The sequence below is a fragment of the Nuphar pumila genome, chromosome 11 (assembly GCF_984573655.1).
Source record: "Nuphar pumila chromosome 11, dmNupPumi1.hap1.1, whole genome shotgun sequence".
NCBI lineage: Eukaryota > Viridiplantae > Streptophyta > Magnoliopsida > Nymphaeales > Nymphaeaceae > Nuphar > Nuphar pumila.
In genome coordinates, this window is record NC_143259.1 from 81,401,557 (window position 1) to 81,525,367 (window position 123,811).

The following is a 123,811-nucleotide window of genomic DNA, read 5'->3' on the forward strand; positions in this document are numbered from 1 at the left end:
AAATCAACATGAGACGTGCAATCGCGATTTGATTGATACATCCTATCACGTTGACTAGTTTTGTAAAAGGTAGATGAACTGACATTTTTTAATTTAATTAATGCGCAATGCAATTTATTTGCTTGCGCTTTTTGAAAACTGGCAGTATTTTTTTGAAAACTGGCGGTCTGTGAAATGATATTTCCTTTATATATGAATGACACATCGCACAAGTTTAGGACGATGTGGCTTTGCTTTGCTTTGCTTTGCTTTGTGAACAAGGAACAAACAAACTGATGGTTCCTTTATAAAGGATGTGTTTGTGAATCGAATATATAACTTGCTTCATCACAAAGAGGGTATCGATGTTGAGAAAGGAGATGAAGAAGGAGAAGATGACAGCTACACGACCAGCGATGGTGAATCAGACGTATAAACCTCGTGTCAATTTTCTTTAAAATTTGTCTCTTTTATGGTGTATATTTAATTTATGTTATGTACTATAGAAAGGAATTTCAATATCGTTTCTTGAATATTCTGCTAATGTCAGTGGAACATCTACAAAAGGCGGTGCCCGAAAACTCAGCAAAGAACTCCAAGATAACATCAAACGGATGCAAAACGAATTTGCAGAAGGAAACACTATCAGTAATTTTGTACGTATGAAACCACTATCAGTTATATATTTACGTATGCCATGGGTATGTATGTTAATAAGTTCATATTTCTTGCAAACAAACTATATCCGATTTTGTCATGTATATTCAAAGCAACGCAACAACCAATACTAGATGCATCGTCAGCCCTTATTTCATGGTATATTGGTTCTCTTATATGTTTATTTTATTTTTTGATTTATTCTTGTTGCTTCATGTTTTAACATTACTATTATCATTGTTTCATTCAATAGAGTATCGTCCATTGATTGCCATATATGGTTCTATAATTCATTGGACTTACACAGTGTTGTACATCATGACATTTTGCATTTGGTAAGTTTTCATCTATAAGGGTATCATATCATGTACGGTGGCCAGGAATTTACTTTCTTCTGCATTAACCATAGGTGGGATTCGTCAAAGATATTTTGGGTATCGACATTGGCGAGTGGAGGGTTCGCTCAGCACGCGATGATCCTTTACAAAATAATGGCATCGATTGTGGTGTATTTGTAATGAAGTATATTGAAGCAATATACAATGGACGAGAACTTGATTTTGACGTTGTATGTTCTTTATTATCCTCTATTGTTGGAGACTCAATTTATATATTGATGTCGCATTACATTTTTGTTGCAGGATGATATACCTGGATTCCACACAGAACTATGTGAAATATTGACGAAGTTTCTAATTACAGAAGAGAAAAAAAATCAGCTGGCAAGAATACCTAGAAGGCAACAAACGATACGACCCCCTCCCCCCCAGGAGTAATATGATGTACATCGACTTCTAACAGATTTTATAGACTGTATAACCAAATTTTGTATAAAAAAATTTATACTACTGTGTATACAAATTATATAAATATCTCTTGGTTGAAATAAATAAAATTTCAATTTTACTAAACATGCCAATTAGTTGGACTGTTATGTAGTAAAAGCAAATCGTTGTTATGTTTGCCCTTCGTAATTGAAAATCGTAAAAGCGATTAGCGTTGTGTAAAGTGGAAACGAGCTGTTTTCTTTAACGTGACTTTCTATAAGTGTATAAATATATTTTAATCAGTGTAGCACACAAATGTCACTGAACAAATCGTTGTAATGATCGGCCTTCATAAATTAAAATCGAACAAGCGTTTATATAAGGGTGAAACGATTTGCACTAACATTGATAAACGGTGATCACGATTTGCACAAACATTGACCATGCACTTTTACCACGATTTATACTCATGCACAATGCGATTTTTATCTAGTTGTGGGTAACATAGATGTCATTGTGTAAATCGTTATACCCTCGTGATTTACACAATGACGTCTATCTTTTAGACAATGAAGGCTATGTGCTATCACGATTTGCTTTTACAAGCTATGTCTATGTCAACGATATTTCCTAATCGCTTTTACGGGTGATTGGGGTTGAGGGTTTTGGGTTTAAGGATTTTAGGGTTTTACTACAACGATACAAAATGAGTTAACTTCTTAAATACAAATCGATTTCGTTCACAAAAATAAACAAAGACATATTGTTCTCACCGTAACTTCGTAACTACAAATCCACATGATTTACAACCACATCCATATGCAAAAAATATTAGTATTTAGTTACAATATGTATGGGAGGATATTTCCGTCAAATGCATATCTATCTCTTAGAGACTCCCATTTTTACAAAAGAGATTACCAAAACATCCATATCGTTCATCATCGAGTTCATTTGCAAAGTAATTCTATGTGCAGCTTAGGATGCATCCTCTCGAAGAAAATGAGCTCATTAGTAATGGCAGCCCACTGTACCATTTTTTCTCGGACTAAGGTTTATTCTTAGAGACTCTTGCATTTGTGCACTCTTGACAATATGCTTCACAACTTAAGCTCAGGCACTGTCCCCTTGAAGAAGCTGAGGGGCTACATGATAAATCGCTTTTACGTATTTGTCATGAAGTATATCGAAGATTAGGCAGATATTTTTTCAACTGTGAAGAATGGTTTGCAAACAATGGAGGACCCGACAGTAGGAATAGATCAAATAGATGGACATCAGCATCACCCTTTTGTCTATCTTGCAGATAACTACCATAATCATCATCGAAGATTATACAAATCTTTTCTCATGACGTGAAAAGAACTACATTATCAGCATCAAACTCCATCTATCAAGCACAGGTAGAAGGAACACAGAAGAACAAAGAAGAAGAAAAATGCAAGGAAGAAGAAGACGAAAGAGAAGAAGAAGAAGACAAAGGCGGAGGAGAAAAAAGAAGAAGAAGAAGTTGCGTTGCCGCAGAAAAGAAAGAGAAAGGGAGGTTAAATAGATTAGGGTTTTAGACCTGGACAACGGGTCGGGTCGGGTCGAGTCAGGTAGGGTTTTATATATAGATCTATATTAGGGTTTAAAATTTTACAGGGTTTTATGCGCGTGTACACAAATCGACATGATGTTTAGACTTAGTAAAGTACAAATCGATTTAAATAACAGTTGCAAAATGTTATCAGTAAATCGTGATATTACATATCAATATTGTATGCATAGAAAAACAAAGACATATTGTTGTCGCAGTTACTTCATAAATACAATTAGATATCCTGATAATTACCTACTGGTGATGATATCTATTTTTTTGATGATGATGGTCATGTATTTTATCTAAGACAAACCATTGTGGTCAGGTAAAAAAGACTAGGTTTTTTCGTAAATGATTATGGTTGTAAATCACATCGATTTGTAGTTTTAAAGTTACTGCGACAATGATATGTTTTTGTTAGTATTTGTAAACGAAATTGATTTGTATTTATGAAGTTACTGCGACAATGATATGCCTTTGTGAATGAAATCGATTTGTATTTATAAAGTTATCTTGATTTGTATCGTTGAATTATTCTCGATTTGTTCTTTACTAAGTCTATACATCATGTGGCTTTGTTTATTGTTTTTCTTTACGGCCATTTATTAATCAGTCATTTCGGTCATTGGTCATGATGTATTATAAATAGATACTAATATTTTTGGTAAATGAATGTGGTTGTAAATGACGTCGATTTGTATTTAAGAAGCTACCGCGACAATAATATATCTTTGTTTGTCTTTGCGAATGATATCGATATATAATATCATGATTTACTCCATCGATTTGCAACTATTACTAAAATATTATTTTTGTATAAAACATAAATCGGTATCATGTTGTAAATCACTTTGAATTTACCTCAAATTTTTTTATTGAATTTCACGTCAATTTGTAGACAAGACAACTATTTGGCTGTGCACTTTTATCTCGATTTGTACTCATGCACATTGTGATTTCCATCCAGTTGTACAAATCATTATACACATGGAAAAATATATTATAAAATATGATACAAAAATGCAGCATAATAACTTAAAAAATGATATTAACAAACAAAACAATATCTCATAAATTGGTATTATGTTACTATAACAGTGATTTGCGATACATTGCATATACTGAGTGAATGGACAATATCGAATGGGGTAGAGGCCCTCCCATACAATATGGATGATACAGTATATGTATAACGATTTGTATATGTGAAGGCTAGTTGAGACAACGATTTTCACTAATTGTACCTCTGTAGGCTAGATGAGACAACGATTTATACATGTAAATGATACATATTACAACGATTTATATATGTCAATGATGCATATTACAACGATTTATATATATAAGATACATTATTAAACAGAGTTCACACGCGATTCCTTTGTTCCATAGCTTTTTGGATGAAGCCATTTTCATGAACGATGATACACAAAAATATTAACAATTCTATTTTTGTGGCTCACGATTCAAGAAAATGACTTCATCCAAAAACGCTTTCTTAATAAGACCATCCAGTGTATAAGCATATTCACCGCCTGTTTTGTTAAACTCTTAACAAATCTAACAATGTGGAAATTGGGTCATGCAAAGAGGCATGACAATTAACATTATGGTAAGACTTAAACAGAATTCACACGTGATTTCTGTGTTCCATAGCTCGCTTTCGAATTGATCTAAGTCTGTCATGAAACAGAACAACATAATACACTACATCAAGTTTCACAAGAAATGCAAACATCCTCCCAACATTGATTACATACCAAAAGACTTATAAAATTGAAGCTATCATTCTAAAAAAATTGGTCAGGAGGATTGAAGGTTACAACATTAGAAATTACGTATGTAGGGTATTGTTGTATGTTGAAAATTACACAAGTTAGATATTGATAAGCTGCATGTAATGCAATTTACATGGGAAGCAATATAATGTCTTACATACATGTTCATGCAAAGTGCTTGGTTGCTTTTGCTTAGAGGTTGGTTGTTTCTTAGACCTTTTCTTGCCAACCAATTCTAGTGCACCCTTTATCCTCCAACGACTACGATCAGAGGTAATTTTTCTTTTGATACCCTTCGCTTGGTGAATTTTTCCATCATAATCTACAATGTTCACTCCTGACTTGTTGAAGATGATGTTTACGCTTCGGTACAACTTCTCATGAGTGTCAAGGAAAGCATGATTTTCACCTTCGTTGTTCGCTCTCATTATTTTGGATTGGTTTTCATGAGCTGTAATGGACTGATGGTAAATTAACTGCACATTTTCAAGTAACTCTCTTGACGCTTTTCTCATGCATACATAGTCTTCTTTACTTTACAATGCCAAATATGCAATATGCATAAATGACCTACACAGTTGTTGGTAATAGAAGGCTATGTGGCACTTCTCATCAACACCAAATTGATTGACATTATCTGTATCCAGCAGTTCAATCTTTACTTGTCTCCTCCATCTTCGCATTAAGTATGACTCAGATATTTCTTGTATCTTCTCTTGATTAAGTGTCTTTAATGCATGACAACATAAAATACCTTTCAATTCATACTTTTTGCTTGTACATTCAACTGTTTCGTTGTCAACATTGTATGTGACATGTGCTTCTTGACTTTTCTGATGCTCTTCGCCCTCCTATACAACATGGTATTTGTGCATATTCTCAGTTTGCATGTATTTTTCTATGTTGCAATTTATGACCTGTATAACCTTCTTTTTAATTCATTCAAATATAGTTAGTATATACAGATCTGCAGGTCACATCAATATTTTCATGCCTAAAGTTATAGGGCGTGTATTGAAGCATTTCACATCTTGTTCAAGCTCATTTTGTCTAAGACCGTCTATAAATAATTCATATTATTCTATGAAGTGAAACATTGTTAAACATGAATGTAGGGTTTTCTTCAGTGTGGCATGCATAGATTCAGCTCTTTGTGTGCTTATCATACCTGCACAAAAGTATTATCTTTCATATGTCAATGCCCACTTCTCTTTTTCTGCATATAAATTTTATAACCACAGACAATCTTCAAGGTCGTACATTTGAATCATTTCCTCTCAATCAGACATAAAGGTGACCTCGTTTACGCTCTCAAGTACACACCTTGTAAACTTTTTGTCAAACCATGTCTTCTGATTAAATGTGTCTTATGTTCTTTGTTGTATTTTGAAAGATATGCCAAAAACATAGATGATGATGTGCATCTAGCCACACACATAAGACACTGCAGCTGCAATTGTGTGATCACCATTTGTAAGTACAGCCTCAGATTGTTTCTAATTCATTGAATGTGTAAATACTCTGAACAACCACTCAAAGCTTTCCTTGGTCTGGTCATACAAAAAAGTGTCGCCTAATATACAACTCTGTGAGTGATGGTTCACTCCGACAAACTGCACAAATGGCCACTGTTCAGTATTAATCTTCACTATCGTATAAAAAACAAGCATATCATTGAAGCATTCATAATCTACTCTTGACTTTGAATCTTCCCAAAACATATTCACAACATATTCATCTTCATCCAGTTGCAGTGCACTAAAGAAACCAGGGTCAATGCTTGATTTCTTCTGTAAGTAATCAACCAAAGAACATATTTCTCCATTCTTCATGTTATTTGTCCTCTTCCTTCTCAAGTGGTTTCTTAAATCCATAGGTGTGAATGGCATATTCTCGCGACCACCATCTATGTGCGCACACAAATTGTATGTCTTCCTTGGTGCAATGCTGACGCTATCAGCTATTTCAGCAATTGCAGCATGTGCTTCAGTTACTTTACTATGTGACCTTAACATAGGAGTCATAAATGAAGCAGATAAATCATGGTTATGATCACTGATTAAAGTACAAAGTGCATATTTCTCATTCAAAAGTCTTCTTAACACCATTCTCGTTGGACATCCACATCTTGAATCTGGCTTGGTTCTTGTTGGATTTCCACTTGACTTCTTCCAGCCTTCCTTAGAACAAACATGTCTTTCTCACCATGACACCCTGTGCATTTTATGACCAAGAATACCTTCTAACACTGAAGCCAAATTTTAAGGCATAATCATTGTAAAATTTATATGCAACATCCTCATTATTAAACTGCATTCCTTCTACAGGAACAGAGTCAGGTGTACTATCATGGACATTCTCAGTGCCTGCATCTTTATCAAGTATATTGTCATGATCGTCTACCTTATTATCGAATTGCATTTCTTATGTTGAAACATTCAAGTCAAAAGTGAATCCAATGTTTGCACCCTTCTTATCATGTGCATCATTAGTGCACATGTTCACTTCTTCAGGTGCGTCATTAGTACAGATGTTCACTTCTCTATAACTTTCCAATGATTGAGATAAATCGTCTTCATTACAACCAGATGATAAGCTCACCACTGTTATAAACAAGATATCAATTTGTGTTAGCCAGCGCATACGTTTACTATGATTTATTCAAAATACATATAACAATGGATACCGATAAGGTTAAGAAATCCAAAGAAATGATTGAATGAATCACAATATAAAAGCAACAACGATTTGTTATTTGCTTATACTATGCATCGAGTTGTTATTTACCATGCCAATAAAAGAAACGATTTGTCGTATATGTGTGTTAACGATAACAATTCGCGTGACCGTGATTTAATTATATCTATGACAGTGTGAAGCGATTTCAATAGAGATCGCTAAACGAGCAGCAATTTGAATACGAAAATCGCCATTGCAAGCCCACAACAATGTATTTTCGTACGCACACATTTTAAAATTCTTTCTACAAATATCATACAAATTGATACTAGAAAATACATAATATCTTATAAATTGATATGCATATCGCATAATATATTACAAATCGATACGGCAATTCAGCATAATAGCTTACAAATCGACACTATAAAACACATAATATCTTACAAATCAATATACATATTGCAAAATATATTACAAATCGATATGAAAATTCAGCATAATAACTTACAAATCGATATTAACAAACAAAACAATATCTCACAAATCAATAGTATGTTACTACAACCATGATTTATGATACATTGCATATACTGAGTGAATGGACAATACCGAATGGGGTAGAGGCCCTTCTTCACATCTGTAAACAAGCATTCTTGTTAACAGGTCCCAACGTCTTACAAATATCATTAAGTTTCCAACAGTCAAAGGACAAGATCCACCTGCAATAACAAAACAACGCTTTAATGGCACTCATGATGACATACGTTCTTTAACAATAGCATGATGACATGGAAAGGTACTCACGATGCCTTAACGACACTTATTCTAATGTTTGTGCATCATTACTTTCTTCTATATTGCCTAACGACAACGAAAAAGAAGAGAAGACTGTAAAAAGAGGGCCGAAAAATGACCCTACACTACAAGAAATTTGTGGATTAGCGATGACCTTAATCCGTCGATAATCCATCGCTAAACAGTTTAGCGATGAATTAGCGACGGATTAGTGATGGATAACTTCCATCACAAAATTCTAGTCGCTAATTAGCGATGGAAACTATATGTCGCACATTCCATCACTAATTTGTGATGAATTAGCGAATGCCATGATTTGTCGTAAGGTCGTCGTTAATATGTGGATATTTGGTTTGGCAACGGATTCTAATTCGTCGCTATTATAGCGATGGAATTAGTGACGGATTAAAATTCATCACAAAAACATTGGTCGATTCACTTTTGCGATGGATAAATATTAGTACCTAATTCATTGCTAAATTAGACGCTGATACTAAATAGTGACAGATAATATCCATCACTAATCCATCGCAAACAATAAAAAATTTTTAAAACAAATTGTTTAAAACATAAATATTGAGAAAAAAATCTCGTGATACAATTTATATTTTCTGTATAACTTATATTTTCTGTGTATAAAAAACAAAGTACACATAAAAATACATATAAAAAACAACTAAAACAATTTATCGATCCACTATAATCCTCGCCAAGTTCTAATTATTTACAAGTGAACATTTACAAAGATTTTCTTTTAAAACAACAAGAAGGTACAACAAATTCAACAACACGTGAATCTAATTATCGCCAAGATTTTGTGCATCATCTTCTTCATTGTCTCAATTTGCCTCTTCAGCTCCTCTACGTTGATTATCTCCAGCATCCTACAAGAGAAAAGAAAGGTTAGTATTGATAAACAAAATATAATGAAATAAATTATATACAATGCACCTAAGTTAAGGCAATCAAAGTAACATGAGTGAATTACACATAATCTAGCTAGCAATAAAGTGAAGGATATTAACAGAATTCAGATGTGTTCTAAGGCTGACATAAAAAAATCATAATGATTCAATCATGCAAATATATGCTCTACTCATGCATATACTAGCTTGAAATCTGACGACATGAAACAAATCACATGAAACTTTCATACCTGAGAGGCACCTACAGACGAAGTTCCCTTGTCCCCAAAAAAGCTGCACAACTCATTACAGACAATGTCGAAAATTGCTTCATGGAAATAGTCACGCATTGTGTCATTAACAAGCTGGCGGACATCATACCAAGAATTAGGCGGGTGAGTCAAATGCTTGGAGCTGATGCTGATGAGAGAAGTCTAAGAGCCGTGACTGGAGGAGGCAACGACTGGTAAGGTATTCATATTACTCTCAAACACACGACCCTTTTTGGGTTCACCTGTTGCAGTCACCCATGTTGCAGGATCAAAAGGCGGATGCTGAGTGGAGTCATCGCCATATCACTCTACCATCTGTTGCTCGTATGACTCCTACAAAGTAATGATTACAATGTGGATTAATAATTAAGAATTATAATGTTTATGATAACTTGTATATTATAATATTTATTAATACAATAAATATATACTGTTGTCGTTCTCGCCTTCTCTGATACGAACTCGTCTGTGGTCTTACATTTATGTGTTTCAACAAACACATCCTTGTATGGCACAATGCCTCCTTTTTCTACTTCCTGCGAAGTTAAATAATAAAAAATTTATTTAACAGGTATGCAACAATACTTATAAAATTGACAATATATATATATATATATATATATATATATTGATGAGTTACCATTTTCTTTAGGTGGCTCTCAAAAGTCCTAGATTCACCTGTGTGTAGATGGGCATCAGGCATCTTCGCTCAGTTTTGTGCAGCCTTAGTTGAGCGGTTTCTAAATTCATGCCCCACCCACTTATCGCACATTGCATCTCAAACATCTGACCTGATAGTAGGAGGGCCATGACCCTTCCACTCCAGTGGATCATCTATCCCGTCAGATGTTTTTCTTGTTGTAGTCTTCATATTATACAGTATGTCTGCAAATCAACTGACAGCCACCTTCTGCCACACCTTCCTCGCGTTCTGCTTCTCCATCGTAGTCGCGAAGCGATTTGAAGCCTACAAATAATTTCAAAAAGTTAGTAGACATGACTACAACAAAAAATTAAATATGAAACACATTAACTATGAGAAACAATTATATACCATGAATAAGGACAACAATTTGTCCAATACCTCCTTCGAGTACTCTTTTCATTGAGCGACTGGTCCTGGTAAATATTGAACTAGTGAATGCCTAATCTTTCATATTACCTTTTGTGGCTTGAACCTCGCGCTGCACATGAATTGGTACACATTAATTATCAATATACAATATTTATAAGATAAGTATAGGATAAGTGAAAATGAAATACTTACGGTCGATTATCGATATACACTATTTGAATGAGTCATCGTGTGTCAGACTCAGAAGACCCTGCATCCAACGTTGTATCGTGACTTGTATGAACAACTAGTGTAGGTGGGTCATGTGCAGGCAAAACATCATCTAAAGAAAAATGAGTTACAAAATTCATATAATGCGCATTTAAACTAATCAAGTATACAATTAGTTAAATGATATACCTATCGAAGCAGCCCGTGAAGATAAAGGCTGAGACTGGCTACCACTGGGTGCTCGACCACTATAACCTCCACGAACCATATTCTAACAAATAAAAAATGTCATGCAATTCATTCAAATATTGCAATGCCTTCAAATCATTGTAATACATTTCAATACATTCAAATCATTCACATCAAATATTGCAATACATTAAAACATAAGATATGACATCACTTGCTAATCATGGATAACTTATCCTTAACTTACAATACAATTTAATCAGTTACACAACTCTATATCATCATGGATACATAATTAAATTGAAAATAACTTCATGCAAGACATTCAAACATTATAATATATTCAAATCATTGCAATACATTTCAATACATTCAAATCATAACTCTATACCTATCGAAGATACATAATCAAATCGAAATTAACTTCATGCAATACATTCAAATCATTCAAGTCATTGCAATACATTTTAATACATTCAAATCATAACTCTATACCTATCGAAGATACATAATCAAATCAAAATTAACTTCATGCAATACATTCAAATTATTCATATCAAAACAATGTCAAAATGTACTTGCAACAAACACACTCCAATATTCCGCTAACTACTACCATGAATAGCATGAAATCCGAACTCCAAAAATAAGAACACTTCTATTTTCATACATTAAAATCATGCTCAGCATAATCTCCAAACTCCATCAAAGCAGTCTTAGATATCCACAACTAAGTGAGTATGTGAACAGAAAAGTGTTGCATCCAAGAAATTAAATAACCTGTGATGCACATGCATCACTTACTCACCACGGGTATTTACCCGATTTGCATTGATTTTGTCACTTACTTACCACGGGTCGCGGGGCACAAGCGAAATCCATTGAGAAATCTTCAAGAGACACTGTGTTAAAATGAAGTTTATTACCCGATAACAAGGAGGGCGATGCCCCCTATCGGAAATGAGCCTGGACAGGGAGACACAACCCTCTAGTGAAAGCGAGACAGACAGGGGTGTTGCCCCTGTTGGCAGGGAGGTCTCGCCCCCTCCCATATCAATCATGAGGCAGGGGGGTCTCGCCCCCTGTCGAGGCAAAATTTTCTGGCAGGGGGATTCGCCCCCTACCGGGCAAAATTTCCCGGTAGGGGGATCCACCCCCTGCTGGGCAAAAAAGACAAGGGGCAGGGGGGCTTCACCCCCTGTCAAAATTATCGAGGACAGAGGGGTGAAGCCACCCCTGCCAAGGAAAACAAAAGGGCAGGGGGCTTCTCCCCCTTCCGATCATTCTTCGGTAGTGGACAGGGGGGCCCTGTCGGCAAAGTCAAGAGGATGGGGGGGGGGGGGGCTATCAGCATTCGAAAGGACAGGGGTGAAGCTTCCTATCATGCCAGAGAAAAAGAGGACAGGGGCAGAGCCCCCTGTCCTGTCGAAGAGATCAAGGGCAAGGGGAGGACCTGGCAGAGGTGATTAGGGCCTCTGCTAGCCCCCGCCGACTACACAGGGGTGGGGAGGGTCCGACAGAGGCTGTCGGGCTTCTGCTGGCCCTCCGGCAACAATAGGAGGAAGGGGGCAACTACACCATAGGGGAAAGGGGGAGGGTTACCCATGAACGGGGCTCGACAGACGGGGCTCCCCAGAAAACCCAGAGGGGGAGCAACAAGAGAGAGAATGGGAGGGGAAAGAGAGAGGAGGTCGTCGGTAGGTCGATGGGCGTCGGGCAGGTGACAGGAGGTCGACAGGCGAGCGACAGGAGGTTGCCTGGCAGCGGGCGGGCGACGGGCGGGCGACTAATGAAACAGAAACGGAAAAGGGGGTTGCATTAGAGATTTATGAAAAATTTAACAATGGATTCGCGACGACAAAATTCTGTCGCAAATGCCATCACAAATATGCGACAGAGTAGTGACAGAAAATTTTTGCTGCTGAGTCGTCGCAAAGTTGCAACGAAGTTTAAGACAGAATTGTTTCGTCGTGAATCCATCGCTAATTCGCGACAAATTCTCGACAGAATTTTTTTTGTCGCTAATTCCATAAATAATTTGAATGTTAGTAACAGATAGTTTTCTTTAGCTAATCCGTCGCAAATTTACGACGAAAAAAATCCATCATAAATTTCTGTTGCTAGTTAGAGTTTTTCTTGTAGTGCTATGACTCCCACCAATGATCAAACCAGTTGATCGTGAACCCAGGAATGTTTTATAATACAAGGCAGGAATGAGAAGGCGGCAATGTGTTGTAACACAAGCTAAAAACCAAGGCGGGAACCTGGACTCGAGACGACAACAAAGGTTGCTTCGACGGCAACAAACTACTGTAAAGGTGCATCGTCAAAGGGAGCTCCTGGTACAGTATATGGTACAAAACTTTACTGCTTAGAGCGAAAATAGAACATTTGGACTTTGAAGAGTTAACATCATCCTCGACTTTCTGGATGGAGGACATTTTTGTCCTTTTCTCGAACCATCGTTTCCCTTTTTTTGAATGAAAGACATTTTTGTTATTTTCTCAAACCATCGTTTCATGGTGAGAATAGCAGGAAAGGGTACTTAAGTCTTTGCAACCGCACCAGACTCCGATGCTAAGTGATGCTGACACACACGAGAATATGAGCCTCACGTGCTTATATACGTGGTGCTCAATCGGACCCCCGAACATGCACTGTACACTACAAGAAAATTGTTAATTAGCGACGGAAATTAGCGACGGATTTTTCCTGTCGCTACTTAGCGACAGATTAGCTAGAGATAGAATCTGTCGCTAATTTGCGACGGATTAGCGAGGAAATGACTTTTATCGCTAATCTGTCGCTACTTAGCGACGGATTAGCGACTGCATGTTTTTGTCGCTACTTTTGATTACAAGAGCACCATTTTAGCGACGGATTTAGAGAGGGAACTCTGTCGTCGCTACTCCGTCGCTAATTAGCGACGGAGTAGCGACAGAATATATTCCGTCGCTTTTTTGGTATTTGGGTTTCGCGACGGCTTCGCGACGGAATTTTTCCGTCGCTAAGCCGTCGCTAAATGTCGCGTAAATCCCTAATCCCATCCCTCTTTCTCTTTTCCCTGTTTCGCTGTACTGCACCCTCCCGCCGCCCGTCGGCCCTCGCCACCGTCCGGCCACCGCCGCTCGCCAGCCGCCGCTCCCCGTCCACCGCTCGCCAGCCGGCGCTCGCCAGCTGCCGCTCCCCGTCAACCTCCCGCCACCGTCCGGCGAAGCGCAGGTTCTTCTTCTTCTTCTTCTTCTTCTTCTTCTTCTTCTTCTTCTTCTTCTTCTTCTTCTTCTTCTTCTTCTTCTTCTTCTTCTTCTTCTTCTTCTTCTAAACGCAGGGGGTACGCCCCTTCCCTGCCGGAAACGGAGGGGGTTTAACCCCCTGCCGTGCTTTCCGGCAGGGGGGGTCGACCCCCTGCGTTTCCGGCAAGGGGGGTCGACCCCCTGTCGGAAAGGCATGGGGGGTCGACCCCCTGCCGAAAACGCATGGGGGGTCGACCCCCTGCCGGAAACGCATGGGGGGTCGACCCCCTGCCGGAAACGCATGGGGGGTCGACCCCCCTGCCGTAAAGGCAGGGCAGGGGGTCAACCCCCCATGCCGGAACTGCCTTTCCGGCAGGGGGTTTAACCCCCTTCCCTGTTTTGAAAAGAATTTTTGTCGGCTGGGCCGGCTGGGCCGGCTATGGCCCTGTCATAGGCTCGCCTAGCACCCAGCCGACTGGGTGCTGGGCCTGGCGCACCTGCCAGCCAGCCAACAGCCACCAACGTGAATAAAAAGATTTTTTTTTTTGAAATAAAGGGATCATACCCAGCCGATCACTCGGCTGGGCCAACAACGAGGGTTCACGGCTTGACTTCGGCTGGTCTGTCAGCCGACACCCATACCACATCGATCGTGCCATGGATTTCTTTTTGAAAAAAAAAATGAAAAACAAGGAAAAATATCAATATAACATAGTGGATTCGTAGATCCACTGATTCGCCATGGATTTCCATCAAAACATGCATGGAAATCCTACCTCTACCCGATTTCTCAAACGTTTCACATAAGAAAATGCCCGTACCTTGAGAGAAATACCCGATTTTTTTAGTTAGTGTTTCATCTTGTTTCATGATTAGTTAGTTTGTTACTTAATTTGTTTTGTTTTTGTGCAGATTTTTCAACGGAACCAACTCGTGCTCGGCCACCTGTGGTAAGTAAATGACAAAAACAATGCAAATCGGGTAAATACCCGTGGTGAGTAAGTGATGCAAACGTATCACATGTTATTTAATTTATTGAATGCAGCACTTTATTGTTCACACACTCACTTAGTTGTTGATATCTAGGACTGCTTTGTTGGAGTTCGGAGATCATGCTGAGCATGATTTTAATGTAGAAATATGGAAGTGTTCTTATTTTTGGAGTACGGAGTCCATGCTAAGCATGGTAGTAGTTAGTGAGATATTGAAGTGTGTTTGCTGCAGGTACATGTTTGCCATTTATTTGATATGAATGATTATGATGTATTGCAATGTTTGATGTAATTGTATCCATGCTTGCATGTAGTTACTTTCAATTTGATTTTGACTTCCATGTGAAATTTTATAATAAAAGCATGCTTCAAATGATTGTATCATGTCATTAATAGTTTGCACATGAAAATATTAAGTTATCAATGCATGCATCAAAATTCTTGTTATTGTTTGACATAGTATATTGCATGATAAATTTGATATTTTCTTCATCGTCGCATTCTGATTGTTTTTTTCTTAATTCGTTAGGATACTATTCGTAACATCATACGACAGAATGACTGCAAACCGTGAATGGATGTACCGTAGGATAGTGGACAATGAGTTATCGCATGAATATATGGATGGTGTCGATAGTTTTATTGAATTTGCAACGGCGAGTGTCAGTACGGTAGATCCCACAGGTCGGATTAGGTGTCCCTGCAAGATTTGTAAGAATAATCGATTTGTAGAACCTCATGGCGTTAGACATCACCTATACAGGAAGGGTTTTGTGAGTGATTATCAGAACTGGGCGTTTCATGGAGAAGAATTTAGAAACGATTTTGATGCACGGGTGAATGTGGTGCACGATAATCCATATACGAATTTGATATTTGATGCTGCAGGAACAGAACTGGGTTCTGCTATGAGTTCTAGTGATGTAAGAACTGTCGTAGATGAAGAATCACCAAACGATGCAGCTAGTAGATTTTATGATTTACTTAAAGATGCTGATGAGCCACTTTGGAACGGTTGTGAGAGTCACACTATCTTGTCTGCAGTTCTTCAACTAATGAATTTGAAGTCCGAGTATAATTTGAGTCAATCATGTTTTGACCGTTTGTGCATGATTGTGAAGAGTATGTTGCCTAAAGATGAGAAATTGCCACAAAATTTCTATCGTGCGAAAGTTATGGTCAACGCTCTAGGTATGGGTTACAAAAAGATTGATGCTTGTCCAAATCACTGCATGTTGTATTTCAAGGAGCAGGAAAACGACATATCATGCCCGTCATGTGGTCATCCTCGGTTCAAGCCAAAGACAAGAGGCAATGGTAGCACGAGATCAAAGGAAGTTTCATACAAGTCGCTCCGCTACTTTCCTATCACTCCTAGATTGCAGCGATTGTATATGTCTTCAAAGACAGCTAAACACATGAGATGGCATGCAAATAAAGTTCGACACGATGAAAACAAGATCACGCATCCTGTTGACGCTGAAGCTTGGAAGCACTTTGATCGTACTCATCAGAACTTCGCAATGGAAGTGCGAAATGTTAGACTCGGTCTATGTACAGATGGATTTAATCCATTTGGGGGTAGATCAACTCCATACTCATGCTGGCCAGTATTTGTAACTCCATACAACCTTCCACCAAGCTTGTGTATGAAACGTCCAAATCTTTTCTTGTCTCTGTTGATCCCTGGTCCGACCTCACCTGGCCAAAATCTTGATGTATATCTAAGGCCATTGATTGATGAATTAAAAGTACTGTGGGATGACGGTGTTACCACGTATGATGCCCACAAAAAACAAAATTTCAACATGAAGGCCGTTGTTCTATGGACAATCAGTGACTTCCCTGCATATGGTATGTTATCTGGTTGGAGCACACATGGGAGGTTGGCTTGTCCGTACTGCATGGAGGATTCCAAAGCTTTTAGATTGAGGCATGGAAGGAAGCCTTGCTGGTTTGATTGCCATCGTCGATTTCTACCCAGCGATCATCCGTTCCGACGTCAAAAGAATGCATTTACAGCAGGCACAACTGAAATGGAAGGTCCATCCTCAAGATTGTCTGGCATAGAGATTTTAAGAAGATTGCGATACTTTCCAAATGTATTAACAGATGCCCGCAGTCCTACACCCTTCCGTGGATTTGGGAAGAAACACAATTGGACGAAAAAATCTATTTTTTGGGAACTACCGTATTGGCCGACCCTATTGATACGACATAATTTGGATGTGATGCATGTAGAGAAAAATGTGTTTGATAATGTGTTCAATACAGTAATGAATATTAAAGGAAAAACGAAGGATAATCCGAAGGCCCGTATGGATTTAAAATTAATATGTAAAAGACCAGAATTGGAACTCAAAGAGTATAATGGCAAAGTACTGAAACCAAAGGCGAAGTACGTGCTCGGACCTGATCAAATAAAACATGTATGTCAATGGTTGAGACAACTGAGATTTCCAGATGGATATGTCTCTAACATTGCTCGGGCTGTGAAGATTGACGATGGACAGTTATATGGGTTGAAGAGCCATGATTGTCATATCTTTATGCAACGATTGATACCCCTAGCATTCCATGATATGTTAGACAAACCTATATGGGGGGTATTGTCTGAGTTGAGCGGATTTTTCAGAACATTGTGCGCATCGGAGGTCATTGTATCAGATGTAAAGAATCTCGAGGACTCTGTCATCACCACTGTTTGTCTGTTAGAAAAGATATTTACGCCAGCATTTTTCGATGTTATGGAACATTTGATCATACATCTGCCATATGAACTAAGGGTTGGTGGCCCTGTGCAATATCGATGGATGTACCCATTTGAAAGGTATATGTTTTTTTATATTTGTCTCTTTAATGACAGATATTTAAAATTTGAAATGTATATTCTTGTCAGATGCATGTTCGACGTAAAAAAAAAGGTTCGTAATAAAGCAAGAGTAGAAGACTCTATTTGTGAGGCGTACACTTTAGAAGAGATTTCAAATTTCTCATCTATGTACTTCGAACCTCATATTTCAACACGTTACACATGCCCGCCCCGTAACGATGATGGAGAACAAGTAACTGTAGCTGACAAGCTGTCGATATTTCAACGACTTGGGCATGCATTTGGTAGTTGCCGATCAAGGCTATTGACAGATCGAGAGCAAGATGCAGCACACATCTATATTCTTTTTAATTGTTCAGCGATCGACCCATACATCGAGTAAGTATATGTATATGCAACTCAATTATAAATCCTTTTATGTTCTATATGTGGATACATGGCTCGGTAATATAAGTATTTGTGGTTTGCAGACGATTTGATCTGGAGTTGCAAAGCAAAGTTTCACATCTCACTAATGCAGAAGTACAAAAAGAACGTGAAACTAAGTTTGTGGAGTGGTTGAAACAGTTGGTAAAGAAGCTAACATAAATTTTGTACTTATAAACAACACTAAGTTACTTAATTGATCGTGATCACAATAATTGTTTATGTCTGTGCGTAGGTTCGCCATGGTGATGTTAAAGATCAAGGAATATGTGATTTAGAAAATGGTCCGACCAAAGTTGTGCAATGCTACAACGGGTATATCGTAAATGGTTATCGATTCCATACAAAAGACTACGGTATAAACAAATCAACGATAAATAGTGGCGTGTGTGTCAAGGGTAGCAGCTACGGTGAAAATGAACATGATTACTACGGTGTTATAGAGGAAATAATGGAGTTGACTTACTTAGGCATGAATAACAGGGTTACGGTATTCAAGTGTCATTGGTTTGATCCAACTGCAACAAGACTCGACAAAGCTTCAGGCATTGTGGAGGTGAATCATAAATCCAGGTTTGGAACATATGAACCATTCATATTAGCCTCGCAAGCTCAACAAGTTTATTATACTTCATATCCGAGTATAAAAAAGTCAGATAGAAATGAATGGTGGGCAGTTTGCAAGGTGAAATCCAAACTATACCCCGAGTATGATCAGTTACAAGAAGATGAGTTAGCTGAAGACAGTGATTACTATCAATCAGATGATGTCTGTGACTTCGCTTATGGTCACGATGTTGCGCATGATATGCATGTCATATCTCCATTGGCTGATGAAACATTCATAGAGGAATGTGATCCAAATGATGTACCAAGTGGATGGGCAAACAATGAAGAAGAAGAAGAAGAAGAAGAAGAAGAAGAAGAAGAAGAAGAAAGTCAAACTAGTGACGAGGAAGAATTCTCAAGCTAGTGAAAAAAATCTTATACTTCAAACCTCTATTTAAATGCATTGTAATACTTGATGTGAGTTGTATTGCAATACTTGGTGTGAATGATTAAAAATTTTATTTCAATGTATTGTAATACTTGATACGAATGATTCGAATGCATTGTAATTTATCTGAATGTATTATAATTTATGCAATTAACGAATGATTTGAATTAGTGCAATACTTGATGTCAATGATTTGAATTATTTGAATGCATTGCAATGCTTGATGTGAATGACTTGAATGCATTGTAATACTTGATGTGAATTATTTGAATGTATTGTATGACATATGTTATTTGTTAGAATATGGTTCGTGGAGGTTATAGTGGTCGCTCATCCAGTAGTAGCCAGGCTCAACCTTCATCTTCACGGGCTCCTGTGATAGGTATATCATATAACTAATTAGATGCTTGATTAGTTCAAATGCACATTCTGAGAACTTGGTGTGTATTTTTTTACAGATGATGTTGCGCCTGTATACGACCCACCTACACCAGTTGATCACACAAGTCAACAGCCAACACAGGAAACAGGGTCTTCACAGGCTGGCACAAGAAGACTCATTCGAATAGTGTATATCGATAATCGACCGTAAGTATTTTGTTTTCAATTATTGCATATCTTTTAAATATTTTATATTGATATTTACTGTGTAACAATTCATGTGCAGCACGAGGTTTGAGCCACAAGAAGTAGTACGGGAGATTAGGAATTCACTTCTTCAACATCTACCAGGACCAGTTGCTCAATGGAAAGAGTACCCAAAGGAGGTATTAGACAGATTGTGGTCCTCATTCATGGTATACAGTTGTTCCTCATAGTTAATGTGTTTCATATTTAATTTATTTAAGCAATGTCTACTAACTTTCTGAAAATATTTGTAGGCTTCGAATCGCTTTGCAACTACGGTGGAAGAAAATGATGCAAGGAAGGTGTGGCAGAAGGTGGCTGCCAATCGATTTGCAGACATGCTGCACACTATGAAGACTGCAGCAAAAAAAGCATCTGGCGTAGTAGATGATCCATTACTGTGGAAGGGCCATGGTCCTATTACTATCAGGAGAGATTACTGGGATGAAATGTGCGATATGTGGGCGGGAGATGCATTTAAAAATCGCTCTACGAAGGCTTCACAAAATCGATCGAAGATGCCCGAAGCCCATCTACACACAGGTGGATCTAAGACATTTGGGAGCCACCTAAAGAAAATGGTAACTCATCAATATATAATATTAATTTTATAAGTATAGTTGCAAATTTGTGTACTAAATCTTTTGTCATTTAACTTCGCAGGAAGCAGAAAAAGGAGGCAGTGTACCATATAAGGATGTGTTTGTAGAAACACATAAACGGAAGACCACGGGAGTCTTCGTATCAGAGAAGGCGAGAACGACAACGGTATGTATTAATTCTATTAATAATCATTGCAATATATATGCAAGTCATCATAATGTTATCATTAATTATTAATGAATACTTTAAACATTATTTTGTAGGAGGCATATGAGCAACAAATGGTAGAGCGATATGGTGAAGACGCTACTCAGCATCCATCATTTGATCCTACAGCATGGGTGACTGCAGCAGGTGAACCCAAAAAAGGTCGCGTGTTCGGGTTTGGGAGTAATATGAACACTTCACCAGTTATTGGTTCTTCCAGTTACGGCTCACCAACTTCTTGTGCCGACATAAGCTCCAAGCAGCCGACTATTCTTTCCGGTGATGATGTACGCGAGATCATTAATGAATCACTGAATAACTACTTCCAATACACCGTCGCCCCCTTTCTCCGAAATGAGATCAAGGCCGCTGTTCAGGATAGGGGATCTTCGATTCCAGGTCCCTCTCAGGTATAATCACATATATAGTTTTTTTGACTATCTTAAAGCACATCTGAGCATGGTAGAATCACATATAGAGTTTTTCTAGATGCCTTAGAACACATATGAACATGCTATAATCACATATTCAATTTTTTTACTGCCTTAGCACACATATGAGCATGATAGAATCACATATAAAATTTTTGGCTTTGCCTGCCTTAGAGCACATATGAGCATGCTATATTCACATATTCAATTTTTTTACTGCCTTAGCACACATACGTGCATGATCGAATCACATATATAGTTTTTTGCCTGCCTTAAAGCACATCTGAGCATGGTAGAATCACATATAGAGTTTTTTTATATGCCTTAGAACACATATGAACATGCTATAATCACATATTCAATTTTTTGACTGCCTTAGCACACATATGAGCATGATAGAATCACATATATATATATATATATTTAACTTTTTGTCTGTCTTAGAGCACATATGAGCATGATAGAATCACATATAAAGTTTTTTTGATTGCATTAGAACACATATGAGCATGCTATAATCACATATTCAGTTTTTTGACTGCCTAAGAACACATATGAGCATATTATAATCACATATTCTGTTTTTTGACTGCCTTAGCACACATATGAGCATGCTATAATAAAATATAGAGTTTTTTAACTGCCTTAGAACACATATGAACATGTTATATATCATTTATGATAGAATCACATATAAAATTTTTGGCTTTGCCTGCCTTAGAGCACATATGAGCATGCTATATTCACATATTCAATTTTTTTACTGCCTTAGCACACATACGAGCATGATCGAATCACATATATAGTTTTTTGCTTGCCTTAAAGCACATCTGAGCATGGTAGAATCACATATAGAGTTTTTTTATATGCCTTAGAACACATATGAACATGCTATAATCACATATTCAATTTTTTGACTGCCTTAGCACACATATGAGCATGATAGAATCACATATATATATATATTTAACTTTTTGTCTGTCTTAGAGCACATATGAGCATGATAGAATCACATATAAAGTTTTTTTGATTGCATTAGAACACATATGAGCATGCTATAATCACATATTCAGTTTTTTGACTGCCTAAGAACACATATGAGCATATTATAATCACATATTCTGTTTTTTGACTGCCTTAGCACACATATGAGCATGCTATAATAAAATATAGAGTTTTTTAACTGCCTTAGAACACATATGAACATGTTATATATCATTTATGATAGAATCACATATAAAATTTTTGGCTTTGCCTGCCTTAGAGCACATATGAGCATGCTATATTCACATATTCAATTTTTTTACTGCCTTAGCACACATACGAGCATGATCGAATCACATATATAGTTTTTTGCCTGCCTTAAAGCACATCTGAGCATGGTAGAATCACATATAGAGTTTTTTTAGATGCCTTAGAACACATATGAACATGCTATAATCACATATTCAATTTTTTGACTGCCTTAGCACACATATGAGCATGATAGAATCACATATAGAGTTTTTTTATTGCCTTAGATCACACATGAGCACATGATAGAATCACATATAGTGTGTAATTTATTTCATTATATTTTGTTTATCAATACTGACTGTTCTTTTCTTGTGTAGGCTGCTAGCGATAATCAGGGTAGTGGAGCTGAAGGGACAGATAAAGACAATGAACAAGAAGACGCACAAAATCTTGGCGATGATTAGAGGACTTTGTTGAAGAAGTTCTATTTTTTTTATTTTTCCTAATTGTAATTGTTGAATTGTAAATAATTAAACTTCTTAGTTTTAAGGTGGAACGATTAATTATTATAGATACTTGTTATATGAATTTTTTTGTGTGGTTTGTTTTTTATTTACAGGAAATATAAATTGTACAGGAAATATAAATTGTACAGTTCTCCGTAATTAATTTTTAAATAAATTTTTTTTGATTTTTTTTCGTTTTTGCGACGGATGATTCCGTCACTATTCATATTATTCTAGCGACGGAATTAAATCCGTCGCCACGCCGTGGTCGCCGTTTAGTACCGGCGGATTGGCGACGGAATGTAGCGCTCGTTATTCCGTCGCAATTAGCGACGGACTTGGCGACGGAATTATTCCGTCGCCAGTTAGCGTCGAAATATTCGCGACGTAAGCATACTGTCGCCGCGTTGTCGCTAATCCGTCGCTAACATGGTTAGCGACGGATTAGCGACGGATTAGCGACGGAAGGTGGTCGTCGCTAATCTACTGCTTTGTTGTAGTGTGTAGCAAACCTTCGGGGGAGAACACACAACACCCTCCCTCAAAACTGAGTCAATTCAAGAAATTCTTAATTCTAGAACTCGGAAGAATCCACAAAATAAAAAAACCTCCTCAATATGATAGTGGATGAGAACATAGTGACCAAAACAATCTAATGGTACTCTATTTTTTCTGTAATTATGTCAACTTCTTCAAACTCTAACTTGAGGATTTCATATACCACATGAATTCAATAAGAAATGGTCAAGATTCTTGGAACATAACACGTAGCACGTAAAATTCAACAAGAACCGACCTCAAGAATCAAGATCTTCTACTTAAGATAAGTAACTGAAGCAACTCACCTATTCTCAACAATCCTTTAAAGGTTCATCACGTAAATTGAGGCCTAGTGAGGTATGATCCACCTTGTTCACACGTGTTTGTTTCGTGCTTGGCTAGATCTCCAAGAACCGATTGAGTGAGGTCCTTCTTGTAAGTAGAACTCCTATATTGATATTGATGAGTGATGAATGCTTGAAAATGGTAGTTGGATTTTTGTTGCTCTCATACCAAATGTTTAAAAGGTGAATTGGGAGGGAAAGAGGTGTTAGGTAAGGGATAGGCTAGTGGAAGGAGTAGAGGGTCAACCTGGAGGAGGCTTGAGTGAGAAGTTGGATGGTTTTGGGTTCAAGTGGTTTGGAAGATGGTTTTGAGTTGTTAAATGATATTTACAAGTGGTTGGGGACGTAAATACCCGAGTCTAACCCTTTTAGAGGAAGGACAACCTCCGCAATAGAGCTAGCTCTCAAGGAACTTCTCTCCAATTGCGTTAAGCAAGCCAAAACAATACAATAAATGCTCTCGCTTTGTTGAGCCTTATATAGACCACGGCCTATCTAACTACCCATGAGAGTTTCTAATAATACATTCATGCCACCCAGCCCCTAGCTGACTATAAAAGCCCAAGAAAATTATAAGAATTACAATAATACCCAAGGCAACCCAGGCTAGCTGACTAGTGTGAAAATGCATGTCACCAATATTTGGCCAATATTGATGGCTAGGAAAAAATGAATGTAACATGCTAACAGATGATTGCAACCTACAAAGTCAAATTGGAAAATGGATCATAAACATTTTGTTGTCACTCTTAAAAATTTTGGCTATTTTTCCAAATTTGTGCTCAACATGGCACTCTACAAAAAAAGTTTGGGTAATTAACGTATAGGCACCTAATGCACGAAAAACTTACATTTGGCCGCCTCTGGTTTCAAATATTGAAAATAGATACCTAACCCCTTAAAATATTGCACAAGCGAGTTGCTTTTTTTATTCACCTAACTATAGATAACTCTTGAAAATAACAAGTTTTGCATTTTTTTTAACTTGTTGAATTCTTTTTTCTAGCTATACTTTAGAGTAAATAAATATTTTTTGTGAAAGAAAGTAACGCAAGTGTGGTTCTAAGCAATTTGTTAAAAAGTTGAGCATTTATCTTAAATATTTAAAACCTGAGGTGGCTAAACATGAATTGCCATGCCATTTTTATATGTAAATTATTTTGAAATATTTTCTTATTAGCAGACCAACAAGCCAACAAGTCTACTCTGAAGTTTGGACCTAAACTCTACTAGATATCTAAGAGTATAAGCCTCAGTACTGCAAATCTTGTGATATTTTTGAAAAATAGCATGAATTATGATATGTTGTCAATTGTTTAAAATATTCAAAATATTGTAATGTTTTTTTTTTAAAATATCAAAATTGTAACCTGATATTTTACACTTGTTTTTGCAATAACTAAAGCAAAATGGCCTTTTCATTTTTATATACTTTTTAATGTTATTTCTTTTTACATTTCAATTTACTTTTGCTGTCATTCTACAAAATCCTAGATTTTTCAAGTTCAGGATTTAGAAGCTACAGGATTTATCAAATCTTTCATCTATTTGGGAGATCGCTTTAGTATTTTAATTGCATTGAACATATTCTTCCCAAGTACAACTATCAAACTGTCACATAAGAGCACCCAAGCAGGAAGAAATAAAAATTTAATTGTGAGAGGAGCTTGAGCAATCGGATTTGGTAACTGCATCCTCTTCAGGATGTAACTGGATTTAAGAGATCACATCTCCCAGATTTAGCAAATACAAGTGCATCCAAACGACGGATGGCGATGGCAACTCCGTGAACCAACTCCAACACCAGCATCACCATCTACGGGTTTTCAAACAAAGTCTCAGAGAAATTTAATACTGTTAGCTTGTCATTTTAGACTTTTCTTTTTTTAATAATTCATGTCAACACCACGCTCAAAAAATCATGACACCTGAAAATCCTGAAAAAAACAATTACAAAATAGAGTCAAGGATATGCCCACCACCATCTTGGTACAATTCCCCACTCCCCTCCCAAATTACAACAGTCCAACAACTACCACCACTTGTTTGCTTGTCTCTACGAGGGAATGACACCCAGAATCAAAGGAAATAAGTCTGCTATGGAGTTTGGACCTAAACTCTATGAGTATAAGCCTTGGTATGACAAATGTTGTGTTATTTTTGAAAAATACCATGAGTTATGATATGTTGTCAATTGTTTAAAACATTCAAAATATCATAATGTTTTTTTTTTATATCAAAATTCTAACCTAATATTTTACACTTTTTTGTGTGATAACTGAAGCAAAATTGTCTTTCCATTTTTATATACTTTTGAATTTTTATTTCTTTTTACATAGTTTCATACTTTTTTAATTTACTGTTGTCGACATTCTGCCAAATCCTGGATTTCTTTCAAATCCAAGATTTGGAAGCTATAGGATTTATCAAATCCATATGTTTGGGAGACTGCTTTAAGATTTTGACTGCATTAAACATGTTTTTTCCAAGTACAACTGCCAAACTGCCACATAAGAGCACCCAAGAAGCAAGAAACAAATATTTAATTGTGAGAGGGAAATGCGAGATGGAAAGACCAAATATTTAATGCTTGAGCCATCAGATTTGGCAACTACATCCTCTTTACGATGTAGTTGGATTAGGGAGATGGGAAGACCAACTCCCATCCCATCTCCTAAATTTGGCAAATACAAGTGCACCAACACCGCATTTCCAAACGGTGCCCTAGAAATTTACTACCGTTAGCTTGTCATTCTAAACTTTTTTTTTTTTTAATAATCCACAACACCACCACGCTCAAATAATCATGACACCACAAACTTTGTACATATCCAATCCCATCAAACCAATTATATATCAAAATACATGCTCACCAGCGTCTTGGTACAATTCCCCATTCCCCTCCCAATTTGCAGCAGTCCAATAACTTCCACCATCTGTTTGCTTCTCTGTAACGGAATGACACTCAGAATCAAAGGAGAAAGATGAAATCAATTCTCCACTTGTTTTCCCTCCTCCAGCTGCTGCTGCTTCACCACCACCACCATTCAGCTCTGCTCGTCGTCTCTGCAACACAAGCAGCAACACTTACCCCTCTTCCCATTCTGCCCATCCCATCCTCCCCTCAACTCTCATGGCAAATGGGGGAGATGGCCCTCTTCCTCCACTTTGGAATGAACACCTTCACGGACTCAGAATGGGATACAGGACACGCCGACCCTTCCCTCTTCAGCCCCCCCGCATTGGACGCGATGCAGTGGGTGAGGGTCGCCGCCGACGCTGGCTTCTCCAGGATCATCCTCACCGTCAAACACCACGATGGTTTCTGTCTTTGGCCCTCCTCCTTCACCAATTACTCCGTCAAGTCCAGCCCTTGGAAGGACGGCAACGGCGACGTCCTCGCGGAGCTTGCCGCCGCCGCTCGGGATGCTGGACTTGGGCTGGGTGTGTACCTCTCACCCTGGGACCGGCATGAGCCCCTGTACGGCCAGACGGTCGAGTACAACGAGTTTTATCTTGGGCAGATGACGGAATTGCTCACTGGGTAAGACCCCCCTCTCACCTCCCCCACCAACTCTCTCTCTCTCTCTCTCTGTCTTGATTATAGCCATAAGTCATGTTTGGAAGTGTAAACAGATTATTGCTGTTTAAATAAGAAAATTTACTAAAACTGGTTTAGATACAGATGCATTTTGATACAGCTGATTCAGAATTATTTAGAATGCCTAAACTGATCACAAGCTGATGCATAAGTAAAACTTTTTGGATGGTTGAACTGTTACAAGTAATCGATGAACTAAACTAAGTTCTTCTTTAAAACATTCACAAAGGTACAACATTAAAAGGATGGTGTCTGTACTCACGCAATAGATAGAAATATGGTCTTTAAATATTTGTAAACAATCAATAAAATGAAATTGGTATTTTTTGAATCATAACTTAAAACAATTCTTAAATGTAAATGTGTTTGAATATATATGGATTGCATACAGGTTGGATCCAATTCTTTCAGGTCAGTTTTACTAGATCAAAAATTGACACCACAAAACTAAGAGTTGTAACTATGCGGATACAGGTTGAGAGTAGATGAATTTATGTTTGCCCCTATTTGGGGTTCAGAGCCCAGTTTAAATATATGAAAGGCTGTATGGACTCTTATTTAAGTTGGAACAAGAATTAAATGCATTAAGGTTGTATGATCCATGATAGGTCTATGAGTTGAGTATTATCGGTTGTGCTAGGCCATATTAGTTTTTACTCTTGGAACCTTTTATTGAAATTTAATTGAGTTGAATTAAAGTGGATCATACGATTTAAGCAAATAAAAACAAAGTAGGGCATTTTTGTTTATTTTAACCAATAAAAAGTTCTTATAAAGAACAATTGTCTTGTTAAGGTAAACATAGACAAACATAAATAGAAATTAAATACATCCAAATGCTACCAATGTTTCATTAATATAAACACAATCACAACCAAACTTGTCATGACGATGTCTAGAAAAATATCTCAAATTAATATATGATATTGTTAAATAAATTATGTATTATTTTAGCAGTCTTATTTCTCAATTCTTGTGCCTGCAGCAACAATTGCAGATCAACTTTTATAGAACAAATTCCTATTTGAATATTATCCTCAAGATTGAGATTCTCTTGTTCATTATTTTCTACGAACTTCACCCTTTTGACTTTGCATCCTAATGAACTGTAAAGCAGAAGTGGCTATGACTCTATATGTCTTCTCCTTGAAACTAGATGTAGTAGGTTTTGTGGAATTAGAAATCTTGCTTTTAATACACCAAAATGATGTTCTATCACATTCTTTAATGTTATAATGATTAAATCCTTCTTTGATGGTATCTATATTATTTTGCTTCTTATCTTAGAGGATAACATATGCCTTGATGTAGTTAAGAATGCCATACAGTAATAAATTCCCACCAGTAGCAACATAATATTTACTTGCATACTAAATTGCTAATGCAAGTACCACTGTTTTAACATATAAATGAAAATTTACTTTCATATATAAATTACATCTTGGTGTATGCAGAAAATTGTCCTAATACTGCTTAAAAATCTCATAGAATACGAGAGTGTCAGTAGATGCTTCCTAACAAGCTAAAATAGAAGTAAATTGCATGTTAAATGAGCAAACACTTCATCCTGTAAGATGTCATACTTTTTTTTTGTACACGGAACACACTTATTCATTGGAATAATTGGCTTAATGTAGATGCCTCCTACTGAATCAATGCCTAATTTTATGTTTCCATTTATGATATACTTTCTTCAAAAGAATTTTTTAGTTTTTCCCCCCTTCCCTTCTAGTTTTACAATTCTGAGTTTGTTAACTTGTAAATTGTATTGGGTTTGCTGAGATATTTTCAGTTTTCAGGACTGCTATCCTTTATTCTTTAGTTTTATGATAAGCTTAACATTTTTTTCCTTTCATCAATTCTATGTACGTGGGTTTGTTAGTAGTTAGTGCCACTATTGGATGTTAACAAGTTTGCCATAAATCAAAAGTGTATCATTGTCTTGATTACCCTATTAATGTATGGAACTACCTTGATATTCCAAAACCTCTGTTTAAGTGGTTACAAATCAATCTTCTTGAGCTTGCCCCATTAAAATCATGTTTTGAACCCAGTTTTGTTGATCTAGCAATCCAAAGTCTAGCATTCATTTTGAGTATATATATTAGAGAGAGAGAGAGAGAGAGAGAGAGAGAGAGAGAGAGAGAGAGAGAGAGAGAGAGAGAGAGAGAGAGAGAGAGAGAGAGAGAGAGAGAGTTTATTGAGTCATCATTTCAGTCATTGTTGACAGTAATAATATTGTCATGGTCATTTTTTGCTGGCTTTATAATTATGGTTGTAGAAGGTTGATGATTATTTAAGCTTGACACAGTTATGGTGAAATCAAAGAGGTCTGGCTAGATGGTGCCAAGGAGGAAGGAGAGAAGGATATGGATTACTTATTTGAGGTTTGGTTTAGTGTTATTCATCAACTTCAGCCAAGGGCTGTTATATTCTCAGATGCTGGACCAGATATCAGGTGGGTTGGTGATGAGGCTGGAGTGTCTGCATCTACATGTTGGTCACTTTTCAACAAATCCCTTGTCAGCATCGGTCATTCAGATTCCCAGTATGTATTCCTTTTCACTTAAGATCAATTTCTTGATTATAAAAATAATTGGCTTCTTGGCTATTATTATGATGGTAATTATTTAGTACAGCTACAAGTATGATATTGTGTTTGGTGCATGCAAACCTCAAATTGCAGCACTTTTGAAAAGGATATTTACTTTTGCTCATTCTTGAATATTGTCTATTTGTTGTTCCTAAAGCTGCACAGTGCATATCTTGATGCCAAGATACAAATGGTACCTTATTGATCGACTTTTGTACTTTATATATTTTTTAAATAAGCAGGTTGGGGCGTTGGCCGCCTAATTCCTCAATTGTGGTAAAAATTTCAGTTGAAGGATCCTATCCAATCTAGAGGTTCATCATTCTCAAAAGGAATATCTCCTACGCTAAGAGTTAATTGTTCAAAAGGATATAAGAAGAGGACATTATTATTGTTGTTGAAACAAAATAATCAAATCTATCTTCCAATTTCCTCAAATTTCCTTCCACTTCCTTCAAGACAACTTTATCTATAAAGTGGATCTAGATTCTAGATCCTCTTCGACTGCTTGGAACTAGCCTAGGAGAACAGACAATCCTTGCTGAAGAGTACCAAACTCCAATCGTTTCCCTTTGTTTTCCAGCAATAACACTCCAAGTATGATGGATCAACCATCACCCCTTACTCTGAACAAATTTCACAACATTCTTTACAAATCCAAGAAAAAATATATATGTTGTCAAGGCTTCAGGTGATGTTGGAATTCCTGAACCTGGTTCCTCACAAATCCAAGACTCTACCCAAGCTTTCATGGTTCCATCTGAGCCAAGTTTTTCAAAATTCTACCTTCAAGACAGCATTACTTTTCCAAGTAAATTTTTTGCTAAGTATTTGGTGCCTTTAAGAAAGCACTGTATGTAATTGCAAAAACTCTCCAAACAGTATATAAAAATCAGGGTGTTTATGTATCTTTGGCTAAGAAAGTTCAGATCCAATGAAAGCCATGAACAAAACTCATTCTTACCTGATGACCATGTGCCTTTAGTCTGTAACAAGAGAACACCATCTTCCACATATTCGCTACCACTGTAGCCTGAAGACAAATAATATACTCATTCCTTGCTCTCCTTGCACGTATTGTGCCTCTTAGAAGAGCTAACCCCAAAGTCCCCAAACTTGGCTTGAAGAATAACCTACTGTTAACTGCTATGAAACACATCCTTGCAGCTCTAGATAGATGATGCCTCATCCAGATCTTGACTTTTTTCTTCCTTGTTTTTCTTCTCTATGATTGCCCCTCATAATGGTCCTCCAGCACCTCAGATCCCATCTTATCAATCAAAAGCTCTAAACCGTCTCATGTGAATGAGTTGAAAGCCATTTTCTATAATGGTATTACAAGCTCCAACAAAATCAACGGTAGGAGCACCATGATCATATTTAGCTATTCCATGTCATGGACAACTAATGCTTCCTAATAGTTATCTTCTTCCAAAAGGAAGCATATTAGGGCTAACCACATCAAGGATTCATCCAAAAAGACTCCATCAACCATTTCCAACTTGTAATGAAATATGAAAGGTGCACAAATATATGCCACTATGTGTAACGCCTCGAAACTTTAACCCAAATTTGTGACAAATTTGGGTTTTTTAAAATTCAGCAGAAATAATAAATTCGCTTTGGGTCAAACGTCTCAGGCACATTACATGCATTCATACCAAAGATATCATTCCGCATGTTTAATAATGTCTAACATCAGATAAAATTATAAGCTCATTACAAGAGTTTAAATGGAAATAATTAAAATATCTAAAAGTTGTCTCGAGAATATCAAAAATCCATGCATCAAGGCCTCTATGGCATCCCACAAACGCTCTGCACCATCTATTCCTCACCTGAAATGTTTAAATAGTAGGGTCAGACTACAACCAATCTAAACAATAGGATTACCATGTCTATGCATGTGTACAAAGTACCAAAGATGTACAATTCTATGTATATCTGCATATGTAATACAAATTCATATTATGACATGATTAGATGAATACCACATGAGACAATTAATTTCATAGATCAGATTCAAGACACATGAATAATCACAAATCAACATAAGCATCCCACAACCGCTCTACACCGTCTATTCCTCACCTAAAATGTTTAAATAGTAGGGTCAGACTACAACCAATCTGAACAGTAGGATTACCATGTCTATGCATGTGTATAAAGTACCAAAGATGTACAATTCTATGTATATCTGCATATGTAATACAAATTCATATTATGACATGATTAGATGAATACCACACGAGACAATTAATTTCATAGATCACATTCAAGACACATGAATAATCACAAATCAACATAAGCATATTCTGGCACAGTACAACACAAGTTCTACATGAAATAAAATGCACAAAATGTAATAATTGTGTTTATCTATTTATTATCCTGCAAGTACTCGCAGGCCAATGCAACCATAACAAAAGAGACCACTCGGGGGGTTTATTATGCTATGTATTTTGTTAACCCAAGTGACTAACTGAAACTAAAATTCAAAGGAAGCGATATAATAACCAAGAAAAACTCTCAAAGGACAGAACACGAAATTTAAAAAACTCATATGCTTTTCAACGAATCCAAGCATGCACAAATTTCATTCAAAACGAGAGATATACCCAAAATACTGTAATTGGGTCAAACAGACCAGAATTCTGAAAAATAAAATAGCGAGCACAAACACACCAAATTATGGTCTGATTTTATTTTTAGGTGTTTAAAGTTTAACCTGCATTCAAACACACTTCCAAAGGTGATTTCTATAATGTCAATATCCCTTCCTCCTTAACCCAACTCCAGTTAGATCGAAAAAAATATAGGCAACACATGAGCGATGATCAACCACACAAGCTTTTATAAAAATTATAACTTTACAAATTAGATTCTTTCAAAAGATGTTCAAGTTTCAAATATTTCAGAAACATAAGAACTCAACAATAATCCGATGGATTCAAGAAACAATAACACTCACAACACAAGTTCAGCAAAATAAACATTTTTTTTAGTCAAACCGAAAATGATGAAGATTGGTCGATTCAAGCACGGCGTTCTTCCGGGACAATGGCAGCAATGGAAATGATGCAGCCCACGATTGCCACAAGTTAACACCAACATCAAAAGGGTTCACCACAAATTCCTTTAGCAGCAATCTCCATCGCCTTGCAGCTCACACCAAACACTCCCCACGAGTTCCTCAAGAACCCACGATTTTCTCACTCATGACAAAACCAAACTCTCAATGATTCAAGCTAGGCATTCCAGCCATTTTCAGAGCTTCGAAAAATTACAAACAAGAGGCAAAAAGCCTTCTACATTTTTTTTCAGCATACTTTTATAGAGAAGTCAAAACTAGCATGGCCTTTTATTGGCCATGTGTGTGTGTGTGGGGGGGGGGGGGGGGGGGGGTGCAGCCACTCTTGAGGCCTCAATGCAAAATATGCAATCTCCTTACACCACTCAACTGCCCAATAGAAAATCATCCTACAAAAGAAGAGGGGCAGTTGGGCGACACCTCAAGAGGGGCCAATAGATGAATGGTGAGGTAGCTAAAGAGGGATTGACCCAGAGTTACCGGAAGCACCTAGGTAAAAGGGGAAGCGCGAAACGTCGCACTTCCGAAGTGTGAGGGGAAGCGTCCCCCTTTTATGGGAAGCGCGCTTCCCATTTATGGGAAGCACGCTTCCCCCTTGCTTCCCCATTTTTTCGCTTCCCCCTCGCTTCGGGTTCGCTTCCTAGGTCGCTTCCGAGACGATTCATAATTTTCTTCTAAGTAGTCCCATGCTTCCCCACTTCCTAAATTTTTGAAAGTGCCTCGCTTCCCGCTTCCGCTTCCTGTATCGCTTCCCGCTCCCGCTTCCTCGACTGGTAACTCTAGATTGGCCACATAAAAGGCCACTTCAGCTCACATCCAATGAAACAAGGCCACATGTAATGAACCTTGCAACACAATGGATCCAAATCCATATTGGACCAATAAATGCATTATCTCAAGGTGGTGTGATCATGCAAAAATTTTTCTTTTTCCTTTTTCTCTCTTTCCTTTTTCCTTTCTGCCCTTTTTCCCTTTTTAAAGGGAAAAAAAAAAAGAAAGAAAGAAAGAAAAGAAACTCTTTTGCAAGGTCTCACTTGACCTTTATTTGAAAAGGATTTTGAAAATTTACTCGCCTTTGTTTTTGAAAATTTGTTGAAAAAATAGAGAGACGGGATTCGCTCGTCGGTACGAGGTTCAACCATTCCTGGCGCCTTTACCTGCCTTTTGCTTTGCCTAAATTTGTCTAAGTAATTATTCTAAAAATGCTGAAATGCACATTGAATCATGCTTGTACAATGAAAATGCAAAGATGTATGCTTTTAAGGAAATATTTCAGAAATTTTGGGATTTTTCCAAGTGATTTTGAAATGAGTTTTGAATTTAGGATTGAATTAGAGAAAATCAATTTTGAGACTCAGAGTCAATTTAAAAACTTGATTTTGAATTTCAAAGTGAATTGAATTTGAGAATAAAACTCAGAATTTAGATAGAACTTGGAGGTTTTGGAGTTTGAAATGGAAATGGAGAATAAAACCTAAATTCAAACTTGAAATTTGAAATCAGAAGGGAATTTCAAAGTTGAATTGAACTTTGAAATTAGAATATTGAATTAATTTTGAAGTTGAATTTTGAACTTGGAAATGAAGTTGGAAATTGAAATTGAATTTAGAATCTGAAATTGAAATTGGATTAAGAATAGAATTTTGAATTTGAAATCAGGAAGGAATTTGAAATCAGGAAGGAATTTGAAAGTTGGAATTTTGAAATAAGATTTGAGAATAAAAGATGAATTTGAATTTGTAAATAAAAGTTGAAAATATATTTGAAAAAGTTATCTCAGAAATCACTTGGAATTTGAAAATTGATTTGAAATGAAATTCTATCCTAAATGGTGAATGACTTTAAAGAATTTAAAGATTGAAATTTAAAAACATATTTCATTCTTTAATAGAATTGAAATAAGATTAGAATTATAATACATTCATGACTATGGTCACAAATATATTATAATACAATCTATATTTAAACTCTAATAAAGAATAAAATAAATTTTTGGTTCCTTTATAGGATTTGAAATGAAATTAATCTTCAATATATCTTGACTATGGCCATGAATATATTTTAAGTTATTTCTCATATCAAATTTCGATAAAGGAAGAAAATTTCAGAGAAATATGATGATTTTCAAAAATAGACCCAAGTGAAGGTCAAATGTTATTCCATAAAAGATAAAAATCCTAAGTATTGTTCACATTTTGACTATGGCTATAAATGTAAATCATTTACTTAGGATTAATTAACTCTTATTAGAAATGTGCACGTGTCATTCGTGTTTCTCCATTTGTAAATTTTTAAAATAAAAGAAAAATAAAATGAGATGAAACAAGCATTTATGAGAATTACATGCTCATACATTCTATTCTAATACTGGAAAGATAAACATTCTCATTAATATCTAATTATTACAACCTTTAAATTGAAGTTGAAATGATAAAATCTTTAATCTAAGAAAATAGATCAACATTTTCATGTATTTCCTGAAAAAAAAAATGAGTTAGTACTAGATAATAGACAAAATATCATATTGAATTTTAGAATGTGAGCAATAAAATACTCACACGCATGTCTTACTCTAATGAAAACTCAATGCATTACTTGTATAAACTAACTACCAATTGTGAATGGAGATGATTTCAGGATAATGCTACTTGACACTTAGGTAACACATCATTGATGATCTCAAATTGCAGGCTGAATAACATCAAACCTTGTGAAATCACATTACTTAACTGTTTTGGGAACTCATAGTAAAATTTCCAAGCAAACCAAGTCAATCAACCATGTTTAAGGAGATCAACAAACCCATGATATTCGACTCAAGCATTAACAAACCAGTGGGATTCGATCCGGACTTTAGTAAATCAATGATTTGTTGGTTCGGATCTCAGCAAATAGTGAAACCGATCCGAATTTCAGCAAATCCACGATTTGCTGGTTCAGATATCAGCAAACAAAGATTATGATCCAAACTTCAGCAAATCAATGATTTGCTGGTTCGGATCTCACCCAACAAAGATTTTGATCCGAACTTCAGCAAATCAATGATTTGCTAGTTTGGATCTCAGCAAACAATGATACCGATTCGAACTTCAGCAAGTCGGTGATATCTGAACCAGGCATCAGATCCAAACATTGATAAATCAGTAAATCAGTAGCTCAGTACGCAAACCGGATCCTGGCATCCGATCAAAACAGTCCAGCAACACACGTCTACCAGCACAGCACGCTCGTCGAAAAATATTAACCTCCGGCCGAAATCTAGAACTTGATCAAGACTCAAATATTCAGGCAATCAATCGAAGTTCTGGAAATCAGATGATTCAATTTCGAAAATCGGTTGTCCAAGCATACATCTAATAACTAAATTTCAACTATTCGATAGACGATCAAAAATTCAGGCGCTAAATCGATTGCTGATAATCAAGTGGTCGAACCAGAATCCAAACAAATGAGTTTGAAAATGAGATGATTACTCAGATCAGACTTCAGATATCGGGCCGGAACTCAGACAATCAACTTCCAGAATTTTGTCAATTGGCAAACAATTACTTGCCGGAGTTCCGATGGTGCCAATAGATTCCAAATTTTAATGACCAGATTTTCATTCGGTCTGAGTCAAACGAAATTCGATTGCTGGAAGTCGGTTACAGCCTCACAAATTCCGCGGCAAAGCGATCGATCGAACTGATCCAAAGGTCAGTAGCTCAGGGATATCCGAATCAAACATTAGCAAGCCGGTGACATTCGATCCGGATGTCAGCAAACCGGTGGTGACTGATCCGGATATCGGCAAAGCAGAGATTTGCTGGTTCGGACCATAGCGAACAATGAGGTATGACCCGGATATCAAAACAACGGAGATATGATCCGGATATCAATCAAATAAAGTGCGATCCGTATAGCAAAAATGATCCGGATAACAAAACAAAAGAAACATGATCCGGATGGCAGAACGATTCGGATAGTCCAAAACAAATGAAATATGATCTGGATAGCAAAACAAATGAAAATATGATCCGTATAGCAAAATGATCTGGATAGCGAAACAAAAGAAAAATGATCCGGATAGCAAGACAATCCGGATAGCCAAAACAAAAGAAAAATGATTCGGTGATGTCCGATTCGGATCATATCAAATCGGCGAGATCCGATCCAAGCATCAGTGAGTTAGCCGACTCAACTTCGGGATTACGAGCAATGGTATGCTTGCCGAAAAAAGGACATCAATCGGAATCGCTCCAACAAGCTAACATTGATCCGAGAATCCGGTCGAAATGGTCCGGCAATACGACTATTAGCATGAATACGTTGCCAGAAAACAAGGAATAGCAGAGATTGTTTCGACAGACAAAATTGATTTGGGGAATTCATCTAAATCGCAGTGGCAATCGGAAAGAAATAACACCAGTCGGAAAAATAAGTCGCGACAGGGACCTACAATAGTCTGGCATTGATCCGGGAAATTGATCAAGGTAATCCAGCAACTCGGCTATTAATACGAGCATGGTTGTCAGAAAACAAAACTGTCAGGGATAATTCTGACGGAGCAGGATCGATTCGGAATTCCGACCAAGACAATCCAGCGACGCGGCTATCAGAATGAGCATGGTTGCCGAAAAAATCAGTGGATAATCATCCGATTAACACATCGATGATCAATCAGACACTATCCAACTTAGATAATCGGAGCTTCAAAAACATTTGCAGGATTTCGGCAGAACTCGGCGATAAACAAACGGGAAATCAGAAATATAATTGAGATTATTGAATGGGATGAGATATTGATGTACTTACTGCACAGCCTGAGTCTTCCTGATCGACGCTTCAATGGAGACCTCGGCTTCCTGGGAGGATGAAGATCTGAGCAGAGCTTAGGTGGAGGGGATTCTCTTGCGCCGCCGCCGGAGGAGTTCTCTTCACTGGGGATAGAGAGAGGGAGTGACAGAGGACGATAAGAGAAAGGAAAAGGGGAAGGAAAAGAAAAAAAAAGGAAGAGGGAGAAGGAGAAGAGGATGTGGGAGGCGATGGATGCAGTAAGAGGGTGAAAACCGGCTTGAATAGTGGATGATCCTCTCGACCCCCCCCCCCCCCCCACGACCCTTCTTATAACAGAAGGTTGTTGGGGCTTTTTTCAATCGGGTCCATTGAGTTTTATAAAATTTCAAAACGGTGGTTATTTTACAAAAGCTTTTCTTGAAAACGGTTTTAACTACGAAAACGTTTTCAAAAGAGGGTTAAACCACTTCTCTTTTTCGATTTTTTTCTTTCTTTTTTTCTATTTTTTTGTTCTTTTCTTTGTGTTTTGAAAGAAAACTCTAAAACTGTGAGGGAAAACAAGGGATTGTTTTTTATACATTTTTGTAGAATATTTATTTTATAAACTTGAAGTTTTTCATAAAAGAAGTTTTTTCTTGAAAATATAGGGTTAAAACATCAAAAAGTTTCAGAAAACGGATTCGGATTCGGAGTTTTGAGAAAATACTCAAGTTTTGGATCTCAAATTGAGGAATAGAGAACAGTGGATCAAAATGGATACCAGATGAACTGTCTAAGCCATTCAGAAAAGTATTTTTGTATTTTTATAATTTTGAATTAAAAATTGGATAATAGGCTCAGGATTGGATTTTGATATCAGCTCCGAATCTGGATCCAAAATTTGGTCAGATATGAAAAATGGATTTGGATTCCAGTGAATTTGAGAAATAAATAGAATTTGATCAGAAATTGACCCAATTTATTCAGAGGACGGGGCTAGGGGTAAAAGGGGAAATTTTGCATTTTTTTTGAAAAAATTGGGGTGTTCACAGATGCCCCTCTTTGCTGCTAAGCCGGTTGAAAGCCGAGCTTAGTGGCAAAGAAAACACACCAAATTTTGAAATGCCCAAGTTAGAAAATCTGAACTGGGTGTGGAAGAATTGTTTTGTAAAATTATTCTCAGTTGTAGCACCTTATCCTGAATGGCTTTGGGAATGACGAAATCCTCGAAAATGAGATAATTGGACAGAAGGAAATGAGGAAATCGTGATGGGACTTTGGGATGAAGATCCCAAGATGGTGAAAGATGAAGATTTTGAAGAAGTCTCCTGGCTGAGACAAAATAAGCTTTTTGAAAAAGACTCTGGTTTATCCCTTTACCTGGATGGGACGAAGGTTTAACCCTTACCTGAATGGGGGAAGGAATACATGAAAAACCACAATGGGACATTTTTGAAAAATACCTCGTGAGACGAGGCCCAAGTACAATCCTTACCTGAATGGATATGGAAAATATGGATTCCTCGCCAAGATTGGGGAAAGTCATGATGGGATTGGAAGAAATACCTCATCAGGATGAGGCAACTCTTTTTGTAAATCATGCTAGGTTATATCAAAATAGACATTGAGTATTTATTTCATGTTTGGATAGCTAGAAAATTTTGCCAATAGGATGAAATTTGTAGTTGATTCAAATGTTTGAAAATGTGCACGCATGTGCAAAAGACATTTCCTCTTTTACCTAGTGTGTTTCCTCCAAAATGAGGTTAACTCCCTAGATTCAAGAGTCAAGTTCAAATTTTTAGCGCTGTTGATTTTCTTCAAGGAAGCTATCAATTTTCTTGATATGAAAAGAAAAATAAATATTCTCAATTTCATAAAAGCAAGCGGTGAAAAGATATTGATAAAAGAATTTTGTATAAGAAAAGATGATTTCTTGCAATTTTGGCAGTTTGATATCTGAGAGTTTTCCCATGATGATCTTTTTGCACTTTTTTTTGAGACATTGAGCTTTCTTGGGTTTTTGGCGAGAAGTTTATTACATCATCCTTTATTTTGTAGATGTCCTGACTTTTTTTTTTCTAGGAAGGGTACGTCACAAACTCCTTCAACTTGGAGATGCTCTGATCTTTCTTTGTCTCAGGAATTATATTGATGATATTGTATCATTGGTTGAAAGTCTCTTGATGATAGCAGAAATCAAGTATCTTTTAGGGTTTGTTGGGAGGTTCGTCACATCCGCCTTCAACTTGGCGGTGATCTAAACTTTCCCTGGAAGGACATGTCTCAAACTCCTTCAACTTGGAGATAATCCGAGTCTTCTTTGCCCCCGGGGTCTAACTCATCCACCAGTCTTCAACTTGACGATGATTGAGAGATCCCTTTTACAGATAGTTAATTGCAACTTAAATGATTGAGGAGATATGAATTGGGTGAATTCTTTTTATCGCTCAGGATATTTCCACTGCCTGATTGCGAGAAAATTGTCTTTGAACATGCGCCATAACTATGATCAATATCAATTCGCTTCTAGCTTTTTAACATCATCGAAATTTCTTCGCTAATCATACTAAGGATATTTCTTTTATCCTTTTGGTTGATCAACAAGGAAAAAGTTTTGAATTTTGCTCTTTTTCGCAAAAAACTTCACCTTTTTAAAAAGAATACTAGAGGTAATTTGAGGTGATTCTTTTGTACAGTAAAATATTGAAATCAACAAATGTTTTTAAGCAAATTGGCAAAGTGTTCAAGAATCCTTTGTGAAATAATTACTCAATATTGATTTTGATGGGACCTTGAGCTGAAATTTGGAAGAAACAATATGAAAACATTGGTTTTATTAAGAACATTGGTTCAACCGGGATTCAACCTAAAAGCTGCAAAGAATATTGGATCAGCAGGGAATTCAACCCACAGATCGAATTTTTGAAGAATGAAGTTGGTTCAATAGGGGTTCAACTTAAGAACAACATTAGTTCAATTAAGAATGATTATCAGTTCTCTGGGAACACTATCAGTTCAATCAAGAACAACTATCAGTTCGCTGGGAACACTATCAATTCAATCAAGAACGACTATCAGTTCAATTAAGAACGACTACCAGTTCACTTGGAACACTATCAGTTCGATGAAGAACAGCTATCAGTTCACTTGGAACACTATCAGTTCGATGAAGAACGACTATCAGTTCAATTAAGAATGACTATCAGTTCACTGGGAACACTATCAGTTCAATGAAGAACGACTATCAGTTCACTGGGAACACTATTAATTCAATTAAGAACGACTATCAGTTCACTGGGAACACTATCAGTTCAATTAAGAACGACTATCAGTTCAGTTGAAACACTATCAGTTCGATGAAGAACGACTATCAGTTCAATTAAGAATGACTATCAGTTCACTGGGAACACTATCAGTTCAATGAAGAACGACTATCAGTTCACTGGGAACACTATTAATTCAATTAAGAACGACTATCAGTTCACTGGGAACACTATCAGTTCAATTAAGAACGACTATCAGTTCAGTTGAAACACTATCAGTTCGATGAAGAATGACTATCAGTTCACTTGGAACACTATTAGTTCGATAGAGAACGACTATCAGTTCAATTAAGAACGACTATCAGTTCACTGGGAACACTATCAGTTCAATTAAGAACAACTATCAGTTCACTTAGAACACTATTGGTTTAATGAAGAACGACTATCAGTTCACTGGGAACACTATCAGTTCAATTAAGCACGACTATCAGTTCACTGAGAACACTATCAGTTCAATTAAAAATGAGGATCATTATAGAGGGCTGGATTACTTTCTATGAATGGTTTCAGGATTATCCCTTATTCTAAATGGGAAGCTCAGGTTTATCCCTTAACCTGAAGGGGAAGAAAGAATTTTGAAGAGAATAAACCTGAAGTTTGAATTTGGAAGGAAAATTCTTTGATGAAGGATTTAAATGGACCATCATAGTTAGTTGTATGTGGTCTGATTTTCAGGATTAACTCCTTATCTTGAACGGGAACAAATAAAATTAAGAACTGATGAAAAGGGATAAAAATTGGTGAAAGATTGATAGAAATAGCGAAAAATTGATGAAAGTTCTGAATTTTGATAGGCCATCATAATTAACTGTATGTGGCCTGGTTTTCAAGATTAACCCCTTATCCTGAACGGGGAATGAAGAAATACCTCGTTAGAAGGAGGTTCAGGTTTATCCCTTAACCTAAAAGGGAAATTTAACCTGAGCGAAAAAAGAAGGATTGATGAGAACTATTGGAGATTGATGAAAAATTGATGAGAAATTGTCGACGAAAGACTTTATTTGTGTTACAACAATGAAGCCGTACACGATACTTCATGTACAAGGTTTTGATGATGGACAAGTGAATCAACTGCATTTCAGCTAAGGCAATGAAGAAAGATGACAAGAATTGAAGAATTCAATGAAGAATCTATGAAGACTAGTGTGCAAATGTAAAATTCATTAAATGTCTTAGATTCTTGTAAGAGTCTTACTTAGAGTGCATATTTTGATTGCATTTCACCTAAAAAATCTTTAGAAAAACTTTTCTAAAAGAACCTTTCATGAAAATCATTTTAGAAAACTCTTTACTTAATTTTTCATGTTTATTAGTCCACCAATAGACTCACCAGTCGACCAATAGACTCACCAGTCGACCAACCTTTTCGCGCCAAATTTTCTAAGCAAAAATGTCATTTTTGTAAAATTAGTCGACTAAAAGTTTTATCAGACGACCGGACAGAATGTCTGTTTTCTAGAAAATTTAGCAGCAGTCGACTGAAGGTTTTATCAGTCGACTGGATAGAACATGTGTTTTCTGAAAAATTTAGCAGCAGTCGACTGAAAAAAATTTCAGTCTACTGATGATATTATCAGTCGACTAACTTTTTCTTTAGTCGACTAAGTTTCAAAAGTTCAGATTTTCAAACGGCTATGATAAACACATTAGTCGACCAACGATAACTGTCAGTCTACTAATATTTAATTTCAATCGACTAACTACTGTTCCAGTCGACTAATTTTGCCATTTTTCTGTAACTTTTAAAATGCGTGTCTTCATTTTTCAAACGTTTTTATCGTTCAAAATGGACTGTTTTGACACCCTTTCGTACCCTCAATGCATGGAATCTTTTAACTATAAATATGAGTGTATTCCACACTCAATAAACATCGAATCATATCGAATTACATTGAATTACAAAGATCGAATTCTTTGATTTTCACTCATATTCATTCAAGTATTCATTTTCTCACTCGATATTTTCACTCCATTTTTTCACTCAAATTCTTTTAAGAGACAGTGAATTCGTGAGTTGAGTATTCAACAACCTCAAAAGTCAATTGCATTTCATTTGCATTCATAAGAAGGGCTCGTAGGTTGATTGTAAGTTGATTATTTCATTTTTCTATAAAAGGAAAGGACTCCTTGGTTTAAAGGAGTTGTTTGCTTTCAGTAGGATTGTTACTGAAAGTGAGACCTGATTTAGTCTGTATGATCTTGTAGTTACACAAGGTTGATAGTGGAAATCTCAAGCGGGTTTTGCTTTGAGACTGGATGTAGGTCTGGAAGATCGAACCAGGATAATTTATTGTGTTCTTTGTGTGATTGCTTTGCAAATTTCAAAATCCGTCATAATTCCAAAGACGATATTTAAAAGCACTATTCACCCCCTCCTCTAGTGCTCGTTGCCTCGATCCTATTGCACTTTTATTTGGCATCAGAGCAGGTTAGCTATTTTTTTTATTTGACCATCATCTAGCATGACATCATCTCAGTATAAAGAAGGATGCTCCTCTATTCGTCCTTCTCTTTTCAACGGAACAAACTATGGCTATTGGAAAGTAAGAATGACAATATTCCTATAATCCATAGATCTCGAAATTTAGAGAGTTGTTTTAGAAAAGCACTAAATGTCATCAACTAATTTCAGCCAATGGACCGATGAAGAGAAGAAGACTGCTTCACTCAATGCCAAAGCTATGAATACGATGTATTGTGCCGTTGATAAGTTAGAGTTCAATCGCATCTCTCAATGTTCCACAACAAATGAAATTTGACATACTCTTCTCGTTTCTCATGAAGGTACGTCAAAGGTAAAGAAATTTAAGATTACTTTTTGGGTTCATAAATTCGAATTATTTAAAATGAAGCAAAATGAGTTTATATCGGACATGGTAACAAGAATGATCGATATTACTAATACTCTCAAATCCCTTGGGAAAGAATATTCGCAAGTGGATTTAGTTAGAAAAGTCCTGAAGTGTTTAACTCCTGAATGGGAGAGAAAGACCACGGCTATAGAGGAAGCCAATGATTTAAATAACCTTTCTCTTGAAGACTTACTTGGTAATTTGATGGTATATGAAGTTCAACTTCAAGATAGATAAGAAGAAGAACCCAAGAAGAAATCTTTTGCTTTCAAGGCCACTTCTGACTCTAAAGATTCAGAAGAAGATGAAGATATTGCCCTCATCACAAGGCAATTCAAAAGATTCATCAAAAAAGGGAAGATTTCAAAGAAAGGTAAAGAAAACGATTCTTCCAATCCTAATGAAGTCAAGTGCTTTAACTGCAAAAAGGCTGGACACATCAAGAAAGATTGTCCTTTTCTCAAAATCAAGCCCAAGGACCAATTCAATAAGAAAAAGGCATTTCAAGCATGTTGGGATGATAGTGACTCTTCTTCCAATGAAGAATCAAATGAAAAAATCGCCAATATGTGCTTTGTAGCACAAGAAGACTCGGTAAGTCAATTTGAGTATGATGATTTATTAAAAGCATTTAATGATTTATATGCTAAATTTAAGAGTCTAAGTTCTAAAAATAAAGAGTTAAAAACAAAAAATTCAACTCTTGACTCTCAAAACAAAGTGTTACTTCAAGATATAGAAGATCTCAAGAAGGAAAACTCTTGTCAAGCATTTGAGATAAAAGAAATTGGAATTAGAACCAAACTCTTGAAAGTGCAGTAGGATCGAGGCAACGAGCACTAGAGGGGGGGTGAATAGTGCTTTTAAAAATTGTCTGCAGAATTTTGACGGATTTTGCAATTCGCAAAGCAAACACACAAAGAACACAATAATTTATCCTGGTTCGGTCTTTCCCGACCTATATCTAGTCCCCAAGCAAAACCCGCTTGAGATTTCCACTATTAACCTTGTGTAACTACAAGATCATACACAGACCGAATCCGGTCCCACTTCCAGTAACACACCTACTGAAAGCAAACAACTTCTTTAAACCAAGGAGTCCTTCATTTTACAGAAAATAAGTAAAAACTTACAAACAACCTATGAGCCCTTCTTATAAATGCAAATAAGATGCAATTTGGCTTTTGAGGTTGTTGAAATACTCTACTCACGAATTCACTTTTCTCAAAGGAATTTGAGTGAAAAACTAAAGTGAAAAATATCACGTGAGTGAGAAAATGAATATGAGTGAAAAGAAAAGAGTAATAGATTCAAATTGATTGAATTGCAGTTCTTTTGAGTGTAAAATGCACTCATATTTATAGTTGAAACATTTCATACGTTGAGGGTATGAAAAGGTGTCAAAACAGTCCATTTTGAACGATAAAACGTTTGAAAAATGAAAAGACACACCTTTTCAAAGTTTCAGGAAAAACGACAAAATTAGTCGACTGGAACAATAGTTAGTCGACTAATAATTAGTTATTAGTAAACTGACAGTTATCGTCGGTCGACTGATCTGTTTATCGAGCTGTTTGAAAATCTGAAGTTTTAAAACTTAGTCAACTAGAGAAAAGTTAGTCGACTGATAATATCATTAGTAGACTGAAAAACCTTTCAGTCGACTGTTGCTAAATTCTTCTGAAAATACATGTTCTGTTCAGTCGACTGATAAAGTCATTAGTCGACTGCTGCTAAAATTTTCAGAAAACAAACATTCTGTCCGGTCGACTAATAAAACCTTCGGTCGACTAATTTGACAAAAATGACATATTGTTTAGAAAATTTGGCGCGAAAGGATTAGTCGACTGGTGAGTCTATTGGTCGACTAATAAACACGAAAATTTAAGAAAAGAGTTTTCTAAAAAGATTTTCATGAAGGGTTCTTTTAGAAAAGTTTTTCTAAAGACTTTTTAGCTGAAATGCAACTGAAATATGCACTCTAAGTAAGGCTCTTACAAGAATCTAAGACTTTTAATGAATTTAACATTTGCACACTAGTCTTCAAAGATTCTTCATCGAATTCTTCAATGTTTGTCATATTTCTTCATTGCCTTAGCTGAAATGCAGTTGATTCACTTGCTCACCATCAAACCCTTGTACTTGAAGTATCATATACGGCTTCATTGTCGTAACAATCTCCCCCTTTTTGATGATGACAAACTTAATCAAAGATGAAGCATTTAGATATATAGATGGAGATTTTACTCCCCCTATCAATGTGTTGCACAACATTAAAAGTTAGTACATTCAAAGCACATATATCACATATTGATTGGTTTGCATTTCCACCATTACTTAATGCATTTTTTTTTAAAACTTTTTATCTTTTTCTTCTGCAATTTCCATGCATGTGTTTACCAAATTCTATTTTTTTCTCCCCCTTTGTCATAATAAAAAAGAGTAAGGGCAGAAATAGCATAAGCAAAATGTAAATTCAAATTCAAAATATTACAACTCATAAAGTATCAAAGTTCAGTAAAGACCGAAAACAAAGATCAGAAAAGTGAGTTAAGCAAGTCCTTGATTGCAGTAATATCTTTCTGAATCGAAGAAAGTTGTTGAGTTACATCTTCACGAAAAGTGTGTTGATGCAGCTCCAAAGCTTCCAGTTGCTGTAAAACTTCATCATTGTCTTGACTAGTATAAAATTTCTTTCGTTTTGCTTGAGATGAAGGTGTCACAGAAGATGGTGAGGGTTCAGAAATTGATGGTTCAGATGATTCAGTTTGATCAAAGTTTAAAGGAGGCAGATATTTGATTTTCATTCGTTTAAAAATAGTTTGATTAAAGAACTCCTTTTGCTCAATATATTTTTCATTGGTTAAGGGAACTTTGAAATGTCTGAAAATACGAGTAAGAATACATCCATAAGGAAGAAATGGTTTTTGTTTTCACAAATTAGTAAAATACACGTTGGCCCAATTTACAGAAATATTTCCAAATAAGACATAAAGAGTTGTAGATAGATCTGTGGAATAGTAATCAAAAGAACCAGTTTTAGGTAGAACATTATGGGCAAGGATTCGTCCAGCAATGCGTGCACGAGTTTGAAGATTAGTATTTTTGAAAGGAGGGCAATGAGGTGCACCGGGAAGAAGAATTTGTTCAAAAATTCTTTCTATCATTAAGTTCAATAGTATTGAAAAGAGTGTCTGAAGGTGGATTTTCTAGGATTTGTCTAGGCATTTTAGAATCAAACTCAATTTCAACATCGCGAACAAGAGAGGAAAGAATTTCAGTTTCATGATGAATTTGTAAATTTGTGTAAAACAAGTGGATCAGAAAAGGATAATGAAGGGGGTCTACACAGGCATCAAAAAGATGTGAAATACCTAGAAATAATTCTCTGATTTTGTAACTAGAAAACCGGTGAAAGAGGACATTTCGGCCTGGTAAAATAGGAAGTGCAGAAATCGATCCAAAAGTATCATATAAAAGAGGATTTCGGAGTAATCTGAGAGAAAATCCATGTCTTGCTGGAGGTGTAGGAGGAGGAGAACCTTTTGCGGATACAGTCTTCTGACGAGGCATGGTTGAAACAGATTCACCTAAAAATTCACAGTTGCAGTGAGTGATTGATCAACACAGTCGTTGAGAAGAACAGTTGAAGATGGTGTTGATGTCGGCTTCCAAATGACGTCCGGCGGGAGGAAGATATCCGTCGTCGTGCAACAGAAACACTTTGTGCAAAGTGATGTCGATTCTCCACAGATTTTAGGCAAGAGGGAAGAGACGAGGAGGAGTCCGCGGTGAATGACGACAGGTGAGAGGAGGCTGCCACAAATTCCGGCGAGGACTGAAGAGGCACTGGTCACGGCAAGAGGATTCCGGCGAAAAGTCAAGAGACTCCCTGTCACGGCTAGAAGATTCCGGCGAGGAGAGGTTCGAACGGCACTTCGAGGGTTTTTCGGAAGAGAGAGAGAGAGAGAGAGAGAGAGAGAGAGAGAGAGAGAGAGAGAGAGAGAGAGAGAGAGGGTTTCGTTTAAGAAAAACGAAAAGGTGCGTAAAAATGAAACGATGCGTTAAAAATCAAGGGGTATCGGGTCTCTTTTTTTTAAAAAAAATTTAAAAAATATCAGTCGACTAGATTTGTATTGGTCGACTAATAAGGTGCGACTCATTCTGTAAAATTTTTAAAGCATCAGTCGACTAGAAATTTATTGGTAGACTAATATGGTGCGATTTTGAGATTTTGTTCAAAAATCAACATTTTATAAATCCAAAAACGAGCAAATGCCTAGTTCTCTCCTAATTCTCATAAAATCGTCATTTTTAAGTGGTTTAGTGAAGATATCGGCATGTTCTTTAGATTTTATAAAATTTAACGAAATGTCTCTTTTTAACACATGATCTCTTAAAAAATGATGTCTAACTTCAATATGCTTAGTTATTGAGTGCTGAATAGGATTTTTTGAAAGATTTATAGCACTAGTGTTATCACAATAAATAGTTGTGGTGGAGTAATTCAAACCAAAATCTTTTAAGGTTTGTTTCATCCATAGTACTTGTGAACACGCTAAACTAGCCGCTATATATTCTGCTTCAGTTGTTGAGAGTGACACTGAATTTTTCTTTTTACTAAACCAAGAGACTAAGGAATTTCCTAAGAAATGACAAGTTCCGCTAGTACTCTTGCGATCAGATTTACTTCCTGCAAAATCTGCATCACTATATGAAACTAAATCAAAGGAAGATGATTTTGGGTAAAACAAACCAAAATCTGAAGTATCTTTCAAATAACGAAGAATTTGTTTTACTGCAGTTAAATGAGATTCCTTTGGATTAGCTTGAAATCTAGCACACATACAAACACTAAACATAATATCAGGTCGACTAGCAGTTAAGTATAATAGAGATCCGATCATACCTCTGTAGAGCTTAGTATCTACATTTTTACCATTTTCATCTTTATCAAGAGAAGTAGATGTACTCATAGGATTTCTTCTTGATTTCGATGAGTCCATCCCAAATCTCTTAAGAAGTTCTTTTGTATACTTAGCCTCATTGATGAAGATTCCTTCTTTAATTTGCTTTATTTGAAGTCCAAGGAAGTAGTTCAATTCGCCCATCAAGCTCATTTCAAACTCTTCTTGCATAGCTTTAGCAAATTCTTTACAAAGAGAATCATTAGTAAAACCAAATATTATGTCAACATAAATTTGCACAATAAGAATATTTGAATTAAGATTTTTAATAAATAAAGTGGAGTCTACCCGACCAATGGAGAAATCAGATTGTTCTAGAAAATTTTGTAGTCTTTTATACCATGCTCTTGGTGCTTGTTTGAGTCCGTACAAACCTCTTTTTAATTTGAAGACTTTTTCTGGATGTTTCTCATTTTCAAAGCCTGGAGGTTGCTCTACATAAACTTCTTCATTGATGTGTCCATTTAAGAATGCACTCTTAACATCAATTTGATATAACTTAAAATTCATGTAGCTAGCAAAAGAAAGCATCATTCGAATTGACTCCAATCGAGCCACCGGTGCATAGGTTTCATTAAAATCTATGCCTTCTTCTTGATTATAGCCTTGTGCTACTAGTCTTGCTTTGTTTCGAATGACTTCGCCATTTTCGTCCAGCTTATTTAGGAAGACCCATCTTGTTTCAATTACTGGATGATCCTTTGGTCTATCAATTAGATCCCAAACATCATTCCTAGTAAATTGGTTAAGTTCTTAAGACATGGCCAAAAGCCAAAATTCATCATCACAAGCCTCATTGATATTCTTTGGTTCTATTTTAGATATGAAAGCAACATTTGCAATATATTTTTCTAATTGCCTTCTAGTTTGGACACCACTATTTATTTCTCCAATAACTTGTTCATGTGGATGATTAGGAACTTCTTTCCAAACCGGTTGAAGAGGAACATTATATTGATAAGAATTCTTTATCAAGGGTTCTTCTTGAAGTATAACTTCTTCTCCTTCGCTTAGAGGTATAACCTGCTCACAATTCTCATCAAATGCAACATGTAAAGATTCTTCAATGCAAAATGTTCTTTTATTAAAAAATACGATATGCTTTACTTCTAGAAGAATATCCAAGAAATATTGATTCATCTGATTTTGAATCAAACTTATCAAGATTATCTTTGGTATTTAACAAGAAGCATTTACTACCAAAAAATTTGAAATATGAGATCTTTGGTATACGATCATAATACAATTCAAAACATGTTTTATGTAAAATTGGTCGAATAAGAACACGGTTTAAAACATAACATGCTGTATTTATTGCTTCAGGCCAAAAGTATTTTGGTAAATTTTTATCTTGAAGCATGGTTCTAGCACATTCTTGCAAAGTTTTATTCTTTCTTTCAAAAACTCCATTTTGTGGAGCCGCTCTAGGAAAAGCAAAGTTGTGAGATATACCATGTAAATCACAATACTTTAGAAAAGATTCATTTTCGAATTCACCACCATGATCACTACGAATTTTAATAATAGATGTAGATTTTTCATTTGTAATTCTTATACAAATTTTGGAAAATTCAGAAAAAAGCATCATTTTTGCTTTTTAGAAAAATCACCCATGTAAATCGAGAATAATCATCTACTATAACAAAAACATACTTGCTACCATTCAAACTTTGAATTCTAGATGGTTCAAATAGATCTAAATGTAAAAGTTCAAGAGGACGTTTTGTTGAAACTATATCTTTTGCCTTAAAAAAACTATTGATTTGTTTACCCCTTTGGCAAGCATCACATAAGTGATCTTTCTTATATGGTATTCTAGGTAGGCCTCTTACAAGATCATTCTTGGATAACTTGGAAATAATTTTAAAGTTAACATGTCCAAGTCTCTTGTGCCATAACCATTGAATTTCATTTGAAACAATAAGACATTTTTCATTAAAAGTGGGTAACTCATCTAGATAAAGTTCATACACATTGTTCCTTCTTTTACTTTTAAAAATGATTTTTTTAGATTGAAAATCAGAAATTAAGCATAAATCATGTTCAAAAGAAACAAGAAAACCTTTATCACATAATTGACTAATTGATAATAAATTATGGATTAAACCATCTACCAAAAGAACATTTTCTATCAAGGGAAAATTTGGATTACAAATATTACCAATACCTATTACTTTTCCCTTTTTATTGTCATTAAAGGTGACGGTTCCTCCATCCTTATTTTGGAGGGTGGAAAATAGCTTCGGCCTTCCAGTCATATGTTTGGAACAACCGCTGTCAAATATCCATTTGCTCCTTATTTTGTGTACCTACAATAAAATTAGAAGACAAAGCATTTGACCCCTTTCTATTTTTGGGTCCATGAGAGTTAGTCTTAGGAACCCATATCCATTTGGATTTTGGTTTCCTTTGATAATAAATATTCTTTTTATAAAAAGATTTAGCATTTCTAGAGTAATCATATCTAGGCTTATAAGCATTATAAGTTCCATGATTAGATGCATTTCTAGAAAATTTAGTTCTTTGAACAAAAGGTTGAGAATATTGTCTTTGATTCTTCACCACATTGTTTGGTCTATTTTGAGTATCAAAGAAGCTATATCCCAATCCGGTTTTATTAACCGAGCATTTTTGAGAACCAAGAAGTCTTTCTAGATTCTCTTGACCATTTGTGAATTTGGTCACAATAAAAAGAAGACCATTTGATTTTTCTTTTAGACAAGTTATTTTTTTTTGTAAGAGATTGGTTCTAATTCCAATTTCTTTTATCTCAAATGCTTGACAAGAGTTTTCTTAGTTTTCCTTCTTAAGATCTTCTATCTCTTGAAGTAACACTTTGTTTTGAGAGTCAAGAGTTGAATTTTGAGTTTTTAACTCTTTGTTTTTAGAACTTATACTCTTAAATTTAGCATATAAATCATTGAGTGCTTCTAATAAATCATCATAGTCAAATTGACTTACTAAGTCTTCTTGTGCTACAAAGCACATGTTGACGACTTCTTCATTTGATTCTTCATCGGAAGAGGAGTCACTATCATCCCAACATGCTTGAAATGCCTTTTTCTTCTTGAATTGGTCCTTGGGCTTGATTTTGAGAAGAGGACAATCTTTCTTGATATGTCCTGCCTTTTTGCAGTTAAAGCACTTGACTTCATTTGGATTGGAAGAATCCGCTTTCTTTACCTTTCTTTGAAATCTTCCCTTTTTGATGAATCTTTTGAATTGCCTTGTAATAAGGGCAATATCTTCATCTTCATCTTCTTCTGAATTTTCAGAGTCAGAAGTAGCCTTAAAAGCAAGAAATTTCTTCTTGGGTTCTTCTTCTTGTCTGTCTTGAAGTTAGACTTCATATGCCATTAAGTTACCAACCAAATCTTCAAGAGTGAGAGTGTTTAAATCATTTGCTTCCTCAATAGCAGTGTTTTTTCTCTCCCATTCAAGAGTTAAACACCTTAGGATTTTTCTGACTAAATCCACTTGTGAATATTCTTTTCCAAGGGATTTCAGAGTGTTAGTGATATCGGTCATTCTTGTTACCATGTCCGATATAGATTCATTTTGCTTCATTTTAAACAATTCAAATTTATGAACTAAAGAAGCGATTTTAGATTCCTTTACCTTTGACGTATCTTCGTGAGTCACAAGAAGAGTATGCTAGATTTCATTTGCTGTAGAGCATTGAGAGATGCGATTGAACTCTACCTTGTCAACGACACAATACAATGCATTCATAGTCTTGGCATTAAGTGAAGCAATCTTTTTTTCTTCATCGGTCCATTGATTGAAATCAGTTGATGGCATTTGATACTTTTCTGAAAAAACTCTCCAAATTTCGAGATCCATGGATTGCAAGAATATTGTCATTCTCACTTTTCAGTATCCATAGTTTGTGTAATGAAGTGCCAAATGAGAGAGGCGAAATCTCCAAGAGAGAGCACGGAAGCACGCACATACACAAGAGGCCACTAATGGGCAAAATAAACCACAAAAAGTGGTCAAGCACACAAAGAGGTAAAAAATATATTTCACTCATGAAATGCTTCTGATCATGCATATAATTCAGGGTTTATTAACATTTAAATATGCATGATTTTATAAAATAATGTTTCAAAAACTCAATTTTATGATAGTTTTCGAGTAAATGTGCTAAAATGATTTAAAAATAGAAAATGCATGAAAAATAGTTTTATTTTACATTTTTATGCCTATTTTAGTTTTTGTTATAAGTCATAGTAGTTTAGTTTTAGTTTTTATTAAAAATAAAAATAAAAAAATAAACAATAGAGAAAATAGTTTTTAAAATCATTTTAAATGTTTGTTTTTTAGAAAAGAAAAAAAAAATATATATAAATATAAATAGTTAGAATAGTTTTTTTAGTTTCTTTATAAATAAGTTTTGATTTTAAGTTTTGAACACTTTCTGATAAACTAGTTTACATAGTTTTTGTTTTTTTAAAAAAAACTGAAAAAAAAAAAAATAATAAACAAAACCGGCTTGAACCGGTTTGCATTTTTCAAAATGAAAAAAAAATCTGTTTCAAACCGGTTCCAGCCGGTTTGTTTGTTTTTAAAACCCCCAAAATCGAAAATTTCAGGGCCTCTTCCATTCACGCCCGAACCGTCCTCTTTCCTTCTCTTCCCTCTTTTCTCAACCTCCTCCACCATCGCCAGTAGTCCTTACCTCATTCTTCCCCTTCTCCCTCTTTCTCTGTCTACACTCCAGCCGGCGGCAGTGGTGGAAGCTCTTCATTCCGGCGACGGCGTGGTGGTGGAGGTCGCCACTTCTTCCCCAATTCTTTTCTGATTCACGGTAAGTTCCGATTCCTCTACTTCTTCTTCATCTTCTTCTTCTTCTTCTCCTTCAGATCTTCTTGTTCTTCATCTTCTTCCTCCGATCTTCTTTTCTTCTTCTTCTTCTTCCTCTTCTTCTTTTTCAGATCTTTCTTTTCTTCTTCTTCCGATCTAATTTTTCTTCTTCTTCTTTTTCTGATTCTCTTCTTCTTCTTTTAATTCCAATTCCTCTTCTTCTTCTTCCATTAATCCTGTGTAAAATAAAAATAAAAATGTAAAAACGAGAGAAAAGAAAAAAAATAGGTAATTGTTGTTTCAAATGTGTTTTGTTCGGTGTCCGATTTGCTGTTCATTAATTTTTTTTCATTTTGTTAATTCAGCATGTAAGTTTCATTCATTAGATATCTGTTAACTCTTGCATCGCACAAACTAAATTCCTGTTTTTTTTTTCTGTCTTGTTTTGTATCCTGCGTTCCTGTTTTGTATCATCACCTATTTCGATCTTGTTTTTTTTTCAGTCATTTCATGTTCATCATTCAACTTTAGTTTTAATTTTAGCATTTTAGTTCATTACTGCTAAGTTTCCTGTTGTTAATTCTGAATTCCTGCATTTTCTGATTATGTTATTAATTTTCGGTGTGTTAGTTTTTACAACATTGTATGTCATTAATCTTTTTCCCATTTACTGTTGTTAATCGTTTAAATTCATGTTTCCAGTTATTAAATTCTTGTTGTTCATAGCTATTGCTTTAAATTCTGTTTTGATTCATAGTCATTTTTTTTTAGTTTTGCATTCACTATCAGATTTCCTGTTTAGTTTAGAATTTTTTTTTAGCATTGCATTTACTGTGTTTCATTCAATTTCTTATTGCAGTTATTTGTTTAGTTATTTTGTTTTTGAATGTTTTGTTTCTAATTTTTCATTTTCTGTTTTTCTTTATCATTAACTTTCTGTTTTACAAATTACTTTCCTGTTTTTCACATTATGCATTTCCTGTATTTTTTTACATTCTGAGTTTCCTTTGTTTAACTTTCTGAATTTTATTTTCTGATTTTTTTGTTTTTCCTCATTCAGTCATTTCCTGTTTTCTTTAATTCTTGGAGTTAATGTTGTTTTTCAAATTCTTGAATTCTTGTTCTTTTAATACAGTCAATTCATGTTTCCTTCATTGATTTCTTGTTTTGTTTTCATAGTTAGTTTACTGTCCTGTTAGTTAATTGACTTAGTTGTTAGTCAAGTTGATTTGTTAAAAGTTGTTTAGTATAGTTCCTATTTCGATCTCTTGTACTGCTCGTGTTCATTTGATTTGTGCAGGATAGCACAAGACTCGAGCGGAAGCGATTACATGACACGAAGTACGAAGAATAAAGCTTCTTTTTACTTTTATTTTTAGAATTAGGAATTTGATTGGGTTTGTAAATATTGCACTTTACGCCCTCTGCGAGGGGTATTCATTTGTTGTAATAGTTAGTTGTTTTTACCTTTTCTGAACATTTTACATTTCAAATAATTCGGCAATAAAGAATAGTTTAGATTTGTGTACTTGAATACGAAATATTCCCGTTCCCTGAGTTCGACCCGGTCTCATCCACTAGTGAGAACCGGTTTTTATTATTTGATGTCTGGTTTTCGCATGTTTTACATTTAAAAATCTTTTCAAAATTACAACGATTTAAAAGAAGACATCAGCTTCATAAGAAGCTTTAATAATACATGGGGCCATGCCCCTTATTTATACACAGCAAGGGACACAAGGAGGGGCTCCCATAGAGTCGTTGGAGCCCCTCCAACGGTCATATTTATGACCGTTGGAGGGGTCTAACGACTCTATGTGGACCCCTCTCAAACAATAAAAAGAAAAACTAAAAAGTAAAAAAGGAAAAAGAATAAAAGGGAAAAAGAAAAGAAAGCATATCTAGGATATGCGTGTACAAGTGAAATGACAGAATTACCCCTATCGGGTATTACAAAATAAATATATATATTTATATATGTAGATAGACACATAGACATATATATGATAATATATATGTGTATGTGTCATAATCTATATATATATATATAGATATATATATACATCATATTTTAACACCCCCCCTAAAACACACGGTGAATTCACCGAGAGTTTGCTAAGAAGGAAGTAGAAGCGAGGCGATGGCAAAGCTTTGGTGAAGAAGTCCGCCAACTGATATTCGGTAGGAACATATGGGAGTTGAAGGGTGCCCCGTAAGAACTCATCACGAACATAATGACAGTCCATCTCAATGTGTTTTGTTCGTTCATGAAATGTGTGATTGCTAGCAATATAGATAGAGCTCTTGTTGTCGCAACACAGCTTTGAAGGAGTTGAGAATGAGACACCCTGTAACGCCCCAAAATTTCGACTTGTGATTTCGAAAACATTATCGAAAAACCCTTCAAAGATTTAAAGTTTTACTTTTAAAATTGACAGCGAAAGACATTTAGAAAGAAGCACAAGTCAACAAATCTTGGGTACGTTAGCTGAAAAACCATCATTCACATAAACACAACTTAAAGGAATTGAGGAAATAAGGCAATAGATTAAAAATCTGCAGTTTATTACAAAATGCTTATCTTCCCAAAGTTTAATAATCTAAAGAAAAACTCAAAAAGACTCAGAGCCAAGCCGCCAGCAGAAAGAAGATAAATCTTGGTCCATATTGCACCACGCCATCGGCCGCCTGTGAAGTCCTACTCCTCACCTACCCATGAAATGGGTCAGTTCCATAACAAACCAGTATGTGCATGAATAGATAAGTAGAATGAAAATAAAACAAGACATTTATGAGATAAGCAATTTTGATATTTAAAAATCAATACAATTGTAATTTATTCTAACAAGTGTAATATGTGCAAAGAGTTGTTAGTTGAAGCATTTCAAGCAGTGTAAGTCTCAATCATCTACAACTATTCATGAAAATATTCTTTAAGTTATGATATTAACTGGCCTGTGGGTACGCATAGACGCGAAACGTAGAAACAACCGAGACCGATCCGGGGGTTTATTATGTCAGGTGTTTTCATTATCCCGGATGGCTGACTGAGTCCGCTCCTAAGGGGACGGTCAGTGACCAAGAGAGTAAATCCCCAAAGGCATTCGTGGCTCATGGATGCATCCAACTTCTGCAGAAGTACCTGTGAGTTACCACTTAGGATAATTTATGGTAATCTCAATTCCCCTAACTCCGATGACTGGGGAAGCCGAGTCTTTTGCCCGTGGGGTGGTTGTTAACAACCTGTCCATCAGAGTTTTTGTACCATACATCCTCTCCCTTGATGAACCGTGAAGGTTTAATGGGTACGACGGGGGTTTCTTAACTGCCGCCCCATCCTACATGCTCTGGTCTATTAGACCCACTCGAGCATCTTGCCTGTAAAAGCGAATGGTCACCATTTATGTGATCTCAGCATTGTGCTAAATGCACGTATTGAGGTTGTTATAGCCTCATCCCCCAAACATCGTAACACACAAGGGACGTACTTGTCCAAAAGTACGATCGTACCTTCCTAGAGATACGACTACGATGAGAGGGCAACAAAATGTCTTGTGATACTTTTGGTTCATATATGACATGTATTGCTCTATGAGCAAATGGGCCTGTGGAGGCCGGTATTATCTCATTGATATCAATAAGGAGTTACTTGATCACTTCGAGGTACTCAATGACCTCCCGTACTATTTGTATCATACTTGTCTTCAGGTCTAATTACGAAAGTAAATTTGTGGATTTCTCGATAGATAACCCATCACAAAGTTTTATAAAAGTCTGTATTATACTTGGCATGCTCGAATACTAAGAAACAAGAAGTCTCATACAAAATTCATCAGGCAATAACCAATAAGGCATCTATAGTAACTTATAACAGTGAGCAAGGCGGAAATACAATAATAAGGTCTTTCTAGCAATGAGTCTACTCGTAGAGCTCAAAATAAGCATGTAATTTCAAAAGAATACGGATGCAGAAACACAACACAGACAATCACCAGTTAAAAAATTCTACGAGTAAGAATGCATGCCAAATAAACTATTCTATCACAGAATCCTTATAATTTTTATTTCATTCATACAAACCCTTCGTGTGACTTTGCCCTACCTCGGGATGTCGTGCAGCTGTGTGCGTCTACGCGTGTAGATGATACGAGGCTCAGGCCGTGGAGCCAGAGCGGGGTTCGATACGATGTCTGCAAAAGTATGAGAATTCAGCGCTACTCTATTTATCATGCGAAGAATAAAAAGTTAGGCCTGTCCATCGAAAAAGAGAGAGGCAGTAGGGGCGTGCCCCTGCTGGCCGAAATCAGGAAAGCGACAGGGGGCGAGCCCCTGCCTGCTGACAACAGCGGGGCGACAGGGGATGAGCCCCTGTCGAAACAGCGTGGCGGCAGGGGCCAACTCCTGCCGACAGCGGCGAAGCGGCAGGGGCTGAGCCCTTGCCGACAGCAGTGAGGCGGCAAGGGCTGAGTTCCTGCCGACCGCAACGAAACAGCAGGGGCTGAGCCCCTGCCGACAACCACGAAGCGGCAAGGGGGGCCAACCCCTGCCCACAACACGAGACGGCAGGGGACCAGCCCCTGCCGGCAGCATCGATGCGGCAGGGGGGCAGCTCCTGCGGACGACCATGAAGCGGCAGGGGCTGAGCCCCTGCCGACAGCCAAGAGACGGTAGGGCTAGCCCCTGCTGACAGCAACAAGGAGGCAAGGGCCAGCCCCTGCCGAGAGGCGGCAGGGGGCCAACCCCTGCCGACAGAGAGAGGGAGAGAGCTCGGGACGGGGGGGGGGGGGTGTCAGGGAGAGCAACCGACCTCCCGTCGGTTTCCCTATCACCCACAGGGGTGAGGGGGTGTCGCAGGGGCCTCGGTCCCCTGCCGGCACTCCAGCGAATTCCCAGAGGGAAAAGGAAACTACAGGGGCCCCCGATGGGCATAGGGGAGGCCGCGGCAGGGGCTGTGAGCCGCCTGTCGGCCTCCCGGCGAGGTGACAGAGAGGGGGGGTGAGGAAGAGAAGAGGGAGGAGAAAAGGGAGTAGGAGGAGTGACGTACCTGGGAGGCGGTGGCCGGCGGCGGCGGCGGTGGCGAGCGCAGAGAAGGAGGAGAGGAAGGTCGGCACGAGGAGGAGGAAGCTTGAGAGGGGAGGCGTGCCTCCCCTCTCCCTCCTACGATGTTCTTAAAGAGCTTGGGGGACGATAACTGGGGAAACCCCGATGGGTTTCCCTTATCGGGTCACAGGCACGGTGGAGGGTGCGGCGCACAAGGGAAAGGGTTTTGTTAAAACCCTTTCTCCTGTGTCGGGTTATTAAAACCCTAAAGAAAAGGGTCCCGTGTCGGGTCCGGACTCGACCCGACCCGGCCCGGGTCCAAAACAATAATTTTTTTTTATTGCGGGTTTTACACACCCATATCTATAAGCAGACTTCTTAACCATACAATCTCAGTTGTGGTAGTGGCCACCACACAATATTCTGCTTCGGTAGACGAGAGAGAGACTTTATGCTGCTTCTTACACCTCCAGGAGATGAGTGACTCACCAAGAAACACACAATAACCTGTGGTAGAAATACGATCATCGGGGTTCCCCCCCAATCAGAGTCAGTATATGCAAGTAAAGTAAGAGGTGAAGAAGAGGATAAGAATACTTCCTTAGTTATGGAATTTTTTAAGTATCTGATAATCCTCATTACTGCTGCCATGTGAATAGAAGAAGGAGCAGTCTGAAACTGGCTTGCACTATGAACTGCATAAGAAATGTCGGGTCTGGTGATAGATAAATATGTTAGAGATCCAATCAATTGACGGTAAGGCGTGGGGTCTGCTAAAGGAGTGCCATCACTGGCTCTCATCTTGGCATTGATCACTTCTGGAGTCTCCACCCTTTTGTCATCTGTCAGCCCAGACCTAGCAATAATGTCAGAGGCAAACTTCATCTGAGATAGGACATACCCCTTGGGGGAGTATGCAATTTCAATTCCTAAGAAATACCTTAGAAAACCCAGGTCAGACATATCAAAATTTTTCTTAAGAATATTTTTAATAAGGTCAATACCTTGCTTATCATTACCTGTGATAATCATGTCATCAACATATAGCAAAAAAATTGTTATGTATTCATTAAAATATTTAACAAACAAAGCAGTATCTGTGTAACATGAGGAAAAACCATTATCAAGAACTACTTTGTTAAAAAGATCATACCAAGCTTTTGGTGCTTGTTTAATACCATAGAGAGCTTTGTTCAATTTTAGAATATTTCCTTTCCCAATTTCAAGACCCGGCGGAGGGTCCATAAGAACTTCTTCACACAAAGTTTCATTTAGGAACGCATTTTTAACATCAAGTTGATATATTGACCATTACTTGATGGAGGCTAAAACAATTAAGGTTCGTACACTAGTCATTTTGGCTACGGGAGCAAAGGTTTCTTCATAATCAATCCCATATTCTTGGGCATAGCCTTTTGCAACCAAGCGAGCTTTGTATCTTTCTAGAGACCCATCACATTTGGTTTTGACTTTATATACCCATCTACACCCAATTGCCTTTTTTCCTAAAGGTTGAGGAATAATGCTCCAGGTTTGGGCTTTGTTAAGAGCCTCTAATTCGATTTTCATAGCTTCAATCCAATGTGGATGATCTTTAGCTTCTTTGAAAGAGGTAGGTTCATGATATGAATGTATTAACATGAGACAAGTCCTGTAATTCGGAGAAAAGGATTCATAAGACACAAACTTTTGTGGTGGCCTACTAGTACGAGAAGATCTCCTAGGTGGATTGTATTCAATAGGTTCTTCTAAAGAGAAGTCTTGAGAGTATCTGTCAATAGCAGGTTGATGTTCATTTCCTAACCGCCGGGTATATACATTTATATCATTAAGATTTTCATTTTGGAAAACATTATCATGTTGTGGTATATCATTATAATGTAAAATGCCATCACAAGTAGTATCACAAATAATTGCCTCAGGGGATTCAATTCTAGGAGCTAAGTCAAATAGAAAAGAATAGTTAATGTCTTCCCTAGATGTGTGGATATTGAAACCATTTTGTTCTTTAATAAAGTTTACATTTCTCGACACATATAGTTTATCGTTTCGAATATCATAGCATCTATAGCCTTTTTTATTCTCACCATAGCCAATGAACACACATTCAAGAGCTTTAGGTGATAATTTATCTTGTCCTTGACTAAGTACGAAACATTTGCATCCAAATATTCTTAGTCTATTAAAATCCAGAGTAATTTTAAATAATTTTTCAAAAGGTGAAACATTTTTTAAAGAAGAAGAGGGCATACGATTTATAAGATATGGTGCGGTAAGAAGAGCTTTGGCCCAAAAGTTTTTAGGAACATTTTTAGACACAAGAAGAGTTCTTGTGGTTTCGATTAAATGTCTATGTTTCCTTTCCGCAAGACCATTTTGTTGCGGAGTTTTAGGACAAGATCGTTGGTGCAAAATTCCATTTGTTTTAAAATAATTTTGAAAATCTTTAGACATGTACTCACCTCCCGAGTCAGATCTAAATATGACTATATTGTGTTGAAAATGATTTTGAACAAGAACGTGAAATTCTTTAAAATTATTGAAGACATCGGATTTATTCTTAATAATGTAAACCCATGTGTATCTAGTAAAGTCATCAATAAAAGAAATATAGTAAGAATAGCCCCCTTTGGACATAACGGGTGCCGATCCCCATACATCGGAATGCACAAGTTCAAAAGGCCTTTTTGACACGAAATTACTATGTGAATATGGAAGAGAGTGAATTTTCCCAAGAATACAATCATTGCATGTAAATGTATTTGTATTACAAAATTTTTCCAAAAATGGAAAGAGGTACAACTTGGAAATACTAGGGTGTCCAAGTCTCTTATGCCAAGTCTCAATATCTTTAGATTGAACATGATTACAAAATGATTTGGATGGTAAAGATAAAAAATCCATATAATAAAGGTCCCCTCTTCTATGGCCTTGCCCAATCCGCTTCCCAGACCGGAGATCCTGCACATAGCAATGGGTTGGTGAAAAAGAGACATTACATTCAAAATCGGTAATTTGAGAAACGGAAAAAAAATTTAGATTGAGTTTTGGAATAATTTGGATTTTGGGAACAAAAATTCTTTGTTTTGGTCATAAGTTTTCTCAAGATTTCCAATGCCTTCAACATTCAAGGATGTTCCATCGGCGGTGGATACATATGATTTAAATTTATTGAGACTTGGTTTTGAAAAAAGTGATGCATTTGGACATAACGGGTGCCGATCCCCATACATCGGAATGCACAAGTTCAAAAGGCCTTTTTGACACGAAATTACTATGTGAATATGGAAGAGAGTGAATTTTCCCAAGAATACAATCATTGCATGTAAATGTATTTGTATTACAAAATTTTTCCAAAAATGGAAAGAGGTACAACTTGGAAATACTAGGGTGTCCAAGTCTCTTATGCCAAGTCTCAATATCTTTAGATTGAACATGATTACAAAATGATTTGGATGGTAAAGATAAAAAATCCATATAATAAAGGTCCCCTCTTCTATGGCCTTGCCCAATCCGCTTCCCAGACCGGAGATCCTGCACATAGCAATGGGTTGGTGAAAAAGAGACATTACATTCAAAATCGGTAATTTGAGAAACGGAAAAAAAATTTAGATTGAGTTTTGGAATAATTTGGATTTTGGGAACAAAAATTCTTTGTTTTGGTCATAAGTTTTCTCAAGATTTCCAATGCCTTCAACATTCAAGGATGTTCCATCGGCGGTGGATACATATGATTTAAATTTATTGAGACTTGGTTTTGAAAAAAGTGATGCATTTGGAGTCATATGGAAAGAGGCACCCGAGTCATGAATCCAAGAAGTCATACCTGGAAAGGAGGAGATGGCAGCACCGGAAGTGGAAGGTGAAGGTGATGATGTAGAGGAGTTTATCTTTATAAATTGTTGAAGAGTTTCGGTTAGATGAGCGATGGACTCCTTTATGTCACCATCCTTCTTTGAATCTTCATTGATGATTGGAGGAGTTTCCCCCACGGAAGCCACCTTCTTTTTTAATTTAGGGCAATCCGAACGAATATGGCCCGGTTCATTACAATTATGACAAATGATTTTTCTTCCTCCACCACCATTATTCTTCCAAAAATGTGGAGGTTTATATGATCTTACATTGTTGCCGGTTCTAGACACGGCATGAACTTCATTAACATCTCTTTTCAAGGCCAAACGGGTTTCTTCTTGACATAAGTCGGCCAAAATATCACTTAGAGGAGTAGAGGCCCTATGAAGAAGAGATCCTTTAAGTTGCTCAAATTCGGGACGAAGCCCATGAATAAATTGAAAGAACCTCTATTTTTCCATTTGCTCTTGTCTCATGGCAATAACACTTCCTTCCCATTGCGGTTCGAGAAGAACAAGCTCATCCCATAAAGAGGATAGAGCACTATAGTAGTCCCTAATACTAATATCACCTTGCTTGGTGGCTCTTACCTTTTCTTGTAGAAAAAAGTGTCTAGCAAGGTCTCTTTGGGTGTACATGCCTTTCATAAAAAACCAAGTTTCATTAGCCTTCTTGAATTTTGCAAGATTTGCACAAATCTTCAATTCGACATTATTCATGAACCATGCTAAGATTTTAGCATGCTCACTTTCCCAATCTTCCATTTTAGAAGACTAATCAAGAATAGCTTTTTCTTTTTCTTCTTCGTTCAATGCTTTTTCCTCATCTCCTTCAAACTTAGTTAACTTCAATTGTGGTTCCGGAATGGTTCCACATACGTAACCCCAAAGTTTTTTTACCTTTGAGATTATTTTCCATAGCGGCCGCCCACATGCGGTAATTGGTCCCATCCAATTTGAATGCGAGATCGATTTTTGCATCTTTGTTGGCCATTTATAGAAAAAGAATTTTGAAGACAAGAGAGACGAGAGATATTACTTGTCAAGAGAGAATCCGATGAAGCCTACTCAACCAAGGCTTTGATACCATGTAATGAAGTGCCAAATGAGAGAGGCGAAATCTCCAAGAGAGAGCACGGAAGCACGCACATACACAAGAGGCCACTAATGGGCAAAATAAACCACAAAAAGTGGTCGAGCACACAAAGAGGTAAAAAATATATTTCACTCATGAAATGCTTCATAAGAAGCTTTAATAATACATGGGGCCATGCCCCTTATTTATACACAGCAAGGGACCCAAGGAGGGGCTCCCATAGAGTCGTTGGAGCCCCTCCAACGGTCATATTTATGACCGTTGGAGGGGTCCAACGACTCTATGTGGACCCCTCTCAAACAATAAAAAGAAAAACTAAAAAGTAAAAAAGGAAAAAGAATAAAAGGGAAAAAGAAAAGAAAGCATATCTAGGATATGCATGTACAAGTGAAATGACAGAATTACCCCTATCGGGTATTACAAAATAAATATATATATTTATATATGTAGATAGACACATAGACATATATATGATAATATATATGTGTATGTGTCATAATCTCTCTCTCTCTCTCTCTCTCTATATATATATATATACATCATATTTTAACAGTTTGTTCCGTCGAAGAGAGGAGGACGAACAGAGGAGCATCCTTCTTTGTGCTGAGATATTGTAGTTGTCATGCTAGATGATGGTCAAATCAAAATAATAGCAAACCTGCTCTGATACCAAATGAAAGTGTAGTAGGATCGAGGCAACGAGCACTAGAGGGGGGTGAATAGTGCTTTTAAAAATTGTCTGCGGAATTTTGACGGATTTTGCAATTCGCAAAGCAAACACACAAAGAACACAATAATTTATCCTGGTTCGGTCTTTCCCGACCTACATCCAGTCCCCAAGCAAAACCCGCTTGAGATTTCCACTATCAACCTTGTGTAACTACAAGATCATACACAGACCAAATCCGGTCTCACTTCCAGTAACACACCTACTGAAAGCAAACAACTCCTTTAAACCAAGGAGTCCTTCATTTTACAGAAAATAAGTAAAAACTTACAAACAACCTATGAGCCCTTCTTATGAATGCAAATAAGATGCAATTTGGCTTTTGAGGTTGTTGAAATACTCTACTCATGAATTCACTTCTCTCAAAGGAATTTGAGTGAAAAACTGAAGTGAAAAATATCACGTGAGTGAGAAAATGAATATGAGTGAAAAGAAAAGAGTAATAGATTCAAATTGATTGAATTGCAGTTTTTTTTAGTGTAAAATGCACTCATATTTATAGTTGAAACATTTCATACGTTGAGGGTATGAAAGGGTGTCAAAACAGTCAATTTTGAACGATCAAAATGTTTGAAAAATGAAAAGACACACCTTTTCAAAGTTTCAGGAAAAATGGCAAAATTAGTCGACTGGAACAATAGTTAGTCGACTAATAATTAGTTATTAGTAGACTGACAGTTATCGTCGGTCGACTGATCTGTTTATCGAGCCGTTTGAAAATCTGAAGTTTTGAAACTTAGTCGACTAGAGAAAAGTTAGTCGACTGATAATATCATCAGTAGACTGAAAAACCTTTCAGTCGACTGCTGCTAAATTTTTCTGAAAATACATGTTCTGTTCAGTCGACTGATAAAGTCATTAGTCGACTGCTGCTAAAATTTTCAGAAAACAGACATTCTGTCCGGTCGACTAATAAAACCTTCGGTCGACTAATTTGACAAAAAATGACATATTGTTTAGAAAATTTGGCGCGAAAGGATTAGTCGACTGGTGAGTCTATTGGTCGACTAATAAACACGAAAATTTAAGAAAAGAGTTTTCTAAAAAGATTTTCATAAAGGGTTCTTTTAGAAAAGTTTTTCTAAAGACTTTTTAGCTGAAATGCAACCGAAATATACACTCTAAGTAAGGCTCTTACAAGAATCTAAGACTTTTAATGAATTTAACATTTGCACACTAGTTTTCAAAGATTCTTCATCGAATTCTTCAATGTTTGTCATATTTCTTCATTGCCTTGGCTGAAATGCAGTTGATTCACTTGTTCACCATCAAAACCTTGTACTTGAAGTATCATATACGGCTTCATTATCGTAACATCTCTTACAAGAAGAAATAACAAGTCTAAAAGAAAAATCAAATGATCTTCTTTCTATAGTGACTAAATTCAGTAATGGAGAAGAGAATCTAGAAAGACTTCTTGGTTCTCAAAGATGCTCGGTTAACAAAACCGGTTTGGGATATAGCTTCTTTGATACTCAAAATAGACCAAACTATATGGTGAAGAATCAAAGACAAAATTCTCAACCATTTGTTCAACGAACTAAATTCGCTAGTTATAATAGAAATGCATCTAATCATAGTACTTATAATGCTTATAAGCCTAGACAGGATTACTCTTAAAATGCTAAATCTTTTTAAAGAAAGAATATTTATTCTCAAAGGAAACCAAAATCCAAATGGATATGGGTTCCTAAGACTAACTCTCATGGACCCGAAAATAGAAAATGGTCAAATGCTATATCTTTCAATTTTGTTGTAGGTACACAAAATAAGGAGCAAATGGATTTTGGATAGCGGTTGTTCCAAACATATGATTCAAAGGCCGAAGTTATTTTCCACCCTCCAAAATAAGGATGGAGGAACCGTCACCTTTGGTGACAATAACAAGGGAAAAGTAATCGGTATTGCTAATATTGGTAATCTAAAATTTTTCTTAATAGAAAATATTCTTTTAGTAGAAGGTTTAATACATAATTTATTATTTATTAGTCAATTATGTGATAAAGGTTTTCTCGTTTCTTTTGAACATGATTTATGCTTAATTTCTGATTTTCAATCTAAAAGGATCATTTTTAAAGGTAAAAGAAGGAATAATGTATATTAACTTTATCTAGATGAGTTGCCCACTTTTAATGAAAAATGTCTTATTGTTTCAAATGGAATTCAATGGTTATGGCATAAGAGACTTTGACATGTTAATTTTAAATTAATTTCTAAGTTATCCAAGAATTATCTTGTTAGAGGCCTACCTAGAATACCATATAAGAAGGATCACTTATGTGATGCTTGCTAAATGGGTAAAAAAATCAAGAGTTCTTTCAAAGCAAAAGATATAGTTTAAACAAAACGTCCTCTTGAACTTTTAGATTTAGATCTATTTGGACCATCTAGAATTCAAAGATTGAATGGTAGCAAGTATGCTTTTGTTATAGTAGATGATTATTCTCGATTTACTTGAGTGGTTTTTCTAAAAAGCAAAAATGATGTTTTTTCTGAATTTTCTAAACTTTGTAGAATAATTACAAATGAAAAATCTACATCTATTATTACAATTCGTAGTGATCATGGTGGTGAATTTGAAAATGAATCTTTTCTAAAGTTTTGTGATTTACATGGTATATCTTACAACTTTGCTTTTCCTAAAGCGGCTCCATAAAACGGAGTTGTTGAAAGAAAGAATAGAACTTTGCAAGAATATGCTAGAACCATGCTTCAAGATAAAAATTTACCAAAATACTTTTAGGCTGAAACAATAAATACATGTTATGTTCTAAACCGTATTCTTATTCGACCAATCTTACATAAAACATGTTTTGAATTGTATTATGATCGTATACCAAAGATCTCTTATTTCAAAATTTTTGGTAGTAAATGCTTCTTGTTAAATACCAAAGATAATCTTGATAAGTTTGATTCAAAATCAGACGAAGCAATATTTCTTGGATATTCTTCTAGAAGCAAAGTTTATCGTGTTTTTAATAAAAGAACATCTTGCATTGAAGAATCTTTTCATGTTGCATTTAATCAGAATTGTGAGCAGGTTATACCTCTAAGCGAAGGAGAAGAAGTCATATTTCAAGAAGAACCTTTGATAGAGAGCACTTCTCAAGAAAATGTTCCTCTTTCACCGGTTTGGAAAGAAGTTCCCAATCATCCACATGAACATATTATTGGAGAAATAAAGAGTGGTGTCCAAACTAGAAAGCAATTGCAATACATTGCAAATATTGCTTTCATATCTAAAATAGAACAAAAAAATATCAATGAGGCTTGTGATGATGAATTTTGGCTTTTGGTCATGTCTGAAGAACTAAACCAATTTACTAGTATTGATGTATGAGATCTAGTTGATAGACCAAAAGATCATCCGATAATTAGAACAAGATGGGTCTTCCAAAATAAGCTGGACGAAAATGGCGAAGTCATTCAAAACAAAGCAAGGCTAGTAGCACAAGGCTATAATCAAGAAGAAGGCATAGATTTTGATGAAACCTATGCACCAGTGGCTCGATTGGAGTCAATTCGAATGATGTTTGCTTTTGCTAGTTACATGAATTTTAAGTTATATCAAATTGATGTTAAGAGTGCATTCTTAAATGGACACATCAATGAAGAAGTTTATGTAGAGCAACCTCCAGGCTTTGAAAATGAGAAACATCCAGAAAAAGTCTTCAAATTAAAAAGAGGTTTGTACGGACTCAAACAAGCACCAAGAGCATGGTATAAAAGACTACAAAATTTTCTAGAACAATCTGATTTCTCCATTGGTCGGGTAGACTCCACTTTATTTATTAAAAATCTTAATTCAAATATTCTTATTGTGCAAATTTATGTTGACATAATATTTGGTTTTACTAATGATTCTCTTTGTAAAGAATTTGCTAAAGCTATGCAAGAAGAGTTTGAAATGAGCTTGATGGGCGAATTGAACTACTTCCTTGGACTTCAAATAAAGCAAATTAAAGAAGGAATCTTCATCAATGAGGCTAAGTATACAAAAGAACTTCTTAAGAGATTTGGGATGGACTCATCGAAATCAAGAAGAAATCCTATTAGCACAACTACTTCTCTTGACAAAGATGAAAATAGTAAAAATGTAGATACTAAGCTCTACAGAGGTATGATCGGATCTCTATTATAGTTAACTGCTTGTCGACCTGATATAATGTTTGGTGTTTGTATATGTGCTAGATTTCAAGCTAATTCGAAGGAATCTCACTTAACTGCAATAAAACAAATTCTTTGATACTTGAAAGATACTTCAGATTTTGGTTTGTTTTATCCAAAATCATCTTCCTTTGATTTAGTTTCATATGGTGATGCACATTTTGCAGGAAGCAAATCTGATCGCAAAAGTACTAGTGAAACTTGTCATTTCTTAGGTCATTCCTTAGTCTCTTGATTTAGTAAAAAGCAAAATTCAGTGTCACTCTCAACAACTAAAGCCGAATATATAGTTGCTAGTTTAGTGTGTTCACAAGTACTATGGATGAAACAAACCTTAAAAGATTTTGGTTTGAATTACTCCCCAACAACTATTTATTGTGATAACACTAGTGCTATAAATCTTTCGAAAAATCATGTTCAACACTCAAGAACTAAGCATATTGAAGTTAGACATCATTTCTTACGAGATCATGTGTTAAAAAAAGATATTTTGTTAAATTTTATACTCACTAATGAACAACATGCCGATATCTTCACTAAACCACTTAAAAATGAAGATTTTATGAGAATTAAGAGAGAACTAGGCATTTGCTCATTTTTAGATTTATAAATTTGTTTTAAAATGCTATTTTTGAAAAATCTCAAAATCGCACATTTTTAGTCGACCGATAAAATTCTAGTCGAGTGATGTTTTTTTTTAATTTTAACTGAAGGGACCCGATACCCCTTGGATTTATTTTAAAAAGGGGCAATCGTTCTTTTTACGCCCGTGTATTTTAAGTTTTTTTTAAGGGACCTGATACCCCTTCGTTTTTTTTTAAATCGCACCGTTTCGTTTTTACGCCCATGTGTTTTCCCCTCTTCTTAAGTAAAACCCTCTCTCTCCTCTGTCTCTTCCAAAAACCCTAGGAGTGTCGGTTGAACTCCTCCTCGCCGGAATCCTCTTGCTGTGACAGGGTGCTTCTTCAACAGTCGATGCTTGCAACAACCTCTTCTCACCTGCCGTCATCCACTGCGTCACCTCCTGTTTCTGTAGCAGACGAACTCCTCCTCGCCGAAACCCTCCTGCCGCGACTAAGGCATTTCTACAGCAACGCCTAATGACATCCATTGCAGCGTTGAGAACGACATCTAATGTGTCTCGGCCTGCTCTTCACTGAGATCTCGTCATTTTCCTAAAACCCCTGAAAATTTGATATTCCTCCTCCAGCATACTGCCCTCACTGCTTATTTTGGCCACTAACAGAGACCTTGATCGTAGAAGGCATATTGTCCAGATCGCACAAAGTGATTCTGCAACATTGGTTATCCTCTACGACTCCAGACGACATTTTCCTCCCATCGGACGTCATTAGAAAGCCGACATTAAAAGCGATTCTCTTTTACAGGTGAATCTGTTTCGTTCTTAACAACCATGCCTCGTCAAAAAACAGCATCCGCACAAGGTTTCCCTCCATCTACACCACAAGCACGTCATGGATTTTCTCTTAGACTACTCAGAAATCCTCTTTTATATGATACTTTTGGATCGATTTCTGCACTTCCTATTTTACCAAGTCGAAATGTTATGTTTCACCTATTTTTTTGCTACAAAATTAGAGAATTATTCACAGGCATTTCACACCTTTTTTATGCTGGTGCAGACCCCCTTCATTATCCTTTATTGATCCATTTGTTTTACACTAATTTACAAATTGATCATAAAACATGATTTATTTCATCTCTTGTTTGCGATGTTGAAATTGAGTTTGATTCTAAACTTCTTGGACAAATCCTAGATATTCCACCTTCAGAAACTCTTTTCACTACTATTGAACTTAATGATGAAAGAATTTTTGAACAATTTCTTCTTCTCGGTGCACCTCATTGTCCTCCTTTCAAGAATACCAATCTTCAAACTCGCGCTCGCATTGCTGGATGAATTCTTGCCCACAATGTTCTACCTAAAACTGGATCTTTTGATTACTATTCCACAGATCTCTCTACGGCTCTTTACGTCTTATTTAAAAATATTTCTGTAAATTGGGCCAACGTGTATTTTACTACGTTGTGGAAACAAAAACCTTTTCTTTCGTATGGATGTCTTCTTACTCGTATTTTCAGATATTTCAAAGTACCCCTAACTAATGAAAAATATGTTGAACAAAAGGAGTTCTTTGATCAAACTATTTTTAAACGAATGAAAATCAAATATCTACCTCCTTTAAATTTTGATCAAACTGAACCCTCTGAACCATCACCCTTTGAACCATCACCATCTTTTGTGACACCCTCATCTCAAGCAAAACGAAAGAAAGTCTCTACTAATCAAGACAATGATAAAATTGTGCAACGAATTAAAGCTTTGGAGCTACATCAATACACTTTTCGTGAAGATGTAACTCAACAACTTTCGTCAATTCAGAAGGATATTGTAACGACCCCAATCCATAGCCTTTTAAAAATGCGGATTTTTTTTTTCCTAAGAGTTGCGGAAAACTTCCCAGAGACCTGGGGTCCCTACAGTTCCAATTTCAATTGGATAACCACACACCACAAACGAAGTTGCAACTATCATCCATATCAACCAACTAAAACTCTTTTATTAATGAGTAAGAAAATTTCAAAGACAAGTTTTCTTCAACTGAAAGTAAAGTGACAATTGCAGAAATTAAAAGAACTAAAAGACAAAAGAAAGAGCCACTCTGTCCTCTACTGAATCCGTCAAACTCAAGTATGACTCTCATCCATCCCCAGATGCATGTCCAACTTCACTGTTCACCATTTCCTATGAAAAACAACAAAGTAGGGTGTCAGAACCGAAATTCTGAGCACAGCTACTTCTAAAGAAACCAGGTGAGAGAAAGAACATGAATAAGATTTCATGCAGTGATTGGAGTGAGTGCAAATATAACATTTAAATATCCATAACTACCAATGATTGCATTTACTCACCAGTCAATAACAGTAAACAGTGTCATATATCAACAACTAAATAATCAAACCTTTCAGCATGATTTCACCAAGTAAAGCCTATGCTACCACCGAATGATGTCATGATATAAAGAATGATTCAAACATGCATGATCTAATGCATAACAGAAAAATGCATGATTATGTGCAATGCATGATTTCTTCTGTTATCTTTAATTTAAGTTTCATCTTTCCATATACATGCCCTATTAGATGCACACATCCTCAAGTTCCTCTTTTTAATTACCGTGGCCCGCGGATACACCAAACGGGTACAAACCCCGAGGTCAAGTAGGTTCCCAGGGTAGCTTAACAAACAATTTGTATTTTATTACTGGGTTCCAACTTAGCCCTCGACCGATATCAGGAAACCGCATCATCCATCGGAACATTAGACCTCCACATCTAATGTCGGGGACACAAGGGACACCCCACGCCCACAAGTGTCACTTTCTTGGTACCATAAACTCACAACTGTGACTAACACACCACTCCCGGGTAAAGTGGCGGGTTCTCCCTAAAACCGTGGTCAGTAGAAGAACCTCAATATCGGGTTCAGGGGCAACAACGCACACGGAGTTTTTGTATCCTCACAGTCTCCCCAAGACCGGATAACTAAGATTCTCATACTCCAGATGAGATATCCCAGAATGTATATTCACTGTTCGTATTTATAATATTTTTAATTAAGTCCATTTCTTTAAGTTTGCCACACATATGCAAAAGTAAAGTGAAAACCCCGCATCCTTCCTTGCAGGAACCCATTCGGGACTCCAGCCCGTGTAAACACATAGAACAGTGTAGTAAAGTGTCAAACCATCTCATGTGGTTTAAGTGATGCATTGAAAAAACATATATGAAAACAACCCAAACCCACGGCTCTCCAGGCCGATGATGGTCCATTTAGGCCATCGATGCATCGCATGCAAAAATCATAACTTGCAATGTAGGCAATCATACCAGCATAATTTCATATGCACATTCATTCATACCATTTTAACAATGTGCATGAGCTTTCGCAGTCATATGCATGTGTAACCATTCATGTGTAAGTGTTTTCATGAAATCACCTAACACACATGCATTTATTCATAGTTTCATGAGAATATTTATGCATGATTCTACAGGCCAATAGACTTCAATCCCATATATGCACATGCATTTACAATTTGCTATTTCATGAGCAACACATGCTTCCTATGAGTGGTCCGCACACACAATCACTATACAATTTAATAAGATATTGCAAAATTTCAGTCAACATAAGGTACATATAGATAATCAAGTTTTGTGTTCACCATGCCACATTTCATAGCAAATAAAGGAATGCACATTGAACTAAACATATAATTTTTCCATGACAACTGAAAACACAAAACTTTTATAATCATTCAAATTCAACATCTACTATCCTTAGATTTAGTTGACTGTCCAAGACAGATCAGTTTTACCACTTTCTAACCAAAGTTAGAGCCAACAAAAATTCAGATTCCATTTGAGTTTCCAAACAGATTTCTTGTACATGCCAGAAATTTAATTTCCTTTTAGAATCAGATTGAATTAGAATGCTACAACAAAACAAAATTGCAACAATCATTCAGTTTAGTGTTAGTTGACTATTCAAGACGGGTAAATTTTTGTGGTTCCAAAAGAAGTTAACATTTGGGACATCATAAATAAATTTCAATATGTTAAAACCTCTTTCGAAATCTGATCCAGTGTTTACACTCATATGTTTATATATTGATATATATATATATATATGGGTTGATTCAAGAATCTACCTCAAATCTGTCAGCCCCAAAATCGGTCAGTATTACTGTTAAAACTTAACAAACTCTAGGTCAAGGAATCAAAACCATATATTTTTTTTTCTAACTAATCACATGCATCTGAACTTGTGCATCTACATATTTCTCAAGACAACACGCGCTGAACCTAGTTTTCTTTTGACACTCTCGTGCACAGAAAATTATACAAATTTATGTGTGGTTCCTGTTCACAAAAAAAATGACAGGATTGAGTGTGGTATATGTCAACGCACACACACAGGCAAACACATATGTGTTCCAGCTCTCAACAACACATTTAATCAATGCTTAAGCAAATCAGCAGATTTTAAATCAAGTTTATGCTAACAAAAATATGTCGCCTTTGTTACATATCAGATTCTCATTAACTATTTGATTCACATGAAAATAAGTGGAGACACAACGTATCAGATTTAAGTAGAAACCCAAAATTACCCAAGTTTGATACATAACAGAACTCGTGTGAATATTATTTACCCCTTTTTTTTTTTCAAGCGAGTTACAGGCCAGCTCCCAGCTGACTGGGTCAGCTGGGCCTGCTATGACCCGGTTCAAAAGGTGCACAGCACCCATTTATATGGCTGATCAATATCAAAAGAGAGTATGCATTACGGACTTGATTAGAAATCAAGTTTGATAAGTGTAACTAACACATAAGTGTTCAGATTTAGAGTCTACCAACAACACACATTGTACATGCCCAAGCATGCACCCGTGCACAACATAAACATACCTCACATGTGCACACAGGCACTAGACACACATCCACTCTGTGTAGGAGGATAAGCCCCTAATCTCACATAACACATCATTTGCTTTGATTCAATAGCACATTTTATTGATTCTAATTTAATTTAGCCACATTATATTACATAAAATGCTAAAACATCGAGAATCAATCATTAAATGAGTTAGCATCATCAAATTAACAAGAGATTGAAAACCCTACAACTGGGGCCATCCGATACCTCATAGCGTACATATATTTTCAAGAAATCGAAATACAATTTCCCCCTCAAATCGAAACAAAATGTAAATCCCCAATTTCGACTGAATTGGGGTTTTCGTCAATCATCCCCAAAATCTGAGGTAATCCCAAAAAGGAATACTCGGGATCCACACGGCTGGGGCTATCCCCTACCTTAGCCGACCCCCTTTTCCCAATGGAACCCTCGAACCTCCAAACTCAGAGGTTAGGGGTTTTTTTTCGGATTAGGGTCGATGAAAACCCCCAAAACCAAATTTACTTCACGAAACGACAAAAGAGCAACAAACAGCCATGCAAAATGTCCTCAGGTACCCTCACCTCAAAAGACTACACGGGATCGAACCCATGTTCGATCCCTCACCTAGAATCGAGAGGAGCACCGTACCTCTTTCTCGACGACTTTTTCGGTGATCGGAGGCTGTCGTGGCTTCAAGAGAAGGGTCGGCTGGGGGTTTGCTCCCTGCTGCTGTCGTGACAGGAGTGCTTGCCGTGGTCTGTGGTGGCCCAAAACTTGCCGGCGACTCCTTCTTTCTCCGGTGCGCGCACGCAGGCAGGGAGAGAGAGAGATTGAGTAGAGAGAGATGGGGCTGAGTGAGGAGGGCGAGAGCCCCTCTCCACTCCCCTCCTTTATCGGCCCCAGGCCTCCCCCTTCTCTGCCGAGATGGGCGCGGGGTCGTTACGCTCTGCGTAACCCCCCCTGCCCCTGCGCCCCCCTTTCTGTTTGTGTTAGGTTTTATCGGGCAACCCTTATCGGGTTGCCCTTTTCATTTAACAGGGCAGAGATATGGGGTGGGGCTCGGGTCCGAACCCGAGACCCGCAACCCGGCCCCAAGACAAAATGGGTCCACAAGTGGATCCAAATGGATCCACTGTGGATCCTCGAATTAAATTAAAAATTTAAAATAGAAAATTTTTTATTTATCTATTATTATCATTAAATCAAGATTTCAAATAAATAAATCCTAATTACCCCCCTTTATGGGTCCTGGATCCGTAATGTGGATCTAGGCCCAAATTGAAAAAATTGAAATATTTTCTAATAAAAATCTCGGGTTTTACAGATATTGTTGAACTCAAGGAGATGATTAAGCAACACTTCTCTTGAACTTTGTTTACTAACATTAATTAACTTTGATACTTTCTGTGTTGTAATATTTTGAACATGAATTTGCATTTTGTTGATGCGTGTATCGCAATGATTTTCATTGGCTAGGGCTTTTATTTGGGGACTGGCTTCCCAAAGGCCTCGCTGTGAGGGTATGTATGATCAAGACCAGGTGACCCAGCTAGAGTGGTAGATTCTCTGTGAGGATGTACACTGTCCATGAACGGGTAGCCGCAAAGGTAGTGAACTACTGTGAGGAAGTGTATGTCCAAGACCAGGTATACCATCTAAGGCGGTAATTCCTTGTGAGGTTGTACATTTCTCAGATCGGGTAATCCGGCTAGAGTGGTAGAATCTCTGTAAGGATGTACACTGTTCACGAACGGGTAGCCGCGAAGACGGTGAACTCTTGTGAGGAAATGTATGGTCCAAGACCAGGTATACCCTCTAGAGTAGTAATTCCTTATCAGGTCGTATATCTCCCGGACCGAGCGATCCAACGTAGATCTTGTGTTTTTGCTTACCATAAAAAGTTATGGCGAGCTGTGATGATCTTCTGAGATTGTTTGAGATAGCCACTTATGAATCTATAGTTTTGGCTTTCTGCTTTAGCATGATTATATGTTGATCTCTTACGTGAACGTGAGAATTAGATCGTTAGCGATTTGAGATAGTGATCATGTTTTGGACCTTCTACGAAAGGGTGGGCTTTTTTGAGAAATTATGATGCCTTAGTGAGTCATAACCGGTGACAGGTGGCTGCTTAAGGCCTTGAGAGATGGGAATAGTTTAAGGTTGTTCAGGACAAAGAGTTTGTTAGAAATAGTGAGAGCAACAAACGATGACCTGATAATAATTAGATGCAGAAACCCCGTTCTAGGAACGAGAACAAGCTAGTTGCGTGGTGGTTCACAGCCTACGATCAATTGAATCGTATGTTGCGTTTGTCAGTTGCATTGCTTACTTGCTTTGAACTACTTACGCATTTGCACTACTTACGCATTTGCACTGCTTACGCGCTTGCACTGCTGACTCGCTTGCACTACTGACTCGCTTGCACTACTTACTCGCTTGCACTACTTACTCGTTTATACTGCTTACCTGTTTAACTGCATATCTGCTTTTAACTGTATAATTTGCTGAATTAAATGTACTTAATTTGGTTTTCTGTAGTCTCTCTTGTGCACCTACTAGTTTTTCGTGAGACTAACCCATTCTATGGGTACAAGTGATGATTAGGTACACTACGGGCGATGGCGCGATTGCAAGATGGCTTTAAGACTTCTTTTTTCTGCTCTTAGCTCGTGTACTGGACGTTTTGGGTTTGTAACGGATTTTCTTTGGGATATCCGAATTTGTGAGTTTTGGTTCTTTTAGCTAACGTGCCCAAAGTTGTCAGTTTGCCTTCTGTATTAACAAAAGAATAGTCTTCTGCTGATTTCATAAACAAACTCTGAAGGAAAGAGATTTTTTCTAGTCTCTTACCTGTTTTCTGAAAGGTTCGCAAGTTTGAAATTTTGGGGTGTTATATATATATATATATATATATATATATATATATATATTTCTCTTAATCATTTATAATGCTCACTAGGAAAATTCAGTCTTTTCCTTTTCATGTAAAATACGTGTGTCCAATTGGGTCATTTTTAGTTTCTTTTTATTTTTTTATTTTCATGTTTTATTTTTCATTTAAATATGTAAAAGTGACCCTCATTAGAGTCGTTGGGGGGCTCCCAATGAGTCTATGGGGGCCCCCTTGGGTCCGTTTTGTCTGTATAAATATGGGGTCTTTCCCTATCTCTCTTGAATGCTTTTTTAAGCATTTCTTAATATTTTGTGACTTATATTTTTAAGCTCTCTTCTCACTTTGTGTGTGTTTGGTGTTTGTTCTTTGTGCCACATTGTATTTGGTTCATTAGTGACATCTTGCTTATTTATTTGTGCCTTCTTGTAGTCACTTTATGACATTGTTTTTTGGCACTTGTACTTTATTATAGTTTCTATTATGTGTCTATATTTTCTCTCGGTCAAACCACTTTTTTGAGATGTATTGGCATAAGATCTTTGGTGCAAAATACCATTAGTCTCTAAATATTTTTCAAGTCGTTTAACATAAATTCTTCCCTTAAATCGAGCGAAAATAGAAATATTGGATTTGAATAAGTTTTTAACTAGGATGTGAAAAGTTTTGAAAGTTTTAAATGCTTCGTATTTGTGCCTTAAAAAGTAAATCCAAGTATATTGGGAATAATCATCCACAAAATCACATTATAAATATAACAGTCTTTTGAGGTAATAAGCATTAGACTTCATATATCTGAGTGTACTAATTCAAGTGGTTTAAAAGCAAAAAAGGTCATCTCTTTAAAAATAATAGCTTCCATCTTTCCAAGAATGCAATCAGTGTAATAAAGATTTTCATTACAAAAATTTCTCAAATAAGGTACATTGGATAATTTAGATGTGCTAGGATGTCCTAGCCTTTGATGCCACAAAAGTATATCCATTTTTTATACATTATAACAAAAAGTATCGGAATTTAAGAACCAAGTAAGCTTGCCAGAGGAGAGGAAGAGGAAACCACGATACCCATGATGAAATAAGACGAGCCTTTGAGAAGTGGTTGTAGGGCCTCCACCAATTGGGACAATGTCATGGTCCCAATAGATTTGGAATTTCCATTGGTTCCACTCTTGTCCTCTTGAGAGGCATCTACTGTAACACCCAAGATTTTTTGATGCATTTCTTAGGAATAAAAATGAAATTATTATTTCAATTCTTATTTGGATCTTAACTCGGATAATTACAATTTTAATACCCGGTTCTAAAAATGGACCTAGGATATTCTAATTGGACCTTGGATCTAAGTTGGATTTGGATTTGCATTTTTATTGGTTCTTAATTTGGAATATGAATCTCACTTTAATTTGAATCTTAATTTGATTTAAATGTGAATTTGGATATGGTAAATGGGACCCTGGGGTGGGATGCCCCGAACAACATCATTACTGTTCCGGCAGAAATTTCAGTTGATCAGTAAAGGACGACGTTTGTTGCAATTGGCCCTTAAAGCTCTTTTACAGGTGAAGGGTTGCACTCCTGATTTGTATTATAAATATAAGAACCCTAAAGGGTAGATTACAAAAGAGTACAAACAAACATTAAAAATTACATCAATATCCTCATAGGGGACATTCAAATTCAATACATAAAACAGAAAATAATATCTAACTTGAATGACAATTCTGCCCCTGATATGTATTTGTATACATTCCAACACTCCCCTTCAAATTATGCATGTCATCTGACATGTATAACTTGCTCTTCAAAAACTTATGTTTGTCTCTAGATAATCCTTTTGTGAATATATCTACCACTCACTGATCAGAATCACTGAACTTTGTTTCTATCTCCTCAAAGTCTATCTTATTCCTTGTAAAATGAAAATCAATCTGAAAGTGCTTTGATCTATCATGCAAAACAGGGTTTGTAGCGAGTGCAATGACACTTTTATTATCACAATATAGGACTGACCTTGAAATTCTCAATTTCAACACCTTTAGAAAATCTCTCAACTAGGAAATTTTTGTGACCAAACTCCCCAAGGCTTTATATTCAGCTTCAGCACTAGATCTTGTAATACTTTTTTATTCTCTACTCTTCTAAGAAATTAAATTCCTTCCCAAATAAACACAGTATCCTAATAAAGATCTTTGATTTGGGTCACCAACCCAGTCAGCATCTGAATAGCCAATGATATGATTCACACAATTTTCTTGGATCATTTTTGTAATACAATAAGCCATGGATAAGTGATCCTTTAACATACCTCATTATATGTTTTAAGGCCTCCATATGGACATCTGTGGTGAGTGCATAAACTGACAGATCTGATTCATGACATATGCAATATTCAGTCTAGTGATGGTTAAATATTGTAAGGCACGTGCCATACTGCGATATTTTTCTAGATCAGCAAGCTAAATCCATTCACTCATTGATAGCTTCTTATTCATGCATGTTGGTGTATCTGCTGGCTTACAGTCATGCATATTGAATTTGTGCAGCATGTCATATGCATATTTTTGTTGTGACAACCTTATATAATCAAAATTTCTATCAACTTCAATGCTTAAGAAATATTTAAGATGACCAAGGTCTTTCATTTCAAATCCTTCATTAAAAGAACTCTTAATATTTTGAACAAGTACACTTGAACTTCCTGTCATTATGATATCAACATACAACAAAATAACAATAACACCATCACGTCCATGATATAAAAATAAAGAGTTATCAATAGGAACTTTTGCAAATCTACGTTCCTTAATAACATGATAGAAACTTTCAAACGATGTTTTTGAAGCATGCTTCAAGCTACAGATAGAACAATTCAATTTGCAAATATACATTCTTGGGTTTGCGTGTGAGAATCCAATTGACTGCTCCACGTAGACCTTTTCCTTTAACTCTCCATGCAAAAAAAGCATTTTTTACATCTAGTTGAAATAATGGTCAACCGACTAATAATCAAGAGATAATATAATTCTGATGATAACTATTTTTACCACTGGGTTGAATGTCTTTTCATAATTTGTGTTTTGTTGTTGGTTATATCCCTTAGCAACCAATCTATCCTTGAATCACTCTATGTTGTTATCTGATTTATACTTAATTTTGTATACTCATTTGGACAAATGAAAAAATATATTAGTCAAAAGAAGTCGAGGTAGGCCTAAGAAGACTTGGATGGAGATGATAGAAAAGGATATGAATGCTTTGAACCTCACCGAGGACATGGCATTGGATAGAAATGATTGGAGGAGAAGGATTCATGTGGAGGACCCAGAATGATTTTCTTTTTTGGTTCATATCGCCGACCCCAATTGTTTTGGGATGAAGGCGTAGTTGTTGTTGTTGTTGTTTGTATACTCATTTGTTGTTTTTTGGCTTTTCAACAATGGGCCATATACTATTTTGATACATAACCTTATTTTCATCATTTATAGTTTCTAACCACCTTTCATCCTTGATGGCTTCACTATAACTGCTTGGTACTTTGGCTTTAAACACTTCATTGATAAAAACTCAAAAATCAACTATAAAATTTTCATAAGAAACAAACCTTTCAATCGAATGTTTGGCTTTGTTGGACCTCAATTCTTCATGCTGATTTTGATTACTTACTATTGTATCATGTTGCTATTAAGCCTACTGATTTTTTGTTGCACTTAATTTTCTTCTTATGTATATTATGATGTCCTTCTGAGGTTGTCCTTTATTAGGTGCAAGGTTGTGCTGATTTTCACAAACATCTTGTTGGGGCTGATCTTTCTTATTCCATTCGATGAACAGCTCAAACTCGCCTACAACATATGATTGCTCTTGGAATTCAGTTGATGACGTGCTGATTTTAGGAGGCTGACTGATAACTGTCGGATTTTGCTCAATAACATTAAGATGCAAAATGTCCCTATAACACAAAGTTTCATTGAAAGTAACATATCCAGAGATATAAACATATCTCCTTTGGACAGAAAAGCACATATAACCTTTATGTTGATCATAATATCCCACGAAAATACATAATTCAGATTTGGGATCAAGTTTCTTTTTATGGGACTGATCAACATGCATGTAACATAAGCATCTAAAACTTCTCAACATCGAGTAATCGGCTTTAGAACCTCACAACAATTCGTAAGGGTTCTATTATCAATCCCATCCGCTAACAATCTATTTATAATAAATGTGGCAGTATGAAATGCCTTCATCCATAACATTTTTGAAACTCCACTAGCAAATATTAATGAGAGACCCACTTCGGTTATATGTCGATGTTTTCTTTCAGCTACCCTTTTTGTTTTGGGTGTCCGCACAAGAAAAAATGTTTCTTTATTCCATTGTCCCTTGGATATTGGGTGAATATATTGAATGTGTATGCTCTCCCACAGACTAGGTTTAGAGAAAGAAAAATCAGATTCAGCAGCATGCAGACATCAGATTCAACGTGTTGCCAAGAAAGCTCAGAAAATAAGGAGTGAAGGGAGGAGAATAGAAGAAAAAAAAAGAAGAATAATAGGAAGAAAGAAGAGAATAGAAAGGAGACAGCCTTACCTTTACTCAACATTAAAATTAGCAAGGGCCATGGATCGATAGATCTTATACCATGTAAATTGACCCAACACCGTGTTAGAGAGAGAGAGAAAGAGAAGGAAAGATAGAGGGACACAAGCTGCAGTTGGTCTTTAAAGTTCTCTTACAGGTGAAGAGCTGCACCTCTAATTTGTATTATAAATATAAGTCCTAAAGGGCAGATTCCAAAAGGGTACAAAGTACAAACAAACATTAAAAATTACATCAATATCCCCATAGGGGACATCCCATACATAAAACAGAAAATAACATCTAACTTGAATGACAAAATTGCCCCTGATGTATTTGTATACATTCCAGCATTTGCGACCACCAGGTGAGGGGTTCCATTCTCATTATGGTCCTTTGATTAAAAACCAGTTATTTAAATGAGCCAGCTTGAGCTTGGTCAGCTCCAGTAGCATGAGCTAGAGGAGCCAAGCCCAAACACTACCTGGTTGTAAGCGAGCCGAACCCAAACAACCCCTATTGCCTGGAATCATTTAATAGCTCTATTGCCTGGCCTCCTATGGTCACTCCACAAGTTGGAATTAGGGTTGCAAACGAATCGGATATCCGATACGAGTCCGACATGTTTTTCTGGATATGGATCATTTAAATAAGATCCAAATGTACATTCAGATTGGATTCAGAACTGTTCTATCAGATTACTTTCAGATTTGGATCAACATTTTAAGCCAGATCACAAATTGATCTAATTCAGAATCCGACCCAATTGCATTTTTTAGATGTAAATAGCTTGTTTTTGTTATATTTTTTCCAGATCCAGTATTGCCTTCGTATTCAGATTCAACCTTACCTCCTTGGATCCGATTGAGATCAGGATTCAGATCAGATCTACTGTTTAGGTTTCGGATTCTAATTCAGATCTAGCAAGATCCAGCCCGAGCCTGAACCATTTGCACCCCTAGTTGGAATATGACAAAATTGGACTCAATCTTGGTTTATTGAGTCCATAACTTGACAAAAAAGGGTCAGGTGTGTGTGAAAAGAAGTCGTTATTGGGTCTTGGACCCAACTTGTGTATGTACAGGACCCGACCCGATCCATGTACTGAACCGGGTCAAGATCCAGTTATTATGTAATGTAATTTAAGATGTTGCTAGAGGGTATTTTCGTACCCTAAAATTATGTTCTCAATATATTATTAATACATTGATAGACGCAGACTGACTCTCTGACGTCTTTTCTTCCTGCAACATCTTCTTCCATTATTTCGTTCCTTCTTTTCCTACACAGTTGAACGTGAAGACTCCTTTTCTAATATGGTATCAGAGGATCTGTGATTACGTTACATGGTAACAACAAAAATATAAACACATGGTTATGTACTTTTGATTAGACTACAATTTGCTCGGCAATATTTACTGTTACTGTTATCATGGATTGGGCTGCAATATATCACTTACTGATCAGCAACGGTTGGGTTAAAGATAGATTAAGTCTTCATTGAATTTATTTTGTATGTTGTTCATAATGCTAATATTGTTCATTCATGTTAGGTTGACATATGTGTTCATGTACGAAAGTTATAAGTTTTGCCCAGCGATATTATATGTGGTTAATCTTGCTAAACAGTGGTTCATTGTCCTGGTGATGCTATCATTATTGGGAGAATGTGTTGTCATTTAACTACCAAGTTATTGAGATTTTTGTAAGCATCTATGTTTGATGAGTATGTGTAATTTATGAGCACACTCACACTCAAAGAAAGTGTGCATTGGTTAATACACGTATATGATATAGCTACCAAACATAGTAAAACTGCATATGGTTGAGTAATTACATGTACATGTTTGGGTTTATATTTGCATGAATATACATGCATTTGACATTCTGGCTTAGTGTATGAATAAATACTACTTGGGTTTTATTGTGTGATGCATCGATGGTCTAAATGGACCGTCACCGACCTGGAGAGCCGTGGGTTTGGTTTGCTTTCACATATGTTTTTAACTGCATCACTTGAACCACATAAGATGGTTTGACACATTACTACACTGTTCTAGTTGTTTATATGGGCTGGAGTTTCGTAATGGTCCCCGCAAGGGAGGATGCGGGTTTTTACTTTACTTTTGCATATGGTGTTGCAAACTTAAAGAATTAACTTAAATAAAAATATAATAAGAACAGTGTAATATACATTATGGGATATCTCATCTGGAGTATTAGAATCTTAGATATCCGGTCTTAGGAGACTGTGAGGATATAAAAACTCCGTGTGTTGTAATTTGGTCCCCTGAACCCGATATTGAGGTTCTTTCTCCTGACCACGGTTTTAGGGAGAGTCCGCAACTTTACCCGGGAGTGGTGTGTTTAACACAATTGTTGTTTATGGTACCAAGGAAGTGGCACATGTGGGCGTGGGGTGTCCCTTGTGTCTCTGACATTAGATGTGGAGGTCTAATATTCCGAAGGTGATTCGGTCGAGGGCTAAGTTGGAACCCAATAATAAAATACAAATTGTGTGTTAAGCTACCCTGAGAACCTACTTGACCTCGGGGATCGTACCCGTTTGGTGTATCCGCGGGCAACGGTAATTAAAAAGAGGAACCTAAAGCTGCGTGCATTTAATAGGGCATGCATATGGAAAGATGGAACTTAAATGAAAGATAACAGAAGAAATCATGCATTGCACATAATCATGCATTTTTCTGTTATGCATTAGATCATGCATGTTTGAATCATTCTCTATATCATGACATGATTTGGTGGTAGCATATGATTTACTTCTTGAAATCATGTTGTAAGGTTTGGTTATTTAGTTCTTGATATATGGTACTGCTTTACTGTTTTTGACTGGTGAGCATATGTAATTGTTGGTAGGTATGGATATTTGAATGCTGCAAAATTTTATATCTGCACTCACTCAAATCATTGCATGAAATCTTATCCATGTTCTTTGTCTCACCTGGTTTCTTTAGAAGTAGCGGTGCTCAGAATTTCGGTTCTGACACCTTACTTTGTTGGTCGGCAACAAATGTACATGATAATATCTCTGCAAGTGACAGTATCACCCTCAGCCATGCTGAATATGATGAGCTGATAGCTCTTCGCCCTTTAAGTTCCACCCCTCCTGTAGCTGGTGTTGCCTACTCAACAAGAGATCATCTTCATCTGACTGACAATAAGTGGATTATTGACTCTGGTGCATCCAGACACTTGTGTGGAAATTCGCTTGTTTTTTCAGATCTAAAGGATATTATTGTTCATCGAGGAGTCTCATTAGCCGATGGGAGTTCCTCCCCAGTTGTTGGTCAGGGAAATATTTCTATATCCTCCTCTTTACAGTTGAAAAATGTTCTTCATGCTCCACACTTTCCTCAAAGTTTACTCTCTGTTAGTTGCCTTACAAAAGAACAAAACTGTAGAGTAATATTTGATCTGATGGGTTGTCATTTTCAGGATTTGCTGACGGGGAAGAAGATTGGTGGAGGCTATGAAGAAAATCGAGTCTACTACCTACATTATCCAGTGGGTAATGTTCATGCTACAATGGAACACTCATCCAGTCCTGTTCAGTGGCATCGTCGTCTTGGTCACCCTTCATTGTCAAAGCTTCACTCTGTCTTTCCTCAAATTCCTTTCACTACATCATTTCAGTGTGAAGCATGTCAGTTGGGCAAGCATCATCGAAGTTCGTTCCCTTCGAGTCAGAGTCAGTGTAGTCATAAAGTTTTTGAGCTTCTTCATGCAGATGTATGGGGTCCTAGTAAGATTCCTACTAGGACTCAGTGTCGATATTATCTTGTTATTGTTGATGATTTCTCTAAGTTGTCATGGGTGTTTTTAATAAAAGAACGATCTGAAGTTCCAAGTATTATCAAATCCTTAATTCTTGAAATAAAAACTCAGTTTGAATCTATTGTCAAGATTGTTTACACTGATAATGCTCTTGAGTTTAAATCAAAAGTTCTGTTACAATTTTACCAAGATCATGGCATTCAACCCCAAATTTCCTGTGCCTATTCATCTCAACAAAATGGGGTGGCTGAGCGAAAACATCGGCACCTGCTTGATGTTGCCCGGACCATTATGATTCAATCCAATGTTCCTGCGTTGTACTGGGGTGATGCGATTACCACTGCTTCTTATCTGATCAACTGCATGCCTTCATCTTCTGTGGGTGATCAAATTCCATTACATATCCTGAAACCTAATGCCCCACTCTTCTCTTTCTCACCAAAAATATTTGGATGTGTTTGTTTTGTTCACAAACTTGGCCCTGACCGTGATAAATTATCTGCTCAAGCTACAAAATGCATATTTCTAGGTTATCCAAAAAATCAAAAGGGATATCGATGTTATGATCCTATTTATCGCCGAGAGTATGTCAGTGCGGATGTATCTTTCTTGGACTCCACTCCATATTTCTCTAGTACCAGTTCCCCGCTGCAGGTTGATCCAGCTGACTCCCTTTCATTACCTATACCTCCTTTTCCTTTGGAATCTGTTCCCTCATTACCGAACCAAACTTCATCCTCTTCACGATTTAATAATCCTCCATTGGTATATGTGCGTAGAGCTCCACCTCCGCCAGTGCCTCCATCCTCTTCTTCTCCTGAGTTAAGTACTACTGACAATCGTGATCTTCATGATGATGATAACAGGCCTATCGCTCTACGCAAGGGGACACGACAATGTACCTTATATCCCATATCTCATTTTGTCTCCGATGTCAGAATTGGAAATCAGATGAAAACTTTTATTTCAGCCTTATCTGCTGAAACGATTCCTCTGAACTATAAACAGGCAGAGCTAGATAACCGCTGGAAGCTGGCTATGCAAGAAGAAATGGATGCTTTAGTGTCTCAACATACATGGGATCTTGTTGATTCCCCAGTAGATGCTGACATTGTTGGATGCAAATGGCTATATACAATAAAGTACAAATCGGATGGTTCTATTGAAAGGTACAAGGCCAGATTAGTAGCAAAAGGATATACTCAGACATATGGTATTGATTTCTTTGAAACCTTTTCTCCTATTGCACGGATGGGCACCATCCGTCTTGTTCTCTCAGTAGTTGTTCATCATGGTTGGAGCTTATGTCAATTAGATGTGAAAAATGCATTTCTATATGGAGATCTATCTGAGACAGTTTACATGCAACAACCTTCAGGATTCGAGGTTGAGGGGGAGTGTCAGAAGAAGGTGTGTTGTAACGACCTCAACTCATCCCCTTCGAAAATTGTGATATTTTTTTTTTTAAAACAGTGCGGAAAACTGGATAGCCAAACACCACAAACGAAATTGCAATCATCATCCATAGAAACCAAACCAATCTCTTTATTCAAGAGTTAAGAATTAATCTCAAGGACAGTGTTCTACTCAATAGAAAATAACGTAACCACTGACGAAAATAAGTAAATGAAAAGAACACTAGACTGAAAGACCAAAAAGAAAGAGCACTCTGTCTATGAACGAAGCTGTCAAAAACTCATTGTAACTCCAGCGCCCTCCCAGTAACTGTCCACTTCACTGATCACCAGTTCCTGCGAAAAACCAATAAAGTAGGGTGTCAGAATCGAAATCCTGAGCACAGCTACTTCTTAATGAAACAAGTGAGATAAATGGTTAAGATAAGATATCATGCAACAATTGAGGAAAATACATACAAGATAGTTTATAGCATTTAGGAAATTATTCAGGCAACAATTATAAATGTTAGGCATGCGAAAACAGTAAAGCAGTAGCAAGTAATAAAACTTCCGCATGCAATAAGAAATAAACATTTCACACTCAACATCATGTATTGATTGAGGGAAACATTAAAGTATGCATGATCTAATGCATAACAGGAAATTGCATGATTCTTGTGCAATGCATGAACCCTTTTATTAATCTTCACTTAAGTCTTTTGTTTCCATATGCATGCCCTATTAAATGCATACAACTTTAAGTTTCTCTTTTTAATTATCGTTGCCCGCGGATACACCAAACGGGTACAAACCCCGAGGTCAAGTTTGGTTCCCAGGGTAGTTTAGCACACAATTTGTATTTTATTACTGGGTTCCAAACTTATCCCTCGATCGAATCACCTTCGGAACATTAGACCTCCACATCTAATGTCGGGGACACAAGGGACACCCCACGCCCACAAGTGCCACTTTCTTGGTACCAAAAACAACAGTTGTGTCAAAACACACCACCCCTAGGTAAAGTGGCGGACTCTCCTTAAAACCGTGGTCAGGAGAATGAACTTGAATATCGGGTTCAGGGGACCAAATTAAGCACACGGAGTTTTGTATCCTCATAGTCTCCCCAAGACCGGATCTCTAAGATCCCCATTCTCCATATAGGTGATCCCAGAAGGTATATTACACTGTGCTTTATTATTACCTTTTATTAAAAATCAATTCCTTAAGTTTTGCATCACCATATGCAAAAATAAAGATAAGAGCTCGCATCTATCTCGCGAGAGCCATCACAGGACTCAGGCCCGTGGAAACATGTCGAACAGTGCAATAAAACGAAATATTAGAAAAAAACATGATCTTTGCAATGCATTGAAATGAATAAGGAAAAGCAACTCGGGCTTATCAAGCCCTCAACGATTCATTTCGATCATCGATGCACCATATGCATAAACCATGACATGCTATATGTGAAGTAAACCACTACATATTTCCATCATGTGCACACCTGCTTGTAGATGCACGTTTTCTTAAAAGAAACATCAATGTGTGTTTATTCTCAAGTATGTGCAATTATCACTGCATTACTTATGTTTTAACATGTCACATACATACCAACACAAAATTCCTATCACACTCCACCTGACTGGCAAAAATGAAATTTTTTATTAAGTGCAAGCCTACCTTTCGCACAATCTGGTCAAGTACACGCAACTGATGAAATACCCACTCTTAACACCTGTTTATATGTCATTGAAGAACCAGGGTCTCGCTTCAGCATGAGACTTCCACCCCGTCGGCTGGGGTCCCAAACAGATTCAGCTGACTCCAGTCAGCTGGATCAGGTATGTCAACCCTGGGCTAGACCTCCAGGCTCAATGACTGAGCCAACCCAGTCGGCTGGGGCCTGACAGCACCAGCCCAGGCCTGTGCGTGCTGTCAAGGCTAGACAACCTCCATGCCATCGCTGTATACTTGAAATTTCAAGGAGACCAACACCCATATATATATAACATGATTCACTATAATTTCTTTTCCTTTTTCTTTGTTAAACAACCCAACAAACCCATAGTTAAATATTTTATTTTATATTATAAATATATATATATATATATATTTTTTCTTATCTAAAACACCCAGCCCAGCCGACCCTGTCGGCTGGGTCTGACAGCATATACACAGGCCCAGTCTGGGCCTGTGTATGCTGTCAGGAAACCACAGCATACTCAGACAAAAATAAAATCATATTGATATTTTATTTAAATTTTTATTTTTTTGAAAAGAGTAAGTCCAGCCCAGCCGACCCTGTCGGCTGGGTCCAACAGCATATACACAGGCCCAGTTTGGCCCTTTGTATGCTGTCAGAAACAACACCAGTGTCAACGCAGACACTTGGTGAATATATATATATATATATATATATATATATATATATATATATATATATATATATATATATATATATATATATATATATATATATTTGTTGGAAAACAATGAAAATACAGAATATGTAAATGGGTATCGGTGGAAAATCATGGATCCACTGCTCCTCCATGGATTTTCATCAAAAGATGAATGGAAATCCAATCTCCACCCGATTTCTCATTCGTTTCAAGAAGGGGTACTCGTACCTTTATAGGAGAATACGAATAGAGGCTGCAGAAGGTGCTAGGGCTGAGCTACGTTGCCTCCACTCTTCTTCTACCTCCTTCACTCTCCCTTTCTTTCTCCCATTTCTCTCTTCTCTCCTTTCTTGTTTCTCTCTTCTCTTTTTTCCTGTTTCTTCCTTTTTTTCTAGGGTAAAAATGAGGGAGAAGGGCGGTCGCCCCCCCTCCCTTCTCTTATTAGTTGCTGGAGAGTTTCCAGAATTAGGTCTCTCTCTAGGGAGTTTCCAGATTTTTGGACTCCTTTCCTTTTCTTGTTGACTTTTGACCCCCTTTTAATTAGAGAAGAGGGTTAACCCTAAACCCTCTTGACCCAATCCCGAAATTGATAAAAATTAATAAACTAATAAATTTATTTTTTTGAATTTACTTATTCTTAAATATTCAAAGGCTTCCAAAATTGGTCATGTTGACCATGGGGACTTTTTATATGATGTTAACCTCAATTTAAAGCTCCCAGCTGAATTTAAAGTCATACAAAATGTTGGGCTTGGATTTGGATCCGGATTCGGATCCAAGATCCAAGATCCAAACCCATACTCATACAAAAAAATTGGATTAAGACTCGGATAAAGTCCAGATTTTATAGAACCTAACTAGGACCCAAATCCATAAAAATTTGGATCCTATGCCTTGGATGCAATCCGATCCAATTTCGGATCTGTTTCAACAAACTGCTAAAATTTTAGAAAAGCGTGATTTCTGGGCCAACCGGAACTCGAATTTAGAAAAGTAAAATACCATTGCACTCAGAATTTTGAGGTGCATCCAATGATATATTACATGAATATCAAATTCCGAATTTCGCCCGAAAATAACCCGAATTTTTCTTGAATTTAAAAGTCGAAATTAAAACTCTTTACCACGTTCCGATTGGCTCGCCTCGACCTTGTCGATGAAACCTGGGTCAAACCCAAACTCTAAGACATCGGTCTAAGACTCGAGACTCAAACGATTTTCTTACGAGACTTGGCCAAATTTTGGAATTTTCATGAATTGACTAAGATCCGAAAACACATGATCTTACATGTGTAGATTGAGAAAGGCGATTTATGGCTTGAAACAAAGTCCGCGTGCATGGTTTCATAAGCTGTTTGAAGTGATGTCACGCTTTGGCTTCAACAGGTCAGCGACAGATCATACACTATTTATCAAGAAAACTAACTCAGGCATAGTTGTTATGGTGGTATATGTAGATGACATCATTCTTACAGGAGACGATGTGAAAGATATTGAAGCCACAAAGGCTTATCTTCAAAAACACTTTGTTACAAAAGATCTTGGTTCACTTAGATATTTTCTGGGTATAGAAGTTGCCAGGAGCCGTGAAGGAATGGTTTTGTCTCAACGAAAGTATGTTCTTGACTTAATAAAGGAAACAAGAATGTTGGGAGCTAAACCAGCAAATATTCCCATAGACCATAAAGTTCAGTTGTTTGAAGAAGGGTCAAAACCGATTGATAGCAAAAGCTATCGCTCACTAGTAGGAAAGCTACTGTATGTAACTATGACCTGGCCGGATATTGCTTTAGCAGTAAGCAAAGTTAGCCAGTTTATGGACAAACCAACTGAGGTACACTGGAATGCAGCTATAATGATTCTCAGGTATTTAAAATCTTCTCCTGGAAAAGGGTTATTGTTCAGGAAAGGTGGAACTCTGGAGATAGTGGCCTATTCTGATGCTGACTATGCAGGATCTGTAGTTGATAGAAAATCTACCACAGGATTCTGTGTGTTTCTGGGAGACAACCTGATTTCATGGAGAAGTAAGAAGCAAAATGTGGTCTCTAGATCGAGTGCAGAATCAAAATATAGGGCTATGGCCCAAACAACTGCTGAATTGATGTGGGTTCGTATTGTTCTTCATGACCTTCAGGTGAAGGTTTCCTCTCCTATGACCATGATGTGTGATAACAAGGCTGCCACATATATAGCCAACAATCCTGTCTTTCATGAGAGAACAAAGCACATTGAGGTTGATTGTCACTATGTAAGAGATATGGTTCAAGCTGGTCATATCACTACCAAATATCTAAAGTCAGAGGACCAAGTTGCAGATATGTTTACAAAACCTCTTGCTAGACCAAATTTCTCAAAATGTTGTGACAAGCTGAGCATGATTGATATCTATGCTCCAGCTTGAGGGGGAGTGTTGAGATTAAGAGGTTTTATGGTTAAGTTTTCCTAGACTAGAGGTTATTTGAATTTTTATTTTAATGAGGGACTTATGTGTAATTTCTTTTTTTGGCCTCTCTCTATTTAACATAGAGATTAGCCCTAATCGTTTTTAACGAGTTCTCTTATTGTGCAGCTCTCTCTCTCTCTCTTCCTTTCTCTCTCTCTCTCTACCTAGGGTTCGGTGCATCTCATCTATCCTTCTACAATATATATATATATATATTAAAAATAAAATTGTATCCAAATACCCAATAGGGGTATTTTTGTCTTTTATCATATAGTACAGTCCACTAGGGACTGAAATGTAATTTAACATTATAATAAATAAATAAACTGTCATACAGCTTAGGCACAACAATCATATTTATGACTGTTGTGCACAACAGTAAAAAATATGACTGTTGGGCAGCAGTCCAACTAGACGTTGGACTGCCACCCAACAATCATAATAATGACTGTTGGAAGGCAGTCCAAAGAGCTGGACTGCCTCCCATGTGTTGGAGTGAGGCTCTATATAAATAGAGCCTCACTCCCTTGTTATTCCTCAATGCTTTTAGAAGAATTTGAGGGTTTTCTCTAGAGTTTTTTCCCATCTTATAGGCTTGTATGCCTCTTGTGCTGTTTGGTATTTTTATCTCTTTTGAGATTGTATTTGGTCCATTAGTGACCAACTTTAAGTGAGTTTATTAAAGCCCTTTGTTGGCATTGTGTTTGTTTCCCTATTGTTCTATTGTACCTTGTTTCATTACATGGTATCAGAGTCAGGTTCTTGAAAGAAGGAGAATCTCATGAAGGAAGTGTTCTTCGATCATTGATCATTCCCTATCTTCTCTAGTCTAAACTCAAGTATTCATTATGGGAGAAAGAGAGTTCGCCACCGTCATCACCTACAAACTCAATGAAAACAACTACTTGATGTGGGCGACGGCTATGGAGAATCATATCAAAGGATTGATTAGAAGAGAAGGAGATCAAGTCAGCCTTGTTCGAAGAAGAAAAAGAAAAAGCCTTGGAAGAATTCCAAAATAAATTGGAAGATTGGGAGGCAAGCAATGCACAAATACTTTCATGGTTTATGAATACCATGGAGTTCAAGATCGCCACCAATATCATCAAATTCAAGAAGGCATGTGACGCATGGAGCTTTCTAAGAAGTACTTTTATCCAAAAGGATATGGCTAGACTTTATTATCTCCAAGATAAGGTACGTAATTCAAAACAAGGAGATAAAAGTGTAAGAGATTTTTACGGTATTTTATCTCTTATTTGGGATGAATTAGCCATGTTGGAACCAAAATGGGAAGGTTCGGCTATTGTTATGAGAAGGACCCAAATCGAAAGAGAAAATCTTTTCTCCTTTCTTTATGGCCTTCGACCGGAATTTGAGCAAGTAAGATCTTCATTACTTCATAGGACCACTGCTCCTTCTATAAGTGAGGCCCTTGCTCAAATTTGTCAAGAAGAGACAAGACTTGGAATGCACAAGTCTAATGATGAGGTCCTTGCCATGGCAAGGCCCTGATATTTTGTGAAAACATATAAACCACCTCACTTTGAGAAGAAGTTCAATGGAGAAGGACACAATGGAGGAGGATACAAAGGAAAAATTATTTGTCATCATTGTAAGGAACCCGGACATATAAGACCAGAATGTCCCAAATTTAAAAAGGTGGCTGCCTTAAGTGAAGAACCTCAAGAATCAAGAAAAGGGGGCAGCTTCAATGAATTAAATCTTGCTCAAATAGCAGAAGCCGTCTCACAACTTCTTAATGCTGCACCTTCTACATCCGGAGCTGCCATCTCTTCCTCGTCTCCTCCAGGTAAGACCTCTTGGATTCTAGACTCAGGTGCTTCTTTCCACATGACTCATAATGAGTCTCTATTATCTGATTGCACTAAATCATATTTTTCATGTGTGTCAACTGCCGATGGTACCTCTTTAAAAGTCAAAAGCTTAGGAAACCTTGATGATATTTCAAAAAAATTCTTTGTTCCAAAAGTGAGAGTCATTCCCAAACTGGATTTAAATCTTTTTTCGGTCTCTCAAATTCTTGACTATGGTTGTAAAGTATTCTTCTCATCTAAGGCGTGTTGGGTGCAGGATCTCCAGTTAGGGAAGCTGATTGGGCAAGGCCATAGACGAGGAGACCTTTACTACATGGATTTCCTGTGTTTACCAAAATACTCGTTTTGTAATCATGTCAAAGACATTAATATAGATCTTTGGCATAAAAGATTAGGACACCCAAGTATATCCAAATTATCTCTTTTTCCATTTTTGGAAAAATTTTGTAAAGATAAAAATTTTGTATGTGAAGATTGTATACTTGGAAAAATGCAAATGATACCTTTTGGGTCTAGAACCTCTGTGACACATAAAATTTTTGAATTAGTGCATTCGGATGTGTGGGGTCCCGCCCCTGTTATGTCAAAAGGTGGTTATTTGTACTATGTTACATTTATAGATGATTTTAGTAGACATACTTGGATTTACTTTCTAAAACTCAAATCCGAAGTTTTTTCATGTTTTAAAAACTTTCATAATCTAGTTAAAAATCAATTTAAAACAAATATTAAAGTCTTCCGCTCCGACTCTGGGGGAGAGTTTCTTTCAAATGAATTTCAATTATATCTAAAAAATCATGGAATTGTGCATCAAAAATCATGCCCTAGGACACCTCAACAAAATGGGATTTCTGAAAGAAAACATCGTCATATCATTGAAACTACTAGAACCCTACTTATTTCAAAAGAAATTCCAAAGCAATTTTGGGCTGAAGCTGCCCTAACCGCAGTCTATCTGATAAATAGAACGTCTTCTCAAACTTTGGAAAACAAGTCTCCTATTGAAAAACTCTTTAAAATTTCTCCTGATTTAAAAAGGCTAAGGGTATTTGGTTGTAAATGCTTCGTGCTTCTTGAAAAATATAACAAACTCTCTCCTAAAGCCATAAAATGCGTCTTTTTTGGTTATGCTGATAATAAAAAAGGATATCGATGTTATGATAATACAAATGATAAACTCTATGTTTGTAGAAATGTTACCTTTCTAGAAAATGACAGTGGATTTGATTTTGAAGTTCCTAAGAAAGAATCCGAGTATGCTTTCTTATTTGATTTGTTACCCAATAAAGGTATTAGTAATGATATTGAAACCTTCGAGTCTATTAATGACTCAAGTAGTGAACCATCTCAAGATCTTCTTCAATACTCTAGACGAAATACTGGGGAGCATCCATGTGCCCTTGACAGATATAATCAATTAACAAATACTGAAGAAACTAGTGTTAGAAGGTCAGAACGAACACATAGGCCTCCAAGTAGGTTTGTCTCATATGAATCCTTCTTACCAAACTACAGGGCATGTCTTCTAGCCATTCATTCCTATCATGAACCATCCAACTATAACGAGGCCAAAAATATAAACGAATGGGTTGAAGCCATGAAAATTGAATTAGATGCATTACACAAGGCTCACACTTGGGCAATTCAACCTCTTCCTATCGGAAAGAAGACAATAGGGTGTAGATGGGTGTTTAAAATTAAAACAAAAAGTGATGGGTCTCTTGAGAGATATAAAGCAAGACTTGTTGCAAAAGGATATTCTCAAGAATATGGTATAGATTATGAAGAAACCTTTGCCCCAGTAGCTCATATGACTACAGTTAGAACTCTAGTTGCTATAGCATCCATTCGAAAATGGCCGATATATCAGTTAGATGTTAAAAATGCATTTTTGAACGGAAACTTAAATGAAGAAGTATATATGGATCCTCCCCCTGGTCTGTCTATTGAAAAAGGCATGGTCCTTCATCTTCAAAAAGCTCTATACGGGCTTAAACAAGCCCCTAAAGCATGGTATGATCGGTTCAGTGGTACGATATTAAAACTTGGATTTAAATCTTGTTACACTGACACTGCTCTTTTTGTGAGATCTACAGGTGCCTCATTGATCATTCTTCTTTTGTATGTTGATGATATGATCATCACAGGGAATGATCAAAAGAAAATTGAAGATATTAAAATTTTGCTTAAAAAATCTTTTGATATGACTGATCTTGGTTTTTTGAGATACTTTTTAGGAATTGAAGTAGCCTACTCACCAAGAGGATATATTTTATCTCAAATCAAGTTTGCAGCTGATATTGTTGAGCGTTCAGGAATCACGGACACAAAATATGCTGATACTCCTGAAGTAATAAATGCAAAAATGCGAGCTGAAGATGGAGTATTATTAGATGATCCAACCCCTTATCGACAACTTATTGGATCGTTGATGTACCTGTCCATTACAAGGCCAGATATTGCGCATGCCATACATTCTGCAAGTCAATTTCAACATGCGCCCACAACCGTCCACATGAGTGCAGTATTAAGAATAGTTCGATATATCAAGAAAACTATATCTAAAGGACTATTCTTATCCTCTTCCTCATCTGTAAGTCTTATTTCTTACACTGATTCTGACTGGGGAGGAGATCCCAATAACCGTCACTCAACTACTGGCTTTTGTGTATTTTTAGGTGATTCTCTTATTTCTTGGCGATGCAAAAAACAACAGAAAGTATCTTTATCCTCTACGGAAGCTGAGTACAGGGCAATGGCTACCACAACCACTGAAGTTGTGTGGATGAGAGCACTACTTTCCGATATGGGTGTTGATGTCTCAGAACCTTCAAAGCTATGTTGTGATAATAAAAGTGTCATCTATATAGCCAGCAATCACACATTTCACGAGCGAACAAAACACATTGAGATGGATTGTCACTATGTTCGCGAAGAATATTTGAAGGGGACCATTACATTGCCATATGTCCAGTCCGAATTTCAGATTGCAGACTTATTCACCAAAGCTCTTCCACTACCTCAATTTTTGTATCTTCTTAGCAAACTTTCGGTGATTTCCCCATAAGTTTGAGGAGGAGTGTTAAAAATAAAATTGTATCCAAATACCCAATAAGGGTATTTTTGTCTTTTATCATATAGTACAATCCACTAGGGACTGAAATGTAATTTAACATTATAATAAATAAATAAACTGTCATACAGCTTAGGCACAACAGTCATATTTATGACTGTTGTGCACAACAGTCAAAATATGACTGTTGGGCAGCAGTCCAACTAGACGTTGGACTGCCACCCAACAGTCATAATAATGACTGTTGGAAGGCAGTCCAAAGAGCTGGACTGCCTCCCATGTGTTGGAGTGAGGCTCTATAAATAGAGCCTCACTCCCTTGTTATTCCTCAATGCTTTTAGAAGCATTTGAGGGTTTTCTCTAGAGTTTTTTCCCATCTTATAGGCTTGTATGCCTCTTGTGCTGTTTGGTATTTTTATCTCTTTTGAGATTGTATTTGGTCCATTAGTGACCAACTTTAAGTGACTTTATTAAAGCCCTTTGTTGGCATTGTGTTTGTTTCCCTATTGTTTTATTGTACCTTGTTTCATTACAATATATATATATATATACATATATATACATACTGTTCGTAATAGAAGAGTATGTATATGTATAAGTATATGTATATAAAAACATATTTAAAGTATATACATATATTCTTGTAATTTTTTTTTTATCTTATATAATTTTCATTTTATTTATTTTTTGTTTTTGTACTTTTTCTGACAGTGACTCTGGACATAAAAGAGACGTCGGGGTTGTTTCCCAACAACTCTAATAAGAGGTGGGAACAACCCAACGTCTCTTTCTTTTAGCTACTCTCTATAAATAAGGGTGATTAAACCCATTGTAATACAGAAATTGTAGAAGGGGTTTATCCCCTCATATCTATCAATACCGTGCATTTGAAGCACTTTTCTACTTTTGTGGTGTGAAGCAATTGAATGCTAGTTTGTGCTAGCATATGTTTTGAGTGATTGAAGTATCAAGTAATTTGAAAACTTGATTGTTTGTAAGGCTTATTTACATGGTATCAGGGCTTGGTGTATGGTGTACGATCAATCATGCATTGGTGGGCTGCCTCGAAAAGCGTGCTTATTCTTCTTCGTGGTGGTGATATTTTTTTTTTAATTCACCATGGGTGAATTTTTCCCACACAATACAAGCAACTCTAACTTTATTCCGCCATTCAAACTTGAAGGAAGCAACTACAACATTTGGGCGGGACACTTGGGGACATTCATCAAGGCCCCAGGCTTGTGGGGATTCGTAAGAGGTACTATTCTTGAACCTACTCCCAAAATTACATTAGGTGAAAATGGGATTGAGACTAGTCTTGATGAAAGAGACAAAGCCATGAAAGAATATTACAAGAAATTGGATAAATGGGAAATGAAAAACGCAAAAATTCTTTCATGGATGCTAAGTGGAGTTGACACAAAAATTGCCTCAAACCTATTATGCTACAAAAAGGCAAATGAAGCATGAGAATATCTTAGAGGTATGTTTACCAAAAAAGATATGGCTCATAAGTATTATCTTCAAGAAAAGGTTAGAAATATCAAACAAGGAGATAAAAATGTAAGAGATTACTTTATTATCTTCCATATGGACTCAACTTACCCAATTTGAACCCAAATGGGAAGGCAAGTGTATAGAAATGCAAAGAGTTTAAGTTGAGGAAGATAGACTCTTCACTTTTCTCTATGGTTTGAGACCCGAGTTTGAACAAACAAGGGCCTCCTTACTGTTATCTTCATCACCTTCTCCTATTCATGAGATTCTCACTAAGCATAGTGGAGAAGAAACTAGGCTAAATATGAGTAAAAATGTTAGTGTGATTGCTACTTCTAGCAATGGCACAGATGAAGATTGCGCACTTGCCGCTTCTAAATCAGGGCCATACAAACTTTCTCATATTAGTAAGAATAGAGGAGAATCAAAGATCATTTGCCATAAGTATAATGAACCTGGTCATATTAGGCCTCAATGTCCTAGATATAAATATAGGCCTCAAGAAAAACGTGTTGCCGCTGCACCATCAAAACAAGATGAGGATACTCTGAATCTCAAAGACCTCACCAAATCATTATCGCAACTGACTGATGCAGTGCAACCATTACTCAAAGGATCTACCTCAGGAGCGGTCATTGCCTCCTCTTTTACTCCTGGTATGTGCTCTTGGCTTCTTGATTCAGGTGCTTCTTTTCATATGACCCCACATAAGTCTATATTATCTGAATGCCGACCTAATTCAAATACATCATTTGTTTCCACTGGCGATGGCACTGCCTTGGAAATAGAGAGTTGAAATTTTTAAAAATGATTTGACAAAACATAACAAATTTTACATTCCAAAAATAAGACTTATACCAAAACTTCATCTTAACTTACTTTCAGTTTCTCAAATCTCGGATTATGGATATGATGTCATTTTCTCATCAAGTAAATGTTGGGTGCAGGATCGCCAGTCCGGGAAATTGATTGGGGAAGGTTCTAAGCAAGGAGATCTCTATTATATGGATTTTCTTTTTATTTTAAAGGAATCTTTTTGTAACACTGTCCAAACAAAAGATACACGGACTTGACATCATAGACTTGGGCATCTAAACATACGAAAATTAAATTTTGTACCTATTACCAAGAATCTTTGTAAAGATCATTTTGAATGTAAAGAATGTTTACTTGGTAAAATGACAGCCTTGCCTTATGGTCAAAGAACTTTTTGGATTTACTTTCTTAAGTTTAAATCTGATGTATTCGCAATCTTCAAAATATTTCATAACATGATTAAAAATCAATTTGAAAGTAAATCAAAATCCTCATAACTGACTCTAGAGGAGAATATTTGTCAAATGAGTTTAAACAATTTTTAGAAAATGAAGAAATCTTACATCAAAGATCGTGTCCTAAAACTCTACAACAAAACGGAATTTCAGAAAGAAAACATAGACACATTATGGAAACTACAAGGACTCTTCTTATTGCTAAAAATGTTTCAAAAAATCTTTGGGCTGAAGCTGCATTGACGTCAGTACAACAACTACGCCTTCATCCCAAAACAATTGGGGTCGGTGATATGAACCAAAAAAGAAAATCATTCTGGATCTTCCACATGAATCCTTCTCCTCCAATCATTTTTATCCAATGCCATGTCCTCGGTGAGGTTCAAAGCATTCATATCCTTTCCTATCACCTCCATCCATGTCTTCCTAGGCCTACCCTGACCTCTTTTAACTAATATATTTTCCCATTTCTCCATCCTTCTAACTGGAGCATCATTAGGCCTTCGCCGAATATGTCCAAACCACCGTAAATGATTCTCTCTCATCTTATTTTCAATGGGTGCAACGCCTACCTTACGTATTTCCTTGTTCTGAATCTTATCTTTTATTGTATTTTCACACATCCATCTCAGCATGCGCATCTCAGCTACACTCATTTTTTGAATATGATGTTTCTTGGCAGCCCAACATTCTGTACCATATAGTAAAGCGGGCCTAATAGTCATCCTATAAAACTTTCCCTTCAACCACAATGGCATTCTACGATCGCACAACACTCCAGTTGCACTTTTCTATTTCATCCACCCAACCTTTATCCTATGATTTACATCTCCATCAATTTCTCCATACTTTTGAATGATAGATCCCAAATATTTGAAACAATCATGCACCGATATTTCTTTCTCACCAAGCTTCACTACACTCCCATCACTACTTCGTTGCTTACTAAACCGACATTCCATATATTCTGTCTTACTCTTACTCAACTTAAAACCTCTTGCTTCCAATGTCTGTCTCCATAATTCTAACTTAGCATTAACCTCAGTTCTAGACTCATCAATCATAACAATATCACCAGCAAACAACATACACCATGGCACATTTTCTTAAATTGATCTCGTAAGCTCATCCATCACTATAGCAAATAGGAAAAGGCTTAAAGCAGATCCTTGATGTAACCCAACCGTTATAGGAAAATTGGTTGTCACCCCTCCACAAGTACGGACATTGGTTACTACTCCATACATATCTTTAATTATACTAATGTATTTGAGAGAAACACCTTTCTTCATCATTGTCCACCAGAGAACGTCCCTAGGTACTCTATCGTATGCCTTCTCCAAATCAATAAAAACCATATGCAAATCTTTGTTCATCTCTCTATTTCTCTCAATAAGTTGTCTAAGAAGATGTATAGCTTCCATAGTTGATCTTCCAGGCATAAAACCAAATTGATTCTCCGATATCATGACAACCTTCCTCAACCTAGACTCAATCACCCTCTCCCAAAGTTTCATAGTATGACTCATGAGTTTTATACCACGATAGTTTGTGCAATCTTGTATATCACCCTTATTCTTATATAGAGGCACCAAAGTACTCTTTCTTCACTCATTAGGCATCTTATTTGTCCTCCAAATCTTGTTAAAAAGATTTGTCAATCATTCTAAACCTTTCTCTCCCAAGCACTTCCAAGCCTCGATAGGTATACCATCTGGGCCAACTGCCCTTCTTGATTTCATTTTCTTCAAAGCCTCTGCAATTTCTTTCTTTTAAATCTTGCGCATGAAGTCACGATTCATCTCATGAAAAGGAATGGAGAAGTCTCCAAGATCCTGAGCATGACTTTCATTAAATAGCTTATCAAAATAATTTTTCCATCTCTCCTTAATCTCCTCATCTTTGACTAAAACCCTTTCTGTTTCATCTTTGATACATCTAACCATACCCAGATCCCTCGATTTCATATCTCTCATCTTTGCAAGACGATAAATATCCTTCTCGCCCTCTTTGATTTCCAACTTGTCATAAACCTCCTTATACCTTATCCCTCGCGTTTCGAACTATTTTTTTAGCTTCCTTCTTTGCTATCATATATTTCTCCAAATTCTCATTATCACGACTCTTAGATTTCTATAACACTCTCTTTTAACCTTAATAGCTAATTTGACATCCTCGTTCCACCACGATGTATCCTTACCTAGCGGTGCACCGCCTTTAAACTCACCCAATACCTCCTTAGCCACCTTTCTCATGTCACCCGCTATCTTATTCCACATTGATTCTGAATCCTCCTCGAGACACCAATCAGCTTCCTTAACTACCTGCTCTACAAACATTCTTTGTTTAGCTCCTTTCAGTGCCCACCACTTAATTCTAGGATATATCCTATGTCTATCCCTTTTGAGGCATTGTCTAATTTTAAGATCTAAAATTAAGACTCTATGTTGTGTAGCTACACTTTCTCCCGGTATAACCTTACAATCGATGCAACAACCCCTATCTCTCTTTTTAAGTAGGAAAAAATCTATCTGACTCGTATTAACCGCACTTTTAAATGTTACTAGGTGAGACTCTCTCTTCCTAAACCAAGTGTTTGCTAAGATCATATCATAGGACAAACCAAAATCTAAAATCCTTTCTCCACTTTCATTTCTTTCGCCTATACCATAGCCTCCATGGATACTCTCAAATTCATCCCTACTAATGCCTACATGCCCATTAAGGTCATCGCCGATGAAAAGCCTTTCTCCATAAGATATCCTTTGTACTACTCCATCTAAATCTTCCCAAAATTGACGCTTAATGGAATCATCTAAACCTACTTGAGGTGCATAAACACTAATAATATTAATAATATCCTTACCTAATACTAATTTAATAAGTAAAATCCTATCACCCTTCTTACGGACCTCAACTACATTATCTATAAACTCACGACTCATAACAATCCCTACTCCATTCCTATTCCTATTTATTCCTGTACACCAAATCTTATATCCCCAAGGTTCTATCACTTTTGCTTTCTCACCTACCCATTTGGTCTCTTGCAGACATAAAATATCAATCTTTCTCCTACGCATAACATCTACTAACTCTACCAACTTACCAGTTAAAGACCCTATGTTCCAAGTGGCTAACCTAATTTTATGGTCTCGGACTAACTTTTTTACCCCCACCCATCCAACAAAGTGAGGGAACCCTTGCCTATTTGACACCACACCTGGGCGCCGGTGTGACGTGTCGCTTCCGGGCGACGACCTAGCAACCCTTGCCCATTTATCACTGCCTCCGGGCCTATAGAGTACAACGCGTCGCTCAATAGGGAACGCCTCAACGAAATTCTCATATTGGTTCATATTCATAGGGTATGACTAAGTTTTTATGTTGGCTGTCACAGGCCTACCGCAACCCTCCTCCTTTATCCGGGCTTGGGACCGGCAGTGTATAACTAAACAATTATACACAGGCGGAGTTCTGCATTGATGTCAGTATATCTTATAAATAGGATGCCTTTAAAAACATTGTCCAATGAAATTCCATTTTAAAAATTATTCAAATATCAACCTGACTATCACAGATTTAGAATCTTTGGTTGTAAATGTTATGTTTTAAATGATAAAGGAGATAAACTATCTTCTAAGGCTATCCCCTGTGCGTTCATCGGTTACTCTGAAATACAAAAAGGATTTAAATGCTACGATATCAAAAATGATAAACTTCTTGTCTCAAGAAATGTTAATTTTGTTTAACATGAAAGTGGATTTGAAAGAAACATGTCACAAGACATAAATTTTGATTATTCTTTTTTGTTTAAACTATTGTCTAATAATGAAAATAGTTATATAGAATCTCCTATTGATGATATAACAACACTTGAACCAATAGTATACACTAGAAGAAATCAAAATGCAACCAATGAAAGTGTAAATCAAAGTAACCATGAAGTATTAGAAACTTCTTCAGAACAAACCACCATTCGTAGATCTGAACCTCAAGAATTCTAAATAAATTTGTGTCTTATGACTCATTCTCTCCTAAACATAAATCATATCTTATAGCTATTCATTCATATTTTGAACCCTCATGTTATAATGAAGCAAAAATTTTACCAGAAATGGATAAACGCTATGCATATTTAGATGCTCTTAAAGAAGCTAACACTTGGAAAATTCTAAATTTATCCATTGGAAAGAAAACCATAGGATGTAGATGAGTTTTTAAAGTAAAAACCAAAGGTGATGGATCATTGGAAAGACATAAAGCCAGGCTAGTTGGCAAAGGATATTCTCAAGAATACGGAGTGGATTACGAAGAAACTTTTGCTCCTGTTGCCAGGATGGCCACTGTTCGAATGCTTGTAGCTATTTCAACTATTAAAAATTGGAATATATTTCAAATGGATGTTAAAAATGCTTTTTTGAATGAAAATCTTAATGAGGAAGTATACATGGATGTTCCACCTGGATTGATAATTCCTTCAAGTAAAGTGCTTAAATTAAAAAAGGCATTGTATGGCCTCAAACAAGCACCTAAAGCTTGGTTTGATACTTTTAACAATGTTATTACAAAATATGGTTTTAAACCATGTTATACTGATACAACTTTATTTATAAAGAATTCTTCTACAGGTATTATAATTTTACTTTTATATGTTGATTACAGGTAGTGACAAAGAAGGAATCAAGAAAGTCAAACAGTTTTTGAAAAATTCTTTTGAAATGACAGATCTTGGGTTCCTAACATACTTTCTTGGTATAGAAGTATCCTACTCTAACAGAGGGTACATATTGTCACAAACCAAGTTTGCTTCAGATATTATTGACAGGTCAAGTCAGGTCTATCAAATGATAAAGTTGTTGACACCCCAGAGACTGTTGGAATGAAGATACGAGTCAATGATAGAGTTTCTTTGGACAATCCAACTCCCTTTAAACAGCTCGTGAGATCTCTTATGTATTTAAGTATTACAAGACCAGACATAGCTCATGTTGTACATATAGCTAGTCAATTTCAACACGCTCCAACATCAACTCATATGAGTGTAGTCATGAGAATTATCAAATACATTAGAGGCACAATAAATAAGAGGGTTTTTCTATCATCTTCTTCCTTCTTAGATCTTATTGCATACTCTGATGCTGATTGAGGAGGGGATCCAAATAATAGGCGCTCAACAACTGGATTTTGTGTGTTTCTAGGTGAATCTTTGATTTCATGAAGGTGCAAGAAACAACAAAAGGTGTCACTATCATCTACAGAAGCTAAATATAGAGCAATGGCGACTACCACCATGGAGATCGTGTGGCTCAAACAACTAATTTCAGATATGGGAATTCATCTTCAAAATCTTACAAGATTATGCTGTGACAACAAGAGTTTCATATACATTGCTCGAAATCATAAGTTTCATAAAAGAACTAAGCATATAGAGATGGATTGCCATTTTTTTCGTGAAGAATATTTAAAGAAAGACTATTGATCTTCCCTATGTGACATCAGAATATCAACTTGCGGATTTCTTCACCAAGGCACTGTGCTCACCAAGATTCAACGTTTTACTTGAAAAACTTTTCGGTTATTTCACCATAAGTTTGAAGGATACTGTTAGAAAATAATACATATATGTATATACTTGAATATATATATACATATTGTTCGTAATACAAGAGTATGTATATGTATAAGTATATGTATATAAATACATATTTAAAGTATATACATATATTCTTGTAATTTTTTTTTTTTTTTATCTTCTGTAATTTTCATTTTATTTATTTTGTTTTTGTAATTTTTCTGTACACAGTTAGTAGCTGACTGTGTACAGTGTACAACAGTCAGTACAGTGACTCTGGACATAAAAGAGATGTTGGGGCTGTTTCCCAAAAGCTCTAATAAGAGTTGTTGAGAACAACCCGAGGTCTCTTTCTTTTAGCTACTATCTATAAATAAGGGTGATCAAACCCATTGTAATACAGAAATTGTAGAAGGGGTTTATCCCCTCATATCTATCAATACAGTGCATTTGAAGCACTTTTCTACTTTTGTGGTGTGAAGCATTTGAATGCTAGTTTGTGCTATCATATGTTTTGAGTGATTGAAGTATCAAGTAATTTGAAAACTTGATTGTTTGTAAGGCTTACCCACACCTTTTCTAATATGAGACTGATTGATAGCAGAGAAGCCATTGTGTTGAATTTACCTGATTATTTGAAGGTAGTAAGATATTTTTCTTTTCAAGTATTTCCCCTTCAACAGTTCACACATTGTTTTTGTGTTCAAGAACCTTTTCCATATTTATGTAGTTGACATGGAAATATCTCTAAAGCCAATAGCTCTTCTATTTACTGAACGTTTTGAAATGGCTCTTGCTTTTAAATTGCTGTTGATAACAATTATTTTGAGGCTTTTATTTGTTTCTGTCATAGTTATTCAAGTAGTGGAGATCCACATGGTCCTGATTGGATTCCTCCTGAATGTGATGTCTCCATCAGACCTGGTTGGTTTTGGCACCAGTCAGAGCACCCAAAGTCAGCACGCGAACTGCTTGATATATTCTACAAGTCTGTTGGTAGAAACTGTCTCATGCTACTGAATGTTCCCCCAAATTCATCTGGCCTTATATCAGAGGAAGACATTAAAGTACTAAATGATTTTGCTGAGCTTCGGCAAGCCATATTCTCCTACAATTTGGCAAAGAATGCCATTGTTACTGCTAGCAGCACTCGTGGGGGAGTAAGCAATCCTGTTTATAGCCCCTACCATATTCTCAAGGAAACTGTCTATTCTTACTGGGCTCCTGATCCAGGACAATCTTATTGGGCTATTTATCTGGATTTGCAAGAATCTGTTGCATTCAATGTACTGCAAGTCCAGGAACCCATCCAAATGGGGCAAAGGTTAATCAGCTACCATCTTGATATTCTACATAAAGGACAATGGCAGACAGTGGCAAATGGGACTACAGTAGGTTATAGGAGGTTGCTGCTTCTTCCCATTGTAGAAACAGAAAAGATGAGGTTTGTCATTGATAAATCTAGAGGTGTTCCCTTGATTTCATATTTTGGACTTCATCTGGATCGCATATCCCTTGTTCCTCCTGATGTTGATAATAATTCTTCAGTGCAGCTGAACAGCAGTTGTATTCATTTAAACGTACACAACCATACTGCTTATGCAAGCAAAGCCATGAATTGAATGTAAAGAATCATTTAATCTGTATGTATTGATTTGGGGCATTTTAGATGTGGGTTGTGCAACACTTTCCATGAATTTATATAAAGAGGACACAATCATACCAGGTAACGAACTTAAGTCTCAAGTTTACATATTGTTGTGATGTGCAATAAAATATGTCTAAAGTTCTGAGTCTCCTGCTGATCACTATCACATGTATCTGGTGCTTTATTTTCTATGAAACTTTATGCTTTTCCTAATTCACATGCATGTCAGATTTGATTCTTGACATTCAAAAGACTAACTGGGACAGTACTAAACAATGGTTTTTCTTAATGCTAGTTCAAAATGAAAGAACTGTGCTGAAAAACAGCATTCATTCAATGTGTTAATCAACAATCTTCAATAAGCATTTATTGCAATAACGGTATTGTAATACCCGTAAATTTTATCAGATAAATAGACTTAAAATTTACATCCTTAGGTTGTTACAAGGATATTGTAATGTTTTAATTGTTTATTTGTATTTAGACCTCGGATATCCTATTTCGAACTTTAATGTCAGATCCATAAATATCTTGTTCGGATCTTCGATAATCCGATACGATCATTAGATATTGAATCATGAACCTTAATTTGAAAATTTAATAATTAATTTTCAGTCAAGGTGATCGGATTTATGGTTTTGGATCCGCAAAATCCTGGACATAGAAGATTTAAATTGGTTTGGATCCAATTAGAATTTCTAATTGGATCTGAGATTCGCTGATTGAAGTCCATAATAGTTGTCTTGGACTCGTAAATATTAAATTCAAAGCCATGGTTCCAAGTCATGGTACGATGAAAACTTTGGATCCTTGGATCTAGATTTATTTAAAGAGTGTATCAAGCACAATGGACCCCAGATTCATAGTAAGTTAGTAGATATTTATAATAATGTAATTGGATCCACAACATTTTCAATTTGTGTTATACTCAATATTTAATAAGTTAAATATTTAGATGTGGGTCTGGATCCTCAGATGGATCCGGATATGTCCAGGACATGGACCCAGTTGTGGCGGGTTCGGGTTCAGCCGAACCAAACAGGTACCCGACAGCACGTTAAAACCAAGTCAAAAAAAAAAAAGCCCTACCTGATAAAAACGAGTGTTAGGGTTCGTTTTTTAACCCTAACACAGCGTGGAAGTGAGGAAGCTGAGGAAGGGGGATGCGCAGCCGCCGGGTGAAGGGGAGGATAACGGTTCCCTTCCGATTTTCGTGGCACCCTTCCACATCTCGCCTCCTTCCTCTCCCATTTAGCCGAACCCTCCCACTCTCGGTCTTCCTCAACTCTCTCACGTTTCCTTTCCGGCCACCAGCCGCCGGCAATGCTGCTCTTGTTCCTCCTTCCCTCACATACTCCCTCGACTTCCTCGACTTGTCAAAGGAGACCCCACGCCGACAAACCTTTCGTCTCTCTCTCTCTCTCTCTCTCTCTCTCTCTCTCTCTCTCTCTCTCTCTCTCTCTCTCTCTCGCTTCCATCCCTGTCGACAACCCCGACCATCGGCGGTTGCCGATGTCGCCGGCGACCCTCCATCCGTGACTGCAACCTCTGAGCGCCGGAACAGGTAGGGTTCTGTGTATTTTTCTTTTGGGTATTGAGTGTGCTGGTGTGTGTGTGGGAGTCCAAGAAATCCCAAATCGAAAAAAAGGGGCTTTTTTGTAGATGCAAAAGAATGTGATTTCTGTGAAACTAATCGATCAATATCTTGGGTATCACTGATCGGCTGGAAATCAGGCGGCAGATGTGTGGGCCTGCCTATTTTGCTTTAGATTTTGCATGTGGAATATTGAAGTGAAAGGTCTGGCCTGCGGGTGGGGCATTGGAGAACATGTTCTAGATGTGGGGGTTATGTATATTTTCTGGAATTTGTTAAGATCATGTATGCATGCTTTAAATTTTGTAATGTATACATACTGTAGCTCTGGAACTGCATGCTCGGGCTTTATATTTGATATTAGGACCTCTGATCTGCATCTTTTGCTTGGACGTTATGGGATGGTGTTAGTCTAATTTTGGTTTTGGTACTGAAAATTTTGGTTGATTAACCCTGACAAGTGACATCAATTATTAAACTGTTACTCTCAGCCGTTCTTTGTTAAAAATGTGATTCATATGTTTTGAAGAGTAGGTATTAGGATGGGAAATCGAAGTGCTTATTAGGATTATAAATTGATACTGTATGTCCTTATAATTATATATATACGATTGCTAGTGATTTCACAGAATGGATATGATAGGTTGAACATATCTAACCTTGATATGTGACATTACATCTATTACATGCTACTAGGAACTGTACTTCCCGCATTTAATACACAGCATTGTTTGCATTCTTCTCCTTTTTGACCAGCTACTTGATATATGATCTTCTTCACATCAATGTGTCTGAATGTAACTTTTCATTTCTGCATTTGAAAACCAATAGCATGTGTTTGTAGGCCTATTTGAATTGGTCTGCAATTTCGGCATGTGAAACCACAACGATAGGTGTTTAGTTTCTTCTGGAAAAGCTAGCTAAGTGCCTGTATTTTCGATAGGGTTTGTTTCAGTTAAACGAAAGAAAAGTTTTATGGGGTCGTTGTTCTGCTAGATGTTGATTCAGTCCCTTTTGTTTACACGACTATATCATCTTTTCTAAAATGCGATGTAATCAATAGGTAGTGAGTTTCGCAGGCTTGATTCGTTCATGAGAATCGAACATATTGCTCCTTAGTTTTTTATGAACATCTATATTTGAATCATCTTTATTTGTTTTCTCTAGATGACTGAACATAGAGATGACTGAACATCGTAATCATCTGTATTTGTTTTCTCTAAGTGACTGAATTTGATTCACAGTATGTAAATAAGTTAGATTATCGATCAATGGAAAATCTACTTGGCAATCAAACGTTATCACTGTTTCCGCTAATGGGACTGGACAGAAAGTTGTTCGTTCTTGTCATCAATGTTAATCTATGTTGTTGTCTCATCAATGAATTCTGAAATTTAGTTTGATTAGCCCTATATGTGATATCAGTGATCTCTAATAAATCAAATCTATAGGTTCATAACAACATGTGTAGGGATTAGGAATCACCATGCTTATTTTGTGGGATCGTTAAATTTATTTGAAATGGATTGAAACAATTGATGTCTCTGAATGTACATACCTGGTTGAGGCTTTCTGATCCGTGTGCGTGCGTAGGGAATATTCTCATGTATTTGAAATTTCTGTTATGCGTAATCTGTTGCGGGAAAAATCCCGGAAACATGTGTAAATGAGAATCTAGTTGGATTTATATTAAGTTGAAATTCAAGTTGACATTTACCTGCATATTCAGTTGATATGCAAATTCCTAATTAGATGCCTATAGGTTGATATTTGATTTCATATGAAGCTGCATATTAGTTAGATGCTCAATGCCTATGTAACTGCAGAGTAAGTGTATGATCAACTTCATACAAAGTTGCATATCAAGCTGATATTCAATGCAAACTTAACTGCATATTAGGTTATTATTCACTAGTACATGAAGTCATATATTAAACTAATGCTCAAATGCATATTTAGTTGCATAGTAAAATGATATTCAAGTTTATATACTAATCTGCATAATTTAGTATGTTTAGATGCATATTTCTTAAAATGTTTCAATACCCATTAAGTGTATATCATCTAGGAGGTTCAAATGGCCATTAAGATGTTTATTCTCCAATGTTCTTATGCATGTTAAGTTGTATATTCTTCGGAAGTACTATTGCCTAACACTACATACTTGCTGAAAGTATCAAATGCCAACTAAGCTGTATTATATTGTGGAATGTTCAAATGAGAATGTGTGGAGAAAAGTATCTAGTTGTATTACCAAATCTCTAAGATTTCACTGCATGCTCAATAAAGGACACCAACAATGTCTTTGTTTGTTTGGCGGAGCTTTTAATACATGCCACCCTGTGTTGAGATGTTACAAGTCAAAACCTAATGGTACGTTGTGGCAATTTGCTATTGACGAATAAATAATTAATAATAATGATGATGAATGATGATCTGATAACCGAACCTATGGGTCCGTTTGTTGTGGACATATGAATGTCAAGCCAGTGTGTTGAGGGTCATGCATAGACCATCGAAGTTATGATGTGAATCCACATGAAAATGAAAATATAATATTGTTGCCCGACTGGTTTAAAGGCACCGGGGCATTCGTGCTTGACTGGTTTAAAGGCACCGAAGCACTTTGAGTTGGTTATGCAATCAATATGACAAAGGATTGGGACTGTTCTATACCCTTGGTAAAATGACTAAGGTTGGGAATTCTACTGCTGTGGTAGTAGAAGGAAGTTGGGGAAATGCGCTGTACTTCGGGAAATAAATTAAATGAAAAGATTAACCCACTCAAATTTGGGCTTACCTTGGCGAGGGTAGGTGGTACAAAACTCTGGGGACATGTGTTTGTTTTCGAGTGTAAAGCGACTCGTTGGTCCCAGTCCTCAGAGTTGAGGGACCCGGACTACCAAATGTGTCCTAGGTGGTAGCTCCACGTTCTTCTGCATAAGTTAGGGATGCATCATGTTTTGGTTTTGGCCTTTGGGAGTTTCTCTCGGTCACTGGCCGCTCCCTTGGGATTTCAGTCACAGTTAGAATGTTCGGGTTAATGAAACAACTTGGAATAATATACCCCCGAACGTTCTTTTCTGTTATGGTTGTCTCGGCCCGTGTGTACCCGCGGGATAAGAAAAGATAAACATCAATTAGAACATGTTAGGTATCACAGTGAGAGGAGTTACTAGGGAGACATGTTTATATTCTCCCAGCATGTTCTGAGCTTGTGATAAAATGACATCCTGCAATATGTAGATATGAGATAATCAAATGCATATTGCGATTACTACATGTATGTTATGCATGACTGTTATTGTTGTTGTAGAATATGTTTTAATTGCTTAATGTCTTACTTGCTTAATTATTATCTTTACGTAAAATGCTTTAATTGCTGCCGCATAATCTGCTTACTTGCTTAGATATATGTCTGTTACTGTTGTTACATAGTCTTCTTTGTGTGAGTCTTAATAGGCTGAAAATTCACACACGATAACCACATCACATACTTGACACATGAATACCTGCAAGAAAAATTACAGTTTTTCTACTTAGACGTGGTAGTCTAATTTCAATCAATTTACTATTTTTCAGGTAAAGAGTAGGGTTTATGAGCGGCTGCGGGATGATGCATCGGATCGAGATTTTTGGATTTATTGTTCCAGGGATAGTTGAGTTCATTTTATGTTTTTAAAACTCTGATGTCATTATTCCTTGATAAATAGAAGGAAATAAATGTGTTGGGTTTTCTCTCCACCGTAATGTCTCGAAATGCTTAATCCTACATTATTTTTTGTTTACGCTGTTTAAAAAAAAAAATCTTCAAATTTTGGATTAAAATTTCAGAGCATTACAAATGGTATCAGAGCTTGGGAACAATAAATCAAAGATCACGATCGTGCCACACCCTGCAAGCGCTCTGTGAATATAATTTATTTTGTTTTGTTATTGGTCATGTTACTTGTTCTTTTGTGATGCTCATATTAGCATATAGGTAAATTCACGTTTACAATTGATCAATATTGACCTATTAGGTGAATGACACATCACGTCTACAAATGATTAGCTTTTAGGTTGTTGACTTATCACAACTACAAATGATTAGCGTTTAGGTTGTCGACTTATCACTCCAACAAATCATTAATGTCAACCTACTAGGTGGATGATGTACCACGCCTGCATTGTTTCATTGTAGATGACCGTATTATGATTGATTGAATGGATCTATCATACTCGTATAGCATGATTGATGTGTGTATTAGGGACACTTGACTAAATTTCTTAGTAGATATGTGCGTGTGTTTCATGTCGAAAGAATTGAATGTGATTTGATGTAAGAATTATCAATGCACATGAAATGAAGAATTGATCTGAATGTCTCATATACATAGATGATTGGAATCCTATCTGCATAACTCGAACTAAGTAGAAGTTACGTATCTTGAGGTTTAGTTGATTTTTGATATATAAATGAGCACATGGTATAGAACTCATGCTTCGAGGCTAGATTTGGAAAATGAAATGCTCTGAGTGGCAATGATATGGGGTATAGGATAATATGCTTTTATATCATATAATTGAAATGCCACGTGATCTGAAATTTTGAAATCATGCGATATATGCTTAAGTTCAATAGAGAACTATGATTTATGGAACCTTATTAGTGAAAGGTGTGATTTCATGATTTTTAATGCCAACTGAAGTAATGATGCATATTGATAATATATATGTTTGTGCTCATATTGGTGGCTACCTACCTTGAGAGCGGTCAATTATGGTTATGCATATATCACTATGTTGGCACCTTTTGAGGACCTTTTCCATAAAGGATTATCTGTGAGGGTGTGTATGACCAAGATCAGGTAATCTGGCTAGAGCGGTAGATCTCCGTGAGGTAATACATTGTCCAAGAACGGGCATCCGCAAAGACGGTAAATTCCCGTGAGGAAGTGTATTGTCCAAGACCGGGTATACCATTTAGGACGGTACTTCCTTGTGAGGTTGTGCATTTCTTAGACCAGAGGATCCGACGCGAATCTTGTTAATCTTTAATTAATAAAGAGTTATGGTAAATTGCGAGGATTCTCTAAGATTGATGGAGATAGCTTGTCACGAATCAATAGATTTGGCTTTTAGTTGTAACATAATCTGATCGTTATTGATTTTAAATCTTGATATAATGACATGTTTGCGTCTTTTGTGAATAGAAGGGCTACTCTTTGAGAGATTCTAGACCTTGATTTAAGGATATGTTTGGGTGCTCTGTGAAAAGATGGTACCATTTTGAGAATAACATCATGAGCGAAGTTACGACATGTGACAACTAGCGACGAAAAACCTTGAGAATTAGGAATAAGTGGAGGATATTCATGACAAAAAGTCTATTAGAAATAGTGAGGACAACAAACAACGTCGTGATTATGATAAAATAAAGAAAAATTTACCCAATAATCAAGAACAAGCTAAAGGAATAACACGTCGTGTCTATCATTTGTGACTAAACAAGTATGAAGTAGTGAACATACACTCTAATTGTCTTAGGTTAAGACTTTTCGTGATTTAGTACGGATTTTGCCATCAATGAAATAAGGTAGGAATTTTGTCGAGACCGACATTTAGCTCCAAACTTCTCTTAGAAACTCATGGTGTGTTGTCCTGATCCTTATATGTTGGGAGCTCGCACACATACGTGCAGCCTTGTCGATACCAATCCCCTCAGACTACGATCTCTATGAGAATTCTGCAACAAAATTTCGAGGACGAAATTCTTTTTTAGGGGAAAAGGATGTAATACCCATAAATTTTATCAGATAAATAGACTTAAAATTTACATCCTTAGGTTGTTACAAGGATATTGTAATGTTTTAATTGTTTATTTGTATTTAGACCTCGGATATCCTATTTGGAACTTTAATGTCAGATCCATAAATATCATGTTCGGATCTTCGATAATCCGATATGATCATTAGATATCGAATCACGAACCCTAATTTGAAAATTTAATAATTAATTTTCAGTCAAGGTGATCGGATTTATGGTTTTGGATTCGCAAAATCCTGGACATAGAAGATTTAAATTGGTTTGGATCCAATTAGAATTTCTAATTGGATCTGAGATTCGCTGATTGAAGTCCATAATAGTTGTCTTGGACTCGTAAATATTAAATTTAAAGTCATGGTTCCAAGTCATGGTACAAGGAAAACTTTGGATCCTTGGATCCAGATTTATTTAAAGAGTGTATCAAGCACAATGGACCCCGGATTCATAGTAAGTTAGTAGATATTTATAATAATGTAATTGGATCCACAACATTTTTAATTTGTGTTATACTCAATATTTAATAAGTTAAATATTTAGATGTGGGTATGGATCCTCAGATGGATCTGGATATGCCAAGGACATGGACCCAGTTGTGGCGGGTTCGGGTTCAGCCGAACCAAACAGGCACCCGACAGCACGTTAAAACCAAGTAAAAAAACAAAAACAAAAACAAAAGCCCTACCCGATAAAAACGAGTGTTAGGGTTCGTTTTTGAACCCTAACACAACGTGGAAGTGAGGAAGCTGAGGAAGGGGGATGCGCAGCCGCCGGGTGAACGGGAGGATAACGGATCCCCTTTCGATTTTCGTGGCACCCTTCCACATCTCGCCTCCTTCCTCTCCCATTTAGCCGAACCCTCCCACTCTCGGTCTTCCTCAACTCTCTCACGTTTCCTTTCCGGCCACCAGCCGTCGGCAATGTTGTTGTTGTTCCTCCTTCCCTCACATACTCCCTCGACTTCCTCGGCTTGTCAAAGGAGACCCCACGCCAGCAAACCTTTCGTCTCTCTCTCTCTCTCTCTCTCTCTCTCTCTCTCTCTCTCGCTCTCGCTCTCGCTCGCTCGCTTCCATCCCTGTCGATAACCCCGACCATCGGCGGCTGCCAATGTCGCCGGCGACTCTCCACCCGTGACTACAACCTCTGAGTGCCGGAACAGGTAGGTTTCTGTGTATTTTTCTTTTGGGTATTGAGTGTGCTGGTGTGTGTGTGGGAGTCCAAGAAATCCCAAATCGAAAAAAAGGGGCTTTTTTGTAGATGCAAAAGAATGTGATTTCTGTGAAACTAATCGGTCAATATCTTGGGTATCACTGATCGGCTGGAAATCAGGCGGCAGATGTGTGGGCCTGCCTATTTTGCTTTAGATTTTGCATGTGGAATATTGAAGTGAAAGGTCGGCCTGCGGGTGGGGCATTGGAGAACATGTTCTAGATGTGGGGGTTATGTATATTTTATGGAATTTGTTAAGATCATGTATGCATGCTTTAAATTTTGTAATGTATACATACTGTAGCTCTGGAACTGCATGCTCGAGCTTTATATTTAATATTAGGACCTCTAATCTGCATCTTTTGCTTGGACGTTATGGGATGGTGTTAGTCTAATTTTGGTTTTGGTACTGAAAATTTTGGCTGATTAACCCTGTCGAGTGACATCAATTATTGAACCGTTACTCTCAGTCGTTCTTTGTTAAAAATGTGATTCATATGTTTTGAAGAGTAGGTATTCGGATGGGAAATCGGAGTGCTTATTAGGATTATAAATTGATACTGTATGTCCTTATAATTATATATATACGATTGCTAGTGATTTCATAGAATGGATACGATAGGTTGAACATATCTAACCTTGATATGTGACGTTACATCTATTACATGCTACTAGGAACTGTACTTCCCGCATTTAATACACAACATTTTGTGTTTGCATTCTTCTCCTTTTTGACCAGCTACTTGATATATGATCTTCTTCACATCAATGTGTCTGAATGTAACTTTTCATTTCTGCATTTGAAAACCAATAGCATGCGTCTGTGTTTGTAGGCCTATTTGAATTGGTCTGCAATTTCGGCATGTGAAACCACAACGATAGGTGTTTGGTTTCTTCTGGTAAAGCCAGCTAAGTGCCTGTATTTTTTATAGGGTTTGTTGAAGTTAAACGAAAGAAAAGTTTTATGGGGTCATTGTTCTGCTAGATGTTGATTCAGTCCCCTTTTGTTTACATGACGATATCATCTTTTCTAAAATGCGATGTAATCAATAGGTAGTGAGTTTCGCAGGCTTGATTCGTTCATGAGAATCGAACATATTGCTCCTTAGTTTTTTATGAACATCTATATTTGAATCATCTGTATTTGTTTTCTCTAGATGACTGAACATAGAGATGACTGAACATCATAATCATCTGTATTTGTTTTCTCTAAGTGACTGAATTTGATTCACAGTATGTAAATAAGTTAGATTATCGATCAATGGAAAATCTACTTGGCAATCAAACGTTATCATTGTTTCCGCTAATGGGACTGGACAGAAAGTTGTTCGTTCTTGTCATCAATGTTAATCTATGTTGTTGTCTCATCATATGAATTCTGAAATTTAGTTTGATTCGCCCTGTATGTGATATCAGTGATCTCTAATAAATGAAATCTATAGGTTCATAATAGCATGTGTAGGGATTAGGAATCACCATGCTTATTTTGTGGGGATCGTTAAATTTATTTGAAATGGATTGAAACAATTGATGTCTCTGAATGTACATACCTGGTTGAGGCTTTCTGATCCGTGTGCGTGCGTAGGGAATATTCTCATGTATTTGAAATTTCTGTTATGCGTAATCTGTTGCGGGAAAAATCCCGGAAACATGTGTAAATAAGAATCTAGTTGGATTTATATTAAGTTTAAATTCAAGTTGACATTTACCTGCATATTCAGTTGATATGCAAATTCCTAATTAGATGCCTATAGGTTGATGTTCGATTTCATATGAAGCTGCATATTAGTTAGATGCTCAATGCCTATGTAACTGCAGCGTAAGTGTATGATCAACTTCATACAAAGCTGCATATCAAGCTGATATTCAATGCAAACTTAACTGCATATTAGGTTGTTATTCACTGGTACATGAAGTCATATATTAAACTAATGCTCAAATGCATATTTAGCTGCATAGTAAAATGATATTCAAGTTTATATACTAAGCTGCATAATTTAGTATGTTTAAATGCATATTTCTTAAAATGTTCCAATGCCCATTAAGTGTATATCATCTAGGAGGTTCAAATGGCCATTAAGATGTTTATTCTCCAATGTTCTTATGCATGTTAAGTTGTATATTCTTCGGAAGTACTATTGCCTAACACTACATACTTGCTGAAAGTATCAAATGCCAACTAAGCTGTATTATATTGTGGAATGTTCAAATGAGAATGTGTGGAGAAAAGTATCTAGTTGTATTACTAAATCTCTAAGATTTCACTGCATGCTCAATAAAGGACACCAACAATGTCTTTGTTTGTTTGGCGGAGCTTTTAATACATGCCACCCTGTGTTGAGATGTTACAAGTCAAAACCTAATGGTACGTTGTGGCAATTTGCTATTGACGAATAAATAATTAATAATAATGATGATGAATGATGATCTGATAACCGAACCTATGGGTCCGTTTGTTGTGGACATATGAATGTCAAGCCAGTGTGTTGAGGGTCATGCATAGACCATCGAAGTTATGATGTGAATCCACATGAAAATGAAAATATAATATTGTTGCCCGACTGGTTTAAAGGCACCGAAGCACTTTGAGTTGGTTATGCAATCAATATGACAAAGGATTGGGACTGTTCTATACCCTTGGTAAAATGACTAAGGTTGGGAATTCTACTGCTGTGGTAGTAGAAGGAAGTTGGGGAAAGGCCCTTTACTTCGGGAAATAAATTAAATGAAAAGATTAACCCACTCAAATTTGGGCTTACCTTGGCGAGGGTAGGTGGTACAAAACTCTGGGGACATGTGTTTGTTTTCGAGTGTAAAGCGACTCGTTGGTCCCAGTCCTCAGAGTTGAGGGACCCGGACTACCAAATGTGTCCTAGGTGGTAGCTCCACGTTCTTCTGCATAAGTTAGGGATGCATCATGTTTTGGTTTTGGCCTTTGGGAGTTTCTCTCGGTCACTGGCCGCTCCCTTGGGATTTCAGTCACAGTTAGAATGTTCGGGTTAATGAAACAACTTGGAATAATATACCCCCGAACGTTCTCTTCTGTTATGGTTGTCTCGGCCCGTGTGTACCCGCGGGATAAGAAAAGATAAACATCAATTAGAACATGTTAGGTATCACAGTGAGAGGAGTTACTAGGGAGACATGTTTATATTCTCCCAGCATGTTCTGAGCTTGTGATAAAATGACATCCTGCAATATGTAGATATGAGATAATCAAATGCATATTGCGATTACTACATGTATGTTATGCATGACTGTTATTGTTGTTGTAGAATATGTTTTAATTGCTTAATGTCTTACTTGCTTAATTATTGTCTTTACGTAAAATGCTTTAATTGCTGCCGCATAATCTGCTTACTTGCTTAGATATATGTCTGTTACTGTTGTTACATAGCCTTCTTTCTGTGAGTCTTAATAGGCTGAAAATTCACACACGACAACCACATCACATACTTGACACATGATATACCTGTAAGAAAAATTACAGTTTTTCTACTTAGACGTGGTAGTCTAATTCCAATCAATTTACTATTTTTCAGGTAAGGAGTAGGGTTTATTAGCGGCTGCGGGATGAGGCATCGGATCAAGATTTTTGGATTTATTGTTCCAGGGATAGTTGAGTTCATTTTATGTTTTTAAAACTCTGATGTCAGTATTCCTTGATAAATGGAAGGAAATAAATGTGTTGGGTTTTCTCTGTACCGTAATGTCTCAAAATGCTTAATCCTACATTATTTCTTGTTTACGATGTTTAAAAAAAAAATCTTCAAATTTTGGATTAAAATTTCGGGGCGTTACAGGTATACACAAAAGAAATAAATAAATATATGTATATATATGCTCCTCATCACTCTAAACAGAAAGAGGCAAACAAATGTTGGAATTGTTGCGATTTCGTTTCAAAATTATGCACCTAGCCTAAACTCAACATGGCTACAATTTTTTGCATGGTTACATTTTACTTGACTTTGACTAAATCATCTGTTGACTTTGATTCTTCACACATGGGCTATTCTAAACCATCAGTTGGCTAGTTATTAGTGACACTTATTATTGACAGTTGGATAAACATTGGAGTTAACTGTTATTTGGCCATTGGAATTAGCTATTGAAAACTGATCATTATTTTATCACTAGCCATTTATTCGTAGTCATTGTGCACTTAGTCTTTGTCATTGGGCTTGAGGGTGCTTGGGTCTATATGAACCCAAACCCTTCCCACATTTATCGGATTTTGGAATTCTCAACTCTTTATTCTTTTCAACAAAACTTTCGCTCTTTTCAACTCTAAGAGGTTAATTGAGGGTGATCGTGTCAAGCATTTGGTCTTAGCTGTTGTAAGTGGATTGAACATGCCAGTAAGACAAAGCTCAATTATATCTTGGAAGCAGAGTTGTACAAAGCCCATAGCACCAAAGGACAAGTTCCTAAGTAGGGGAAATTTTGCTTTAAAGAAGGTGTGTCCAATGTGTGTCTCTTAGCTAACTCGATTGTGTCTTTTTGCTTTCTACCCTATTTCCAACAGAAATAACCACTTTTACCTTAGAATTAAAATGACTATGCCCCCAGTGATGTTACATACATATGCACGTAGAGCAATACTCTAACCATCAAGAATGTGGAGCAAAAAGTGCAGAGAAAGGGGATTAGATTTAATGGAGACAATTTGTGTTGAACATGGTACATATGACAATGAGATGGCCTACAATATGCTTGGTGCATTTATGAAATTTTGGAATTCCTGCAATGTGGATGAAACTTTGAGCCTCAAAACATAGGGTGTGAATTGTGATATGTGCACTCTTAGGTCCCTAACCAAACTATGCACAATGAGATGTCCTACAATATGCTTGGTGCATTTATGAAACTTTGGAATTCCTGCAATGTGGATGAAACTTTGATTCTCAAAACATGGGGGTGTGAATTGTGATATGTGCACTCTTAGGTCCCTAACCCAACTATGCAACTTCAATAATAGTTTGATCCATAGCATGATACTTGACTTCAGCAATAGATTGAGATATTCTTTATTATGTTTTGCAATACTACAGTATAAGAGAAGCACAGAGGAAGATTTAGAAGACAATTGTTGAACATTTATCTTTAGTACACCCTCCATAGTGTAAGTCACTATAAGATCGAGATCATAGAAAAGAATAGTGCCAAATGCATAGTCTCTTGTCTCTAGCATTGCATATAAATGGTTAACATGTAAATACTTTTTTGCTCCAGGTTGGACCCAGCCCTGGATCCGCCCCAATTAGGATCCAATCCAGAGGAGCCACCCAACCCCAGGATCCACCCTCCCAGCCTGGAATCCTACCCTGGATCACCCCTGAAGATTCCCACTTCCCCCAGAACTCCTACTCACCACCAGACTCCTCCAGAGAGTGGGATGTCCCCCCGGAATCCCATCTAAGGAGGGTCTGTGGATATACAAATTATATTCATTTCCTTTTTGTTCTATAAATAGTATTCTTTAATGAACTTTATTGAGTTGTTCATCTAAATTTCATTCACGATTCTTATGTGTGAGTGCTCCTTGAGAGAAAGACTTTTCTCCCTCACCCTTTCATCCATCCTCACTCATCGCTGGCCATTCAGAAATGTCATTCTCCCTTCCAACTATGCCCTCCACCTATCGCCTCTATCTCCACATTTGACTAGGAGAGACCCATCTCTCTCTCTCTCTCTCTCTCTCTCTCTCTCTCTCTCTCTCTCTCTCTCTCTCTCTCTCTCAATAGGTACTTTCTCCTTTGTTGTGTCCCTGCCCTAGACACATCCAGCCTGCCCTCTTTTTCGTTGTTGTGTCCTCACCCTAGACATGCCTCTGCCACCCTCTTTGTGGTGTGATTTTCCCTGTGCGTGCTCTGAGCCTTGCCTCGCTCTGCATGCCCAAATTTGATTGAAGTGACCCCTTCAAAAATTGGATCCTATCAATTGGTATCAGAGCATTGCTTTTCCTAGCAAGCGACGCCAACCAGTCGGACTGCACTAAGCAATGCAGCAAGGGATCACGCCCTTCTCATTTTCTATGCAGTGATTTCGGTGTTTCTATAGTCTTCTTAAATTTTGCCCCACATTATAGTATCTGTATAGGTTTTTCGATTCCTAAACTTCTAAATTAAATTTTGAATCATTAGAAGCCAACCGTCTCTCTCTCTCTCTCTCTCTCTCTCTCTCTCTCTCTCTCTCTCTCTATATATATATATATATATATATATATATATATATATATATATATATATATATATATATATACTTCTCTGCTCGGCCAAACTGAGCCACTGAGCCCACGGTTCTCTTGCCATGAGAGGCAAGGAAGAAAGGAAAGAAAGAAAAGGAAGAAAAAGAAACGAAAAGGAAAGAAAAAGCAAAAGAAAGAAAGTCAAGGAAAGAAAGAGAGAAAAAAGAAAAGGAGAAAAAAGGTAGCTGCGAATTGTTGTCGCCACCATCGGGCTGAGTGGGCCCCTCGAGCTGGCACCACTTCTTGGGATTTTATGCATATCAAGAATCATGCAATGCTCTGCAGTTGTTATCACCTCAAGAATCATGCTACTTGCTCCAACAAATTCGTTGTCACCTCTCGTCATGGCTTGTTCTGCCACCTCTGACGTTGTGCATGCATTACGGTGTGACACCCATACGTGCATGCATTTTTGTGCTAGTAACACAAAAACCAAAGCACTTGTGAAACCGTACACATTCGCATTCGAGAGACATGCTTTGGGAGCCACGATTGAGCCTATGTTTCGATTCGCCAAGGAATCGCATGTACTTTCAAGTATTTTTATTTATGCAAATAAATAAATATAAAGATATGATTATATATTATTATATACATATATACATACATATATATGTATGATTTATTTGCGTGCACAGCTTTGCATACGATGCTTTAAATTATGCATGTATTTATTTAGGTACATTGTTTTGTATATGATGCTTTATTTAAATTACACGTGCATTTATTTACGATAGCATTTATGCGAATGCAATTTTGTTTTATATATATATATATTTATATATATATATATATATATATATATATTTATATATATATATATATGATTTATTTATGTATACATTTTTGCTTACGAAATTTTCTTTAAATTACATGTGCATTTATTTACATACATAGTTTTTTTGTACAATGCTTTATTTAAATTATGTGTGATTTACTTACGTGCACATACTTTCATGTGCGTACACTACTTTAATTCTTTTTTCAAATATAAGTATGGAAGAGATTTGTGTTTGCATGCATGCAACACTCGCACACATCCAATAATTTGTAAAATAATCAAAAGATTTATGTTTGCATGCATGCAAGATCCTATGTTCGCACACATTCAATAATTTGTAAAATAATCAAGAGGTTTACGTTTGCATGCTTGCAAGTTCCTACGCTCGCACACATCCAATCATTTGTAAAATAATTAAAAGATTTATGTTTGCATGCATACGAGATCTTGCACTTGCACAAATCCTACAATTTACAAAATAATGAAAAGGTTTATGTTCGCATGCATGTAAGATCTTACGCTCGCACACATCTGATAATTTTTCAAATAATCAAGAGATTTGTGTTCGCAAGTGTGTGAGATCCTATGCTCGCACACATCCGTTAATTTGCAAAATAATCAAAAAATTTGTGTTCACATATGTGTGAGATCCTATGCTCACATGCAACCGATAATTTATAAAATAATCAAAAGATTTTTTGTTTGCATGCGTGCGAGATCGTACGCTCGCACACGTCCAATATTTTGCAAAATAAACCAAGGACTTACGTTCACATGAGTGCGATAATTTACGTTCGCATGCATCAGACATTTTCAAATGTCAAACTTTACGAAAAAATAAACCCTGAGTGTTTCGAACTTAAAAAGTTGTTCCAAAGAATAAATTGTTGATATGATTCAGATATACGTGATTGAATCTATGGTGAATGATGATTCAGATATACGTAACTGAATCTATTATGATCGAGAAAATGCAAGACTTTGATTATGTGGACTTTGCTCGCACGTACATCAAGTTATCTGATATGCATATGGGAACAACTTGGATTCACCTCAACTTGAGGTTCGAGGATTCATTTTTTACAGCAATAATTTTTTAGAATACCCCTATTGGGTTTTAAAAATACAAAAGTATTGATCATTTTGAAAAGCAAGTGGATTTATCATCATTGTTATAGTATAAGACATGCGAGAGATGCCCATATATTGATGAATGAGTTAAGGTTTATAGTAAACCTCGCAGTGTAACAATGCACTATGCTAATAATGAGTAGAGGTTTATGGCAAACCTCGAAGGTACAACAATGCACCGTACCATGGAAAAACACGTGAAAATATGGTATCACCTTCACAGGCAAGATACTCGATCGGTTTAAAAAACAAGAACATAGTGAATGGGTTGAATTAAAAAAAAAAATTGAGAACCTACCCAAAACAGGTAGATGGTGCCTATAGAAGTGAAGCACATTCAATGTGGTAAATCTCCTTAATAATAGAAAACTCATTAACCCATTCACACTTATGG

At 36.7% G+C, this 123,811-nt stretch overlaps 1 protein-coding gene across 1 annotated transcript; it reads left to right on the forward strand.

The window, feature by feature from the left end:
- The first annotated feature begins 26,691 nt into the window (after positions 1-26,691).
- LOC149822448 (putative alpha-L-fucosidase 1) lies at positions 26,692-106,795 on the forward strand. The gene is made up of 3 exons (XM_089981512.1): positions 26,692-27,410; positions 29,779-30,015; positions 105,853-106,795. Exons 1-3 carry the CDS (start codon positions 26,851-26,853, stop codon positions 106,619-106,621), a joined length of 1,566 nt encoding a protein of 521 aa, XP_089837638.1. The 5' UTR covers positions 26,692-26,850; the 3' UTR covers positions 106,622-106,795.
- The last annotated feature ends 17,016 nt before the right edge of the window (positions 106,796-123,811 follow it).

Excerpts from the sequence above, each read along its gene's own strand:
- LOC149822448 (XM_089981512.1), top strand. The coding sequence starts at position 26,851 with ATGAAATCAATTCTCCACTTGTTTTCCCTCCTCCAGCTGCTGCTGCTT. Across the intron at positions 27,411-29,778 it reads ATGACGGAATTGCTCACTGG|TTATGGTGAAATCAAAGAGG; the intron begins GTAAGACCCCCC and ends AGCTTGACACAG. Across the intron at positions 30,016-105,852 it reads ATCGGTCATTCAGATTCCCA|TTATTCAAGTAGTGGAGATC; the intron begins GTATGTATTCCT and ends TTTCTGTCATAG.